Consider the following 144179-nt stretch of genomic DNA (forward strand, 5'->3'; position numbering starts at 1 on the left):
AGGTAACAAACCTTCCATGGCGGAGGACTCATATTTTCTTCTCTTTGTAAGCCATAACTTGGTGGAAATTCACATGTACTAAAATCTAGAAAATGGTTGAAGAATCTGATTATGCAGTAATAATATTGGTTTTAAAAAGTAAACATACACAGAATATCATTGCACAATATACATCTTTCAGCAATGTTGGCAGTGTTGAGAAATATTTCTATCTACTTATCATCTCTCTATCATCTATTTATATTAAATTCTGTTTAACAATTGTTTGTTTGAGTCAGATATGCCACACAAGAAAATTAATCTTATCACCTTGTAGCATACTTCTGTTTTGACCCAAGATAGTTAATGCCTTGTTAATTCTTGAGGCTCATGTTCAAATGATTTGGCTGTTTTAAAATATTACATTTACTTTCAGAATGAATGAAGCCACTGGAAAATTAAAAGAGAAATTTAAAATATATTTGCATCATGGTCTCATGGATAGCATAGCAAGTTACCATTAGGAGAGAGCCAGCAATGATCCAGTATATTAGCTTTTATAAGTCTCATTACTAAAGATTCATAAGTCAGATTTATTCTTCTGGCACCAATTAGAAGGAGGTTTCCAGACTTTATATTTTGCCTGTTGAAACACCAAATGTGTGTGAAAGTAATGTCTCTGAATTAAAAAAAAAAACACCTTCAAAAACAATCTTTCATGATGAAATAGAGTGAAACATCTTTTTATGTATTATTTTATTACCTTTGAATCTTTCCTTGAGAAACTTATAAGAGAAGGTCGGGGCAGTGATGATGCAGAGGAGGGTACAGGGCTGAATAAAGTCCCAGAGGCCATAAGTACTTTATCAAGAAAGAATAATTTTCTAGATGGGCATGGTTTTGCATGCTTACAATTCCAGTGGCTTGGGAGGTTGAGGCAGGAGGACTGGAAATTGAAAACCAGCCTCAGCAACTTGGCGAGGCCCTAAGCAACTAAGTGAGATCCTTTCTCAAAATAATAAATAAAAAGCCCTGGGGATGTGGCTCAGTTGTTAATGTCTCTGGGTTCAATCCCTGGTGCCTAAATAAATAAATAAATAAATAAGTAAAAAAGTTTCCTGTCTCATGCAAAAAACATTACTGAGCTATGAAGTGTGGGTAAAAATGTCTGAGCTATGATTTCCTCAAGATAAAATTTGGGTAAAAGTATACTAAAATGTCAAATTATTTTGTCATTTTTTCTTATGTTTTCAATGCTTCCAGTTTTCTGTCACCCTTATTTTTCTGCTAGTCTGATCAGCTAACTCTTTAGAAAAGGAGTTTAGGCAAAGGTAATGTGAATCTCAGAGTGTTTGATTAAAGATCCCTCACCATCCAGAAAGAAAGTAAATACACACGGACTTGGGAGGAAACTAATTTTTAATTGAAAAAAGACAAATTGTCTTTATATGTATTCATTTTTATAGTAACTTGTGAGGTTTTTAAAGAATATCAATGGTTGGCAATATGTTACTGAATCATCAAAAACCATATTACACAATGTCACATCTTTGTTCAACCACTAAAGTATTCCTAGAGGCCTGTCTTCACAGGATTATTGAATCCAGCTTTTCCATTTTCCATCTAGAATACAAAACACATAAAAGGTCTTCTAAAAACTTGTATTAAACATAACTAATAATCCTAGAGCAATCAATGTGAGCACCTCCATAATTTTTACATGAACTCTCATAGAGAGGATTGTAACGAAACAGGTAAATTGCATGACACTTATAAAATCTTAAAATTGAATAATGTTTGATGATCTGGACCTCTGGGCACATCTTAATAAACATTTGTAATACAAACCAAAAGATACAATTGCACTTTCTCAGCCACCTGTGGAAAGATTGGGCCATCAAAAATTCCATTTAGGATGATAAATAACCAAAAGAAATTTGAACATATGTTACAGTTGTGTTTTTCAAAGTTTTGGAACCTTTTGTCCTTGGCGATAATTGAGGAATCCTGAAGCAACATGCTAGTTTCAGGAGAAAGGAAAACTAAACATTTTAAACATCATTCCAAATTCCAAATATAAGATTATGATTTTCATGGAAATTCTTGAATACTTAAATTATTTTAAAACAGTGAATATGCATTAATTTTTCATATGTGATACTATTATATTAACTTATCTTTTACGTTATTTGGGTATTGATGGATTTTTTTGGCTAAATATTTGTTTATACAATTTACCTAATATTATAATCATGATTTACAGTTATGTCAAATGGCTCAAAAAGAATTACTGAAGCACAAGACAACTGATTAAAATGGTACTCTAAATACTGTGACTCGGCATTACCTTTATAATGAATAGCTCTCATTGCAAACACTATAGATGTGAATCTCTTTAAGAGAATCACATGCATTATGAATGGTCTGGTTTGATAGCTTTGCTAAAAGAGACAAAAAAGAAAAGATGAAGTATATGCTTGGCTTTTGTTAGTTGGCAATCTACTTTTCCCAGATGCTGAGAATGCTATTTTTGAAAAGTTTCACAAGTCTTTAAAGGAACACAGTGTGTTATGGAAAGTACAGTGAAATTTTTGGTGAACTAAATTTTATTTAAACTTTCATTATTTTTATAAACAGTTATAAGTTATATTACTTTCAAGAAGATTGTAAATATAGCTCCTAATAAATAAAATGACAAACACTTTCTTAAAACAGGAAGTAAAATCATCTTTTGATTAACAAGATAACATCTCTGTAATTATCCCATCTTTTAGATACTTTACAATTTATTTGTATAAATTAATATTGTGAAGAATCTGATTTAGTTCTTGGCATATATAAGAAAGAGCTTTGTGACTGGAAAGTGCTTTTTCTCATTATATTAGAAAAGAGTACAATAAATTTTCATGAAGTCTTGAAAATGTTGCTACTGGGATTGATATTGATGAAGTCTAACTCCAAATTTAGAAAGAAAAGGCATTGCTTCAAAAAATAGATTACCAGGAAATGAAGATGGTGTAGTGGATCTAGGCTGCGACTCTTGACCCCTCCTTAGCCCAGAAAGGAAGCAGTGAAAGAATAGCTGACCAGAAAGGTGGGTGATAGAGTCATACTCTAAAACTCAGTATTGGACAGTTTGAGATTTGAAGGGACTTGGCATTTGCTTACCAGAGCAGAAAATAAGGACAGAATTCCTTGACCCCAAACCCTGACCAGAAGAGGGTCAGGTTACAAAGAGAGAAAGGAGAAAAAGCCCATACGTTTGCTTCCATATCAGCAGAGTAAAACAAAAGCAGACTAAGTCAAAAGGGAATAGGGGCAGCCAAGAGAGTGAAGTTGATCACAAAATTTAACCCAAACTGTGGACTGAAACCTGTGCTAGGGAGGGCAGCCATTTTGTATCTAGCCAGCTTCCCTAGAAGTTACATCAACAGTTTCTCCCTGTCTTCAGATAATAACAAATAAAACCAGAGGGAATACTTCTGAAATGGGCTGTCTCAGTAATTCAACTAGAAGGAACTTGTAGAGGGATCACTGTTCACTGAAAGTTACTTAAATCCCCTCCCCCTACACCTCTAACAAGTGAGTGTGGTGGAACTTACCCTAGAGCTAATCACTGCTGGGGAGTGCTAACTCCAGCCCAACACCCCACACAGATTCTCCAGAAACTCAGGCAAAGACAGGTCAACTGACCTCATACCCCCACCATGATGATGGGTAAAACCACAGTGAGCCGCACTAGACAGGGAAGAGGCTTCCATGCCACAGATGACCAACAAAGAGCCTGTCCCTGCAGTGTACCCAGTTACAGACAGCCATTAAGTGCTTAAACAGCACTGCTCCATAGACATCCCAGCAGAGGGATCAGGCACCTGTGATTCACAGCAATGGGCAGTAGAAGTTCAGATGCAGGTAAGCCAATTAACCCCTATACGAGTCACAGGGGTAGTACACTGATGATCTACATTTCTGAAAAGAACCAAACAGAAATCCTAGGAAAAAGACTGAAAAAGTCAAATTAAAAGTTCAGTTTAAAACATTACCAATACATTGCACCATTGGAAGCTTCTGTATCAAGATCACCAACAGAGAGCCTGCAAACACTGGTCCTAGACTTGCTGTTGGCCACCAAGCTCTATGCCACTTTAAGTAAGGCCCTGTGGAGGGGAGGAGGCACACAGCATTCCGTAGCATTCAATGTTACAGCCCTGAGCCCTGCATCCTGTGCCACTGCACCTAACAGAAACTGCCTGCAGAAGCAGCATAGCACCATCCAAGCCTGCAGACTCGGGTCACTGGATTGAGGAATAAGAACTGGCTAGTGAGAAATCCATAGCAAACAGGGAAGTAGATCCTGTGCTCCACCACCTCTAGGAAAGTCCACAGCTGCAAGACTCAGTGTTGCCAGTTAACTCAATTTTCATTCAAATGCTTGAACCCACAGAAGAAAATTCCCAAGGATCACCCCAAACAGCTAGCTGAGAACTGCATACATAAAACCTCAAAGAAGGGATTACAGAGGAGCACCCCAGAGACAACGACCACCAACTAGTGAACCTAGACACAAGCCCACTGACCTGTGACCTGTGCACTCCAGAGACAGCAGCCCTACACCTCCTCGACTCTAATATAATTCTAGGAGGTCCCCTTTGATCTTTGGTTTTTATAGGTACCTACTAGCTTTCTGTCTGGTCAAAGGAGATGTTCTTTAATTTGTCTGTGACTTAGTGGCCTAGTAATTCCCTGTTACAGGGCTATACTCTTGTGTGTGCTCCTGGAGGCAACACTGTATCCAATGCTATTTAATTCAGTATAGGGTATCCTGTGTATATTTCAGAGTGTGCAGAATATGTTAGTCTAAGGTACAGGTATTCTGGTCTGTTTGATGTGATGCTGGGTGATCTATGGCCAATAATGTTCTGGAATAAGTTGACACCACAGTGGAGGAAATATTGGAGAAGTAATTTGGAAAATTCATACTTAAAATGCCCGTTGACAGAACTTTGCTGTTTTCTCGGGTTTTGTTTTGATTTTTATTTTTTACCCCTCCCCCTGGCCCTTTTAATGATGTGTGCTGGGTGTCTCTATAATTTTGTTCAGATGTCTGTAGAACCTGGAAAAGCTGTTGCTGCTATTGATGCATAACATATTACCATTATTGGTCTTTATATATATAATTTGAATTTTTGGAAACTTTAGCTGTGCTATCTACTTTGGAAAAAGTATCCCAGTTTACCATGTTGAGTTGGCATTATACAGAAATTAAAAACCATATTGGTCTAGAAATGTTGAACTTAATTTTTTTTTTCAATTTGTACAGGGGTAATGCACTGTATTTAATATGTAAGTTCCCATTTATGTGGGTTTGATTACAGAAACTAATAAAGCATTCTTTAAATAATGAAAAAAATGTCCATTGAGCTATAAAGAAATGTAAGGAATCAGCTGAGAAAAAACAGAAAGTGAAAGATCATTTCAATAAAGCGACAGAGATTCTGAAAAAGAACCAAACAGAAATCCTGGAAATAAAGACTGAATAAGTCAAATTAAAAGTTCAGTTGAAAGCATCACCAATAGATTAGACCATTTTGAAAACAGATTCTCAGGTCCTGAAGACAACAGACAGGCAGACAGACAGACAGACAGACAGACAGACACACACACACATACACCTGGTATTGGAAATAAAGTTGTCAATAAAGAAATGATGCTGAAATAATGAAAATTCAAGAAATCTGAGATGACATTAAGAGACCAAGTCTAAGAATCTAGGAATTATCTAGATGAAGGCAGTGATATAAAAACGAAAGGAATGCACAATCTTTTCAATGAAATAATATCAGAAAATTTCCAAATCTTAGGAATAAGGTCGAAATCTAAATACAAGAGACAGGAACCCAAATAGGAAAGTTAAAAAATTCTGTTCAAGACACATAATAATGACAATGCCTAATACATAGAATAAAAATAGAAATTTAAAAGCTGCAAGAAAAAAAAACCCAGTAGATCACATTAAGAGGTAAGCCGATTAGGATATCAACTGATTTCATAGCTCAGACCCTAAAAGCCAGGATCTTTAACAACTGCAATTTCCTTAGCCCCAGTTTTTCAAATCTTTCTGCTCTGCTTTCTTCTTCTAAATATCACAATAAACTTGGCTATAAGCCGTAGCTATATCTATGCCACTTCCTGATTGCTTTGCTGCCCAAAAATTTCTTCTGCCAGATTAAGAAGTTCACCACTTTTGCCAGTCTCCCTGATACACACCTGTAATCCCAGCAGCTCAAGAGGCTGAAGCAGGAGGATTGTGAGTTAAAAGCCAGCCTCAGCAACTCAGGGAGCCCTGAGCAACTCAGCAAGACTCTATGTCTAAGTAAAAAATAAAAAAAGCCTGTGGCTGTGGCTTTCCACCTCTGGGTTCAATCCCCAGTGCCAAAGGGGGAAAAAAAAGAAGTAGTTTATTGTTTTTAAAATTAGCCTCATAGAAAGTCTCAGGACATGGGCAAAATGCAGCAACTTCTCAGCCAGAACATAACATGAATGCTCTCTAGTCCAATTACCAATGTTGTCCTTATTTTCCTCTAAACCCTCTTCACTGTCCACAATCTTTTTGGCCTATAAGTCTTTTGAGCTCCCACCAGAATTGGCCATTAAGCTCAGCTTACAACATCTAAAGCATTTCCAATTTGCTCTGCTAAAAATCTCAAAATTCTTCCCCCAAATTCCAAAATGCTCCCAAACTTTATGAACCACATGGTCAGGTTAGTTAAATCAATGATCACATTTCTTGGTACCAATTTCTATATTAGTCAACTTTTTCACTACTTTTACTAAAAAATCTGGCCAGAACAATCTTCGGAGAGGAAAAGTTGATTTGAGGACTCATGGTTTCAGAGGTCTTTGTCCATAGAAGGCTGGTTCTCTTCCTTGGGGTATGAGATGAGGCCAAACATCATGGTAAAAGAATGTGTCAGATCAAAGTGGCTTACATGATCAGAAACCAGAGCAAGAGATCTCCACTTGCCAAATATAAATATATATCCCAAAACCACACTCCCAATGCCCCACGTCCTCCAGCCACACCCCACCTGCTTCCAATTGACACTCAGTTAATCCCATAAGGGGATTAATTCACTGACTGGGTTAAGGCTCTCACAACCCAATCATTTCCTCTCTGAACCCTCTTTTATTGTCTCACATGTGAACTTTTAGGGAACACTTCACATCTAAACCATAACGTGTGGTAAAGTGCTTGTGGATTCCATCCTAAGCACTAAAAATTTGAGGTCAGGTGGTGGGTGAAAAGAAATTAAGTAAGGTATACAGTGCTGTAAACAAAATGGGGTCACATAGCCTCGAAGAGTCTTACAAGACAGAATAGCTGTTATTCAATACTATGTCTCTTGCTCATGACTCAAATAGGAAACAAATAGTAAAATCAAGGTGTGTGATTAAACAGTTCTTAGTATATTTAGCCATTCATGAATGTGGAGGAATGAAGAGTGAGAACATAGCTACTTGTCCACATAGAAGAACACTGCTCTGAAATAAGGAGCTCCATGAGTTTATGAATTGGCAGATGCTAGCTAATTGGTCTGAGTCTAGTGACATTAACCTTAACCACTATGCACTGTTAAGCCAAACACAAAGGAGCAATAAAATATATCACTATGCCATATATGTTTGAATTCAATTGTAGAGGAAAATATGGTTTTCTAATGTTTTAAAAACTTGGAAAAAAGTTAGATAAATATGTCATCATCTAGCTCGCAATTGTGGGAAAAAAAAGGAGCCTGCTTTCAGATCTTATAACGGGGAGAAAATCCGTTTGTATCAAGATTTTTATTCCTATCCATCACTATGTTCCGTTGAATAGGGTTTTCATAATTCCTAAACTATTACACATAATATTGATATTTTCTGAATTGTAATTGTTTTTAATTGAATAGGATATAATTAATGTGCAGCATCATGGTCATCTGATAATAGAGTAACATCTAAACTACAGTATTCTTTCAGGCAATGATGAAAATATTTCAGGATTTTTGGCTTTTATTACTAAATAATAAATTTTAAATGATTCTTAAAAATTAGAATTCACTCTCTTGGGTATATCATGAGGAATTTATATTCCATTAGACATTCTTAACCAGACCTGCACATTTCATCCCTCTCTCTGAGTCCCATCATGTGGATCCTAATATGTTAGGTTTGAAGTAGGACCTAGGCACTTGGGCACTAACAAAATTTCTGTTTTAAGTTGTGAAACAATAGATCAGATGACTGTAAAAACACCAAGGCACATTATAATGAAAATGTCTACCATACAGAATAAGGACATAATCTTAAAAGCCACAAGAGAGGGAAATGAGATCACATATAGGGGGAGAACTAATTTTGAGTGACTTTAACACACCTCTTTCACCACTAGAATAGATCTTCCAAACAAAATCTGAATAAAGAAACTATAGAACTCAATAATACAATCAATAACTTAGTCTTAACTAGCATATACAGAATATTTCATCCTTCCACGATCAGATACACTTTTTTCTCAGCAGCACATGGATCCTTCTCTAAGATAGATCATATACTATGCCAAGAAGCAACTGTTAGCAAATATAGAGATACTACCCTGCATTCTTTCAGATCATAATGGAATGAAATTAGAAATCAATGATAAAATAAGAAATAAAAGCTACTCCAACACCTGGATACTAAATAATATGGTAAAATGAACAAGGGGTTGCAGAAGACTTCAAGGAGGCAATTAAAAAATTTAGAGGTGAATGAGAACACAGATACAATTTATCGAAATCTCTGGGACACTATGAAAGCAGTTCTAAGAGAAAGTTCATTGCATGGAGTTCATTTCTTAAAAGAAGAAAAAGTCAACAAATAAATGACCTAACATTACATCTCAAAGCCCTAGAAAAAGAATAACAAATCTACACCCACAGCAGTAGGAGACAAGAAATAATTAAAATCAGACTGAAATCAATGAAGTTGAAACAAAAGAAACAATTGAAAAAATTGACAGTACAGTTCTAATACTATACACCTTTTACCTTCATACCATATATAATTGTATAACTTCTAGTATTTTTCTATTGGTAATATTTCTTCAAATTTCTTTTTACTTCTTGCATCTATCCTATTTTCATGTATTTATTCCTTTATTTTTAACTAAATTATGTATTTATTTATATTCATTTATATATGAAAAAAGCTTTATAATAAGCGTATATACATTTATATCCATACATGTATAGTACACACACACACACACACACACACACACACACACACTCTTATAAAAGAAGCCTTGCTTCTGTCACCAGTGTTATCATATTATTTATCTTTTGCTTTCTCAGACAAAAATGATAAAAGGAAATGATGGTGGTTTGCAAAGTCTGCTGAGGATATGCAAAATTACTCTAAGGCTCTACTTGGGGGAAATACACTGCAAATGGAAATTAAATGTTCAAAGACGTGTTTAATACTGGAAGTGTTAGCTACATCTGAGCTTAAATATCATGAACCTAAGCTGAAACATGTTGCCTTTATCAATATAAATCAAGTGGTTGTAAGGTCTTTCTATTTATCAGTATATTGTAAACATCATTAGTTATTACTTTTTAATATTTATACTATCCATTATTTGATGTGTTCTCTGATTAGGGCATCAAGCTTTCTCCAAATAATCTAGAATTCTAAAAATATTCCATAAGCCTATGAATTTGCTTATGTAATTTATGGCTGGTATTTCAGTTATTTACCACAAATCTGAATTACTCATTTTAGTGCTGTGGTAAAACAACTTAATAATGACATAATCAGACATTGTTTCATAAAAAGCATTTGGGATCCTGAAGAATCATCTGCACTTTTTCTTTCTTTCTTGTGTATGTTTGTATGCCTCCAGTGAAATTAAGAATTTCAAACTACTTTTCTTCAGACAATTCTCATGTAATAATCTTTAAAAACAGGTCTTGGAAAGTAGTAATCTACAGTGTAGTTTAATAAGATATCTTAATTATTCCATAATCACTAATAAATTTGTCTCTCATATCTGTCTTGTAATCCTAGAAGAAAAGTTAGAATAATCTAAACCATCCTCTTTTCATATCATCAGGCAACTGCAATCTCCATGAAGTCTTAGATAACAATGTGGGGATGAGAGGAAAATATAACTATGTGCTATTTACTGGACAGTAAAAAAAAATTTACTGCCATATTACATATGATGAGATATAAAATTTCTATTTAAAAGCATGTATGGAAGTTTAAAAGGATGAATGTTACATTTTCAAATAATATTAAAAAGTTAAAATTTATTTTGCTGAAATAATCTAATATAAATATTATATTAAACTATAGCCTTTTATTTGATTATAAATGGAACAAGTTTTATTTCATCTTAACCTCATTTCCCTCAGAATATGTTCAATGGTAGTCAAATATCATTAGGCATGTCCAGCTCATTAATGTTGCCTCCCTTGTTCAAATAATCAATTTTAGAAATATTGCCAAATATTGCTGCAAGCCTGCTGACTCATTTTCAGGGATTGATGATGCTGGAAATGTCGATATTTTTATTCAGTGTTTCACCTGTTAATGCATCTTTGAGGTGGTTTGAAATATATAAAGCCTCATCATTGGTTGTTGAAACACTTTGAAATCAATGAAATGTTTGATTATCTATTATCGTCTCTCCATTCTCTTCCCATTCACAAAAGCTTTATTTTCTAATAGCCCCAAATGATGTGTGCAGGCCTATGTCAAAAAATCTTTTTTAACACTGTGATGTGATTTGACTTTAATGAGTGGATGGGTGAAATAATGCCAGTCCAACTGCTTTGATTTGAATCCTGGCTCTCCCAGTTCCTCACTGTGTGATGTTGAGCAATCATTTCTCTCTTGGTTACTTAATCTGGAATAATAGGATAAGAACTAATACCAGGGGTTGTTAGGATTAAATGAATAGTTACAGGTAGAAACCTAGTGCCTGAAATAGCTCTCAAGGGTGCACAACTAAATTATGTGTTTTCCTTTAAAGTGTTCTGGAAAACAATCAGCTTTATTTTCCTATATCCATACTTAAAAATCCCCTAATATGTTATAAATACTGTCTAATGCTGAATGTATGACTCAAATGCAACATTCAGTGTCTTTATAGTGACAAGATTTAGAGTGTCATCAGAGGGCACAGACCACACAATAGACCCCCAAAATAGTGGTAAAGATCCCCAAGAGAGTTATAAGATGCTAATTGAGGACAATTATCCCCAATTTGAGCATTCAGAAAATATTTTTCTTGAGGAAATTGGGAAGATTGGGAACTGCTCAGTATTTTTGTTCCAAATAATTCAATGATAACAAATTTTGAATTATTATGAACACATTTAGAAATGTCCTTCCTGACACTTTTTGGATGATGAAACTTATCCAGATTCTTGGAAAATGCAATGTTTTTTCTCATTCCATGAGATCAGATCATTTCCTACCTATTCTTGTTGCAGTTTTCTATCAATAGGTAAGTCACTTTGCAATTTCTTGAATACTTTTACTCTTAATTCACACTTCCTATATCTAACTAATTTTCTGTGATGTTTTAATAATCTTAATATTCATCTTCTCCTCTGTACTCTCAGTCTCTAGATATCTTCTTCCTCAATGATCCTGTTCTTCACCATACTCAGAAACTAACTTCCAATTTATATCATAGTCTGTGCCACTACCTAGGCAACCCCTCGAATAATCTCAATCTCAAACTTTGTCGTTTTTGACCACCATGGTCTGTATTTCCAGTTTATTTTCTTTAGGATTCTAAATCCAAGTGTTTTGACCCCACAGGGACTGTAATCTATTTTTCAAAATTTTTCTTTTCCTCTCTTTTTATATCCTCACTTTGCTTCTGGCCAATAAAATGCCACAATCAACCATTGTACTAATTTTCTTTTAAACCTGTAAACTTCTTTCCCCTACATTCATTTTGTCCTATTTATTTGTCGTAGAGAAGCCTAGTTAAATATGTATCTTCATACGTGTAGATAAACACACATTAAAACCATCTCACTTGAAATTCTTCATCACAAATCTGCTATGATCCATTAATTTTTACTAAAAACAATTCCCTAGTCCATTTAATTTACTTTTATATTTTTCTGGATAACCATTTCACGCCTTTTTCATTAGTTATCTATCTCTGTGTAATACATTATATTCAGCAGCTCAAAGTAACAAAATTAATTATATCAGAGGTTCTTATGGATAGAAATTGGGGTGAAGTATAGCTTGATGTCTCTCATAGAGCTTCAAGCAAGGCACTGGCCAGAGCCAAAGCCTTTTGAGACCTCACTGCAGGAAGATCTATTTCTAAATTCACAATTGTTCACAGCTTTAGGTCATCACAGGCCTGGGGATAAAAAATTCAGTTTCTTGCTATATGGACCTTTCCAAAGGCAGCTCCTAATATGGCAGTTTGTTTTCCCTAGAGTGAGGCTGAGAAGGACTAAAGTCTCAGTGATTTTTAGATCCAAACTTTAAAGTGACATCTCTTTACTTTTAGCACTTTCTGTTTATTAGAAGTGAATTACTAGGCCCAGTTTACCACCCAAGGGAAGAGGTTACAAAAACAAACAAAGTAGGATCATTGGTGGATACCTTGGAGGCTGCCTCCCACACCTTTCTTTTTCTCCTTACATTTCCAAAATTTCCTTTCCCCAGCCTCCTCTTTATCTGATATCCTTTGTTTCCATTGCATGAAAACTTAGGGAGAACCATAATGGATCTCGGGTTTCATCTATCTACTTTTGTGCTGCGCCAACATCTTCTTGGTTCTTTCTGTTCTTAGGTGAGTTATCTTTGCACACCTAGCCTGAGACTAATATCCTACTACACACAAGAGCATATGCTTTCTTGAACACATGCTCTCTTGAGTACATAAAGATATCACTCCAACAATTTCACCCTCTTTATTTTATTATCATTGGATCTTCTTTCATATTATCATTTCTTCTATCTTCAAAACTCTGTCTTGATTGAGTATCCATTTATAGCCATAGCACAATTTTTGTGCCTGCCTGCTTGGATACTATTTGAAAAATGTGGTTCTGTTCATTACAGCAATTCCTTTTCCCTATTTCCTCTACCATAATTGTATTGCAATTGTATTACATTAAAAGCATGCTTATCATTTTGAATCTTTTAAAAAGTATTTATAGCAGAAATTATGTTGTTTTAATTTTTTATACAAAACAGAGAAAAGAGATGAATATGAGCAAACTCAAGAATTTCAAAATAAATATAAAGACTAGAGGTGTGTAAACTTTGTTCAGTCTGCAGGGGTTCTGTAGAATAGCAAATTCAGTTCCTAAGTTGTAACACTATCAGTTTACTAGTGACAAGGTGTTTTTTGGGTAGCAATCAACATTGTCAACTGGTAAATACTTTTCGTGTTCCACAGTAGAATGATGACTTTCTTATTGAAACTTTTCTTATTCTCTTCCTTCTGAAAAATATTAAATTTTTCTAACTGACATTAGTTGTAAAAAAAAATGGACCTTTAAAAATATTAGACCTCTTTATACTGTGGAGTGATGAATGTGTTCATTCTTAAATAAAATGCTCTTGTCCACAATGCTGCCGAATACATAAAACACCCACATTATGTTCTTTTTCATTGCATTTACCAGGGATTAACTGGAAATTATTTGAGGCCGGGAATTTGTCTGCTATGTTGTAAAGATGTTCAGATGGTTTTGATCCTCACAGGATCAAGGATGTCTTTCTATGGGTCAGGCTGTTGTTATTCATTCAGTATGCATGACACCCTAGAATTTATATGTCCCAAATGCCTTTAAAAATTGTCATTTAAATAGGATTCCAAGGCAACAAAGGCAATTCCCATTACTATCCTACTTGTTAAATCTGGATATCAGCAATGTATGTTTAGATTTATTACTTCCCGTAAAATCACAATATTCTTATTGCTTAGCTTGCCAAAAAAGGCCTTTATTTCTAAAAGGAGCAACCCCATACCTGAGAGAATGATATGGACACTGAAAAGGGATGTTACTAACTCATCATTTACAAAGATCCTCATGTTATAGCCTCTTGCACACCAAATCATACCTCTCTAGAATTCTGATTCCTCATTGCAGTACTTTCAGTCTTGACCCATATGCTATGGTTTGTGTTGCAGAACTGCTCAAGACTGCTGAGATTTTGTATTAACAATCAAATTATTTTTAAAGGCCCAGGAGGATCTGTTCTCCACGGAGAGAAATACACACTTGAAAGAAAATAAAAATGTACAAAAACATTGCAAACAGATTTTTAAAAAACCAGCAAGGACTATCTGGAATATACCATCCTTGACAATGCACCTTCAATTAACCCCTGAAGACTAGTAACATTTTCTGCATCTTGAATGAATATTCTTTGTTTTCAGTGGAGTGCCCTAAAATACAAGCAGGATTTGTTAAGTGTACAGTGACTCCAGATAAGTGATTTTTGCGAATATTGATTTGTTCTGACATGGCTTATACCATCTAACTGCCTTATCATAGTCATTATTTGATTATTTACAGTCTCAGTATTTGCCAGTGGAAGCATTAATGCAATAGCAACAGAAAAGGGCTGAGACAGTGCTGAATCATAGTCTTGTGTAGTTAGTTCTCTGGTTAATATTCCAACTCAGCATTCAAGGAAATTGAAAATCTTAGCAAAGTTAATTTGAGTCTTTAAGTAAAGGGAGTTAACATTTTTTCCTTCTGGTTTTGAGTCTACATATTAAAGAAACAGTGCAGGCTATAATTATGATGCCCAGGAATTCATTGCCTGTGTTTTCTGTTTCAGTCTGGTTTAACATATGACTAATTTGTTGATAATGTAAGCTTAAAATGTTTCTTTTTTAAAAAAATTAATTTATTCTAATTAGTTATACATTATAGTAGAATACATTTTGACACATTGTGCACAAATGGAGCACAACTTCTTATTCTTCTGGCTGCATGGTGCAGAGTCATGCCAGTACTGTAGGGTAATAATGTATATAGGGTAATAATGTCTGTCTCATTTTAACATCCTTCCCATCCTCACCAACCCACCACTCACCTCACTCCCTTCTGCATAATCCAAAGTTCCTTCATTCTCCCCTAACCTCACCTACTATGGAAAAATGATTCTTAATAAATATTTATTCTTTTAAAATCTTTTTTGTGACATTCGATATGAAGCATTGAGCCAACATGCATAAGGTAATTATAATTATGTACTCTTCCCTTGAAGGAGGACAAAATGTAAATTAACCTTTTTATTATTTAAAATATGCAGTGATGTTTTATATAGCATAAAGGAATAGAATCCAAAGTGGTGCTCAGTGAGTTTTTTTGAAAACCTGATTGATAATTTCAAACAGGCTGTTAATGATTTATTTGATTTGAATGTGTTGTTAGGAGATGGGGGGAAGAGAGAGAGAGAGAGAGAGAGAGAGAGAGAGAGAGAGAGAGAGAGAGAGAGAACATTCTAGATATAGAAAAATATCCTAAGAAATCACAGATGATTCTAACACATAAAAAACATGCTAAAAATTTATTTGGTTAGATTATAAAGTGGGAGATTAGAATTAATACAAGGTAATTTCAAAAAGATGTGTTGAAGTCACATTTGATTTGAATTTGAATTTTAGATCATAAAGTTAGAACTTTCCTGTGTAAGCATTGGGCATTTGTGATTTCTTCAATTCTTTGATACTTGTCTTTTTCAATTTCCCAAGAAAATATCAATTTATGAACCTAATCCTGCTCAGAGCAAGAAGTCTATCTGCACTCTGTTACCACCATTTGATAAGACTTGAACCATACTGTGTTTTTGGCATGGTATATGGGTTCCCAGGTCTAAGGAATATCTCAATTGTAGCATTCTCTATCTATCTATGTTGTTCCCTGTCAAGTTAGAGGTGTTAAAAGCCTTAAGTTTCATACAGAAATTTTTTTTGGGTTATATGTACAAATCTTTCTAAGCAACATTGACACTCTTCTGGATTAAAATTTAATTTCTTGGTGTTCTTAAACTCTCCTATTCAGGTTAAATCTTCACTTTATAAGAAGTAGGTTGATCCTTTTGCAATATCTGTCTGAATCTTGTTTGAGAGTATCACCTTCTGGTATTGAACCTGGTAATTCCCAGATAATTATTAAATTAAAATTTAATTGATAGATAAAAACAAAAATCGTACATACTTATGAGATATATGTTATTTCAATACATGTGTATATTATGTAATGTTTAAATCAGATTTAATATATCTATGTCCTCAAACATTTATCATTTATTTATTTTTATTTGTTCTAATTAGTTATACATGACAGGAGAATACATTTTGACACATCATACATAAATGAAGTATAATTTCTCATTATTCTGGTTGTACATGATGTAGACTCACACTGGTCAGGTAGTCATATATGTGCATAGGGTAATAATGTCAGATTCATTCTACTATCTATCCTTCCTACTCCCTTACCCCTCCCTCCATTTGCTCCTCTCTACCTAATCCAAAGTAACTTTGTTCTTCCATAGCCCACCCTTATTGTGATTAGCACTTACATATCAGGGAAAACACTTGTCATTTCTTATGGCAAAGCATTCAAAATTCTTTTCTTTAAGTTTTTGAACTATACAGGTACATTGTTAAATCTATAACCATCCTACTGTGCAACAGCACATCAAAACTTTTTCCTCCTATCTATAATTTGGTGCTCATTGATCAATCAAGAATTTTTTAAAGATTACTGTTGAAAAATATTAAATATATAAGCAGCAAAGATATGTATAATAAAAATAGATTACAGTTACAACTCAGAAAAGTCGATGGCTCTGGATAAGAAATAACACCTCAAAATTCTTAAATTCTGTAAGTAATACATATCTGCTGGGATTTACCTATCCCATAAAGAAATTATTTTATATATTATAGGTTGTGTGGAGAAGTATATAGATGATAACTCATCAGTTTCTACATTAAGAATAACTTACTTTGTATGTCTGGTTTCCTGAGATAAGTCTACACTTCCTATCTTTCAAGCTGGTTTTTTTTTTCAAGTTTCTTAAGTAAATTCATTACTTTTTTCTTCATTGAGTTGAAATGTTTCAGTTCATGGCAATGATCATTCTTCACATACTCCTTGTGCAATTTCTTTACAAATAATTTATCAGTCTTAATTAAAGCTTCATGTGAAAAATATTGCCCTTAAATGAGACCCATTCATAATATATAAAAATCACCTATATATTCTTTAGCTTTTTATCTGCATCTTTATGTACATATTCAAATTATCAGATAATCTTCAGATAATCTTTTTATGGGTTTGTCATGACTCTATTGAGATAATTTCTTCTCATGGGTTTTTGAATAAATAAGAAAAACATGGAATTTCATAGATTCATCAGCATTAGTTGAAATCAAGGAAAATATTATTTTTTTCATATATTCTTTATTACTACCTGAAATAAAATATGCTATTTTAGACCCACATCACTAGAGGATTGTCAGCTTGATCTGATTCCAAATTATTCAAGTTCCTCATTATTAAGCATTTTTTCCACATTTGGAAAAATAACATTTTTTTTTTTAGTCAGCTTTAGAGCAGTTGTTGTGTCTGTCCATGTACATTCCAATATATAGTGAACCAAAGTCATTTCCCAGAATTTTTCAGTAGCACAATGGCTATGTACTTGGGTAAGAATGATTATAGCTTTGTGAATACAGCCTTAAGGAGAGAGTCAGATAGTGATCTCATAAAATTTGGAGGTCATGAGAATCAGATTCACTCCCAATTGATGAACCTTGAATGAATAAAAGTCTGTTAAGAAAGCATTAATATGAAATTATGCATCTACAAATGCTATGTGCAAGTTATTTTTAGACATGTAACCATATCATATGTTATGTGTCAATGTCATGCCCTAAAGTTTTTGTATCATTTAAATTTCACACTGATTTGTTTGTGGTGTGGTCTCTTTTTTCAAATCGTACTTTAAAATAACAATTTGCTAATTATACTTTCAATGTGGTTGCGATAGTCATTCAGCAAATATAATTTAGAACCCACAGAGGATTCATTGGCACAATTTATTTGTACTAGCCATTCTCATAGGACACATTCAATATTTACTTTGATCACTAAACTAAAGTGATGTCCTCATGAAGAAATTTGAGTTTTGCACAAAATGAACATTGGCCTCAATGCTTAGCATATTTCTTATTTCTACAGAAATAACCATGTTCTTTGTGAAAAATTTAAATATGTACAATAAAAAGTGAATATATTTCCCTGTTAAGACTTCTATCCTATCCCCTGTAAATAACCTTGCGTATCCTTCCAGAAACACTCTAGGAATATATGCAAACATATGGACACATCTTCTTTTGTACCAGTGGGACAATGCATACAAACTGTGCTATCATTTGCTTTATATCTTGGAGAGACTTTCAGATTAGCATAATAGATTTACTCATTCTTTTTAACAGAGGTATACAGTCTTTCTTTCTGTGGATGTTCACATTTTATTTGACAAATTATCCATTAAGAAAACTCAAGTTTGCTTTCAAGTCTTCTGTCTCCCCTTTCAGTACAAATAATGCTGTAAAAATAATATTGTATACATATATCTGAGCTATGCACAATAGATTTGTAAACACTTCAGAGTAGTGTTAGTGAGTCAAAAGATAAACAAAATATAGATTTTGGTAAGTTCCTCTTCAAAGAGGAATGTGATAATGAATACTCCCACCAATAATATACAGAATAAGCATTTCTTCATATTCTTGATAAAACTACATATTTACTATTTCCTTAATTTATTAAACAAATATTTTATTAATTTTCTTTTCCTGCTTCATTATATTCATAGAACTTATTATCATCTGGTATTATATAGCCACTTTTTAATTGGCTTATATGTTTCTTCTCATTGAAAAATAAGCTACAACCAGTAATGTTGGTGCACACCTAAAATTCTAGCAGCTTGAGAGGCTGAGGCAGGAGATCACAAAATCTAAGCCAGTCTCAGCAATTTAGCAAGGCCCTAAGTAACTCAGTGAGACCCTGTCTCTAAATAAAATATAAAACAGGGCTGGAGATGTGGCTCAGTGGTAAAACACCCCTGGGTTCAATCCCTACTACCAAAAAAAAAAAAAAAAAAAGCCACACAAGGAAGAATTTTTATCTAATTTGTTCACTTATTCATCTCTAATATTTAGAAGTGTTCTTGGAATACACTGTGTGCCCAATGCATGCTTTTTCAATAAATGAATGGATGAATGAATGAGTTTTCTTTAATATATAAACTCTAAACAAGACAACATTTTACTTAAATAAATGTATCAGAGTTTTGTCTTGTCACTGTGAGATTTATGTCTCCTTGAGGGCAATTCCTGACATAACACAAATTTTCTTCTGGTACTTTCACATTATTTTATAGCAGTGATTTTATGATTTATCCTTTATTTTTAAAATAGAAAATGGAATAGAGATCCATATTCTCCTTGCGCCTCAAAGTACTGTGTGTGTGTGTGTGTGTGTGTGTGTGTGTGTGTGTATATATATATATATATATATATATATATTTATATTTAAATATCTTGTTATTCTTAAAGATTTAATTACTGTGATTGTAGTATAGTAAGTTCTGTAAGTTCTGGGTTTGTTTTAGGGATTTCTCTTTTCCATTCATTTCCCAACCAATTCTCTTGTCATGACACATTATTCTACTTACTTTTAACTAAATGATATATTTTATTAGGGTTTTTTCTTTCTTCAATGCTGTTATTTCTTTAAGATTTTTCTAATTATTGCTTGTCATGTTTTAACAAAAAACAACATTTTGAATGGAATCATAATTTATGTGAAATTTAAGTATTTTATACAATAGTGAATTTTTCTATTTTTTCTCTTCTAATTTTTTTTTGTTAACTCACATTAATTGTGCAGGTTAATGGAATTCACTTTGATACTTCCATACATACATACAGCACATGTTGATCATGTTCATCCACTTTCCCCTGACCTCACCCTGATCCCTATGGTACCATTTCAGTTGCAAGTAATCACTCTTCTTCTTTTCAAGTCAACTTTTTTTTTTTTTTTCCATTTTCACATATGAGAGAGACCATGCAATACTGGTCTTTCTGCATCTGGTTTAATTTTCTTAACATGGTGTCCTCCAGTTCCATCTGTTTTGACTATATTTTTATTATTTTTCTACAGCTGAATAGTACTCCATTATTAGGTGCATATAAATTTATAATTGTTATATCTTTGGATAAATCGGTCCCTTGATTTTTATCCTTTTTATCTCTTCTGACAGCTTTTGTCTTAAAGTTTATATTTTTTTCAGATATAAATATAGCTATTCTGCTTGCTTTTAGATTCCACTTGCTTAGAAAGCCATTTTCCATCCTTTTATTTTCAGTCTGTGTATCTTTACTGGTAAGGTGAATTTCTTATAGATACTATATTGTTGATTATTTTTTCTTAAATGTATTTCTTTTAATTGGAGAACTGAAATAAGCCATTCCCAAAAACCAAAGGCAGGTTGTCCCTTTTGATTGTGGATGCTAACCCATAACAAGGGAGGGTAAGGAGGGAATGTATAGAAGTTCACTGGATTAGACAAATGGAAATGAAGGTAAGGGAGGGACAGGGGAATAGGAAAGATAGTAGAATGAATTGGACATAACTTTCCTAGGCTCATATATGACTCACGACCAGTGTAACTCTACCTCATGTACAACCACAGAATAAGATAAAAATTGGAATGGGTTGTACTCTGTGTATGTATAATATGTCAAAATAACACTACTGTCATGTATATCTAAAAACAAAAAATTAAAACAAGAGCTAACTAAATAAAAACCTTCCCCCAAAAGCTGACATGAAGACTCTATGTTCAATTCTCATTACCTTAAAATAAAAATAAAATAAATGCACCCTTCAAAAACAAAACAAAAGATCAGGCTGGGGATGTGGCTCAAGCGGTAGCGCGCTCGCCTGGCATGCGCGCGGCCCAGGTTCGATCCTCAGCACCACATACAAACAAAGATGTTGTGTTCGCCGGAAACTAAAAAATAAATATTAAAATTCTCTCTCTCTCTCTTAAAAAAAAAGATCATGTACATTGAGTTATAATTGAAATGTATGGACTTTTACCTATCATTTTGTTGACTTCTATTTGTTTTGAATATTATTTGTTCAGTTCTTCCTTTCTCATTTATATTTGTGGCTTGATGATTTATTGCATTGATAAATGTTCGAGTCTTTTCTGTTTCTTATTTACTTATCATCTTTTTTGTGGTATTTATACTTTCACATTCGATCATAATGCTACTATTTTCCTTCCTCTTGTGAGTATAGGACTCCCTTAAGCAATTTTTGTAAGACTGCTCTGGTGGTCCTGAACTGATGTTTTTTAATTATCCTTTAATGAGAGCTTTGGCCATAGTAGTCATCTTAGGTGGCAATTACTTCCTATCAGTACTTGAAATACATAATTCAATGTCATTCTAACCTACAAGGCTGCTGTTCAAAAATCTGCTATTACACTAAATGTTATTTGGCACTTACCTCTTGCACATTTTAAAATTCTTTCTTTGTTCTATGCTTTCAACAGTTTAACTATAATAGTTGTAGTGAAGATCTTGTCTGGTTGTGTCTATCAGTAATTCAATATCTCACCTGTATCTGGATATTTATGCTTTTCCCAAGATTGAGGATTTTTTCTTCTATTATTTCACTAAGTAAGTTTTCCATGCCTCGAATGTTTATTTCTTCACCCTTTGATATGCTGATGATAAAGACATTTTATCTTTTAATGGTGTCCCAAAGATCTTGAATACTCTCTTCTTTAACTAGAATATTTTATTTTTCTGTCTGAATGTGATTTTGTAAAAGACCTCTCTTCAAATCATGACATTATTTTGCATAATTTCATCTATTTTTGAAGATTTCAACTGAATTTTTTATCTGACCTATTGAATTCTTTATCCCTAACATTTCTCATTGGTTCTTTTTCGAAATCTCACTGCTGAATTTCTCATGTATATCCTGCATTTCCTTCCCAATTTTGTTTTTATATTTATTTACATTTTTTTGAATTTCTTTAAGCTTTTAAAAATCATTTTAGAAAATTTTTTTTTCTTGGAGGTTAATCTACTTTGATATTTTTGGAATCCATTCCTAGAGAGTTATGATCTTTCAAAGATGTTGTAACCCATTGGATGTTCATATATATTTTGTATTTCTATATAGAGATTTGTGCATCTGGTGGAATCTCTGCCAGTGTATTTTTTTTTTTTTTTGAGTGGGGATGGGTTTCTTAGTAAATGGCTATCTCTTGAAGATTTGTCTTGGGAGTAGTGGCTTGTTATATAATATTGCGTTTATTTCCAGCTGGGTATCATAAAGGAATCTGTGTAGTGTATACCATATTAGATTTAGAGAGACCTACTCTATTTGTGGGCCATGTGAGAAGGGGGAGACTCACAGTGTAGGCAGATGTGATTTAGAGAGCAGAATGTGGAGGGGGGCACCTTGTGTGTGGTGGTCTTTATTGGGTCATAGGATTTTCTCAGGTACTCTTAATATTGGCTCTGTTAACTGGAAAGAGTCGCTGGCACTGTCTGAATGAATAGTAGTGATGGGCCTGAAGCATTTGTCCCTTGATTAGACCCTCCTATAGGCCCAGGTGTTTCCATGGGTAGAGGCCAAAGAAGAAATCCTAATAGTCTTCTGTGGAAGACCCACCAAGCCTTGTTTGTAGTGCATAATCAGAAAAACTGTGTGGGTGAACAATGGGTGAGGGGACTATTGTTCCCAGAGATATATCTCTTCTTTATTAGTGACAAGTACACATGTATAGTACAGGGAGAGGGTTGGCAGGACCCATGTGGGTAAGTGCCTTCAGTCCTGGCAAGCACATGAAGCCACAGTGACTTGCCACACCCCCAGACTCAGGACACACTGATACCTCACTGCTTTAGGACAGTACCCTCTGTTCTTTTCCATGTCACAACACTCATCCAGGCACTATTGCATTCTCAGTGGATTTGTGTCAGAGTCAAATGTACTGAGCCAAGTTTGATTTGTAATGCAGCAACCCAATGAGCCAGTGCAGTGGGATGAATGTCTGTGGGGGTCCCAGGATGGAAATAATCAAGGGTTGATGACCCTTGGAACAGTTCAAATTCCGACAAAAGGCCCTTATTAAGATGGCTCCTGGCTATAAGCACCCCAGGGGTTTGCTGGGAGATGAAGTGAATTCCTTTTCCAAAGACTGGCTATTACTGTGCAGATTTCATGTTTTATATCTGTTTAGACTATGAATCAATAAGGGTAGTGAAACTTCCCAATAGCTAGGATCACCAGTGTTCACACTGATAGTTTGCTGCAGAGCTTCTTCACCTTCACTCTGCAGAGAGGGTCTCACACTCCCCCAGCTGTGGAGCCTAGGTGGCGGGTGTTGGGTGTTGAGGTACTTTGTTTCTCTTACTATGCTACTATTCTGGGTCTCTACCATGGTTTTTGTGAAACTTATTGTCAATACATTTTCTATTAGTTGGTTTTGTATATAGTACTCTTACTAAGCTCTCCCAATTTCTCAACTGATTCTTTCAGATTTTTTCATACATAAGTCCTATCATCTGGGAAGAATGAATTTTACCCCCATTGCAGTTATTTTATTTCACTTTGAAATATTTCATTGTAGTGCACAAATTACTAGAAAAAATAGAAACAGAACTTATATAAAAATCATATTAAGATCTTAATCTAGGTTGAAAGGCAGACTATCTTATCAATACTTATGAAAAATCAAAATTTTATTATATCTTTATCCTGCTTTCAAGCTTAATCTGTTTAAATACTTTCTAAATAAGAGATGAAATTTCTGAACTTTGATTATTCATGAAAGAATAAGAAAATGACTAAAACTCTAAATAAATTATGGAACTGGCATAAAAATAGATAAAACCCAATAGAATAGAGATCCTAGAATTAAACCCAAACACATATAATCAACTAATTTTTGACAGTTAGACAACCAATAAGGCATCTTGGGGAAGATTGTGTCTTCAATAAATGGTGTTTGAAAAATTGGACATTTACCAGCAAATGAATGAAATTGGACCTTCACTTACATTAAAAAAAAATTACTTGAATAGGTTAAAGACCTAAGCATGAGGCCTGAAACTGAAAATGTAAAACCCATAGATAAAACACAAGGAGAAGCTCACTGATATTTGTCTTCACCATGATTCCTTTGGCTCACGTGAAAACACAGGCACAAAGCAAGTGGGACTATATCAAGCTATATGTGTCTTTACAACAAAGGAAATAATAAAATGCAAAGGAAGCTTTCAGATTGAGAGAAATATTTGTTACCCATACATCTGATAGGTAGTTAATATTCAAAATATATAAGACACTCACACAACTCTATAGCACAAAATTCAAGGGAACAATGAACAAAAGACCTAAGTGGACATTTCTCCAAAGACAACATAGAAATTGCTAAGAGGTACGTGAAAGGCACCCAATAGCCTCAAAATTCTGGGAAATGAAAATCTGAACCTCAGTGAGAACTAATCTCATATCTTTTAAAATAAGTTTTATCCAAATGACAAAAAATAACAGGTGTTGATGAGGGTGTGGAGAAAGGCAGCCCTTATGCACTATTGGCAGAAATGTAGACTGGTGCAGTTGCTTGTGGAAAACAGGATGAGATTGTTAAAGAAATTCAAAATACAGCTACCATATAAGTAAATAATCCCTTTTCTGGGCATATACTCTGCAAAAATGAAACCACTACCTAGTAACGATAACTGCACTCCCATGTTCATCAAAACTTTATTTATAATATTTAAGATATGGAGAAAACACAAGAGTCAATCAATGAAGAAATGAATAAAGAAGTTATGGTGTATATACATAAGGGAATATTATTCACCCTTAAAAATGAGGAGATCTTGTCATTTGCAGCAATGTGAATGACCTTAGAGGACATTATACTAAGTGAAATAAGCCAGACATGGAAAATTTTTTGCATTATCTCATTATAATTTAGGGTGAATAAATGTAGAGAGCTAATGCAGAACATAAAAACTCATACAGTATATCTTAAATAAACACATACCCAACAAAAATAATGTATCAGTTAGTTATTGGTAGTAAAAATACTTTCTTAGCTTGTTACTGTAGCTCATGCCTGTAATCACAATGATTTGGGAGATTCATGAAGTTCAAAGTCAGCCTCAGCAAGTTAGTGAGGCCCTGCGCAACTTAGCAAGACCCTGTCCTAAAATAAAAAATAAAAAGGCTGGAAATATGTCTCAGTGACTAACCACCTCTGGGTTTAATTCTTATAAAACACTATTAGAAATCATCTCTCCTGGAAATAGAATTCCTATTAGAAATATCTTATGTTTAAAAACCACGTAACTAAAGTTAAAAAAAAAAGACCTAAAAGCAAAGAACAGCCCTAAGAGAGCCTAATATACAAGTATTTAAATCTCAGTGCTAAATACTCTGGGTTTCACTAGTGCTTTCAACATAGAATTTCTTTGGTGTGAAGTTCAGATCAATAATAACCATGAACCTAATGCAAACTCTGTAAGGTTTAGAAGAATTGGGAAAAATAAATAAAAATTGTACTGCAATTAGTTTTTTTTTTTAATAAAAAACAAAACAAAACACTGTTTACCAAAGCCTGAAGGCAAAGATTCTGAGTGTACTATTTTGATGCAGCAGTCTCTCTGAAGTACCACACTCCTTTAGTGGATCCACACAAATCATTTGATTGCTCTGCATTTGAATGCCATCAATTTCAATGCCAGGATGTGAACTTCAAGTGAACTTTGAATAAAATGTATTTGAAAGTTCTGATAAACATTTAAAAGTACAAACTAACATTATTCAAATTAAAAATTTTATATTCCATTAATATAACTTCAGAGGAATAATTGCTTGCTCAGAATAAGTTAAAATTGCTAGACCTTCAGACATTTTACAGGTGAAAGGTGGGAGTACTACCATTTTAATGATCAATGTAGGAGACATCAGAATGAAAACAGATGAAATTATATAGTAGATACATTAAAAAGAGCTTCCATTTATGGATCCAATGGCAGAGTACGTAGGAAATTATTTACTTAAATTCAGCCCAGAGCAGCACATTTACCTCACCTACCTGACTGGTTATCTTATTTCTTATCTATAAGCTCAAGCAGAAGCAAATTTCATTTAGAATTGTTTAGATTTGCAATATTGCAGTGTTAAACTCTCTCTCTGTATTTGTGTGTGTGTGTGTGTGTGTGTGTGTGTGTATACACAGTATTTTTTGACATGGCTGAAAATCCAAAAACAGTTGATAACTTCGAATTTAAAGTCAGACAGAAGTGGTTTCCACGTCCAAAATCAGCGTGACTTCAGAGAATTATTCAGTTTCTTGAAGCCTTAATTTTCTCATGTATAAAATGAATAACGAGTGAGTTGTCTCCTTCTAGTGTTGCTATCAATATCAGGAAGGATAATGTTTTTAAAATTTTGATCATTGGGCATAAAAAGGAAAGGAAAAAAGTGGTAGTAACTAAAATATAGTATATTGCTTTAGTAGTAATACAGAAAGTGTAATTTTCACTTTGCACAATATCTTTTCAGTGACAACACAGAAGTAATTGGACATATTTGCATTCAGTCCTATGTTGTGTGAAATGGTCTTCCTCATGGAAACTCCTTGTTTATGAATGGACACACAAAGACATACACAATCACTGCAAATCTGTAAGTGGTTAGCTGTAGAATGAGGCTTCCCTAATAGTAGAATTGGTTTTCTATTGTAGACCATAATTGTATTTCTTCTATGTGCCTCTTATACTCAGATAGAGAGCTATGAGCTATTATTTAACTCAAGTTTCTGGTATGGCTCACTAACTTTGTTTTTATCTAGAAAGTTACAGTCTACCACTATAGTATGCTGACTTCAGGTCTTTAAGTTGTAGAACCTGCTCAGGTACTTGTCAAGAGATGAATGGATGAAGATATATACACAATGGTTTTTTTTCTCACTCATAAAGAGAATAAAATTGTGGCATTTGCTGAAGAATATCATGCTGAGTGAAATAAATCGGACTCAGAAAGTCAAGGGTTGAATGTTTTCTCTTGTATGGAGAAGCTAGAGTAAAATAAGGTAAAAGAATAGGCGTGGGAGGAAATCCCATGAAAATAGAAGTGAGATTAGTGGAGTAGAAGGCAGCAATTGAAGGATAAGGAGGAAGGATAGGAAAAGGGAGGAATGTGGAATGAAATTGATCAAATTATACTATGTACATATATGAATTACCACAGTGAATTCCACCTTTATATTTATAAAGCACTAATCGAAAATAACTATAAATAAATCGAAGGAAGACATACACAACCACTGCAAATCTGTAAGTGGTTAGCTGTAGAACCATGAAATAGAAGAAGGGAAATGGGGAGGAGGGAAAGAGGAGGTACTGGGCACTGAATTGGAGCAAATTACATTTTATGCTTGTAATGATTATGTCAAAATGAACTCCAATATTATGTACAACTATAATGCACTAATAAATAAAAAAATAAAGTTGCAGCCCAGCTGCGCTTCACATCTCTTAGTCTTTCTAAATCCCTCTAATACCAGCCTCATAGCAATGTTCAGATCAATGTGTAGGAAACTGAAAAGAATATGGCTCCTCAGATAACCAGAGTCAGATGGAGAAATGGATGGATGCCTGAAAATGAATTGAGGACTCAATGTAATATATTTTTACTCAAAAACGAAAAGGGAGGGTTTAAAGGCCAAGGAGTTGAAATGCAGAAACAAAAATATAAAATTAGATTAGATGAAAAGGGAAAAAGTGATATTGACTAAAAAGTTTCAAGAAAAGAAAAGTGAAGGAAAGGGTCAAAGTAAAAATAAATGAAAGTACTCCAAAGAAACAGACATAAAGTCAAAACAAAGGAACAAGTTTCTGGCAAGAGGATGTTATAGGCTCTTACAACCAAATACATTCAGTAATGGCCATAGAGACAGTAAAATACAATCAAAATTTTGTTAATGTGTTTGGGAATTGTAGGTTCTTGGAATTAGAGTAGAGTGAAAAGGAAATATTTTTATCAAGTTAAATGGCTTTAGATTAAATTATTTCTTTGGTTCTAATGCGAACTACTGCTATTCTGCTTAGCATATGGACTTGCAAATGGATTTTAGCTTGCTAAAATCAATCTATAGTGTAAATATAGGATTTATTAAAATGATGTTTCATGATAGAATTAAGGGGGTTTAGTGTTCAACCAGTTAAACTCAGCAAACATAATTTCAGATAACATAAATGTTCAGTGCCCAAAGACATTATGTTCAAGCTTGTTTCTGAGCATTGGCTGTGGGTTCTAAAGTGGATTTAGTTGATAATTGGAGGTCACTTGATTTTTAAAATAAGAAATGTTACTTATAGGGCTGGGGTTGTAGCTCAGTGGTGGGTGCTTGCTTAGCTAGTATGTACAAGGCCATGGGTTCAACCTTCAGCATCACATATACACACACACACAAAAGTACCTGGTGGCTATGTTTTATTTAACATTATTCTAGAAACAAGTATCATTATCATTATTCTATAAAAATATCAATTAAAGAAATGGAAACCTGGTGAGTTTAGAAACTTAACCTTTCTGTCTTGATTCCAGAGAAACTTTAGCTTTTAGATTAAAATTGTATCTTAGAATAGCTTCTTGCCTTTGCTTTGTTGGAACTTAATAATTTTATTGAATATAATAGCTTCATAATGATAGCTTATGCTTAAACTAATCAGAAAGAATGTCTATTAGTAAAATAATGTCAAAAATAACTCAAGCTTCTGTAATTAAAGTTTTCCCACATTTAAAAATATAATTAATATAATAGAATCTTATCTCTTTTTTCTTCATACAAATAAACTCTTTCTTGTCTTGTTGTGGGTAATTTAGAAGTAATTTTTTTAATCTGGTAGAGATGTAATGAATATATTGCTTTGTAAATTTGCTCAACACATGTTCTTATATGTAAATGCTAACATATAGCAGGGAGATATTTCTAGTTCTTTATTACATATATTTGATGTACAATGATTTATGTGTCATAATTTTGTGTATAATGTTTTTAAAACCTCAAATTTTATTAGTTTACTATAAAATAGAATAACAGTCATTTTTCTTGAATAAGTGTGATGGCTAAGTGTGGTGAGCCGTTTCTGTGAACTGTGGCCGCCATTACAAGATGGCGCTGGTTTCCCCTGTAGTCTGTGACAAACAACTCCTTATCAGAATGAGTTGGCACGCTGTGACTTGGCACCCTATGAGAAAAGTCCACGTGGCAGTTGTGCATTGGGGCTTTATCTGCTTTATTAAGGCTGGGGCACACGGGAGTAGTAGTAGTGGCAGTAGGAGTAGCAGTAGAAGTAGTAGTAGGAGTAGCAGTAGAAGCTAAAAGACATGTCAATACAAAGGCCTGAATAAACAGCTGAAAGAAGAAAAAGTATCAAGGACCTGAATAAACTGCTGAAAGAAGATTCCTGAGTTGCGTCTTCCTTGCGGGCAAGGGGTCGCGACAGCTAAGTAGTTACTAAATAAATGAAGAATGACAAAAATTAAAAATAAGACAACGTAGGTGTGATGGCACACACCTATAATCCAAGTGGCATGGGAGGCTGAGACAGGAGGATTGCAAGTTCAAAGCCAGCCTCAGCCTTGGCAAGGTACTAAGCAACTCAATGAGACTCTGTCTCTAAATAAAATATATTGAAATAGGGCTGGGGGTGTGCATCAATGGTTGAGCACCCCTGAGTTTAATCCCTGGTACCCCCCACCCCCCCAAAAAAAAGAAAAAAATTTGATATGTCTTCAAGTTCTCAAGAAATTGGTTCAGTGCAATTTTTAATTATGATATTTATTTCAAGTTTCCATGATGTTCTTCTAACCAGCCAAAAGAAGTACACAAGTAATAATTAGAATGCAGTGAACAGTCAGTCAGTAGGTCTGCATCTTGCTCCTGTTCTGTGAGAGCCTGGCTGGAATGCCCAGCAAGTGCTGCTCTTGTGAGGGCTGTTGGTGCAAACTGCCCGAAGTGCGAGCTTTACAGTACATCCTGTCTACACAGATAAGTGAATCTTTAACTGGGAAATGAGAAGAAAATTAAATTGCTCAACTTCCTGAAGAATTTTTGAAGTATTATTATTTCTTATTAGTAATCCTCAAAAATATTTGAGTGGAATATTTAAGACAGATGATTTTTGCAAACTTTAGTTTCCTTGAGTGTGAGGAACTCCCCCACAAAGTCACCTGAAGTTATTATTGAAGGTAGGACATGGAAGATGGGGGAAGACAAGACGCAGGGAAGACCCAGGGAAGACGGAAACTCTGCTTTTTTCTTGTCATGTGTTTTACTATACACTTTAGAAGCTTCTTATAGAGTTGTATGATATGAACCATTCTTGGAAATTCAGTTTAACTTTAACTACTCAGTCTCAAAAACTTCTGATAAAATAGAATCAATTCAATATTTTCTGTCTTGTACTGTTCTACATAGATTTCCTCATTTAATACTGATAAAAAATATAATATTATTGACACCATTTTTATGTCAGAGCATTGGCACTGGGAGGTGAATATTTTGCCCAAGTTCATTTTGTTCCATGACAGAACAGAAATTCCAATCTAGATGTGTCTGACTTCACTCATATATAATTACATTAAATTCATTATTCAACTGATAGTCACATTCAACCTAACTTTCCAAAATAGTTTTTCTTTGATTCTGTATCAATACCATGACTGCTATTTTTGCTTGCCTAATGGATGCCTTCATGTGCTTCTGAAAGTTGAATTGTGAATACCATTGAAAAGATTAAATTTCAAATAACTAATCCAAACCACTTATTTGATATCCTGTATAATTATTGTTATTTTCCATAAATCATTCAAAATACAACGTGCCACATATTAGAACACAAAGTCTTCACCCAACAATGTGAAAACATGCGGCTATCTTTTCCCCCATATAAACGCATAGTTTCTTTCCCCACAGCCTACCAGTAATTATATTATTTTTGTCAAAGTTTCCTTTCTTTCTTTTCTAATGTGCCAGATATTATAAAACACTTATCTAAGGTTGGAAGTAGATCAGTGTTCTCTTTCCAAAGTTAAATGGTCCCTGTTATTATCAAGAACATGGTGCAATCATTTAAACTGACTCTGTAACTTATAACACTTAAGTCTTTTGCATCATATTTAGCACAAAGAGGAAGTAATAGTGAATCCTTGCTAAGGGTGGGGTTTTTTGGATCATATCTGAAATAAACTGGTTTTAAACTTATACCACACACACCTCATGAAATCAAAACTTTACACATCCCCAACCACAAGGCAAATTGTATCCACTATCTGTAGAATTTGTGCTTTAATGCTTAGACAAAATTGAATGATAGGACAGCCTACCTTCCTCTAGATTCAGAGTAAAGATTTTATCTCTTTCAATATCATGGTCTAATTAAGTAATTTTATTTCTGTTAAAAATTTTTTTTTTGCTTAAATCTTTGATCATGATTTTGATGTTCTTCCTTTCTTAAAGTCCATTTCAGTGATTCCTCTTTAATCTTAAATCCCTTGCTTAAAAATGCTCCACCTTACCAATTAGATTCCAAAGTTCCTTTCACACTATCAGTAAAATGTGTCCCAGTAGGTATCAGTCAAATAGACAAGATCATTCAAGCATTTCTCAATTAGCTAAAACTTTTGATGCATCTCATTTATCCTTCTCAGTGAACAAAACATCTTAGAGGTATTTTCTTTCAGGTCAAAGGGCAAATTTAGCATAATAGCTAGCCAAATTCTTATATAATTAGATCATGTGGGGATTCAGGCCTTCTCTTACTTCAGTTGCATATGATATGAGTAGTGCTTGCTAAATTATGACCCACTGAGAAAGGGAAATAATTGAGAAAGTGACCTTGGCACATTAGAAAAGAAAGCAAGGAGACTTTGACTACATAAAATGATACATTTACTAGTAGGCTATGTTCAGGGGGTAAGGAAGCTATGTAGTCATATGATAAAAAAGTAATCCACTCAAAAAAGAAAGCCTATTAATAGTTCTGATTAGTATTACTAAGTGTAGTAAACTGTATATTTATTTTTATATCCAATGACAGCATAAAGTTTGGGGGCAGAGTGATGGAAATAAAATACCCTTAAGCTTTTCAGTCATAGCATAATAGTCAAATAAAGAATGTTTGTATATATACAATAAAAATGCAACTTATAATTAAAATTAAGAGACAATTTGCAAATCACTTATCCTCAAATTTTCTTTCAATGAGTCTTTACATAGGAGAGAACTTCTATGGGAACGAGGAGGTAATAACCTGTCCCATAGGAAAAAAATTCTCTTAGGAACCAAAGATTTGGTGCTTCTGTTAGATGGCTGAACCACACATGGACTCATGACCAGAGTGTAGCTAAGTGAGAAGTTCCTTTGAACAACATGATTTGTGTACCTGTCATTTTAAATGCATGATTGAGTACGACAATTCTAAATGCAGAAAACTGATATAGCCCTTGAGGTAGCAAGAATAAGGGGGGGATATATAATCTTAGCATTCTGAGAGAGTTATTAATAAGGAAAAAAGGCAAAAAATTTAAGCATTTATATAAAGATTATAATTAAAATATGAAACAATGTTATAGCATGATAGTGCATAAATATGTAAATAAAAATACTCTCTTAAGAGTAATTCATTTGACATTTTCTTGTGGAGTAACTTGACTCAGGCTTTCATTCAAACTGTGTTCTTCTCACTGTGCATTCAACTATACCAAGGAGTTAGGTAAAAGAAAATAGATACAATTAAAATAACTGTTAAAAAATTTAAAACTTCATAAGTAAGGCTGTAGAATAACCATAGAAGATTTACTTAATGTTATGGAGAAAGTTAAATATGCGAATATCTTTAAGTGACAAAGAAATATAGACAAAAAATTCTATGATAGATGTAGAGGGGGGAAGTTGGAAGTAAATCAAGAAGAGTTTATTTCTTTAACTTTCATTGTCTGAAGTTGAGATATACTAACGTTATATACAAAACAGTATTCAGTATTATAGTAAACCATGATCCTGGGAAGAGAACAGACAGCAAGACCTTGAAGTCCTTGTGAATCTAAGGGGATGTGATTTAATACTGGGTAGCTATCTGGTAAGGAATATCTATTCTTCTGTCTTCTCTTCCTTATCATCTTTTTTACCTTCTCAATTACATTCTGAATATAAGGAGTTTAGCTTTACTTATTTCTTGATTTCCCTTTTAGCTATTTGATACATCACTGACTATGAGATTTAGTGGCATAAATACTAATGCGTAGGAACATTAACTAATCCTAAATTACATCTTCTATAGAAAATGTGCCCCTCTCTCAGATCTAATATATATTATTTACTTTGATCAGGAGAGTGACATTTGAAAGATATTGAGGACAGACTTATGCTTCCTGATAATCCTGGAAGGATAAGTGAAAAATATTTGAGACCTTAATTCTTCCATTTGGTCTTGATGAAAGCCCAGAGGAATATCCATAGTTTTATTATTTTTTGGTGTTGAAACTGTAGTACATTGAATCTTCAACCTTCAAGTGTTCTTAGAATGTACTGAATTTTTCAGAGGTACACATTTAAATGTAAGATTCCTTTCTGGGCTGGGGTTGTAGCTCAGTGGAGAACACTTGCTAGTATATGTGAGGTACTGGGTTCTATTCTCAGCACCACATAAAAATAAATAAATAAGTAAATAAATACTTAAAATAAAGGTATTGTGTCTATCTACATCTAAGGGGATAAAAAAGGATTCCTTCTTGATTTAGATGGCAAAGACCATAGGCCTCAACAACCTGGCCACTTACCAACATGTATTACAATTTTATACTGGTCCCAATCTATGAAGAGAAAGATAGTCAATAATATATTCACTGGGTCAAAAAGTAGAGATCAACTGAAATTTCAAGTAAGGATTTTAGGTTTAGCTAGGGGAGATATTAGTAAATAGTTAATGAAGTAAATAGTTACTCACGGATTCATCTTTGGGTTTATTCTTTTGAAGAACATAGCTCAATAGTTACCAACATTTTTGACGTCGTTAGGTATTAATTTGTTTACTTTGGATAATGCTAATAATATTTTTTTGTGTGATGGAATAGTACCCAGTGACGTTGATTCTTTCTCAAATTATAGACTGAATAATTCTTGTTGTCTTCTTCACAGTGAAACAAAGGAATGAAATACATGATCTCCATCTTTCAATCATATAATAAGGATTGATCACTTAAGTCAACATTGAAATCAAATTACAAAATCTTCTGCTCTGTCAAATAGTATTGAAGCAAAGAAATATGAAGATAATATTCCAAATCACTGCCAGAGCAGATTGCCTGTCTCCATTATTGAAGCAAATTAACAGTGATGTTTTGGCTGAAATAATGAGAAAGGATGTTAAATTCGGTTGTATGGTGCAACAATATTCCACATGGTTCCAATTGGATCTGTTTGGCAACTTTTCCCATGTGCATTTGGTTTAATACACTGTATCTCTCATAGCCACCTGGTATTTACCATGAGAAAAGAGGAAATTACCTACAACTTAAATGGCTCATTCTTTGCTGTCAGGCAGAAATATTGGTTTGGAATCCATTTGTTTTCTTTATCCTGAATCTCTCTTCCTTTTTAAAATGTAAGCTGAAAAAGGTGTATGGTCTTTATTTGTGAATGTAAATGTGTGTGTGTGTGTGTGTGTGTGTGTGTGTGTGTAGGAAGCTTGTACTTGTCCTTTTTTAAGAAATAGAAGTTTTATCTTGCCAGTCTTAGGATTTTTTAATGTAATGTTTTCACACAATTCATGAACAAATTGCACAAGTGAATTTTACTATAAATTGAATCAATTTAGTACATTTTCAATTTCCTCTTCAAATCCATCTTAGCTGAACAATGTATGAACTCCCCTTTCTCTGCACTTTTACCAAAATTTTCTTAATTAATTAATTTTTGGTACCTGGGATTAAACTCAGGGGCACTCAACCATTGAACCACATCCCCGGCCCTATTCCATATTTCACTTAGAGGAAGGGTCTCATTGAATTGCTTAGCACCTTGTTTTTGCTAATGCTGGCTTTGAACTCCCTATCTTCCTTCCTCCATGATTATAGGCTTGCACCCTCGTGCTGTGCTATTTATTTGTTTTTTAGCTACTCTAAATTATGTAAGGTGATGTCTCATTGTAATTTTGATATGCATTTTCCTGAAAATGTTGAGCATTTTTTCTTCCTTTCCTTTCTTCTGTTTCTTTTCTTTTGGTCATTTGGATATCTTGAAAAATGTCCATTTAGATTTTCCCATTTTTTAAGTCAAATTATTTGTTTTTTTTGTTTGATCTTTTGAATTCTTTATACATTATGGGTATTAATTCTCTGTCAAATTGATAGTTTGTAAACATTTTCTTCTACTCTGATGGATAGCTCTTCATTTGTTGATTATTTCCTTGGCTGTATAGAAACTTCTTAATTTAATACAGTCCTATTTATCTATGTTTACTTTTGTTGCTTCTACTTTTGGGGTCTTACCCTGGAAATCATTGCTTATACTGATATCTTGACATTTTATTTTCAATGAATTCATTAATTTTACAGTAGAATGCATTTTGACATATAGTACACAAATGGAGCACAACTTCTCATTTCTGAGGCTGTACATGTTCAGAGTTACTCCACTAGTATAATCATATATGTACATAGGGTAATTATGACTGTCTATTTCTACCATCCTTCCTATCCCTACAACTCCATCCGTCCACTCACTCACCTGTACATGAACCAAAGTTTCTACCTTCTTCCCTATCCTCCTCACCCCATTATGGATCAGCATCTGCTTATCAGGGAAAACATTTGGCTTTGGCATTTTGGGTTTGGCTTATTTCACTTAGCATAGTAGTCTCTAGTTCCATCCATTTACCTGCAAATGCTATAATTTTATTAAGGCTGAGTAATGTTACACTGTGTATATGTACCACATTTTCTTTATCCATTCATCTGTCAAAGGGCATCTAAGTTGGTTCCACAGTTTAGCTATTGTAAATTTAGCTGATATAAACATTAATTATCTGGGTCTCCTATTCTTTTTCTTGGTTAGTTTAGCTGAAGGTGAATCAATTTTGTTCATCTGTTGAGAAAATATTCTTTATTTTGTTGATATTTTGTATTTTTTAGTACCTAGTTTACTTATTTTGGCTTTGATCTTTGTTTTTGTCTTTATGTTTACTAATTTTATTCTTGGTTTGTTCTTATTTCTCTAGTTTTTTTGAGTTACATCATTTAGTTTCTTTCTTGAAATCTTTTTCTTTCTTTTAAAAATGTAGGTGCATATTGCGATTGAATTCTCCAGAGACTTTGGCACATTTTTGTTTTTATTTGTTTCAAGAAGCTTTATAATTTTTCTTTTGATATCTTTTAAAAAATAATTTATTTATTTATTTTAATTAGGTACATATGACTGCAGAATACATTTTAATTCATTGTACACAATTGCAGCATAACTTTTCATTTCTCTGGTTGCACACGATGTAGCATCACACCGTATTGCAGTCAATGCATGTACCTAAGGTAATGATGTCCATCTCATTCCATCATCTTTCTAGCCTCCATGCACCATCCCCATCCCTCCCTCACCTTTGCCCAATCAATGGTCCTCCATTTTCCCCTTGCCCCCATCATGGATAAGCATCCACTTATCAGAGAGAACATTTGGCCTTTGGTTTTTTGGAATTGGCTTACTTTGCTTAGCATGATATTCTTCAACTCCATTCATTTACCTGCAGATGTCATGATTTTATTCTCTTTTACTGCTGAATAATATGTCATTGTGTATATACCACAGTTTCTTTATTCATTCATCTGCTGAAGGATACCTAGTTTGATTCCACAGTTTAGCTATTGTGAATTAAGCTTCAATAAACATTGATGTGGCTGCATTACTACAGTATGCTAATTTTAAGTCCTTTGTGTATAAACTGAGGAGTGGGATAGCTGGGTGAAGTGGTGGTTCTATTCCATGTTTTCTGAGAAATCTCTATACTGCTTTCCAGATTGATTCCTCTAATTTGCAGTTCCACCAACAATGTATGAGTATGCCTTTTCCCCCATATCCTTGCCATCACTTGTTGTTTGTATTCTTGATAACTGCCATTCAGACATTGAAAGTCCATAAAATTTTAGAGTAGTTTTGATTTGCATTTTTATAATTACTTGAGATGTTGAACATTTTCTCATATATTGTTGATCGAATGTATATCTTATTCTGAGAAGTGTCTGCTCAACTCCTTAGCCCAATTATTGATTTTTTGGGGAGTTAAGTTTTTTGAATTCTTTATATATCCTGGAGATTAGTGCTCTATCTGACATGTGTGTTGCAAAAATTTGCTACTCAAATGTAGGCTCTCTCTTCACTTCATTGATTATTTCTTTTGCTCAGAAGCAGCTTTTTAGTTTGAGTCCATCCCACTTATTAATTCTTGATATTATTTTGTGCTTTGGCGAGTTGTGTTAAGGAAGCTGGGGCCTAATTTGACATGATGAAGATTTGGGCCTACTTTTCCTCTATTAGGTGTAGGGTTTATGGACTAATTTCTAGGTCCTTGATCCACTTTGAGTTAAGTTTTGTGCATAGTGAGAGGTAGGGGTTTAATTTCATTTAGATGCATATGGATTTCTACTTCCCCCAACACCATTTGTTGAAGAGGCTATTTTTTTTTATGTTTTTGGTGTCTTTGTCTAGTATGAGATAACTCTATTTATGTGGGTTTTTCCTCTGTATCTTCTATTCTGTACCATTGGTCCGCTTATCTATTTTGTTGCCTATACCATGCCATTTTTGTAACTATAGCTTTAAAGTATAGTTTAAGGTCTGGCATTATGATGCTCATGCTTCACTCTTCTTGCTAAGGATTGCTTTGGTTATTCTTGGTTTCTTATTTTTCAAAATGAATTTTACAGTTGCTTTTTCTATTTCTACAAGGAAAGACATTGGTATTTTAATTGGAATCACAATGAATCTGTATAGAGCTTTGGGTAGTATGGTCATTTTGACATATTAAGTTTGACTATCTAAGAGAATGGAAGATTTTTCCATCTTATAAGGTGTTTTTCAATTTCTTTCTTTAGTGTTCTGTGGTTTTCATTATAGAGGTCTTTCACCTCTTTTTTTGATTCCCAATTATTTTTTTTTTTGAGGCTATTGTGAGTGGGGTAGTTTTCTTATTTTCTCTCTCAGAGGATTCATCACCAATGTATAAAAATGATTTTATATCTTGCTACTTTGCTGAATTCATTTATTAACTCTAGAAATTTTCTGATGGAGTTTTTTGGATCTTCTAAGTATAGAAATCATGTCATCAGCAAATAATGATAGTTTGAGTTCTTTTCCTGTCTGTTTCACTTTAATTTCTTTTGTCTGTTTAATTGCTCAGGCTAGAGTTTCAATGACTGTGTTGAATAGAAGTGGTGAAAGAGGGCATCCCTGTCTTTTTCCAGTTTATAGAGGGAATGTTTCCAATTTTTCTCTATTTAGAATGATGTTGGTCTTGGGTTTAGCATAGATAGCTTTTACAATGTATAGGTATGTTCCTACTATCCCTAGTATTTCTAGTGTTTTGAACATAAAAGTGTGCTGTATTTTTCCAAATGCTTTCTCTGCATTGATTGATAAAATCATATGATTCTTATCTTTAAGCCTATTGATGTGATGAATTATATTTATTTATTGACTACTTGTATATTGAAGAGCATATTGGTCATTTCTATGTATTTTAATAATTTGTAAGGTTTCTTTTATTATTGTTTTTAGTTTATCTCCATTGTGCCTGTAGAAGATACAAGATATGATTTTGATTTTTAAGACATTTATTGAGACTTGTATTGTGGTCCAATATATAGTCTAACTTGGTGAATGCCCTATGTGAAGAATGAGAAGAATGTGTATACTGTAGCTGTTGGATGAGATTGCCTGACAATGCCTGTTGGGTCTATTCAGTCTAGAGTATAATTTCTAACTTTGATATTTCTTTTTTGATTTATTATTTTGTATGATCTGTTCATTGTTGGAAATTGTATGCCGGAAGTTACCACCTTTTGTTGTGTTGGACTCTGTCTCTCCCTTCTGATCTACTAAGGTTTCTTTTTTATAATTGGGTGCTCTGGTTTGTAATGCATATATGTCTACAATTTTTTTTTACTCTTGTTGAATTGATCCCTTTATAATTATGTAGTAACCTTCTTTGTATATATTTTTTTAGCTTAAAGTCCATTTTATCTAAATATTCCTACTCCTACTTAGTCTTTCTTTTTTGCATTAAACATGTTTTACATCCCTTTGCTTTTTCCTACCCTTTGATCATGCACTTCCTCTGTATGTTGCTTTAATGCTTTGGTAGTTTACAACTCTGACTTAAGTTGAAATTCCAGCTTGTATTCAGCCTTAATGCCAGTCAATGGTCAGATATTGACACTTTTCAGGTGATTCTTAGGTAAATGCAAGGCCCTAATTGCCTTGCCTTATTGTAAAACATATCTGAGAAAAACAGCTTATAGAAAAGAAAATTTATTGTGACTCATGATTGGGGACAAGGAACACCTTCCCAGGCATACCACCCAGTGACCTACTTCCTTCAACTAGGACCCACCTCCTACATTTTACACCATCTCTCAGTAATACCATTAGCTATGATCTCATTAATAGATTAGTCCATTGATGAAGTCACAACTCTCATGACCTAAACAGTTCCCCAGAGTTCACCTCTGAATATCCCTTTATTAGAGACCAAAACTTCAACATCTGAGCCTTTGGAAGACATGTCAGAGATAAATTGTAACAGCTATCATGCTCAATATTGAGTTTATTTATTTTTCTTGGATCTACAGGAGAAAGAGACATAGTCTGAAGAAAAACAAAAAAGACATCAGTTTCGGTGTATCTTGTTTTTTGTAAAATTTTTCCATTCTAAAGACATATGACTCCCTGTCCCCCATGGGACCCATGAAGCTGTGCAGTATTCATTTAGTGTCTATTTGATGTCAGAAATATATCTTTATTTACCATTTATCAGTCATGACTAGCACACTGTCTAGCAAGTAGGAGAAAATGAATAAAAGTTTATTGAATTAATTTTAAAACTAGACATTCAATGGAAAACAAGAGGCAAAGAAGGAATGATGGAACTTGTAACCTGATTCCTAAAAATTCAATAAAGAAGTCAGGCAGTGACACATGCTTATAATTCCAGCTACTCAGGAGGCTGAACCAGTAGGATCACAATTTTGTGGTCCTTCTGAGCAATTAACAAGAACCTCTCTCAAAATAAAAAATTAAAAGGGGTGGGAAATCCACATAATAGATCCTGAAGTTTTATCATGTTAGCAAACCTTTTTGCTTTGAGGATTCTTGAATGGTAGCAGGTGCAGTAACATAGAAGGGTACCAAGCTGTCTGATCCCCGTCAGAGCTTGACTAAGAAGTGGATTTTAGAGTAAAAATTAATTAGAAAAATTACCTCTGCAATAAATTAGTAAACCACTAAACACCATTGAAAATCAGTCTGTTTCATTTTATGTCACACAGATTAGAAATGCATTCTATCATGTCATTTTCCTAAAAATGTTAAATGAGTCATCTCACTCTTGTCTCACTTTATTTAGCTCAGTCAGAAGTCTTACATCCTTTTTAATTTACATGTGCTTTTTGGAGGAATGGGAAATACACTTTTAAAATGTCAGGTTTGATAAAATTCCATATAAGTTATGCATATACTTATCAGTTTTGTAGTTGTTCCTCAATTGGTTGGGAATTGAAGGAGAAAAATGTACTAATATCTTATTATGCGATCATTACCAAGTTATTTTCTTCCAACTTTAAGAGATTATAAACATATCAATTTCCCTTTCCTCTTTTGCACTATGTCTCTTAAAGGTAGCATATCTTTATAACTGGTACCCTGAAAGAGCCATTTGCCTCCTGGGGCTCCTGCATCTATCGTTCATAAAGGCAATGCTAAGTGATGAATGCACTCATCACATTCAAGAGGAGACATACATTTAAGTCATGCATTTCCACAGAGGAGGACTCCAAGTGCATTTATAATTTACATAAAACTCCCCTTTGATTTTCTTTGAATCATCAAATAACATAAAGATGTTTTGCCAGATAAAATTAGTCATACTCGAAAGCAACACAATTCCAAATAAGTTGAAATGTTTGATTTGTACTCTACTATGTGTAAAGCAGGAGCCCGTACAGTAGGTCAAAGAGAAGGGGAAGGACAGTTTTACAATGAGGTGCTAACAGAAGAATTAACTTGATGATTGAAGAAAATTATGTATGGAAATAGAAAATTTTAGTTTTGAATTATGCAACTAAGTTGATATAGTTTGCAAGTCATCTCTTGGTACTGGATTTCAATGGTTTATTTGTAAAATTTCAGTATCTGATGGAAGAATAATTAAAGGTTATTTTTGATTTTTATCTTCAATTAGTTTTTATTTTTATTTGGAATCTTGGTTTAGAGATTTCAGATTTATATGTAAATAATATCAGGCTTGTTGTGAGTTTTTATTTTATGAATATTCTGGAGACCAGGACGTGAGGGTTTATAATTCCATATTTTGTGAATGAGTGCATTATCTAATAAATGTTAATAATACTCAAAATGATAATGATAAGCAAAAATAATGAAGTTGAACAAAAACAAAGCAAAACAAAAAATAAACAATCAAGTTACAAAAGTATGATTCCTTGAGTGTAACACTGAAGAATGTACAACTATATGGAGAGCTGTATGCATGTTCCTTAAAATATTAAAAACAGAACTATCATATGTTCTGAAATGATGGAATTGCTGATATGAACATATCACCTGTGGGGATGTATGCAGAAGAAAGAACTGAATGAAGTCAAGATCTCAAGGAAAGATCAGCACTGCCATGTCCATTGCAGCTTTGTTCGTAACAGCTGAGATATGGTAACAATGAAAAAGTTCATTGACAGATATGTAGATAAAGAAAATGTGATATGTACATGCAGTGGAAAAGAATTCAGTCCTAAAAAATAAGAAAATGTTACCTTTTGTAATAACATGGATAAATCTAGGGGACATTAAGTGAAATAAACTAGTTACAAACAAATGCTATATAATTCTACTCATATCAGGTTTATAAAATAGGCTAATTCAGAAATGGACTGGTGGTTTCCATTGGTTGTGAAGGGGAAGAATTATAAAGAATTGATGTTCAATGGCTATGAAGACTTAATTATACAAGATGAGTAAGTTCTAAAAGTCTGCAGTACAAGATAATGCCTATAGGTCACAATAGGTATGTGTACTTAAAACATTGTTAACTTTGTTAGATCTAATGTCAAATGTTCTTAAGACACACACACACACACACACACACACAATACGTATACACCTAAGGACACAAAAAATATTATGGAAGTGATCAATATTTTTTTTTTCTTGAATGTGATGAGGGTATTATGAGTCAATGCATAAGTCCAAGCTCATCAAATAGTATACATTAAAGACATGCAGATATTTTAAGATAGTCATATCTCAATAAAGATTAAAAAAGTGAACAAATTAAAAATTATACAAACAGATGAAAATGTAGTATTTAGATATGTATTTATTTGTGGTATGAAGAGAAGAGAATGATGAATAATAAACCAGAATAGTGTGGCACGACACTAAAACAGTCAGAGTCACTCCAGATGAACTGGCCTGGCACTAAATAACCATGCAGACACAGAAAGTACCTTTTTCTTGGGGTTCAGTGATGGCTCCTCTGCCTCAACTCCAACAAGGGAGGCAAGAGAGGCAGGCAAAAAGAGAAAGAGAGAGAAGCACATCTGAAACCCTATTTACTGGGGGAAAGACATTTAAGAAAGTCCAACCCAAATAAGACAAGGGATTGGGTTTCAGGGGGGTTGCTTGGTGATGTCTTATGTTCAGCAGATTGACTGACATCTTATGTTAGAGTCTATAAACAAGTCTGGATGGCGCCTGGCATTTTGCCAGAGGGAGTGGTTTGTGAAGTAACGCCAGCCAGCCATTAAGTGTGGAGATTCCTTATTGGTTGACTGCTGTATCTAGTTTATGTTAATTAAGATAAGCTGTGTGTAATGTATATATACCCCTCCTGTCCTACAATAAACAGCTCCCACTCCTGCTGTATCAATGTACACAAGTTGTTCATCACCCCCTCCCCCTGTTATTTTGCTGCAGCTGGACTGAGGCAATCTTAGAAAGCCACTCCCATTTCAGGTGCTATGTGGGATCATAGGCAGAACAAGCGCAGCATACAGCCCAGTCAGGGCAGCAACCTCAGTGCAGTCCCCTCATGTACTCAAATGTGCATAGCTCACACACACACCTCATGACTGACTCGCGACAGTAGTGGTTACCTGTAGAGGAAGAACGAGTGATGAAAGAACATATGGGTTTCAAAGATTCTGTTGTGTGCTCTTTCTTAAACTGGATTGTGAATATGTGGTGTTATATTATTATTGTTATTACTATTATTGATGTCTTGCATTTTCTCTATATGTTAGAAGTATTTCATCAGAAAACCTTTAGAAACAACATTTGCTGGTGGCAAGGGAAATTACTGCAACCATTTTATAAGCAATTGAATCATATTTAGTAAAGTTGAAAATACGCATAATCTATAAAACAGCAAGTAAAGGTGTAGTAATTTAAATTAGGGTCATTCTTGTCACCAAGGAGACATTTGGTAATATCTGAGGACATTTTTCTTTGTCACAAAATGAAGGCTACTACCAGCCTCTGGTGAGTAGAAACCACAGATTCTACTAAATATCCTACAATGCCTGGGTCAGTCTCCATCCCTGCCTCTCTAATGCCAAAAATAAGGAATTTTCTCACTCAAAATATTTATAATGCTGAGGTTGAGAATCCCTGTCCAGAAGAAACTCACATCAATGTGTAAAAGGAGGCATAAATAACAAAGCTCTTTGCAACATTTTTGTAATAATGAAACTGATTTAAGTAATCCAAATGTCTACCAATTTTAAACCACACAAGAAAGTTTGGTATATAAATCAATAGGACTATAAAATAATGAAAATGATTAAGCTAGAGCTAGTGTATCAAATTGGACACTTCTTTTGTTGAATTAAAATGCGTAGAAGAATATATATGAAGCAATTTCTACAAAGCTACAAAGTTTAAAAACATGAGCGACAAAAATTTAGTTATAATAATGCAAAATATGCCTGGTAATAATAACTACTGAATTAAATTAATGGTCAGTTCTTGGAGGATAAAGGGGAAAAGAGTAGGGAGAGAAAGAGGGGAAGAGGGTTAATGAGTTAAGTTCAGTTCTACCTGTAACAATAATTCTTATTGATAGAAATAGTGCAAAATATAGAAGGTTGACAGTTTGCCTTCTAGTGAAATTTTTCTATAGCACCTTTAAAAGTATCATAATCTAAGTTATATGCATTAGTGAAGTTTTCTATGAAGGAAATTTCTGAATTTAAGAATATTATAATTCAATACCAACATTTCCTTTCAATTTACATCAAGATATCTGAAACCTGCTTCTTAAAAATAATACCCAATTTTATTCAACTTCATCAGACAAAATTATGAAAAGTCTCAAAAAATTGACATTTCTGTTTACTAATCTAAATGACTTTGTGCTATATGCCAGACATATCTTCTTTAACATGTTGATTTCTATGCTTTTTTCACTATCTGTCCAATTTGCTTCTTCCTAGAACAGTCATCCCCTTGACATTTACGCTTTGGTTAAAAAATACTTTTCAAAAATAGAATATAGAATAACCTTTTGTCAATTCTCATCTTTTTATTTTCCAAGTTCCTACATGAGAAATCTGAAGATCATAAAGTTTTCTATTCTCCTAATTATTATTAATTTAATGTAATATCAAACACAACTCCAAATGATTGTTTTAAGAACTCTATAAATTTAATTGCATGATTATACCATAAGAAATGACTTTAGATTTTGGTCTGGAATATCATACATTATAATAATTTATAATAACAATAACTGATAAGACTTGCTCTTTAAATTATGTTGTTTTTTGTTTCTAAATATATTCTGGTCATGTTTAATACTACTACCATGTGAAATAGGGTGTCTAATATAAGAGAAAAATTGTCTGTGATCCTTTACCAGACTATTCTAGCCAGAGTGTTAGGTTCTTACCAATCTCCCTTCTCCTCAAGGACTTTGAGTGACAGGAATCTGTCTTTACCTCAGCTTGGGGAGGTGGAGTCCTGAAGTACTTATTGGTTAAGGTTTTAATGGACTTTTCTCCAGCTAGGTGTCCCCTCAGCCACCACTGCTTCACACTTTGGTCAGGAATACTCCAAATTTCAGCTTTTTAAGTTTTCAGCACTACATTTTTTTTTTCTATCCTGATTACCTTTTATTATGTTGGCACTTGAAAAAATGTGGATGTAAGAAGAGATGTGTGTGGGTAGTACAGAATTTGACAGTGTTTTAAATATATATGTATACATATATTTTTTAGTTAATTTATGGTGTGGTCTATTACCTTGTGTAACAGGTAATTGACAATTTGGAGTTTGAGTATAAAAGAATTCTTTGAAAATAAATAGTTTGAAATCAAGTATACTTCATTAGTTAGATGCAATTTAACATATTTTGGGGGAAATATCTATATGTAGAACCACTACATTTTTAATATGGGTGTGAATATTTTCTCTCTTATATAGAAGCGAGAGTAAAACAAATAAAGAGGAGGGAAGGTATCAAATGTAAATTAGTAGACATATGAAAGGAAGTCTAGTAGAGAAAGGAGAATGGGAGAAGGGAGGGGAGACAGGAGGGGAAGAGGGAGGAAAAAGGAGGTATCATGAACTGAAACACATTTTCATGCATGAACACAACTACTATGTATAATTGTAAAGCTCTAATAAAAATAAATATAGCTGTAACATACTTTTACTTAAAATATCCTCAAGTTATTTAAGAATTATCAGAATTTCTTATTAAGCCTACTGAAAGGACAAGTAAGGGGACAAATGAGCAAAAATATTAACAGTATAAGAGTAACTTTAAAAAAGAATTTTCTTTTTTTTTCAGTGTTTGTAAGTGTGGAAAAAAGGTTTCAATCAGTAATGCTAAAGTAGTTAAGTCATAGTCATTAAATATATCTTCAAGCATTAGGTTGAGAAATTAGGGTCACAGAATGCCAATGGAAGCTAGGTTACATGGTGTCATACAAGAAAACTCAATTTTCTTCCCAGTCATCTTTAGTCAACTAACTACTCTTCCTTACTGAGAGAGAGAGAGAGAGAGAGAGAGAGAGAGAGAGAGAGAGAGAGAAAGAGAGAGAGAGAGAGAGAGAGAGAAAGCTTATTCTCTGGAAAGACTACACCAGAGGGATTTTGACTCCTGTAAACAAGGATAGAGATATCAGTGGTACCATGTTAAATACAAGAATTAACTCCACATACAAAGCAGAGACAAGCATGTTTGTCTTTTCCATCTGTTTCTAGAGTTTTGGAAGCCAAATTCATAACCACTGGGCAGAATTGTATCTCAGAGCAGATGAACTATTTAAAAAGAAATGATCATACCAAAGTAATGGGCTACTTGCATGCTCACTTGATGGTGAAGTCATGCGAAACCATGGAAGGCTCACATTCTGTCTCACCCTTACTTACTCATAGAAAGCCAAGGTTCACTGAATAATTATGAAAAGCATCTAAAATAAATGTTATTAATAAAAGAGTAATAGTTGAAAAATATATAAATTATATATATATATATATTTCCAAATATATCTCCAAATAGAAAAAAATGTCCCGGGCTGGGGATGTGGCTCAAGCGGTAGCTCGCTCGCTTGGCATGCGTGCGGCCCGGGTTCGATCCTCAGCACCACATACAAAGATGTTGTGTCCGCCGAAAACTAAAAAAAAATAAACATTAAAAATTCTCTCTGTCTCTCTCTCTCGCTCACCTCTCTCTTTAAAAAAGAAAGAAAGAAAAAAATGTCCTGAAATAACAGACAATGCAGATGCAGAAGCAAAACAAAAACTAAAATCTATAATTAATATTTCATTATCTGTAATCATACAAAGTATAAGTAGAATAGCATGTAAATTCAGAAAAAAATTGTTTAATATAAAATTAAGAAAATCTACCAGAAAGTAGAATACAGGACAGATAATAATATTACAAGATAATTATAAAAACATTTCTAGAAGTTCAGTATGCATAATAAGGGTTTCAAGGAAAGATAATAAAGAGGACGGAAAATTACCAAAGAAATAATATAAAATAATACTTAGAAGTATGTTGTAAGAACTGAATAATTGTTCAGCAGAGTAGACTAAAGACAATTTTTCAGTAGAGTAGAAATTTAAAAGTACTGACTATGAAGAGAGTAGTCTAAGAAGTTCTATAGGGTAAAAGAAAACAGAAACAGATTTCATAGGAAAGAAAGAAGAAATTAGCATGGCCTCATACTTACAAATAATAATCCAGGGTGTTCAAAGACAAAGAGGCATGTTTTCATAGTGTTGAGAAAGTGTGGATTTCAATTTAGCATGCTTCCATAGCTTATCAGAAAAGTGCAAAACGAAGATATTATCTAATATATAATGCTTAAAAATATTACCTTCCATATACACTTTATTTTTCAAGAAAACTACTGGATAAGTATTATACCAAAACATAAAACAAAATCAAGAAATGAGAAAACATGGAATTTAGAAAAGGAACAATGAAAATTCTTAGGATACTGGTAAAAATTAATTCTAGGGAAACAGTTGTACATCAAGGTGTCATGCTAGAGAACATTTAGTTCAGTTTGTAGATGGGGAACAGTGGACTATGGAAGGGTTATCCCACAAAGAAAATATGGCTCACTTGACGTCTTTGCATGATTTACACTCCTGCCAGAAATCCTGATAAACAATTAGTACTAAAAATAGGAGATTAAGCAAATGACAGGGGCAATGATAACAAATCGAATTCCAACTGTCACAGAATATCTACAAAGTGCTCAAAATTTGGTGATTTCATGAAGCTCATGTGAAATCTTTGGGTTTTTCCTTATGTTTTAATCTAACAGTACCTATATCCCTGAGACTCTAAAGGACACAACCAACATAGACATTTTTTTCTATAGAGTTTTCCTCTGTATGGTACCACTAACTGCATGACTCAATTCATGGTAATTAGGAGGGAAAATTTAATTTTTCATTTATTTTTAGGATCAGTCATCTATCTCTCTTTTCAGGTAAGTGTGCTCTGTTCTTATTGAAGTGAACACCCATCCACTCTTAATTTTCCATGCTATGTTAATAGTCCAAAATGTTATTATTTCAATTGTCATTACATTTTTATAGCTTTTACTCCACCCAGAAGTTTCTTTAAAAGGTATATATATGGAATCTCCTTTTTGGTCTTTCTCATGGGCTTATCTTTTCATAGAGCTAAATATTTAGTTTCTTAAGATAACATAACTAGATCTTTTTCATATTCATGGCATTCTTTGCCATTTCCATGCCAACAAGTTCAGTTTATACCTCTAGCCTCAATTTATTTTCTAAGCTTCAGGTTTATATATACTCCTCTTAAAGGTCTTAAAGATATTTTAATGCAAATAAGATCACTATTTTATCTTCAAAACAGTATGCCCATCTGATGTTCTTTCTTTCTGCAAACACCACTTCCATCCAGTTTTACAGAATGAAATCCTCTTATGTTGTATGTTCTCTTAAATATCCACCATTCTCACTCATCCTTCACTAAATATTATATAGACTGCTACTTGGATATTTCTTAACTGTCCACATAGTTTTCCATGTTACCAAAGTAGATGCTATAATCACTTCTTCTAGATCAATACGATAACCTTTAATTAATCTTTCCGCTTTGACTCTGGCCCATTTCCCATCCATTCCCCAGGCAGGATAGCATTAAAATGAACAGGTACTCATTCTGTGTCAGAGTAAAAACACTTTAGTCATTTTCTGGGGCCTTTATGATGAAAACCAAAATCTAGTTTGATCTGTAAGGACTTCTATGATTTGGTTTTTAACCTGTATTTTCATCCTCATCCTTTGTGATTCTCCTGTTGCTCCACTACTCTCCAGTCATTTTCACCTGAGTTCACTGCCTCAATTGCAATACAATTTTCCCCTTTTGGCCCTCTCCCACCAGTTTGTAACCAACCATAATGCTTTTTTCCAATTTTTAACCACCCACATATTTTCCAAGCATCTTTCAAAAGTTGTTCAGAAAACAGGGAGACCTTTCCTGATCATTCTGTTTGAATTACTGTCTTGTCTTATTCTGTTCAGGCTGTTAAAACAGAATATCACAGAAAGATGGGTTAACCACAGAAATGTGTTCTCCTAGTTCTGGAGCTCAGCAAGTTCAAGATCACAGTGTTGACAGATCCTGGGTTTGATGAGGGTCTGCTTCTTAGTTTGTAGATGGAATCTCCTTGTAACTTCATAAGGAAGAGGAAAAAACAGAAGGAAAGTTCTCATGTTTTTCCTAATCTCAGAATGAAGGAAACACCCTTAAGAACCAATTATACCCTAAAGATCCTACCTCCTTATACCATACTGGGGGTCAGTATAAATTTTGTAGGGACACCAACTTTCAGTTTATAACAAATCTCTTGTATATGCAAAAAATATCCTATCATTTTCCTTCATTACACTGAATAAATATTATAAATTTGCTTGAGTGTTTGTTAATACCTAGTTGCCACTCAAATAATTAAACACAAAGCAACCTGCTGTCTTTTTAATAGATCTTAGCATAGTGCTAGGATTGTTCAATACATAAAAATAATTGGTCAAATTAAACCAACTAAATATTCTTTATCAAAACTACTTAGGTATTTCATATATGTACTAAAATTTCATACTAGGGTTTAATAATTCTTAAGTAGTCATACTTTACTACCTAATATTGAGAATACTAAATCAAATATATAAAAACTTTTTATTAGCAACCAAGTCATATAATTTTTTTTCAACATGTATCTCCAATTCAGTAATTATGGCGTATATTCCCTTAAAATGAAAAATGATAGTGAAACACAGCAATATGAATACCATTAGCTCAATTTGCATCTTTAATATATTGTAAGTGGGAGTTTAGCTCATCCTTGTCACTGTGTGTTTCACTGTCATTAGGAGCTACAACGAGTTTTCTGTGAAAGTCATTATTACTTACAAAAAATTAACATCTATCTTATAGAAGGAGAATTAAGACAGCTTTTATCTCCTCAGTATTAAAGGAGAAACCAAGTACAGGATGGAATTATATAACATGGTGGTAATTCAAACATATTTTTGTTTGTTTCCATTAAAAAAGCACAAAGAAAAGGTTGAAAGTGAAAACTGCTTTCCATTAAAATCTCTTCGTCCATCTCACCCACTCACCCTATTCCCACTTCAGGGACACATCCTGTGTACCCAGGCAAGTTTAAATTAAACACATCAATCATCCTAAGGCTCAAGAATTACCTAATACTGTGATGAACGACTCCTGTGACTTAGCCTCCTAGGGTTTGTTCTTTTGAGATTTGCTACCCATGTGCATTTATATCCTGGACTGAAACTGTCTGATATAATGGTGGAACAGGAAATTGCTTATATTCTGCTCTAAATATCCGTAGAGTGGCCTGGCATGGTGCTTCACATTACCATAGTAAGGAGTATTTTTTAGAACTAAGTATCAACAGGTCACTGTTCTAATTTTAATGCATTTTCTTGGAGGAATGATAAGATAAACACCAGTTATAACAAACATATGAATCTGAATACTAACATCCATTTCAGAAAGCAAAAGTCTGAAGATATAAGTGAAGGCAGATTCACTTTGATGGTGATTTGAGGAGAACTATATGAAGCATGATATCATGGGTGTTTTTCTGATCTATAAATGTACAAAAATGTATATGTACAGAAATGAAAATTGGAGGTCATCAAAAACCTGAGAGTGGGTGTGTATAAAAAATAAAATCTGCCTTTAAGTAGAGGTAAAAGGGACACCAGACAAAAACTCCTTAATATGGTATTGTTTAGTTTTGTAAATTTCTGCAAAAATATCAAACAACCATATTTTTTCCAGTCAAAAGACAGGACTCACTCACTCAATCTATCTAATTGATACAGATATCTATACATCTGTCTAACCTATCTATCATCTCTCTATATTTTTAGTGAGAGAGCTTGGGATTGAATAAAAACAGGACGTTGCTTTTTGAAATCATTGCTTGTAGAAAGGATTTAAAGTGATTTTTAGAATTAGAATAGTTGTGGTAATTATATGCCTTCTGCAATCTGACTGGTTCAGCTTGCATACATATCTAAACAAAGGATGAAGTGAACTCATTTAGATGAATAGCTTGGAATTCATACCCTGATCTCAATGAAGGCATGAAGCATCTAAAATGTCTTTTTTAAATTTGTTTTTGGTGGTGGTGGGGGTAATATATGGTTTTCTTTATCACTGTCAGTCATGCTTTGTCTAGAACAAAATATAAAAATGTGCTAAACCACCTAGGAAAATGGTGGGCTGCTTTCACACAGCTAAAAGGAGAGGAAAGCTCATGAAAGAAGCATGGGATGTGCCTGTAGGTGTTGAATACAGTTATTTTGCAAACATTTGGAATGTTTCCCAGTTTAGTTAATGAGGTAGCCATTTGCTTGTCTGAATGGTCTTTGAAAAACCTCCTGTTTAGTAAAAGATATTTCCTTGTTGCTGCCAGGTAATTCCTAGCACCGAGGATGTTTGGAGAAAACAGATCCAGTCTGGATGGCTGGAAGGAGAGAGATTCTTTAATCATCTAAATTGATTTTCTTTTCTTTTCTCATTAATCTTTATAAAGGATGGACACAATGGAGGACCAGAGACTGGTCTTCACAAGAGTCCATTTTCCATTGTACCATAAACATTTTCCAATCAGATTCTTGGTAACAAGGTGACTTTTATTAATCATTTTCCTAACCAAGCATATCAGCTGCCCAGCCTTAGAGCCAGCATCTTCCACCTGGTCTGTTTTAATATCTTTTCATTCATAGACTGTATTCCTGCCTGATTCCAATGATTTCTCAAACCTCTGCTTTAGCCTTACCACCTGCTTTCCTCACACTATATAGTAGCTTTAATGCCCTACAAATGTGGACCAGGATTCCACTTTAAATATCTTTATCCATATATTCATGGTTCTTCCAGTACTCTTGTTTGCTTTTAATTATCTCAGTCAAATTTCCAGTTTTCCACCTGGACAGGCTTCTCAAGCTTACCAAATGCTAGACCTTCCGTCATTTGAATAGCCAATCTCACAGCCTTAAGAATATTTTCTCTAAATAATTACAAGTATAATAGCAATTCACTGAAATACAGTTTCCAACATTTTAAAATCAGGTAACAACCATTGTCCTTATGTATACATAAGCATTATTCTAATTATATTTGCATGCATCAGGTATAGATTTCTATGTCTGAACTAACTTATGCAAGTAATATGATCTTATTTTTCTATAGCTCAATTTAATCACTATTTGGTTTTTCCATACTATTAATTTCCTCCAATTCCAAAATCTTAATCTACAGAATGTAGGTGTACACCAAGAAGAAGGGATAGAGGAAAATCTTCTACTGAGGATTTAAGACAAAAAAAAAATACAGGGAGAAATGTAGAATTATATTAAACAGAGAAATGTAAAATATTGTAACCATTTTGGAAAAGGGTTTGGAAATTCTACAAAATTTTAAATACAAAATTACTCTGTAATCCAGAAATTATATTCCTACTTACTTCCTTAAGAGAATAAAAACACATGTCCACCCAAAAACTCATATATGAATGATCATAGCAGCATTATTAATAGTAGCAGAGAAATGGGAGCCACCCACATGCCCATTATCTGGTGAATAGATAAGCAAAATGTGGTATTAATGCCATGTATTATTATTTAGATATAAAAGCAATGAATTATTTATATGTGCTAAGTATGATTGAACCTTGAAAGCATTATGCTAAGGAAAAGAATCCAGACCCAAATCCACATAGCATCTCCTCTCTTTTATATTCAATATCCAGAATAGACAAATCTATAAAAAGAGAAAGTAATTATCTATGACTACGAAATGAATGGATTCAATGGCAAATACAATGGGAGTGACTGCTAATAGGTGGGAAAATATCCTAAAATAGATTATGGTGATGGTTACACATCTCTATGGGCATGTTTGAAACCATTGTATTGTGTTTATTCTAAATGAGGGGATTTTATGGTGTGTGAAATATAAAGTCACTTAAAATAAGAAAGGAGAGGTTTAAAATGTAGAGAATTAAAAATACTTTTGAGAAAGTGAAGGAAATTTAATTAATGCATATGAAAGAATGCTTTTTATTTTAAAAAGTAAAATTCACATGACATAAAATTAGCCATTCTGTAGTGAAAAATTTCTCATTTAGTACAATTACAATGTTGTGTAACCATGACCTCTATCTACTTTAAAAACATTTCTTATCACCACAAAAGGAAAACCTGTACAGTATGCAGTTATGTCCCATTCCCCTGTCACTCTGGGGGCTGGCAAACTCTTATCTGCTTTATGACTCTATGTGACTTTGTGTCTGGCTGCTTCACTTTGCATAATATTTTCGAGAATTTTTCATACTGTAGCATGTACCAGTAGTTCACTCTTTTTTCTAGACGAGTAACATTGTCTAGTATGTATATGCCACAAGAATTTTTTTAAAAAATCCTTTATCCGTGGATGAACATTCATTTTGTTATAACTTTTAGCTATTGTGAATATTGCTAGTATGAAAATGTATTTATGTGTATCTGAGTCCTGATTTTCAATTCTTGTAGGTACATACCTAGGAGTGGTATTGCAGAGTAAGGTGCTAATTTTGTGTTTAAGTTTCCTGAAAAACTGTCAAACTTTTCTCATAATGGCTAAACCATTTCACATTTCTAAAAGCAATGTATGAGAGTTTAAATTTTTTACACTTTTTACCACCTCTTGTTATTTTTCTTTTGTTAAATTACATCTATCTGAGTGTGAATGCTGTAATATAATTTTTATTTTCCTAATTACTAATTATGTCAAACATCTTTCCATATTTTATTGGACATTTGAATATCTTCTTTGAAGAAGTATGTATTTAAGTCTTTTATCATTTTAAATTGGGTCATTTGTCTTTCTGTCCTTGAGTTTTTTAAGAGTTATTTATATTTTCTGGATACTAGATACTTAGCTAATATGTGATTAGCAAATATTTTCTCTGTTTTCCTTTTGAAAGGGTAGACATGTTTCATCCATTTTAGTGAGAAGACAGATGAAGAGAATGGATTGTAAAAAAGTTAATTGAAAATTGCATTACCATCTGAGTTATTTTCTAGATAAAGACATAGAATTAAACAGATGCAAGCACATACACTTGTGTAGAACCTCAAATTTCCTGTGGGGTTAGGGATTTGTTTCAGTACCACTAATCATCAGTGAAGTTAAATTAAAACCACTGTGAGTTATCACTTCATATCTAGTAGGTTAACTCTTCCAAAAGACATGAGAGAATAAGTACTGGCAAAGGTGTGGAGAAAAGTGTACTGTATGGTGCTGGGGTTGTAGCTCAGTGGTAGAGCACTTGCCTAGCATATGTAAGGCACTGGGTTCAATTCTCAGCACAACATATAAAGAAATTAAATAAAGATCCATCATCAACAATATATATATATATATATATATATATATATATATATATATATATAGTGGGTGGGAATAGTAGATCCGTGCTGCCATTGTAGAAAACAGCTTGGATTTAAAGAAATTAAAAATGGAGTTGCCATGTGACCCCTCAATACCTTTTATGGGCACGTACCCAAAGGAAAAGAAGTCATTACTTGCAAATATATCCACAATTCCAAGTTCACTTCAGTGTTATTCACAATGGTCAAGATATCTAAATAATCCAAGCATCTATCAGTGGATGAATGGATACAATTATATTTATCTGGAGGATATCTATATCTATCTATCTATCTATCTATCTATCTATCTATCTATAAGATATGGAGGCATACATATGCACACATACTCAATGGGATACTATTCAACCCTAAGAAAGGAAGAAATACTGTCATTTGCTATAATATTGAGAGACTGAGGGACAGTATGCAAGTGAAATAAGCCAGATACAGAAAGCAAAATACTTTGGAATTCACTTATATTTAGAACCTTAAAAATTTGGTTCAAGTACATAAATATTGAAAATTAAAAAGTGGTTACCAGGGTTGAGTGGGGGAAGGGAATGGGGAGATGTAGGTCAAAGGACTCAAAGCAGTAACTATGTAGGATGAACAAGTCGAGAGATATGATGTATGGCAGGAGAACAGAGTTTGCAATAGTGTGCTGTACTCTGGATTTTTGTTTTTTTAAATGAGTAGATAATAGTTGTTCTTGCACACAGGAGCAGGGGATAAAAGGAAATGGGTAACTGTGTGAGGTAATGCATATGTTAACTTGTTCCACTTTAGTAACCATTATATATATATATATATATATATATATATATATACACACACACACATATATGTATATATATGTATATTCATAAATATATATCTTATTTCATTATGTTGTATATCTGAAGTACACTTTGTAAAATCCAGAAATCATGAAAAATAATCAAGTCATCCATCTTAAAATAGGAACTGATTCATTGGCACATAGTACAAATCAATGCAGTTATTTACAAAACAACGTTCCTTTTTTTTTTCATTAGAAGTAATCAGGAACTTTTGGATTACCTTGCAATTAACTGTCGTTGGACTGTAACTTTCATATTAATTCAAAAAAGAAGAATAATTTACCAAAGTCATTCTGCTCATATCTCCATTAGGTTTATGAATATAAATTCCTCATTTCATTACAGTATGATAATTCTGAGGTTGTGTGTGAAGAAAAGATTAAAAAATAATAAGGTTTCAGACATTGTACAAGGTGCCACTTTTTTCCTCATTTTGAAAGGCAGAGAATCAATAATTTATGAATGAATGTTTCTCCTTGAGGAGTTTATGAGAGAAAGGCAACTTTTTTTTTTCTTCAGAACACGAATTATAGATCAATGAAGGTTAAAAGTTCGGCAGGATAAGGAGTTCAGTGAATCCCTGGAGCACCACACTGACATTCCAAGATAGAGCTAATAAAAGTCTCCCTTTCTTGATGCCACCTTCAAAAAGATGCATTATCAAAATGTCACCTATTTGCAATATACTTCTCACTCTGTCCATATATTGGTTTCTTAGGGCACTGTGGAGATTTGTAACTGGCTTTCCATAATTCCAGTGGCTTGTTTACCTTGGAAGAGGTCAGACGGATGCAAAATGAACTGTCAGTGACAGACTTGAATAATAGTCACCTGCCATTTAAGTTCCTTTCAGTGGTATTTGCCAAAACATACACCAAATAAATACACAGTAAATGTAAGTTGATTGTCAAAGTTTTGCTGATCTTGATGTAATAAATGGTCTGAAGGCTTTGGATTTATTTACTTAGTAGTTGGGTCAACTAACTATCCTCATTACATTTTCACTATCTTTATCATGAACATTATGATAACAGCACATTCTAGAGTTTAATGAACTAAAAAACATGCAATTTGGTGGTTTCATTTTCTAGCTGACTCTTGAATATTTTAAGTAAGGAAACTCACAACATCTTGGAAGAAATAAATTCTTTAGAGACTTCAAAGGTACCTTACAATAATTTTTGTAAATGTTTATAAAATACCTTACTACAGGTGAGACACTCTTCTAAATGTTATACACATGCATATATAAACTTACGTGTATATGTGTAAATAAACATGTATGCCTCTATTTGTATACATACTTAAATCTCTCGACCATTTCATAATGTGAATATTAATATTATTTCCCATATTTCAGATGGAGGCATTGAGATTTTAAAACAAAAATAAAATATGAATTCAATTCTAGGCAGTCTAGTTTCAGAATTCAGTCTCTTAACATTATAAACACCTCAATAGTATGATTTAGCCATTCATAAATCCACGTGCTTAAATCAAACATTTGCCTGATTTTTTAAAAACCACACAATTGCTAAAATCTTTTAAAAATTAAAAGCCTCATCATTAAAGAAATCAATATCACATAATTTTCTTTTAAAATAATTTACTATTTTTGTTGGGAACTTTTAGGTAGTTTTCTTTGCACAAATGAAACAACCTTTCGTAACCATGCTCATAGTATGGTTGAGTGACTTATACACACATATTTCTGAATCACATTTAAAGAAGTGTTATTATAGAAACAAAATAAAGTTATGCAAGAGAATGTCAATTAATATTACACAATGATTTATTGAAAGAGAAGCAAACACTTCTCCCACTAACATCTCATTTATTTGTTTTCTATCTCTAAAACAGGTATTTCGATAAGGACCACAATAATGTGAAAGGGATACTTTTTTCTTCTCAATATTATTGTAACTGTTTGGATTATCATTACTGTCCACCTCTTCTGAGACCTTCCATCACTATTTATTTCCCTGTAGTTCATTTTTCTTTCTTTCTTCTTTCCATGTAGCTTATTATTATCATACATAAATATGTTCTGTTTTTTTTTCCCACCTTACATGCCTCTCTTAACCTATTTTACTCTTGGTTTACTTGTTAAATATCCACTTAGCACACACACACAAAAAAGGTCTAAATGTACCTTTTCATTTTCTGTACCAACCTTTCCATCCTCAACTCACTACAAATAGGTGACAGTACTTCATTAACTGCCTTCCAGCCAATTACTAAGACTTTCTTATTACCAAATACCAGGGATTTTTTTTTTCAGTCTTTCAGATTACTTAACTTACCCTGATGTACTTTCAAAGTTCTTTAAAATTGGTTTCTTCAAAATTTTGTCATCCAAAACTCTACATTCAAAATCATTTCTTAATTTTCCTTAATTTACCTCTTTGTCTGTCCTAGAGACATTTGTCATGTACAGAATTTTGTCCTCAGTTCTCCTAATTTCACAATTGCTGAATCATATTCATTAATTGAGTTACCTCTTAGCCTAAGACTTCAGGCTATAAACCTCACAGATGTCTTAAATAGTACCTGCATATTAGCAAAGATTTCCCCAAATTTTCTAGTTTTTCCTTTCGTCCTCGCCGCAGTCCGGCTGCAGCAAAATAACCAGGGAGTGACGAACAACTTGTGTACATTGATATAGCAGGAGTGGGAGCCCTTTATTGTAGGACAGGAGGGGTATTTATACATCCCACACAGCTTATCTTAATTAACATAAACTAGATACAGCAGTCAACCAATAAGGAATCTCCACACTTAATGGCTTGCTGGCCTTACTTCACAAACCACTCCCTCTGGCAAAATGCCAGGTGCCATCCTTACTTGTTTACAGACCCTAACACCTCCTATTTATTATCCATTTAGCTGTAGGTGATATCTTCATTCTGCTTAACTTTAAGAAGCTTAGTAAACTGTCACCTCTGGGTTATTCTGAATATCCTCAGAGGAAATGTTGTCATTGTTGTTTTTAACTTCGGCTTAAAATCACTACTTCTCTATATTTCGTAGCTGTGTCCAGGCTTCTGTATTCCATAAGTGACCTTTATCCTCCTTTTCGTAGATACTGTCCTGTCAATTGTCCTTCTATTCAGCCACCATATTGCTAAAACCACCTCAACTTTATTAATTTTTTTTTCATTGATCCTCAGAGGAGCTTAGTATCTTTTAGTACCCAAATATATGTTTGGGGCAAAATGTCTTCTCTCTAAAATATGAGAAACACTTTTACTTTATTATTTAAAATATTTTCTTCTTTTTTTGCCTCAAGTTTTAGTCTCTGGAATGGGATTAACCTTTGCATAGGTAAAATACCAATTAATGTGCTTTCGTTCAAAAGAATGTTCTGCTTTGTTTTAGTCAGCTCTTTTTTTCACTTTGACCAAAAGACTTGGCAAGAACAATTTTAGAGGAAGAAAAGTTCACTGGGGCCTCATGATTTCAGAGGTCTCAGTCCAAAGATGTCCAACTCCTTGCTCTGGGTCTGAGGTCAGCCTGAATATCATGATGGAAGAGTATTGTGGAGGAAAGCACCTCAGAACATGGCACTCAGGAAGCAGAGAGAGCATGCACTCTGCTCACCAGGACAAAATATAAACCCCAAAGGCATGCTCCCACTGACCCACCTCCTCTAGCCATATTCAATCTGTCTACAGTTACCTCCCAATTAACTCCTTTGAGTGGATTATTCCACTAATTTACAATTCTTATTATCTGATTTTTCACTTCTGAAAGTTCTTGAGTCATCTCACATGTGAGTTTTGGGGGGATACTTCATATCTAAACCATAGCATGAACCAAAGATACATTCTGCCCCTATAACATAAAATATGGAAAAAATCACAGTTCAAAAAATATTGTACAATCTGTTTCCTCACTTCATTCAGAGATGATATTTAGCTTACATGTAACCTATAGCTAAAATATTTTCCTCAAATTTTAAATAGTTCCAGGCCAGTTAGTTAACAGTCACTGCCTGAAACTTATTACCACAAAGATTAATATTAAAAACATTGTCCTAAAAATTATAAACCAACTGGAGGAGATAGACAAGTAAATAAAATTTATACTCAATATTGCATGTTATGTTTTATATTCTGTGAGAAGCAGAAGTGAAGGGAGAATAGAAAAGTCTTCATACAACCAAATCAATGATATGTGAAGAATGTTGTGACTCTAAGGCCTGTACAAGCACCAGCTCCCCAGCTGGACTCTGCTGGCTCTTCTGCTGAAATGATTTTAAATATTCTGAAAATCATCACTGAAAACATTTTTTTTTCTGACTTAGTATAGGACATCATTGAACTTGTCATTTTTCCTCTTCACTTACTGTCAAATAAAAAATACGGTAAGTAAGAACAACACAATAACCCACTTTGGTCTTCTTTCTATAATTCTTCAGTAACTTATATGCAACAATATAGGACAAAACTGACAGGTATAGTGGTGTATACCTATAAACCCAGCAGGTCAGGAGGCTGAGGCAGGAGGATCACAAGTTCAAAGCTAGCTTCAGCAAAAGTGAGGCATTAAGCCACTCAATACAATAAAATAACATACGAAATAGGGCTGGGGATGTGGCTCAGTAGTCTAGTGCCCTTGTTTTCAATCCCTGATACCCAAGCCCCTCCAAAAAATATGCCCAAAACTTCTATCTCAATCTGAAGTGCCTCTGAGTTTTATTTAACCTCCCTAGGTGTTTTCAGACTGACTCTATATTCTCTGTCCTGACTATCTTCTTTGGACACTGATTGACAGTTTCTCACTTGTACTATTGTGACAGATAACAACTTATGTTCCCACTTTCAATCTTATGCTCCCAAATTCATCTTTCATGGAACACCAAAATCTTCTATCAAAAGCCCAAGTATATGTTTTGGTTGTTTAAGTCCTACAATGTTGCCCATATCCTATGAACCTCTTTGACTTAATATTTAAAGTTTCAAAGCCCTATGTGATCTGGCCAATGCCCTCAGACATATTTTGCTATTCTCTTGTACTGACATTGTATTGTTGACCATAAATCCTCATTGGCATGGAGGTCCTTCCTTCTTGTCTTACCTACTTCCTGCTGTCCCACTGAATTCCTGTTCTTCAAGGCTCAGCTCATGTGCCTCCTCAGGCTGTCTTCTCTCAATTTTCTATTCTTCCTCCACTTCTTCTACTTTTCCTAGAATATAAAATGTAACCTGAAGTTTTAAGTATAAATTATATTTACTTGTCTATCTCTTTCAGTTGGCTTAAAATTTTTTAGGACAATGTTTTAAATCTTAATCTTTATTTCAGTGATAACTAGCGTATTGTCTGCCACCTAATAGATTACCCAATACTGAATAAACAACGAATGAACAAGCGAATGTTTGTTATTTTTTTCAGAATTTTTATATAAAGGATTTATGAATTAGGTTTGTAGAAATAAAACTAAAATGTATTTTCTTTGTAAGTATTCAAAATAATCTAATCAACCTCACTTCCATTATGTAGAGACAGATTATGGCATTGAGAAGGTGAAATTGCCAAACAGTGAAATGTTTGATCATAGATAAGTATATACATGATTCTTTCTTGTGTTCTGTATTTTCTAACTTAATTTTGTAGTTAACTTTATGATATAAGCATAGTTTCATGCACAATTAAATGAAGACAATTCAATTTGTGTTGTTTTGATATGTAAAATTACAAAACAAGGTCATACATTTAAATAAGTGAAAGGACTATATTTTCCGTGTTGAAATTATAATAAATGCTGATGGCAAAATTGTTGCCTCCAACACTCAAAATTATTTCTTACATTAGTTTTGGATAAACAAAATATCTTTTTCCCTGCTCTTAGATTGCAGCTTCTAAATCTTATGGCAAAAATGACTTTTCTCTAGTTATGATTGTGTTATTTATGTAGAATGGACTATTCTTTGAAATAATTTTTTTCATCAACTTTATGTATATTAATATTTAATTAGTCCTTGGTTCATCTGTTGTACCTTACAGCAAAGGCAGTTTTGAAACAGGGGAAAAATACAATGAAAAATGAAAAAAATTATTTACTATGAAGCAAAATGTGATAGTATAACATAAAGATTAAGTAATAATTTTAAGTATATTTATTTGCCAGGGTAAAATAATTTTGACTTTTTCCTTTCATAGATAAATTATAAATGTTTCTTTAAGATAATTCATATACTCAATGTTTTTCTTTTGTGATGATGTTCATTATTGAAAGTATTTTCAATACTATGAATATTTAATTTCATATATAACACATTGGTGGAATAATAAAGGAAGAGCACCAAGGCATGAAACATCAGTGGTCCTGGAATTTTATTTTATTGCATTTTGCTTAGTGATAATCCAGTTATAAAATTTTATAATTCATGATGAATATTAATTTCACATTGCAATTTTATGATATAAAAATACACATATGCAGGAAATTTGACAACTATATGAAATAGATTTTTCAAACATCATCAAATATCAACAAAATAACTGTTGTTTTATTTGCTCGTTGTGGATTATTTCCAAACACCTGAATGTCTTTCTTTCTAATATAAACTTAGCTTTTTCCATGTATCCAATCCCCTCTGAAGACATGTGCTTCAGGGGAGGTTGGTCCCAACTCAAGCCTCAACTTGTGAGTTTTTGTTATTCTAAGACAAATCATGGTATTTCTCTTTTCTTTGCCCATAGTTGAATTCAATTATGAGCATGTGAAGGAATTCTGTCTAATGAGATCTCAAGAACTTGCTGGACATGTGTTTGGAGCTACCAGCCCAGGGATGGTGGCAAAATTCCAAGAGGAGGGACTAAAGAAATGCAGAGAAATGAGCCAGAGCATTGACTTAAGATTCCAGGAGTATGTAAATATTATTTTTTGAGATTATGAATTCTCTTAGTTGTGAGTGGGAGTTTTCTATTACTCAAAGGTGAACACATCCTAAATGATACAATGTCTTACAAGAATGACTTCTTGAACTCATTCCAGAAACAGTTCTGTTAAGTTCCTGTTGATGTTAAACATCTGAAGGTGAATTTTATTTCTTGTACATAAGGAAATCACACCCTAGTTAGACAGAATAGAGAAAACACAATAAATTTGAGAAATAACTAAATATATATGTTTAAGTAATGAAAGGAATTATGAGTAAGGAGATATTTACCCTGTTAAGAAGGAAAAATATTAGGACTCCTAAGCTCTGTAGGAAAGACAATACCATCAAGGTTTTGGAGGTGAAAAAGTTAAGATTTTGTTTGGTTGTAAATACCAGAGCACTAGTGAAGAGAAGCACTTTTTTTCCCTCATGGAATTTGAAGGTGAACAACGTAGAATAAGATTATTCTGAAATGGAAGACTTGCTGAAATAATAAAGCCTTTCTGAAAAAGCAAAGTCTTTCTGAACATAGCCACAGCACCCCCAGGAACACACCCAGGGACCCAGCCAGTGGTGACATCAATGATCCAAGTTTCTATCTTCTCCACTCTTCTTAGGTTGTTTGCTTGTCACTTTATGCTGGCAAGATGACTTTAGCATCTCTAAGTATCACACGTGCTTTTGAGAAGCAGTACAACTTAGGGCAGAGGGAAAAGAGTTTCTCTTTTGAGATTTTTTTTTTCTTCTTTATTTGGAGAAAGAAACACTTATCCTGTCACATTTGTCCAGACTACATCATATGTCCAACTTTAAGTCCAAGAGAAGGAGATAACTTAGGGTACTGGCTGAAAGGAATGGAGATAGCTGGGACTTGTTTAGACCAATTATGTGTCACCGTTAGCAGCTAAACTTCCTTGAGGTCAAAATATTCCCTGCCCAAATAAAAGAATTTAGAGATCAGTTGAGATAAATGTGAGACCTTAGCAACTGTTCTGGAAAACAAGCTTAATATAAAATAAATTCCATATATACAATCAGCAAATGTTATTATATGAAAATATAATTGTCCTGGCTGCTGAGTGTGTGAGTCTGTGCTTCAGCAATATTCATGGACAAAATTTTTTCACTTTTAATATTTTGAGTCTGTTGTTTCATTCCCACTAAAAATTTTGGTAGTAGGTTGTGGAGCAGTACCAGAATCTGAGGACAGCAGGCGTGCACTATGGAGGTGGAGCCTGTGAATACATTGGGGTCTCATTCTTAAGCAGTCCTCACATCTGCGTCAGTGCCTGGAGTCCTGTGGCTATGATCAGTTTTGACTCTTGTGAATTTCAGAAAGCCTTATTGTTTCAGTGGGTTTCATTTCAGAAAGTTGTTTCAATTAGAATAAGAAATTGGGTCTGTCTCTTCTATTACAATAGCTCTTCCACCAGGAACTAAGAAAAAAATAGAAAAAGGAGTAATATGTTTTGATCCTTACAATAGATTAATAAATTGTCTCTCTTTGAGAGTTTCTTAATACAGCATTGAGAAAGATGCCCACTTCTGCTCAGTTCATTGTGCTACATTAGGATTATTTTCTATATAATTTGGAGTTGGGTGACCTCAGATAAGTCCTATTGCAGAATTATTTTTTTTTCCTTTTTGTTCTGGGGATTGAACTCAGGGAACTCTATCCTTAGAGCAACATGCTCAACCCTTTTTATTTTCTATTTTGAAACAGGGTCTCACTAAATTGCTGAGCTGGCCTATGAACTTGTGATTCTCTTGCCTCTGTTTCCTGAGTAGCTAGGAATACAGGTGTGCAGCACAGCACCTGGCTATGGCTACAGACTCCAATCTCTCTCTCTCTCTCTCTCTCTCTCTCTCTCTCTCTCTCTTTATTTATTTATTCAATCCACATGCAAAGCCAACTGGAAGTGCTGAGAGTTAATGTCATTACAAGCAACCATCAGCCAATTGCAGACAGGCATTGAGAGATCAATACTCCAGTACCTTGTTCTGTCTCTCCTCCCGCCACCCCCCTCAATCAGGTGTGTTCTTTAGCACTGAATTTTCTTCACCCGAAGTGATGAGGTTTGAGAACATTATTGATTTTCCTTTTATCTTTCTTACTGCTATTTTCTGCAATCACTTTACAAGGGAATTATTTACTTTGTGTTTGTATCCCTGCCTCAAAGTTTGCTTCTGGGACATGTGAAAACATGGCAACAAATATAAATGCTATAAAAATCTAGTGGAAAACTTAGAAAACTCTATCCCATCTACATGGAATCAAGGTATGTATGGGAGGATGAGCCTCACAAAATTTAATGAAAAACACTTTATGATTAGCCTCTTATGTAGGAGAGGCTGTGCAGCCTGCATCCTCTTTAAAGACCTTAGGAGCACCTTGGGAAGAAGCTTTTCTCATTTATCTGTAAAATGTTCCCAAGAGCAAGTGGTTAATCAACTGTACTTTAATAAAGGTGTGAACCCTATTTCTTCCATCTTTTACTTTGTGGAAAAAAAACCCAAATATATATATATCTCCATTAAGCCAAGTCTATTGGTGCACACCTGTAGTCCCAGCTACTCAGGAGTCCTAGGTGGGAGCACTGCTTGAGCCCTGCATCACAGAGAGACTTCAGCTCAAGTGAGAAAGGGAAAAAATTGAAACATTAATAAATGCACAAGTAAATCTTAATAGCTTTATCTGTTGCTGTTGGACCTGTTTCATTCTTGTTGCAAGGTCCCACAAACTTCCTGATTTCCCATCTCTGACAATACCTGGAAGTGCTTATCAAAACAGGTGCCTAGATAAGTGGAATATCCTCCAGGTCTTATTGTCTTAGATGTCATAGACTGTAAGAAGTAGCTTAGAATATGCAGGCCTTGTACCTGAATGCACAGGTCTTCAAGTCCTGAACAGTTCTGTAAGAAGTGGAGGCCATGCCTCTTCCATGAGTAGACAAAGATTCTTTCCAAGAAGAACCTCATTTTACTAATAATAACTTGAGCAATTCAAAGTGGATCAAGTTAAATCTTATTCCTTACAATAAGCACAGATTGCAAAGTACTAGAGAATACATATGTGTAAGTATAAAATCAGTTTTAACTTGTATGTTAATATCTATTTCATGGATAAAATAATTGTTTCTTTTAACCAGGTAGGGTGAAGTTGAAACCTATGTAATTGATATGAGCTATAATTATTAAAAATAGATATATTTTATATATCATTTCAAGAATAACTCATCCATTTAAATCTTAAAATTATATAGATTTATTAAAAATTTTCACCTGAATTTTCTGTATAGACTTAGAATACAATCTCTGACACATTTTCATAGATATTGCTTTTAAATTTTTATTATAATTTGTTTGAAGCATCTCACTGAAAATTGGGAATTTGAATTTACATAATTTAGGATAATAAATATCTGTACTTAATCAAATGTCTCTTAAAATTTGTGATTCTGCCATAGGTTTGTTAGTAATTAAAATAAGGATTTTGGTAATATATATGATGTACAGTAAATTCTGATCATAAAAGTAAATTTCAGACAATACTTTAAGTGCCTTTTATTGCTAACCAAATGGAATTCCAAGGTTATGCATATGTTTTTAACATTCTGGGAAAATAAAGTATATGAGGAATATTGAAAGTATATCTGGAATTATATGTGCTAATTTTTTTTTCTGGTGGGAGGTACCAGTGATTGAATACAGTAGCACTCAAACACTGAGCCACATCCTCAACCTTATTTTGTATTTTCTTTGGAGACAGCGTCTCATTGAGTTGCTGAGGCTGGCATTGAACTCATGATCTTCTGTCTCGACCTCTGGAGCCACTGGAATTATAGGCATGTGCCACCACGCCATATGGGCTAAATCTTGATTTAATTGAAATGAAGGAGATCTTGTACCTTAGTCAAAGAAGATAAATTAAAAAGTTTTAAGACAAGTATTAAATTTAGTAGGTTTAAAAAGTTAACTATCTGTATTTACATGGATTTTAATAATATTAAAAACTAACGAGTAGAAGGTAGAGTTGGCGTGTCCAAGTAAACAGCATGTATTTTAATATTGGACTGTCCATTAAGTCATTATAGATGGATCAGGTAATAGTAGTGAAATGAAACCATTAAATAAAAATTTAGAGACTAAATCTTTGGAAGCCTTCATATTTTAAGAGCTTAAAGGAAGGTCAGCACTTTCAAATTAAGAATGAGTTGCAAAAATCCAACCAAAATGATCATAAAAGAATGGCTGTATTGCCACACAGAATGAGGTAACAAGAGAAATTCTAGAACATGATAATTTGGTTGAATATCATTAGTGATCTATATTCTAAGAACAAAGGAAATTGCATTGAAAAATCTTGACTTTTATTAAATTATTCCATTGTTTGCTTTAATGCTATATAATTAATTTTGAATTTATTTTCTTGAATTGATGTCTAAAAAAATAGTTACTGCTTCTGAATTAAATAGCTATAATTATTGTTAAGTATTAATAAAGTAGAGTTCAAATACAATATGCAATTTAAAAAAGTTAAATGGGGGCTGGGGTTGTAGCTCAGTAGTACAGCACTTGCCTAGCATGTGTGAGGCACTGGGTTTGAGCCTCAGCACCACATAAAAATAAATAAATTGACTAAAAGTTTTTTAAAAAAGTTAAGTGGGAATTTCTTACTGTTAGAATGTAAGTTTAAGGGTCAATATGTATTCATTCCTTGACAAGAGAAAACACATTATCTTTTCTGTCTCCATTCATTGAAACAGTTCAATAGCAATGTAGTGCCATGATGCATGTTAGTGTTCAGGATTTCTTGGTTAATTGTATTTTCCCACCAACAAGAATTTTTTGGAAATAACTATGATTCAATGCTAGAGGCAAGAAAGTAAAAATGGAAAAATCACGTTTTCCTAAAGGCAAGGAGGCTTTTAAGTATTAATGGCATTGTGTCAGAGGGTCACAGAGTCAACATTAAATGATCTGTCTCAGATCAATGTTTTGAGAATTAAAGTATCAAAAGGAAAAATATAGCTATAATCTATTCAACACATTAAATTTAAAAGGCCATGAATCATAGAGTATTCTAAATTGAAGTCATTAATTTATCTGGCTTACTCATCTTATTGTATGAGTGAAGAAATTAGAAACAATAACTCTATAGCTATTAACTCAAACTGTACTGTTTGAATCACAGGAATCACGGGAAGTATCTGTTAAAACACATGCATTCATGCACACACACAAGTGTGATCAGGAAGCAGACAACAGAATGTAAAATATTAAAAATTCACCTGATAAAATTTTAAATAATATTAACAGTTATACTATTCTAAAATATAAATGCAGAAAAATTCATTTTTCAAAAGTTTTTTTGTAGTTAGACTTTTGAAGTTCTCAGCAATGATGTAAATTATAAATTTAGAGTAATATTGAAGTGAAATCTTACCAAATTGTTCTCAGCACTGAACCATCTAAAATAACTTTAAATTCAAGGAATCTATAAGTTTAGCATATTGGATTTAAGAATTATTTCCTGTTTGGGGAGGTTGCATTAGCTAAATCATGCAATATTAGGACATAAACAAGCAATATCTGAGGTGACACAGTTCCTAACTGTACTTGATACACAGACCATTAGCCATTAACATTGGCAGCTATGTTTCATCTCCTGACCACTAACTTATTGACCTAGAAAAAGCCAATGTTGACAAGGGACAGCTTACCTCAACAACAGCAAGCTCCTTCTTCACTACATTCACAATTTTCAAAAATATCTAGTTTTCCCTCTATGTCCTAGACCTAATAAGCTTGGTAGTTTCTTCTTTTTTTCTGTGTGCTTCTTATTCCTTATTTATTTTGAGATGCTCATATACTGCAGAAAGGGTCTAAATACTATATAGGAGGGTTTAAATACCACATATTCAATTTCAGGAGATTGGGGCCCTTCACATACCTGCAAAGTGACATTTGGTACTACAATATCATAATGAGAATATGGTGATTTTCTAGGTGGTCTAATGCTTTTCCCCTTTAGATGGCAATATGTCTTTTTTAAATCACATATTTGTCAATGTTCCAACAAAGTTCAACTTTGTACTTCATACAATATCTAACACGTGCTTATTTTAGTATTGACCTATGATCATTAAGAAGACTTCCCTTATCTATGGGTCTTCTATGAAGGGTCTCTTAAAGCCACTGGGAAAGCATGCTCATAGCATAGTTAATATTATGTGCATAAATGTTTGTTGAAAGCAGCCACTTCTTCATGTGAAGCAATTCAGGTCACACATTCTAACAGTTTAACATTTAACTCTTGAAGATCTTGTTAATGCTTTACTACTCTGCACAACACATGATCTATATATTTTCAATGAACTCTTTCTTATGACTATTAAATATTTTTTTTTTCTGGACAAATGCAATGATCTCCTTAGGTATATGCTCTCAGTATTTTTTATGCTCTTTATATTTTCTAATTTATGCCTACCTTTATGTCCCCCATCTAGAAGTCTTCCACCACTAATGACTATAGTACAATTCTTAGAAAGATGAAAACCTGAAAAATGAATGTAAGAACTATTTAATGGCACTATGAACAAACACATTTTCTACAACCTGGCAATGCCACTCTTAGGCATATGTCCTTGAAGTACTGTGTGTATACCAGGAGAGGTGTGCAAAGATGCTCATGACAGTGCTGTTAATAATAGCTAAAAATAGGCAATATTTCAGAACGCATTGAAAGGAAATTGGAATAGTATTCAGTGATGAACGTCAATCTTATAGATTATGTAAAAATGGAAATAACTCATCAACATAATGTTGAATTAAAAACCTGAGCAACATGTGTAGAATTTGACCATACTTATGTAACAGCATGTAAAACTAGGTGATATGTTGCTTAATAATATGATTACTGGTGCAATATTAAAAATAAAAACAAAGAAGTGACATATATAAAGCTCAAAACTGGTGTTTTTGAAAAGAAGTACATAGGGCTTCCTTCTTTTCTTTGTTTACATTTTAAGATATTTGTTTACTTGGTCACATCACCAATCTTGGATTGGTGATGCAATGATTAGGAGTAGCTAGCTAAATGTTATATCTCCTCAGAAACACAGCAGTATTGAGTGCCTATGGCATCTCCTGGAGAAATCCAATCTTCAGTCAGTCTGTCAAGAACCTCTGGTGGCTTCTTTCTTTTCAAATGGATGATGGGTGCTTTTATGTCTCTGTTGTTATTTTTTAAGCAATGCATGTTTATTTTGAATTGTTTTTGTGTAGTTTTGATACAGAATTTAAAAAAAAAAGAAAGGACAGAAAAGAAATCTTGTTTTAAATATTAAACATATACATTAAAAAATTTTGAGGATTGAAAAAATTTGGACAAACTTAATTCCCTTAAAGGAAAAGAAAAAATATAGAATAAAAATAAAGGGGAAAAGATACTTTTGAAAGGGATAGCAATGCTTTTGTAAGGGAGTATGGGAATTGATGAAGATAGGGTCAAATCACAAAAGATCAATTTGTTATATTTTGCAGGTTTTCTGACATTTTTTTCATTATATATTCATTTATGTATGTATATGCATACATAAATACATATATATAACACATATATATTTCTACTAGAAAATTTAAATTGCAGAAGCAATAATTTTCATTCATTAAATGAATGAGTGTGATTCTTTTTTGGACAATTATATTTGGTAGATTGGATTAAAATTAAAAATGAATAATTACAAAGAATTACCAAACTTTACATTGTATATAGAAGGCTAATTACATGCCAGGAATAGCAAAGTAGTGCTACTAAAACTGTAGTGTGCATAGAAAAATCCCACTAGGGGATTTTTGTCAAAATTTACATTTTGATTCCCTGGAGCTGGAATGCACCACCAGTTCTCTGTACCTATCAAGTTGCAACACAATGACTTTGTCTATGAACCACACGCTGAGAATCAAGGACTCAGAGTATTTTTGTTATTTAAAAATTTCAATAGTCAAAGTCATGGCACTTGCAAAGAATGAAGAGGTTTATTTGCACAGCAATTCTAGCAGTAAAAACATAGACAATGAAGATCACTTTTCAACACCTGTACATATTTAACATTGCAATTCTAGAGTGGGTATTTCATATTTTGATATAAAGATTATGTCTCCTTCTTGGGTAATATTCTGCTTCTAATGCCAGAAATTAGTGCATTTTTAGAAAATAAATTAGAAGTTCATTCTTGTTAATGCTCAGATTCTAATATTTGGGCTAATATTCAATGTCTGTTTCCTTTAAAAATGAATCTAATTAAAGGACTACTATGATTGAGATTTATTAATTTCCATTTGATGCACAAATTTTCAGCTTGAAGAAAACCCTGTTCTGCGTGTAACTTTTTACTTGAAAGAGCTGCTTAGAAGATATGAATGGTGTTTCTTACTCCGTATTGTTTGATAAGATAGAGATAATTCTGTTTAATCCATTTTTTTTAATCTTTTGTCCTTGTGTAAGAAAGACAAATTGGGTTTCACTTTTAGTTTATTTATTCTGTCAGAGTCTGAATCAGGAGTTTAACGTCACTGTCTGACAAGAAAAAGCCAACATCTGTTGAGTTGATTTATTATTCATGTATTAGATTTTATGGAACCTTTCCTCTGAGAGCGGAGAGTGCTCTACACATAATTCTTACACTTTCAAATACCTCTCACCAGAAACAACTATGAACATCCCAACATGAAAAGTGACAGCAAAAGAACCCAAAGAGGAAAACAGGAAAGAAGAGGACCCCAGGGCAAATGATCACAGCCTGGAACAGCAGGCATGTCTAAAGATCCAAATATTCACTTTCAGGGGCCCTTGGGGATGGTCTTCCAAAGCCTCCTGGCACTGCTGCTGCCAGCATATCCTGGCTCACCCCAGGTGCTTTTAAAAAAACTTTTTAAAATTTTTTGTGGCTACCTCTTCTACACTTTGGTATGTGTATACATACCACTATTTATTTATCCAATCATCTGTTGGTGGGCATCTAGCTTGGTTCCATAGCTTAGCTGTTGTGAGTTGTGCTAGAAGGTGTTTTATGCTAGCCAAAAAAGTAAAGGTTCTTAAAAACAGTTGTGTACTATTTTGTTTAGGGAATTCAATTAAATAATGAAACAATTGATTTTAGTTATTTTAAATAAAATAAGATTAATTAAACTAAAAGTTTCTCTGAAGACTATATAGAAACAGGAAAGCAGTCATTGTATGTTTTGTATTTCATTTCCATATAAAGTCATTGCTCAAAACTTTAGAATTCTAAAAAAGTTGTTCTCATGGAAATACACAATGTAATAGTGGCTACCAGAAGTTGGGAGGATACGGGAGAGTGAGAGAGGGGGAGACACTGGCCAATTAGCACAAAGGCACAGTTAGATGAGAGGGTTACCTTTTGGATATTGACGAAAAGAATAATGAAGAACTTAACTACAAATAAGAAAATCGAACAGTTTCCCATAGATGATGGAAGATGGAGTAGAGTTGGGCTTTGCTTTTATTTAGTGAAAATAAAAATTTGTATTCTTTGACCTTCTAATGTAATGACAACAGAACGACAAGAGGCCTCTGGGCTGAGTTTTCTGTCTTCACCTCTGATGAAAGCTGTGTTTCCAGGAAGCCACCAAATGAATTATTTGTGTGCAATATATCACACCTCTGTTCTCTTGTTTGCATTGAGATGTATATCAAAGCGTGACTGAAATGAACAGGTGTGAAGAGATGAGAATCTTTCTGATATAGAGGATCTGTCTTCTTCATGGTTCGTTCAATCTAAACATGTGGAAATGGGAACTGGGAATACTAATTATTGTTTCCCATTGTTGTTGATGAGACATTTGGGTTTCAGCACTTTCCTTGCTTAGAAGAACATATTTACTTGAAACAGATGTCTCGAAACATTTCACAAGATGGTTCTGGTTTTTCAATTAAGAAAAGGCCACTCATAGCAACTCAGTACTTTTGAATATATTTCCTTAACACTATGTAGGCCTTTGCTTTTTATACAGCTTGCTTAAATCATTTCATTGTGCTTCAGACACTTCACCTGTTTAAGAGAAAAGCAAAATCCTTTTCCTTAATCTTAATTGGTAATGACATCCCCCATAGTTTGCTTGATTCCATGATTTTGGAAGACACATTATTGTCTACAAGTCCTAAGACTCTGTTCTGAGACAGTTGGAGTGTCTCAGGACTCTCTTTAAAGGTGGAGTACATTCAGAGAGGTGAAATAATATGTAGAAAACAGGAAACTGGAGCAAAGCTGGAATGAAAGAGCCAAAGTAGGATTTGTGAACCTAAACAGATGGTTGGAACAGGTTGGGGAAGGAGGTGGAGCTTCAGTAGCTGGAGGAAGAGTCCATGATATAATTGGGAGCGCTTGACCATTTTTGAGTGGGGACAATGTGGCCAAGGGAGCGCTGGAATGTAATTTTGAGCACTGTGTGTGAATGTGTCTAACCAAAGCAGCTCCTGGACCAAGTCATAAGGACATGAACCAGAGCATTGCCATTTTCAGTGGAAAGAAAGGAAATATGTGAAGCACATAGCAGAGGAAGATGCAATGTAGAGATTAATAGGAAGGTGAGGTATAAACTTCTTTTTAAGGATTTTTGCCTAAGATTTTAAGGAAACAAACAATAATAGAGGCATCAAGATAGATGATGATTTTGATTTTTAAAAATATTGATTTTAATATTGATTTTAACTCACAGAGTTTGAGATAAAGAAATTTCCAGAGGGAATCTGAGAGTCACTGGGGAGAAAGTTAACAATATAGATTTGGGAATTAATATAACTTTGAATATTTAAATGTAATTACTACAATAACTTTGAATATTTAAATTAAAAGACTGAGGAATATAGAAACTGGATTTTGGATAAAATGAATAGTGATCATTAATAACCATTCTCAGTCTTTTGAGAAGTAGAATTTGATCAATTGAAATCAGTGAGAATGAATATAATTTGGAGGCATAGAACTAATTTTTGCACATTTTTTCCTGTTTATAAAAGTAAGGTATGCCATTATGAAAAACTATTTAAAATGAGGAAAAATATAAACAGGTAGGTAAAAAAAGAGACTCAATATCACCACTGTAGCAAAAAAATATTAATATTTTAAGAAATTTATATCATTTTTAAACATACTTTCATAATTGATTGTTTTGTATTTAGTGTATTATTTTCCTCACCTTCACATAAATTTTTGTTGTGCCATTTAAAAATCTTAAACATTATTAATTGAACCTATATTAATTACTGCCTTTATTAATTTCCATAAAGAGAAATGGTTGAGTGGTCAGCTTTGGGATCAGAGGTTTCTTTAAATTTGAGCTCATTCTAAACTTACCACACACTGAAATATCACATGTAGTCAGCCACAGTGGCACATGTGTGTAATCCCAGTGACTCTGGATGCTGAGGCAGGTTAGCAAAATTGAGTCCAGTCTCAACAGCTTAGCAAGACCATCTCAAAATAAAAGGATAAAACCGGCAGGAGGTATAGCTCAATGGTAGAGTGCTCCAGAGTTCAAATTCCAATACTACCCACCCCCTACAAACAAAAAACAAACAAACAAACAAACAAAAAGACTGTATAGTAACTGCTCTTCCTTCTTAGTAAGAATTACATATTCAACTTGAGAGCAGGAATGAAAAAACTGAAGGAAATCTATAAAATGTTTGACTTCTATACAAGTGTAAGACTTTATCTCCAGACTTATAAGTGGAAAAGGCCTCTGGATGTGTCCCTTGCAGATAACTCTACACCCAGCCCAGTTTCTGGTTCAGTGATCTAATCTGTCTACAACCTCTTGTTTATCTGGAAATGAGAGTCTGTGAATTTTGAGCATAGGTTTTTATACCCACTATTAATTTGACTTCTGTTCTGTACTTCTCATAATATCTTGGAATGACATGGTTCTACCTATCTTGAACTTCTGACCCTTCCCATGGGTTACCATGTTCCTTTATAATACAACATTCCATAAACCTCCTAAATTAGGAAAGCATACCTGAAACTGGTGTCCACTTATATGAATAGTGTAAAGACTGGGGAAATCCAAGAACTCTAAAAATTCCCCTTCCACTAAAAGGGAAAATCTTTTTGTCTGCGCAGTCTGGCTGGGCATAATTCAGGAGCCACTTGTCAAAAGAAATGACCTTTATTTTTAGAACACACACACCAAACCACAGAGCTCCTCAGGAAAAACCTTCAGAGACCAACTGCCACCACCAGCTTCCCACAAGCCTCTCCACCTCCCACACTCCTCTTGCTCTTGAGGCTGATTGGCTGGGTCGCGTGGGCAGAGCCAAAAGAAGTCCCCCAATGAGCAGCTCTGTGGTCTGAAAGGGCAGGGAAACAGCCCAATGAGCATCACAGCAGAGGAGCCAATCAGTTGGCAGCTAGAAGTTTGCTGGGACCACTGTGAGCCAATCATCAGCTGGCAGCTGGAAGTTTGCTGGGGCCCCTTTCGGCTGTGGTTCTCAACATTTGTCCTTTTGGAAAATGGGGTTGTGTGTGTGTGTGTATATATGTGTGTGTGTGCGCGCGCGCGTACACACACACACACATGATGAAGTCACAGGAAGGTAGAAAGATTTCAGCTTAGAAAATTGTGACTGTCTATCAAAATGATAGATGAAAACTATAGAACATCATAATGCCTAAGGTCATTTGGAGGAGGAATAGAAAGGTCTTTTTTATTTTTATCTTTGGCATTTCTGAAAATAATTTATGGAATTAACTGACCGAGCACCTTTTACATCTATAATTATGATGAGCTGTTCTGAAAATGTCATAAGGTGAGCCACAGCCTATTTGATGTTGTCCCCATGACCATAAAGCATTTATTTCTGACAGTTCAGCTCCTTCTAAACAGGTCCCTATGACTTCTTCAGGGTTGGTATATTGCAGTAGCTTTAAAATACATATTATCCTTAAAGATGCAGTCATTGATAAATAAATAAAATAAAGGTAAAAACTGCAGTCATTGCCTTTTCCTTCAAAACATTAAAGGTTAAAAGAAATTATTGTGTCTCACATACAGTTTTGGTCCTCATAATATGATAGTAATGCTCAGTTAAAACTCAGAGATGGAAGTATGTATTTTCTAAATAATGGAACTTAAAAGCATCAAACAAATCTGTTGCTGTCTGTAGTACTGATCTTCTGTCTTTAGTCAAGTGATTTGTTTTGTTTAACATTAAAGAGAAAGAAATCCTAAAATTTTGGAAAATGTAAAGTGTGATATTTAAATTTTTATTAGAAACATATTTTTCAATTTGATCTTTAGTCTTTCTTGTCATGTAATGCGACCATTACAAATTTGCTTAAGTTTCCATGTTTTCGTTTTTCTATTCGTATTATGGGTGAGGTTTGTATTTTACTTAACCTGAAGGGTGATGCTAAGTTTTATATAAGATGCCAAATATTTGTGTTCAGTGTCCATTGGTAAATTATTAAGAAAGTCAGAATTAACTGTCTGGCTAACTAATAACCACTCAATAGAAAGAATACTGAATACTTGTACAGATGTTATTCAGGAGAGGTAGGGAAATTGTTTATGTAACAAAGGTAATAATATTCAACAATATTAATTTTTGGTAAAATTTTCAAATATATGCAGAACTAGAAATAGTCATTTCCTGAGCTTATATATGACCATTGTTAAACAGTTACCAATTCTTGGCCAATCTTATTTAATCTACATACTTCCTAGTTCCCTCTTCTTTTGTTTTATTTTGAAACAATTATTCATATTACTTATGTAAAAAAGTAAAAAAAAATAAATTACCAGAAATAGTATGATTATATTTAAAATTGATAATTTTTTATGTCAAATGTGACTAAATATAAGGCATTCAACTTTTTCTTTCTTCAGTTTGTTTGGATTAGGATCATGAAATCAGTACTTTGAAAATGCATGTAAATTGGCATAAATGTAAGTTCTCTTTTTTCTTTTTTATGTTTCTTAAAAACCTGATTGTTGAAGTAACAATGTTGTTTGATGGACTTTTCCAGTCTGATTTCAATCTTCTTGTATTAATTCACATGTTTTGCTGTCCCAGTGTCTTCTATAAATAATTGTTCAATTTAGATGGACCCATTAAAAATCCCATACTCTTAAGGACTATTGGGTGATATTGAATGTTTATTTCCAGAAAAACTTACTATCTAGCTATTTCCAAGCTTTTGGAGAATGTTGGCCTAATGGCATTCAGTGCATACCCACTGATCCTCAAACTGAGGATCAATTTGTGGTTGGATGAGAAATTGAGAAAGCACTAGAGTACAATTCAAATGAGAGTCAATGACCAGGTGAGTCACAGAAATATCACCTTTTGGAAAAAAAAAAAAAGAGAATTAGTAATAGAAATGTACTGCAGTGGTGCAGGGCACATGGCATGTGCTTATGGGGGAGCTCCTCTTCAGCATGCTGAAGGAGAATATTAGGAATCTCAAGAAAGATAAAAGTAGATTCTGTGGTCTTGAAAACATGCATTGTAAGAGGAAAGCAGACTTGAATTTTGTGTAGGGAACCTGCATGAGAGAAGAAGCTCACGAAACTTTCCTGCAGATTCACATAGTGCAAAGATAGGGAAGGATGGTAAGAGGGGCTCCATTGTCTAGGTTTAACATGTGGGAGATCAGAAACCCCAGCATTTAAAAAAATATTCAAGACCCAAATAGCACTCTTCTTCTCTTTGGATTGGCAGTATGCTCCCTAAGTCAATTTGCGTCTGTGAGTCTGTGATACAGACCTGCTGAAAACTCAGTCTACCAAGTGGAGAGAAGTGGAGGGCATTCACATATAGAATTGATGATTCAAGTTTAGAGACAGGGAGAGGGTCCAAGTGTAAGTCAATTTCTGAGGGGAATGGAACTGAGAGTGCTATGGCAGGTTCTAGTGACAGGCTTGTACTTCATAGCCACCCACTCCAACACAAATGTGCTAGGACTTCGTTGCCCCTCCCATGCTCAGAGGAAGCCAGAGGGTTCACCTTTGTTGCAATTAATGCAAATGTTCACCTGCAATTTCTCCTGTCTGCCTGCCTTCCTTCTTTCCTTCCTTATCTTGTTTCCTTCTTTCACTGACCTGGGGTTAAATACAGGGCTTTGCTTATGCTAGGCAAGTGTCTACCCTCAGCCATTTATTTATTTGTTTATTTATTTATTTAGAATTTTGAAAGGAATGGGAAAATGGACAGATTAGAGAAAGGGAGCAATTTTTTTTTCAGTTGTTCCACAGCTCGAGATTCAAGTAACAAGTTCTCAGTGAGGTGGGTGACTGAGAGAATTCACTGAAATTTAACATTGGTGAGTAAAATAATCATAGAGGCACATAAATTCAGAAGTTTTGAACACAGAACAAGATGTAATAGATTAGAAATATGCCAGCTTTGCTGGCGACAGCAGCACTGTGGTTTCACTGGGGAGGGAGGGGTAACATGCAAAAGGAGATAAAAGGATTGAGAGTAAATTTGAAACAGAGAACCTGTGGAACAGACAGACAGGCTGATCTTCAGGGACACAGAGCCAGCGGGACAAGCTGATGGTTGAAAGTGCTCGGAATCTCTCAGTAGGCCAGTGGAGAGTTGAGGAGGGAGCCATTTGCAATTGTCCCTTGTAGTTTCCAGTGTCAGGAAATTGTGAGTTCCCAAAAAGCATTGCCAGCTTGTTCCAGCAAATTCCTGCCACACTCAAGGATGTGCTTAGTCCAGTGTGACTGAAACAGGCATGAAGAGGATTGTGTTATGGGGTTCCAGGCTGGGGATTCCAATGGGAAAGAGGCTTATCATCTCTTTGTTTCCCATTGTCCATGCACCCAGCCATGGAGAGGCCAGATACTGGTCAGACAGGTATGTTAGAAATGTTTAGATTATGTAATTCCTGTTCCCCGCTACTCATGTTGTTATGGTGGATGGCATAGTTGACACCTGCTGTTTAATGCTAAGTCTGGTTCATGGCTTTTTATTGTTGCGCTGATGTTAAATGCTGACCCCCTCCCCATTATTTTTCTTTGTGTTGCAGTTAGTGTCATAGATGTCACAGGAGACAGCAGACATTTATTTTAAGCTTGTGTGTTGGTCACTACTGGCATTGCTGTTGCTTGCTTCCCTTTTTTTCTAAGAGGAGCTGGGAAGTGATTGGGACACTCCAAGTTCATAGAGTAGAAATTCTATAGCTGAGCTATATTCACAGCTCAGCTAAGTTTGCTACACACACAGACTAGCCCATCTGGAGTTCCAATACTTCAACACATAGAGTAGGGAGCACACTATGATCAAATGGTTTTTATCCTAGGGATGCAAGTTTGGTTCAACATGTGCAAATCAATACATGTAATTCACCACATAAATATAATTAAGGGAAAGAATCATATGATCATCTCAATAAATGCTGAAAAAGCCTTTAACAAAACTCAGCACCTATTCACGTTAAAACTGCTGGAGAAACTAGATACTAAAGGAACTTAACTCAACATTATAAACAATATATATGATGAATACAAAGCCAAAATCATACTGAATGGAGGAAAACTGAAAGCATTTCCTCTAAAATCAAGATAAGACAAGCATGTCCATACTCACTCCTCTTTCCTGAGATTCTAGCCAGAGCAATTAGGCAATAGGAAGAAATTAAAGGGATACAAATAGGAAAAGAAGTCAAATTATTTGTTTGCTCCTGACACAATCTTATATCTGGAAGACCCCCCAAACAGAAGATTTTTAGAACTAATCAAAAATTCAACAAATAGTAGGATACAAGATCAACATTCATATATCAATAGTTCTCCTATAGTGCAATAAATAATCTGATGAGAAAGAAAGCAGCAAAACTATTTAGTTCACAATATCCTCAAGAAACAAACTTGGGAGTAAATTTAATCAAGGTGGTGAAAGAGCTCTACAATGAAAACTACAGAACACACAAGAAAAATTGAAGAATAATTAGAGGATGGAAAGACCTCCCCATCTCGGATAGGCAGAATTAATATTGTGAAAAAAGCCACAGAAACAAAAACAATAACAGATTCAATGCAAAACTCTTACCTAAATACCAATGACTTTCTTCACAGAACTTGAAAAAGCAGTCCTAAAATACATTTAGAATAATAAGAGACCCAGAAATAACCAAAGAAATACTGAGAAAGAAGAACAACACTGGAGGCATCACAATACCTGGTCTCAAATTATATTATAGAGCTACAGTCACAAAACCAACATGGTATTGGCATTAAAACAGACATGCAGCCCTGCCTCCATTCTCCTTTTGCTTCCCAGCTTTCATGAACTGAGTTTTCCTGTACTCTGACCTTCTCACAAGATTTTTCTGTAATGGAGTTGGCCAATCTTGGACTGAAACCTCTGAAACCCCGAGCCAAAATAAATCTTTGCTCCTTCCTCTAAGTTGCTTTCATTAGTTACTTTGGTCCCAGTGATAAAAAACCAAGACAATAAGTTTTTTATTTGAAAATATAATAATATTAAAAGAATGACAAAACAATAGTTTTAGATGAATAGTAACATACCATACAAACTTTCTCTACTTAGAAATATATACTGGACATCACTCCACCATAATAAATAGCTAGTAGAAATATTTGAAAAACTATGTGTCCTTTGTTGTCTAGGTTTGAAACAGTCATTCATCAAGTTTCCTACCAATTTCCAGTCTTTTGTTATTATATGTTATAATGGTCTAACCAGCAGCCATTTGTATATATCTTTCCATTTAAGATAGATTTCTAGAAGAGTGGTTAATGGGTCAAAGCTTAGCATTTACATTTTTTTTTTTGAGATATTGCCAAACTCTCTTCCCTAGGCATTGTATCATTTTTCATTCACACCAGCAACATATGAGTGATCCTTTGACCTCAACCTCATAAAGGAAATCTAACTGTGGGATTTTGTCAATTGCAGCACTATCATATTCACATTAATATAAATGAAAAGTACTTTTAAACTTATACTGTTTTATACCTAATTTACATTGTTTGTAATATTATTAAAGTCATTATGATATCTTTTGCTGGAAAGTATGTGCTTCTCTATTTTACTGACATCCTTTTATATATTTCAAAACTGTTCCTGAATACATTAATTAAATTCTTCTGAACAACATTCCTAGAATAATCTCAGGTCAGCTCACTCTACCTCTGTAGTATGTAACAGATATATTTAAATCATGTTTATTGAGTCTCATGTAGATAATCTGTTCTCATCAGTGTGACAGAGTTTTGATCAAATTGCTTTTTGGGGTTTTCATTTTTCTGCTAAGTTTATAAACACCGAATCAGACAAAGAAAGCTTAGATGAAAGCTTAGATGATTAAACTCACAGGACTGAATTTCTCAGCTCTTTGTTGAATCACAAATACAATTTCTGAGCATGATATATACTGCTTTCATTTATTGTCCTGAATTTTATTTTATTATTTGCCTAAAGCTAGTTATTTTTCTGTAAAGTGAATCATTGATTTACTCTCCCTCCAGCTGAATCACATACTCACAACCACCTGCAGTGATATGCTTGTTGTGACTACAGAATCAGTCAGGAAAAGAAGGCTGCTTTTGAACTGTGTGTGTAATAATGACATTTTTTTCCCAAGCAAATAAATATCCTAGACTCCCTTCAACAAAGCAAACTAAAGCAATAGTTGACAAAAAATGTTGATGGAATGGGGTGCAGAAATCACACCTAGTGGAATCCACATAAACTTTTTAAATTTTTAATTCATTTTTAATAAAAATGAAAATAGCCCAGCTTTACAAAACATCTCAGGTTTTGTCTGAGCTTTCATGGGTAGATTTTGGCAGATGAATATGCTTTTATTTTATTAAGAGATAAATGAATGATTTTAATTTCTACTTACTGAGTATGACATATCAATTCCATTAAGTTTATTTCAACAAATACTCCTTTATTTAGTTTCTGGAATACAAGAGGGTTGGTTATATTAGGTGTTGTAAAGAATGCAGAAACAAAACCTGACTTTTGATTTCAAGGAAGTTTCTCTCCAAGTTAGCCCAGTATCTCCTTTTTGCAGCATGTACCAAATTATTTCAAGGATTGTCATTAAGTTTGTCATTAGAGTCATTAAATATTACTTCATTTGTGTATCTATGAAGTGGGGATAATTTTTTAAATTAAAATGTATTCTTTTAAATTTTTTTTAGTTGTTGATGGAACTTTATTTTATTTATTTGTATGTAGAGCTGAGAATCAAACACACATGCAAGGCAAATGCTCTTCCACTGAGCTACACCCCTGCCTGGGGCTACAGTTTATTAAGTATTTTAAACCTTTCTTTGGTTTTCTTTAACAAACAAACAAACAAACAAACAAACAAATAGTTTTGCTGTAGAGATGATTGAACCCAGGACTTTACACACTTTGGGTATATTCTCTACCACTAAGTTACATTCCCAGCCCTTTTAATTTAATTTAATTTAATTTTTAGAGAGGTCTGGCTGGTCTCAGACTTGCTGGGCCCCCAGGTTGCTGGGATTTTGGCATGAGCCACCATACTCTATTTGAAACATTTATTTTAACTTCTGTGACCAAGGTATTACTGTTGCTACCTGTAGTCCAGAGAAAGGAGGATGCTATGGCTAGTTGAATGTGAGAGAAGGAATAATGGCTAGTAAACCAGTGCTAGAATGTACTGGAGCTATTGAGGCAGGCCATCAGAAAAGAGAAGAGGAATTAGATATAAGCTGTGACATCTCATGACCCCAGGTGAACAAGGAGTGCCGGGAGTTTTTACAGTTTTCAGAGAATATTAGGATGAGAATGTCACAATTAAATAATCTTGAAAAGTAAAAATGAAGTAATAAGTAGAAATTTTTTGTTTGTTTCTTTGCTGGTATGCTGGTTTCTCTGCCAAATGTAGGATTTTTTCCATGTGAAGGGATCTAAGAGAGGAAAAATAAAATCTAGATAAAAATTTCAATTAGAAGGAAAAGGAAGTAAAATAAAAATCTGCTTTTTCCCTGGCCCCAGAGAATTATGGGTAAACAGGGAAAGAAATACAAGATAAATGAATAAATGAATCCCAACCTCTCACCTTTATGAAATCTACAGTGGAAATTATTTCAGATCATTGAAGGATTACTGAAGCCAGAGAGACTTTTGTTTGTATTCCTACAAGGAAGTCTCACAGGAACAATTGGTAATACATGGTGGTCTGGAATTTAACATAGGGTAGTGCTGCAGAGAGCAGAATGGTGTGGTCTTATTTATCATCCCTGAGTGACTCTTGGCTCCCTTTGGTTATTCTACTTGCATGTCAGGAGGAATACTGAAAGTGACTGAAGATCTGTGAGCATGCCATGGGTCACAGTCAAGATGAACCATAGCAAAGGCTGCATGAGAAGTAGAAGGAGTCTAGGAACCTATGGCAGATAGGAAAGATAATAAGAATATACATGTGAAGCCAGCAAGACTGCAAAGATGGTGCCCACACAGACAAAACCTCTCCCTGATCTCTTACACAGTACGCAGAGACAAGACATAAGTTGTTCCAGGAAGATGTTGAGCAACAGGAACAAACATTGTGCAAAAAATGGGAACCCGAGCATTGATGCCTCAGAACCCCCAGCATGGATGCAAGAAACAGCACAAGGCAAGGGGTTTTTCTTATAAACAACATTTAATAAACCTGGATGTCTTCTTGAAGTACAGCTGATTTATGGTGGAGCATTGCACAGATAGATAAGAGGCAGAGCATTTAAAGGGACTAAGTTATAAGAAAAATATTTTACTAGGATGGGCTAATTTAATATTTATGTTTCCTCACTACTCAACAGCAGAGGAGCTACTCAAAAAGTAAGATCAGTAATAGAAAAAAGATGATATACTTTCTGTGCTCATATAAGTGCAGTATAAATAAATTTGTGGCTGCATTAAAACTACATCATAGCTTTTTGTCATCAATTCTATACGTACCTTTGGGATATGACTGACTTAAGGGCATAAATATGTCTTACTCTTCTTTAGGATCTATTGAGACTAGCATAATACTTGGTGTGGGAAACACAAAAACAATGTTAGCGAGATTGAAATCAATTTATTGTCACTAAGAACATTTGCTTTGAAACCAATATCCCCTTGTGCTTAGGCTGAATGACCTTAGGCTAGGATGTTGGCATTCTCCCAAAGTTTCAGAATCTTGAAGAATTTGTTCAAAGGCACTCTAAGCTGAAGTATTAGCTTGAGCAAAGACATAAAGATAGAAAACAGAGAGTGTGTTTGCAAAATAGTAAGTTGTATATTTTGACTGATTAGTGCTTATATGTGTCAGCATTAAATTTCATTAATAATATTACAGTTACAATTTACTAAGCACTTTTACCATAAGCACTTCACTGTACTTTTTAATTTACATCTTTCATTTAATGAAAATCCTACATCAATGGCTAATACTTTTTTAAAAACAGCTTCCAAATAAGATACAGAAATTTTGCAGTAATTTAAACAAGTTAAAATTAAGTAAGTAAAACATAAAGTATTATCAGTATAATATGTGGCTGTAAAGGGAGAAAAAAAATCCCTGAAGAAATTAAGAATAACAGACATAAGAAGATGCCTGTACTCCTACAGTTGATACTCAGCAAACAGTAAAGAGGTTAATCTGGATGAAGTTCCTCTTACAGAACTGAGATCCCGTCTTTGCTAGAAAGGGTGCAGCTGTGTCTTTTGGATGGTGGGGAAGTTGGCTGAGGTCTTCCAAGGGCAGAATCACTGGGAATCATCTTTAGGACAATTTTGGAAGTTGTCCATGGGATCATCCTGTGACTTAGAACTATGTGTGAAGCTGTGGGAAGGAAAAGCTATTCACCAGTATATGTGTTAATAATGGCATCTTCTAAAAAGCTGAGAGTCAGAGGAAGCTGCCCTTGTAGAGGTGCTGCCTGCTGCTAACCATGAGGAACGATTTACTGGCTGCCACACAGTGCAGGAATTGGGTACCACTGGAGCCACATATGCTACATAAAGCCTGGGACAGAAATGCAATAGAACCAAGGGGGGAACCCCATCCCATATCCAAAGTCCCTCCAGCGCCTGATAAAGTTTAACAGCTGGCAAAGGAAGAAAAGCATATGGAAGCCTGAATAAGCAATGTAAGATAAATTTAGAGCTAAAAGACAAATAATAACTAGAAGGCCCCTATTTAGTTGCAAATTGCAGATTAGGAAATTTAGTGTCAGAGAGATTTTTGTGACTTTCCTAGTCACACAAGGGATCAGAAAACCTTGAAATTCAAATCCATGTGTATTTAGTTTCCATTACATGTTATTACTTTAGAAGATTAGTTTTGAAGCAGTGTATAGACTAGATTATAGGAGTGTGGCTCAGGTGAGAATGTCTTCTAAGAAATTGTTTAAATGGACCAGATAAGAGGAAACAGGAATTCTCAAATATCTGGCTACACAGATATTCTGGCATGAGCTCTGAATTTTCTCTCTTTTTTTTTTTTATTGGTCGTTCATAACATTACATAGTTCTTAATACATGATATTACACGGTTTGATTCAATTTTCTCATTCAAGTTTAGCTTGTAAATGTAAGAATTCACAGTTGTCATAAAGTGAAACAAATTAATAGGAACATAAAAAAGGACTTTTTTTTTTTTTGGTTCTAGGGATTGAAACCAGGGATACTTTGCCTCAGCCACATTCCCAGACAATTTTACTTTCTTTCTTTCTTTTATATATTTTTTAAAAAATTTGCTTAGGGCCTCATTAAGGTGCTGAATCTGGCTTTGAACTTGCAATCCTCCTGCCTCAGCCTCCCAAGCAGCTGGGATATGCCACCAGGTGTATGCCACCACGATAAGACAATGGAATCATTTTTAAAACAATATTTTATAGATACATAAAGAACAAAACTTACTATGTTTAGATAACTGCACAATGGAAAAGTCTCCAGAACAATATCTTGTGGAGAATGGTGATGGTGATTAGGAGACCAGTGTCTGAGATTAGGGTCCCTGATGACTTCATGACTGTGGCATACTTGGTAACTGGGAAAGTTTCTGTGAAAAGGTGTAGGATGCCCCTGTTGCTATGGCAATGCTCCACATGGGGAGACTGTTGTGAGAGTCTTATCAGCTTTGACCTTATTCTCAGGCACACGGCTCCTGGTAATGAAGGAACTTCCTTGCTAAGATAACCACAATGTTTCACCAGTTCCACTGCTCCTCAATCTTCCCACAAATTAGTAACTTTAAACAACGGACTTTCTTGAGAGCTGCACAATGCTGCTAACATTGCACATTCCAACTGTGGAATGTAACTGAGGTAATAGCTGCATAATGTTGCTAACTCTTTAACTTTCATGAATACAAAGAATAATGCTTGCATGGTCTTTAATCTGATTAATGAGACACATACAATAAAGATTGCTGGTATAATTCTTTAGACCTGCTTCTCCATCAGAGAGCAGCACTCCACCTGACCCCAGCTTTATCTTTAAGATCTGCATGTGTGACTATTTTTTCTAATCTCGCATCTCCCCTCACTGGGAACCTGCTAGTTTGGCCATGCTGGTCATGGCAATATCCTTTCTATCTATCTATCTATCTATCTATCTATCTATCTATCTATCTATCTATTCAGTACTGGGATTGAAAAAGCCTCACACATGCCAAGTAAGCACTCTGCCACTGAGCCACATCCCCAGATTCTTTTAGTTTTCAAAACCCCATAGACCTCATAGTGTAAATGAACCATCTGATTGGGTGTAGGTCCCAGTAGTTTCTTCAACATCCACTTGCCATTCCCTACAGGGACTTTTTACACCCTTCTTAATTTCCCCAACTACTTTGAAGTCTCTGAGTATATATTGAAAGATTACCAGATGTAAGTAAGTAATTGTAGATATTACCAGCATGCTTATGAATGACTGATAGTTAGTTTTTTTAGTATATCAAACTTTCATAGGCCTGTGTTTTAGACCTATCTGACATTCATTCAAATTGTATATTACTTTCAATCATAATGATTTGTACTTTTAAAGGGAAAACTTCTAGAACCCCAATTCTGACTTGTGGAAATGTGTGAGGATTTCTAGAATCTGTGAGATACTGAATTCATGACTGAACTATGCTCTAAGTAAACTCAGAATTTAGCAGGAGGACTGCCATCTCTGGTTTCTTTCTTTTTTTTTTATTAGTTGCTCAAGACAATACAATGATCTTGACATATCATACATTTGATTCAAATGGGATATGAATTCTCATTTTCCCATGTGTACAGATTGCAGGATCACATTGGATTTACAGCCAAGTTTATACATACAGAAATACTAGTGTCTGTTGTATTCTCCTGCCCTTCCTATCCCTCCCTCCCCTCCCCTCCCATCACCTCTCTCTACCCAATCTGGTTTATTTCTATTACCCCATTCCCTTTTCTTTAGACCACTAGATAGTCTAGCATGATGTTTGAGAATGTGCTGGCAGTCCTGAGGCTGTGCCATGCAGAACTCCAATGATGCAGAACATAATGGAACAGGAACCCCAGATGCCGTATTCTGGAACCCATGGCTGCAGTTGTGCTGAGGGCTCTTCCCATGGGTTTCCAGGTTGTAAATGAGTATAGCAGGGAGGTGAAGGGAAGCTAGTCCTGGGAGACAGGGATGTCCTCTGTGGCAACTTTGACCTGTGGACTCTGATTGCCTTGCCAATCCTGTCTTCCTATGATTTATATCACTTCCATCCAATCATTTTCTTCTAATTTTTCCACTGTAACAATGACTTACATAAATCTGGACTTTGCCATTTAATAGTTGTGAGACCCGTGTGTTGCTTAACCTCACGTTCTGTACCTTACTTATATATAACATCGAAAAACAAACAATGGTTTTCTATTGAGTGGGATGTTAATACAAAAGTCACTTATATGAAATTTGAGTCAATGCTACTTATTATGATAACACATTCACAGTAATGTTTACAATATGAAATCTCAGTGAGAAAAATCTCATATAAACTGTTCAAGATGTTTTTCAGCAAATCTTACTAGGTTTCTCTTGAATTCATATTTGTGAAAGAGGGGAGGAAGTCATTAAATCTAAAAAATTCAAAGAGTAAAGACAGAACACAATAGCACTGTTCATGATTTCTGTATATTGGTAGTACAATCTCATTTTGATATATTAAATCACCTTACATAAATAACAAGACTATTACAGGATTCAGTGGGATATTGTTGAAGGCTGGGGTTATCCCAGCTATAAGTGAGATGTATGGATTGTACTTGGAAACAATAAACAGAAGTCTAATGAATAACAGTCAACTTCTTATTTGCAATTACTTTTGTACATGATATTTCTCAAATGTATTTGCAAAATTTAATTATTTTAATTAATTATTTTCTCAGTGGAATTTTAATGTGGACACAACTATCTTAGAAAAACTCTCCTGGAAAACCATCTTGTGATTTCACCCTATACCTTATTCTTTGAAAAGCATTTTCATTTATCTTTATAATTAGTTCTCACAACTTCATAAAAGGTAGTAGAACAAATATTAATGATAAATTATTTTATATCAGGTTACATCCATGAATAAGCCTATAATGGCACTCCTGGGGATATTTTGCTTATTCCTCCTTGTAGTTCAATTGTATTTGTTCCATTTAGGAATTGGATAAGTTCAGTCACAGTCAGGTCAGGGTTTTTAGATCCATTTATAGCACTTCAATACTATACTGATTGGATTTTTACATGGAAACTCAGATTTTCTGAGATGTTATAGAGTAGAAGTCACTCTGGGCTTTGTGCAACAGACTCGACTCTGCAAGTGGGTTGTTTCCTAGTTCATTTGCATATATATATATATATATATTTCTAAATAATCTGTAAGATCATATTCAACTAGCCTCCATAAAATCTATAGTTGTTTGGTGTATCACATAGTTTCCATCAGGATTCTGTCCAAGAACAACAAGCAGCAAGTGAGCCATATGGATTTTAGCCTCCCCTGGTGGGTGAAAATGTGTTTGATTACACAGCTGAGAGTTTCTAGAAAGGGAGGCCTGAACATATATAACAGATGCAAAACCGACTGGATCTTGCTATATACATCTGGTTTGAAAATAGGTTGTGATGGGGTTTTTATTTATACAATGTAAACAAGCTTCCTTGCTTTTTTGACCCTTTTAAAGCAAGATTTCTTAAGACTTTCCAATAAGCTTTCTTATCTCTTTACTTTGTGATAATTTAAAGAATAGCCTACTGCCCCATGGAGACACACCTAATGTGAATGTGAATAATATATTTAGGATATGTGACTCATACATTATATACATATATATATATATATATATATACACACACACACACACACACATACGTATGTATGTGTTTATGTTTTACAAAATGTATTACTTGATTTTCCATCTTTTTCATCATTGTGAAAAAATACCTGAGAAAATTAGTTTAAAAGAAGGAAAGGTCTTTTTTGGCTCATAGTTTTAGTCCAGGGTTACTTGGCCCTGTTGCCTTTGGGTTTGTGGTGAGGCGGCACATATTGGTAGGGAGCATGTGGCAGAGGAATCTGCTTACCTCATTGTTCTAGGAAGTGGGAGAGAGAGAGATTGAGGGCATTGGCGGGAAGGCCATGGCCTTTCAAGGACACTTATCCAATGACCTAAGTTTTTTTTCACTGGGCCCTGCCTCCTAGAGGTTTCTCTACTTGCTCATAGCACCTCAGGCTGGCACCAAGTCTTTAGTATGGGCCTTTGGGGGTAATTTAAGATCTAAATTATAATGTAGGGGTTTAAAATAACCTGTCTTTTCTGAAAAAAAAATTATAGTATAACAGTATGTTAAAATGAAATTTTCTGCCTCAGTTTTGACAAATACCCTAGAATATAGGTAGTACAGAGTTTCACATTTCACAGTGAGGTTCTAGAATACTTAATCAAAATTCTGAAGGTGTTTTGTGACCTATCCCTGAACAATCACATCTGGCCAAATAAGGGTGGACACTAAGGAATTAGCAGAGGGTTCCAACATTGCTGCTTGTGGAGAACAATCATATTTTTCTTCTTCTTTACATCAGGTGTTGGTGGTTTCAAGGACCATTCAGAAATCTTCATAAATACTTTGTGGGAAGAGAGAGAAGCTTTAGTTTTCTTTTAAAAGAAGCTTCAATAAGATAAAAATTTCTTTTATATTTTCCTAAACAATTTAACATTTGTGTATTATTTACATACCATAAATTTTCCCATTAAAAGTGTACTTTTCAGTGACTTTTAGGAGACTCTAGACACATGCAATCATAACTAAACATTTAGAACATTTGTATCAACTCAAAATTTTTTCTTATGCTTCTTTCTGCCACTACCTGCTCTACTATCCAGCCTTAGGCAACCACTGAGATATTTTCTGCCTCTAGGTATTTGTATTTTCTAGAAACTTCAAATCATTAGAATCATACAATAAGGTACTCTTTTGTGTCTGGCTTCTTTTACTGTGTGATGATTTTAGGGTTCTTCCCCAAATTAACATTAACTCTAATTTTTTTCTTTTGGTTTTTGTTATTTTTCCATCTTACACATATATCACAATTTATGGTTCTATTCACCCATTGTGGACCCTTAAGATTTTTGTAATTTTTGGCTATTATGGATAATATGGCTATGAACATCCCATGTACAAATCTTAGTGTGGGCATGTTTCATCTCTCTTGGGTACATACCTAGAAATGGGACTGCTGAGTTTTATGATAAGTCAATTTCTCAAGTGAGTCTACTAATTAATTCTCACCAGCATTGTGAAAGTGAAGAGCCTGCCTAACAAAGTGGATTTTGAGGGTCCAGTCATGAAGGATGGTAATGTTACAGAATATTTGTACTATTTGATTTGTTTTATTAATTGCTTTTGTGTATGTGTGTGAGCATGTGAAGCACTGAGGATTTAATCCAGGAGTGCTCTACCACTGAGCTATGCTCCTAACCCTTTTTTATTTTTATTTTGAGACAGGGTCTCACTAAGCTCCTGAGGTTAGCCTTGAATCTGAAATCCTCCTGCTTCAGCCTCCCAACTTGCCATTATCATGAGTGTGTGTACACCATATCAGCCTCTTGTTTTAGCTTCTAACTGAAATTTTATTCAAAGTATTCAAGATCATTAAAATCTCTGATAATTGTCCTTATTTATATTAAAACGAATGAGTAGATAACCTGGCTATAAAAACAGAGGGAATATAGTGTTTTAAGTACCCTATTTTTGTGTATGTGTGTATTCATCAATTATGTGTTCATTTATCAGTTCAACAATTACCAAAAAAGACCAGAATCATAAGTCTGAAGACAGATAAAAATCAACCTTCTACAAACCTCATGGAATTACACACATTTATTTTAAATATGCCAAAGAGAAGGGAGCATTAAGGTTCTACCGTTTCTTAATCTTTGAATGGTCTCGGGAATTTTCACTTCCCTTAGCTATTTTTATATGGTATACACCCAGGAAATATCACTTCTGGGGAAACCACATGGCTCTAGTTACTCAGACTATTAGAAAATGAAAGAAAAATGTTGTTTGGTTTTAATAGGTATTTTGGTGATGACCTAAAAGAGTAGAATAGGTGCAGAGTCATTAAAACAATAGCAACAACAACAAAAAACAAGAAAGCCCAAACCCCCAAATCAGTGTGAAGACTGTCTGGTCTCTCTGGAGAAATGAAAACTTAGTTATAAATAACAACTGCTGATGAGATGATTAGCTTTGCTGCTTTTGAAATTTCCCGTTTTGGACAAGTAAAGAAATTAAGTAAGGTAAAGAATGAATACCTGAAAAACTAATAAACATTACATAAGTATATCTCATTTGTTTCCTTCCTAATTTTATTGGTTAATTTTCTTTTAAACTTAAAGACATCCATATTTTACTTCAGTTGATCAGTTGCAGAAGGAAGTTAATTAAGACCTTGCGATCAGAGCAGACTGGTATTTCCTTGAACTCACCTTGTAGATGACCATAGCTGATAGATAAATATTTTGTGATTTTTTTCTTTTGAAAGGTACCAGATTCAATAGCTGACAGAAGCACTTTAGACTATTATCCTGGCCCATTTTTTGGATCTATTACTCTTAATAGAAGAAACCAGTGTATATAAGAAACATCTTAAGATTCTTTTTTTTTTTTAAAGAGAGAGTGAGAGAGGGGAGAGAGAGAGAGAATTTTTTTTTAATATTTATTTTTTAGTTCTCGGCGGACACAACATCTTTGTTTGTATGTGGTGCTGAGGATCGAACCCGGGCCGCACGCATGCCAGGCGAGCGCGCTACCGCTTGAGCCACATCCCCAGCCCCAAGATTCTTTTTAAAAATATAATTCTCTGGGCACCCCATTTTCAAAATTCTGATTTAGTGTATCTTGTAGTACTCTAGAATGTACATCTTAACAAGGACCAGTGGTAACTCTAATGCTAAAGAGTTCGGCTTCACTTTGGCAAAAACTGCTTTGATGAGATGAGTGTTTTTTCAAATCACAATTTTGTGATTGAATAATCTCTCCCAAAGGATTGCTTTGGCTATACTTTTATAATCAGTAGAAGATTTGATAAGAATAGCTGAGGTGTCATGAACAGTATTTAAGTGTAGGAAAGCTAATTATTCTCTCAAAGGACAGAGATAATAAATTATGGATTGTAACTTAATAGTCACAGCTCAAGTGAACAGCACAGTGAAGACTAAGCAGTTTGATTAATATACTGCTGAATCCATTGAATCTGCCATTTCTTTTCAATCCCATTTCTTCATCCTGGATCTTCATTTTTTCTTTCTATATCTTTTCTGTTTTTCTTTCTTTTTCTTCTTTTTCCTCTCCAGTAAGTCACCTTTGCATCTTGTATCCACACTGTCCTGTGAGACATCCTCTTCCTGACAGCATCCCAATTGAGCAATACCATTCAGAATAGCATTGTTGATGATCCAGTGAGATAATTAATAAGTAAGTGCATTGAAAATCAGTAATGACTTATTAAGCCAAAACATTAATGTGTAAAAATGTCAGAATCATGGCTGGAATATAACTCCGTGTCGCCTACAGAAACAGAAGGAAGCATTTTCACACGGTATGATACAACAAAGGGAGACTCTTCTTTTCCTCCTGGAGGAATGGAGAAGTGATGCAGCCAAGGCATTTGCATGCAAAGAGGGAGTGGCCAGCTAGGGGAGCACAGAGCTGAGGTCTGTGCTCTTCCCCCACAGGAAAGGCCACATGATCACCCATAGAACACTAAGAAAAATCACACACACAAAAATTTTTATGTGGTAAGAATTTAAGAAAATTCTGCCAAGGAAATTTCAAGAAAATTCCTTATATTTCCTCATACTTCTCTGTTCTATTAATGAATAGTATTATGATAATAAGATTAATAACAGCATTGGTCTACAGAAGCTCTGTCCATGGCCTACCTATAGTAACCATGGTGGAGATTTTCCTGTCTTCTACTTCTACTATCTGCTTATTCTAAATATAGTCTATGAAATGAAAGCAGGATAAACACTGAACGTTCCTTCTGGCAATTTTTCAGAATAATCAGTGGGTACTCTAGAAATGTCCAATGAAAATTCATAAGTTTATAATATCATTATTAACTTATTAAACTTTATTTGACAAAATTTTCATATTGAAGTTTTTATTATTATATAAACAGTTCCATTTTTAGACAGTAGGGACTTATCTTCATACTAACCCCTGGCCTGTACCCTTTTGACAAAAAAAGTCTTTGCACTCTTGTCAAAGCAGAGTATCTCAGCAGTCTCTTCTGTATAACCTGATCCAGTCATTTTGAAATAAGTTAACTTTCCAAAGAGCCTTGGTTCCTTTCAGTGAGAAATGTATTATTAGAAATTCCATAATCTAGTTATCTTAACCTCTTTAGCATTAGACTAAAGAACAACTGAAAGGAAACAATATGATCAGAGGATAGTCCTTGTGCAAATAGGAAACAAGAATGCAAGAGACACTGTTTTTAAAAATCCACTTTAAGATGGTTTTAATCTCTTTCTAACTTATCCTATTCCCTTGTTTTGACTTAACAATGTCTCATTTTTTTAGACACCTATGTATTTATTATCTATTTTTCTTTTTGAGTCTCCTAGATATTAATTTTATTAACTGTGAAAAATAAAATTGCTACCATAAGTGACTTGAGCAAACAGTTACTGCCAGTGTTTTTCTCCTGCTGGTTTATTAGTATGCTGGCCAATGTGGAGATATATATTTAGACTGAAGATCTGGTTCATTAATCATCTACTACATTTCTCCCTCTTCTGAGTAGTAAAACTCTTGTTAATGAAACTGATGGATAGTGAAAAACACTTAATGAGTCCTTCAATTTCGCATTAGTGTTGTTTAGACAGCCAAAAGGAATATAGAGAACTTTTGTGTTTCAGAGCTATTAGATCTGAAAACAATTCATATTTTCTTTCTTACAAATGAAGAAGTACAGATGAAAAGAGACGAGGTGGTTTCCTCAGTGCCACGTCATTGTTAGCATAAGGACATAGTGTTTAAAAACCTGACTTTCAGCAAAGTACATTTTCCCCTTTGTACATTAACTTTCATTTCACTTAGAAAAAAATCAGGTGAATACCTATAGTAACCATAGTGTGTGTCCATGCACATTGGTACACTAGTTTATTAGTTTATTATTTTATAATATGCTTAAGTGAAAGGAAAATTGTAGATATATAAAATAAACTATAATGTAATTGGAGAGCATATTCATCATGGAATTCCATTTTAAGGAATTTTTAGTAACAGACAATATAGTTAAGATGTGTTTATGTGACAACGAAAAGTGTGCATTCATGCTTAAGTGACAGCTTGTAAATAAATTTCTCACTATTAAAAGTTTTATTCTAAATTATGTACTCTATCTGAAGGTACTTAATAAGTTTCTTTATAGGCGATTTCATTTGGTGGACAAAATCCAAAATGGAAAAAAAATACATCTAAACAACAAAGTTTTAAAAGAAATTGGATGAAATTTTAATCAAGCATACAGTTCACACTTCTTTTAGCAGGAAAGAAGCTGAGTATATTGGAATGGCTTCTGGTTTTCATGATGTCTGCTTAACTACTTATGGCTAGTTGCATTTTGTAAGAACTACTTCTACTTTAAACATTTGACTGAACAAATCATTTTTGTTTCTTTACTTAATGCTGTGACCCTTCCATTTTATTTTGGAACACATTTAGTAAGTAAAAGCTATATGACAAATACTGTATCAAACAATGCAGGGGATTTTATGCTCATAGAGTGCCTGCACTAGAGGACCACTGAGAACAAAAGCAGAAGCAAAGTGCAAAATGTGTAGCTAAAAAAACGTGGCCTCTCGTTTTCTAGATCAGAGTCACTGGATGGAAATTGGCCCTCTGCCTTCATTAGACGGATAGGGCAACATGGAAGTTAAGCCATGCAACTCAGTCCTTGTGCTCTTGGCATGCTGCCCAGAGACCCTCATGTAAGGAAGCTGGTGTTCATTGGAGATGAGACACCTCATGGCAAAGATCAAGGTGCCCCTGCTGTTGGCAAGCACAAACTGCCAGGCATGAGCTAAATAAAGTGCTCCTGTAAAACAAAAGCATAAAATAGTAGGTATTTGTTTGGGACAAAGGTGTGCAGAGATATTTAAGAAAAAGGTCTCTGGGTGGAAAGCAAACTCAGGGAGCTACCCAACTACAAACATAAACTGCATAAAAGAAAAAAAAATATTTGAGGGCATAATCAAAAGCCCAGAGAGGAAACTACAAATTAAAAAAAAAAATGGATTGGGAACTGTTCCCAGGGATCAGATATGGCCCTGATCAAGCAGCATCTCCTGTCTGCAGAGTTAGGGCAACTGGTAACAGGTGATAGACAAGTTTTCAAAATTTCTTTGAATCAGTGAGCTCTGTGTGCTTCAATTCTTTCTGTTGATAGTTATTGAAGTTATTCTATCAATGTCTATTGAGATTATTCTATATTTTTTCTATTGGGGTTTGCTAAGGTTATACTGTCTCTACTGTACCAAAATATGCTAGATGGATGGTTGGATATGTGTGTGTGTGTGTGTGTGTGTGTGTGTGTGTGTGTGTCCATGCACATTGGTACACTAGTGTATTTTCTAAATTTTAGATTTCTAAATAAGCTAGAGATTATTATATTAGACTTTGATCCCAATGGCAGTTATAGGTAAGATTTTAGAGGTCTTGAGAAAGGAAAAATATGTTTTTCATGTGGAAAATTGTGAATAATTATGGTCAAACATGGAGTGTGGTAGATTTAAAATGATTCTAAATTTTTTTTATTATAAGTTTTACAATTAAAAAATAGAGTCGGTTTTTACCACTCTTTGAATCAAAGCTGTGATTCACTTCTTCTAATAGAGTATAGCTGAAATGATATGTGATTTCTAAAGTCTAGGCTTTGAGAAGTCTCTGGCTTCCTTCTTTGCCCCCATGGAATACTGCTCTGAGACCACTATATTGTTAAATTGTCCTAGCCAACAGGAACATGAAAGAACAGATTAAAGCATATTATTGGCAGCTATTACAGTTGACAGACATGAGTGAGACTATCTGGAAATTTCCTACTGAGCTGATCTTCCAGCTGAAGGAAGACACATAAATGAATACAGGTAAAATTAGCAGAGAAACTTCCCAACCAACCCTCAGAAACATGAGAAGTAACAATTATCATTGTTGTTTATCCACTAAGTTTTGATGGGGGCTTGTCAGAAAGAGATATTTGACCAGAAACAAGAAACAATATTCTGTAAGATATATGAAAAGACTTGTGTGCATGTGTGTGTGTGTGTGTGTGTGTGTGTGTTTGTGTGTGTAATATTTGATTTGTTTAAAATGTTCATGAAGAATGTGGTGTTTTGAATTTGTACTGTAGGATGTGAATGAAAGATGAATTGAGGATGTGTTGTAGAACTCAAAAGCCAGGGTGAGGCATTCACATCCTATTCAGAAGTCAATGGTGAACTGGAAATGTTTGTGTAGGGAGAAGCCATAAACCCATCAATGACCAGAAGAAGAACAAGAACTTTGAAGATGCCTCATTAATGATTGTGAAGAAATGACCAGAAAATTTCCTTTTCATCTTTAATAGTGTCTAAAAAAATTCTTTTTAGTTATAGATGGACATATACCTTTTTAAAAGTTATTTTTATTTTTATGTGGTACTGAGTGTTGAATCCAGTACTTCACACTTGCTAGGCACGTGCTCTACTACTGAAATACAACCCCAGTCCCAACCAGAACAGAAGATTTTCTGATCTATCAAATGTTATATAATTCAGTGAAAACTGACTTGAAATCAGTTTACTCCTCAGTGAAAAAGTGTCAGAATGCATAGGGAAATAGCAATTTGTCAAAGAACCTAAGAACAGAAGTGAATAAGATGTCTTAATGTTGAATATAATGTTAAATATGTTGACATGCTGCATGGGTTGATTTTGAATGATAACCAAGATGACCTTTCTGGCACTATTTTATGCACAGTCACAGGGTACTTTATGATATACAGTGTACATGTGGAAAACATTTGCCCTACTTGGTCATTTGGATTAATTTGTATCATAAATGCACCTTTTACCACCCTGTTCCCAGATTCATGGGTTTGATGTATGGCACTGTTTAGGTCTTTATTTTTCCTCTTAACTTTCCCTGAGGGAGTCTTTCAGTGTGACCGCACTGATTGATGACTACCCTCCCAATGACTAACCTCACAGAGAGAGTTCGTGGACAGCTTTATGGCTCATGGAACTCTGGGAACATTTCCAACCACTTTCATTTTGTTTCCCCTTGTGTTTTTGCTGTCTTTTGAAGAGAGAACTTTGAGCTTATTTTTTACTTTATTTGATTTTTTTTCCTCATATAACCACTTTTGAGTCCTGATTTTGGTTACTACATCTTGTCTAAGCCTCTGACTATGCCTTTCTGTAGACAGTTGGCATGCCTTCATTTACCTGTGGTCTACCATTGGTTGTTCCTCCTGCCTCTGGTTCTAGCCTCTTGTTTTAACCTCTCCATATTGTCACATAATGGAGAAACTCAATATGTCTTTGTTTTGTTGATGAAATGCTGTTATATTCATATTTCAATTCACATAAATTGTCTGTATTTCAGTTTGCTGTACTTGAAGCATGTGCTATTTGAATCATCAGTGGTGATATTTACCAATTTAGATCATTCATCTCCTTGTGCTTGATCTGATCTTTTCTCCATTGCTAACTAATATTGCCCTGAGATTCTCTGTAGGTTCTTCTCTAATCTCTAACCTAAGCTGTACTAAATACACCTTTCTTTTTTCCCTCCCACTCTTTCCTTTGTTCTCTCCCCTATTTCCTTCTCTGCCCAAATAATGTTGTGTTTGATTTTTGATGGTCTAAGTTATATAGGTTCACCAACATTTATTTGGGAAGTAGAGGAAAAACCTACTAAGTAGTCTCTCAATCCAAGAGGGACCAACAAACTGCTTTTAGGGCCTCTCTACTTGGAATTAGATACTGAGAAATATTCTCTCTTGTGTAGTCAATGTCACTCAATAGTTTTCTCTATTGTTGATAATAATGGGGACAGTACTTACCATACTTTTATCATAGATAATAAAATTTAAACTGCCTTTTCATTAATGTTGAATAATATGCTTACCACCGCCTTTTTCTAAGATCTTCTCCCAAGGCAGAGAAGTCAGGAACTTCATTTTTCAGAATGTCCCTCCCCGATGTGGTTCCAGATAGCAGTATGCCAATAAAAAGCATTTCTGTTTGATTAGAAAGGCTGAAGGAAGAAGGGGCCGTCATTCTCTAAAAGCAGTTCCAATCAGATGCTGTGCAGACAAGAGATTCACAATGGCTTCTTGGCCAGCTCCTGAGAACCATCCCTTTTCCTGATGCAGGCAGATAAAATCAATGAGAGCTTTCATATATTTATAGGGATTGCAGCAGCTCCCTGTGAAATCACCTGGATGAGTACCTCATGCTGAAATAATTGATACAGGCTTCTTAGACCTTCACTCCCCAACACTTCAAATGGTTGAGCAATTCTCTATTTCTTTATATTAAACCCTTCATGCTTAGAATATATAAAGTGACTGTTTTCCTAGATAAATCTTACTAATTTTTTAAAAATAATAGTATTTTTATTCTTCAGTTAAGGACCTAGGTTTAACGAGTCATATAACATGAACAGCTGCACACTGTACTAATAAGGGAAGGTGAGATATTGGTCTTGGGGTTTATCCAAATCACTGGGCTGCTAGGCTGTTTCTGACACTTCACTGGGGCTTCCTATGTTCTCTTCAGACATTGCTGTCTCATCCACCTCTGATGTTCTCTGGCTGCAACCCCTCAGTACCCATTAGCTACCTCCGCTGTAAGTGAGCCTTTTAGCTCAGAGTCCAGCTTTGGGTCTTGAATTTGGGTACTAACAGATATCTCTTTTTACTGTATTCTCAAGAATAAAGAAGCTTCTTTCCCATTTTCTGACCCCTAAAAATTTTATAAGGTTGTGCAGAGTCCTTTTGTCTAAAAAAGCTGACTTTCATCTCAAACCTCAAGATTTTAGATGGGAACAGGCTGATGAGTTCTATTTTTGCCACCAACCAGTTTTTTTCTGGCTGAATGGTTCTTGGGTTTTATATAAAGTAACAGATTTTATTCTTCTGTTTTTGTGACCCCCCCTCCCTCCCTTTAAACAAAGGATCAAAATTCAAGATCAGTTTCTGTTTTTTTATTTTATAGTATCTTTTCTATTTGCTTTTGTTTTCTCCCAGGTCTCTCTACTGAAGCTCACCTTCTGAACTGATGAGGTATAGAGATTTTTGCTCTTTACATTTACATTTGGGTTAAGAAACTTAAAATCCAAAGATGCTGCTTTTGAATTTAATCTTATGACTTTCCATTTTGCAGGAGTTCTTCGGGCACCTCTGTAGGATAAAAAATCTGTTTATTTACAGTGAACATTTTAACTATGACATAAATTTGGCATTCTTTGTTAATTTTAGAAGCAAAACATCAAAGTTTTTCACTTTTTCTTGTCAAATATTTAAATTATGTGTCAGCTGAAAATTAATTACTAAATATATCAGTCACTTTATTTTTCTTTAAAGATAAGTGATTCATAAAAAAACATGTGGAATAGGGTTTCAGTTTGTCTTACTTTATTTCATGAAGATTTTCAACTAAATGAATGTTTTCACTATCAATTATAATGAGAAGATAAGTTAAATCCACTCAATTAAGCAGTCACTTTTGAAATCTCTGGGTCTAACTTTGAGCTATCTTCATGTTAATTTAGCATCCTTTCAAAGAGAAATCAATGATTTGTTAAAGATTTCTTCTCATTTGTGTGAATTAGTGAACTCATTTGACTATGTCAAGGAAAGATAAGCAATATTTTGGAAGAGAAAAGGAGTCCTTTTATTGGATCTTGATTATCATTAACTTATCTCTATTTGCTTTCCACTGTGAATGGTTACAGTTGTTTTTGATCCTTAGTCTCCTTTGAATTCTGCTTTAATGCTTGCCAATGCAGCAAGTTATAGATGGACTATAAGAAAAGACTACATGGGGCTGAGGCTGTAGCTCAGTGGCAAAGCACTTGCCTAGCATATGTGAGGCACTGGGTTTGATCCTCAGCACCACATAAAAATAAACAAATAAAATAAAGGAATTCTGTCCATCTTACAACTACAAAAAATAAAAATTTAAATTAAAAAAAAACTACATTTGATTACTTCACAGGTACACCATTTCTCAGTTTCATCTGATTTTTACTTACTCCAGCCCCTTACTGAATCTCTGTTTAGGTATTCAGTCTATCTACTCCTTACACCTCCCACTCAACACACACAAATGGTCCTTGACATCAAGGACTGAGAGAATAAAAAGAAAGAGAATCAGGTAAAACCATCAACTATAATATCAGCTACAAAATGTTGGAAAAGAAATATGATAAATTGGGTTATCACAAAAGGAATTGACATCATTTGTCTAGGGAGGTGACATTAAGAGCTCACATATGAACTGGGACCTAAGCAACTGGAGTAGGAGTTCTTCAGGCACAGAGGTGGGCTGGACATTGGGTTGAAGATGGGCAGAGAGTCCTAAAAGAAGAACAGGAGAAAGATTTTTCTCTGAGTTAATAATAACAACATGAATAAAACAGTCATCATTCTTGGATTTGATGATTGTGGACAAATTTAATTTAAAACTCTTATTTTAGATTTCATCTCTTTTTGTAGACATTTCAATGGCTCATCGTGCACCTGATGACATAATACATTTTCATCATCTTTTTAGTTGTATTACATAATTCCAAATACTATAGCTCCAGGCAACGTGAATGAGGAATATGTTTATAACCGTGTTCTTATGGTTAAAATAGGTGGTTTGGGGGTATAACAGCCCCTTCAAAGATAGTTTGTTAGTGCTGCTATCTAAGAGTAAGAGCATAAAAAATACTAACTCAGGGTTATTCTAGGAGTTGTTACTCCTAAAGAATAATAATATCCTCAAAGATTAAATAAGAGACTGACTTAGTATGGGGATAAGAATGCATTGCTTTAGAAGGAAGTACTCCTTAGCAAGCTATTCTGGCGCCTTACTCCAGTCTGGCCCTAGCCTCTCCAGCATAAAAAGCTGTAAATGTTTTCTTACCCAACATTAAGGCCACAAGGACCTAGAAGATAAACTGAGACTGTTGCTTCCTATCAATGTGGTCTTAGTATTATAGTTTTATTACAGTTTGGATATGATGTGTTCCCTAAAACTCTTATTATTTCAGGAATATTCAGGAATAAGTTTTGAAAGTTGTAATCTAATTGGTCCCTCCAATGTTTGAATGGACTGACTGGGTAGTAATAGTAAGAAGGTGGTGTGTAGTTAGAGAAGGCGAGTCACGACCATACCCTGGAAGATTGCATGTTCCCTGTGGTCTGTGCCCTTCCCCGCTTCTCTGCTTCCTAAAAATGCTACTCCATGAGCTGAACAGTTTTCCTCTGTTGGACTCTTCCCCTATGATGTGCTGCCTCATCTTGGGCTAGTGTGATTGGCCATCTGTTGACTGAGAACTTTGAAACCATAATCCCCAAATAAACTTTTCTTTCCCAGGTATTTTAGTCACAGCAATGCAAGTCTAACTAAAACCCTTGGACAACTTATTCAACTTCTTTGATGATCAGTGATTGTTCAAACTTCAAAGCACTGCCAGTTCTCTGTGACGCTAGAATAGGTATAATGTGCATAATATAATGTATAATATAGAATAGGTAAAATAGGGGAAGGAACCACATGGCAGATAGAATCATACAATTCCAGGAGAGGAACATGTATCTATTCTGATGTTTCTAAATTCAGAATTATTTCCACTACAGATTGTTGGATCTCTCTATGGGTCTGTGTTAGAGAAATGGACTCAGAATATGGCTATGTTAGCAATTTTCCCATTAAAAATGACCACTTAGGAAAAGTGTATTTGTGGCCCATCTGCTTTCATTGTGGGAGCTGTAAATGTAGAAGGAGATAAATTACTTCCCATTAATCTGTGCCTATGAGTGCATTTCTTTTAAAATTCTTGGAAGTATCTGTCATTTCATACTTAATACTATACTAATTCACACTAATGACTTGAAAATCCCCGAGAGATAACTAAATTGTGCAAACGCGTACTGATGAACACTAAAAAGCAACATTATAAAATCAGAAATGTGGATTCCTGAAATGTACTTGCTTTATTTATGTTGACAAGGGCTGTTTACTTTCTGTAACTCATAATAAAGTACTACTGTAGAATAGTAAATGTACTAAAGTTGTTTATTAAAGTAATAAATCCAGAATGGGAGGCTTTACTAAAACCCACCACCATTACATTGTTACTAAACAGCAAGTTAAAGATGCCAGGGTACTGTGTTTTTTATTTTCCGTATAAAATTCTATTTAGAATCTTGTAGTTTCCAGATCTCATAAGGGATTTGATGGCTACTCATCTTCAATTTTTTTGTGGAACAAAAACATTTTTCTGAATATCTAAATATGCAAACATTATTTTTAGTTGGTTAGAACGTTTGACTAGTAAAACTTAAGATCATGAACAAATTCACAGGAAAGTTCTGTGCTGTGAACACATTCTTGACTCTCACTGACAACCCTTTTACAAGTACAGTAATGAAGCAGGAAAAACAGTGGAGTTCCATGGATTACTTCCAGAAGGAGCACTCAGACCATGTGGAAACTCCAGCTACCAAGCCCTTAATGGGTGGTTCTACCTAGTTGAGGGCATTCCTGACCTTCAGTCAGCTTTAATGTGGTCATACGTTTCTCAAAGTTAGGGGAGATACCTTTGGCTTCCTCTGGGTTCTCCTAAGGCCCATGATAAATGGAGAAGCTTAATATGTGCTGTTGACTATAAAAAGTGACCAATTTTATTTATCCTGGCCAAAGTAGAGGAGAACCATACTTTTCTTTTGTTTGTAAATTTCCTTCGTCCCATATATTTTGGTCTCAAATAACTTTAGTGGATTATGGTAAAAAAGGAAGAATCAATATTAGCAATACTTGGAAAGTATATGGAGTCCACATTTTTGCTCATTTTTTTTTTCAGTACTGAAGAGTGAAGCCAGGGCCTTGTGCAGTGTGGACAAAGTGATATGCCATGAATCTACAGCCCTAATCCTCTTGCTCATATTTTTAATAAGACATCACATGAACATGTTTTGGAGGCTTTGGCAAAGCCCATAACACTTCTGGGAAAGTAATTTAAAGTGCTACCTACTGGCTATTAGGTCAGTTATTCCAGATGATCTATAACTTTTTTTAGTTAATAATGTGGAACTCGAATCTATACATAAAGGATATTTGTATTTTGCTCATATACTTTTGCCTTGTTCAAAACCACAAAGGCTGAATTTCCTACTATAATTTTCCATCAAGCAAAAATATACAAATCAAAATATTGTTAGGTTTTCAAAACTTCTAAAGGGCTACTGTAACCCATATAAAACAAATAAAAGAAGCATACCCATAAATATATTTTGAGGTCAATTTTTTCTGTTATTTATTTTTGTTGTGATGGCATATACTAAAATAGTGGAAATAGAATAATAAATGTTCATGTGTGTATTTGTCTTAATGTTATTTAATGATTTTATAAATAGAATGTGTCTATCAACTGCTACGTGCACCAAGTTACATATAAGAAAATTTATAATGCAAAAATAGGGCAGGAAAGGATGTTATTTTATTTTTCCTACTTCTGCTGTCTCTTTGCACCTCTACTGTCTTATCTGGACTACCCTGGTTTATTGTGTTTTATGGATTCAAAGACAGAGGTATGTTACCAGGTATAAATTTTAAACCTAGAAAGAAAACTTGAACCTCATTTATGCAGTGTGAATGTATTGTGGCCAAAAGCATAAACACCAAAATCCACATGAGATCAAAGTTTCATGCTCAGCTTAGCATTAAAATATATAGCAGAACATGGGTGATGAGACTTGGAAAAATTTGGTAGCTCACAGGGTCAGATTTCTCTGAGAAAATCCCAATTTGAGTCAGACATTTCCTCTGCCAATGTCATTACTACAGGTTTCCTACCCTTTGATAATATACAGTATACAATCAAAGATGCTGAATTAAAATTTTAGCTTCATTATTTTCCAGTTATATGATTTTGAATATATTAATTACCCATTTTAAACTTCACTTTCTACATTAGTTAGGTAAATTTAATAATTGTATATTCTCTAGGTGTGGTAGCTATTATATGGTATCAGATAGGTAAAGGTTTAAACTCAGATTCTGGCATATTTTAAGTGTTCAAAAGTCTACATAATGCTCTTTTGCATATGACGAGGAGGAAAAGCGATATGTATTATCTACTGCTTCATTCTTGATGAAACATACATTTTAGTCAAGTGGTGTGTGAGATACAAGAGATAGAAATCCTGACTGAGCCCCATTCATTGCCCTAGTGAAGCTTGATAGTTAACAGGAAAGACAGATGTGCATAAAATCCAGTATAATAAAATGGCATAGAGGCTATTAATTATATATGAAATGCCAACGTGGCTAGAGAAAAAAAAGTCAATTTTTGATGTACAAACAAATAAGCAAGATAGACAGACTTTTGGGAAATGCAGTGCTTAATTTCAGTCTAGACCATCAATGAAGAATCAATCAGGTGAAGAAGAGGTTGTGGCATCCCAGACATTCCCGGTAAACATTAAAATGTTAAAATACCTAAAGTTCTATGAAACATACCTAAGATTTAATGGAGTTTAGAGGATGCTGATTAGTTCCCACATGGCCAAAAGAAATCTCTGTTGGATAGAAATAGCTTGAAATTGGACAATTTGTGATATTTCTATTAGTCATAAGGTTAAAGTAAATAGTAAACAAATCAACTTCTCTCAGACTTATAACTTGAGCCATCTCTTAGCTGATATGAAGCTGTTCATCCCATCTACCTATTTGGGATTACACTAAGGTAGACACAGATTGCTACAATTATTTTATCTTGTTTTAATTAAATAAAAATGTGTGCTATTTGTCACACTGTATGGGAACTTTGTTCCATTAAACAAATATTTAATGTATGTTCTGTCTCTTCAATATGGCAATAAAAGATGTTCTAGAAGAGGGCATGGTTTCTATTTTCTGTCTTTGATCATAAACTTGACAAAATAAACCATATTCCTTTAATGGTTTATTTGGAATCTTCACTAAAGAATTTATAAAACCTTGCTTTTATTTGACTTTTAATTTTTTTTCTGTATTCCATATTAAGATGTTTTTTTTTCTTCATCCAATTACTCTGTTAATTGCCATGTAAAGTGGTACTTTTCTGGTTTTGTCTTTTTTTAAATGCCAAGGAGATTTCTCCTAATTTTAATTTTACCAAAGGTGTGACTCAACTAACAAGAAACAAAACTATGTTAATGCTCTTGTTACTGAGATGAACCTATGAGCTCTGTGGAAGTCATGCTTTCATCTTTTATACCAATTTTGCTTGTTAGACTTCTTCATGTGATAATTAAGGTAAGCAAATTGAACTGACAGTGGTATTTCTGGAAAGAAACCTCTGTGGCCTGAGGCTTCGGAAAAATCATATTTCTTATCTCAGTTTTCTAATGATGCCCTGGTAGCAAAGATTTGTCCAAGTAACATTTAACCTTAAAATGTTTTCCTTTCTGGGGACACTCTTCAAGCAAACTTGCTTTGAGACTTTGTGAGAGCGATTTTATCTCTCCAGAGATTAGTTACAAGGAAAGAAGGGGAGAGGGGTCAACGTCGTTCCTTCACAGAACTAAGTAAAACTAAATTAGGATAAAAAGTTAATTAAATAATTATTGTTCAATTTGTGGAAAAAATTTCTGGGAAGGCTGAAAGCCAAGTTCAGGCCACAGCTAGAAGCAAGGCAAAAATTGTGGTACCAAAGTTTTCCAGAGAGTCTTGCTATGTCTTAGAACCTTCGGAAACTTGTGGCAAGACCATGCCAGGGGCTGCATGATGATCTTCTGACTGTTCCCCCTGGAAATTGGGCAAGGCTCTGACTGCTATGACCACTTTCACCAGAAAAGGCGTCTTCACTTGGGCTCTGCAGTTAGCCTGTGGTCTTGGTCAGAATCCAGGGCAAGTGTTCTGATTGGCTGAGCCCAGATCAGCCATCTAAGCCCTGTGAATAAAGGATGCTGAGAAGCAAGTGTTTGGTGTTTTCAGCCTTCATGGTGAGACCTGAGCAATGTGCGGCACCTTCCACTGAGACTCATAAGATGGAGTCTTCCACAAGCCTGGGAAGGGATTCCAAAGCTGGGTAGTCAAAAAGTGACAAATGTTACCTATTACCTCTGCTTTTAAATTTTGCCCCATTGTAGTTGATACATAAGTAATAATAAGTATTTATTATATTATGTGCAAGTTTGAAGAATACCGGCTCAGTGCTTTGGTGTCCTATTTTTTTCAAATCAGAGGCACAGGTCTCTCATTTCTGTAAATTCTAAGGAAGATGAAAGTGCAACTGGTTGAATTTTTTCAGGAGCTTTGCAGGGAGGTTGTGACTCTGAGCCTTAAGGGATGTTATACCTTTAACATTTGTTAAATGACCATAGGTGTTCCTATTAATTAAAGAAATGCAGAACACACATGCAAAAATAAATAATTCTGGTTCAAAACCAGATGTGTGTATTCTGAAGTCTCTGCAGTTATTTTATATGTTTATATAATATAATCACATATTTTAGTGAAACATTTTGAAATAAATTTCCACATTTAATAACTTTAATATGGTGAATATTATTTTAAAAAGAATTTTAAAGGTTGATTCTGTTGTTTTGATTTTATACTCCTTTTTACAATTTGTTGACATTAAAAAATTAAAATATCCCAAGGATTTCAAATATTTTAAGGAAAGTTTATCTTTCACTAAGATATCTCTCTCTGTGTGTATTTATGTGTGTGTAAAAAGTGTTTTCTCTGACTGTTTTTCTTCATTTTAAAAATCCACAAATGGAATTTTCTTTTGAAAATTGTTTACTTTCTCTTCAAAGTATACAACCAAAATTCCAATGTATGTGTTATAAGTAATTTAGAATTGAATAAGCTAAAGTACAATATTGGGGACTTCTACCTAAAATTGTAGGCAAATGTCTTTCCATTGATTTTCTAAGTCAACCAAGTGCAAATTATTCAGTCTCTCAATTTTCTAATCAATTACTGAGATGCATACATAGAACCATTATATAGACTCTGTTAAGAAAGACAAACTCTAAAACAACTCAAATTACAGCTCTTGGATCAGTAGCATCAACATCTCCTGAGAGTTTTAGAAATGCAGGTACAATCCCCAAAGTATTTAAAGGAATTCAGCTTTTTAACAAGATCCCCAGGTGATTCATGTGCACATTAAAGTTTGAGAAGCATTGCTCTAATTGCAGTGGTATTAATAAAAAATAATGTGTAGCAGGTAGTTGAGGTTCTTGATGAAATACTAAGCTTTTTATTAGCCTTTTGCTGATAAACAGAAATTTCAAAGGACTTACAGGGAAATTATTTGGTATATGAAACAATTTAAAACCTCTGTGATGGCAGAATAGTATGTTGATATTTTAAATAATATCTAATGATTTCCTGTTTTTTTTAACTGCATTTTCCTGTTTTTCATCATTCCCCTTCAAAACAGTAGTTGTTATATCATTGTTTTAAGGGCCAATGTGATATGGTACAAAGCAGAAACTGTGGGACTGATCATGTGTTCCAAAGACAAGCAGATCTCAAAATTATGAAATGCAAGCTATGTGCATCCCACATTATGTGTTCTGTTGCTCTAATGTTTATTGTTTTATCTTTTAGTTGGGATATATGTGGGCAAAAGGATACCACAATGCCTCCTCTAGTGATGTTTGAACAGGGTTGAGGACTCCTTAAAACTCCAAGGTTAAGATTTCCCATCAAACTAGTTGGATAGAAACCAAATAAATATTAAAATGAGTCATACAAATATTAATAACTAGATTAGATCACAAGATACTGGTGCTAGGTCCAAGATTAGCAATTAATATCATTCTTGGATATTAAGACCTGGAGGAAAAGGCTTGGTAATTGCCAATGTATTTATTAGGAAAACACACACACACACACACACACACACACACACACACATACATACACACACCATCTAACTCAAGGTGGAGAGAATATGTTTTTGTTTTGCAGATTCTTGCTTCTGTTTCTTAATTGATCTGAAACATCGTCTATTTCAGAGGAACAGCAGTGGGGAAAGTATCAAGAAGAGATAAAGAAAAAGGTAAAAATAATTTGATAAATGTCAGGCATGCTAAAATTAATTCAATTGACACTAGAATAAAAAAAATAGTTTCTGCCAACTGTAAGGTTTATCTCATTGTCTCTTGTCTCCCTTTATACTATTTGTTCATTCTAGGTGGGTCACAGTGGTGTTTGAACAGGTTGGACTTCTTGGCTCATGGTCTTTTGATGTTTTCTTATCTTTAGAAATCTTCATTTACTCATTATACGATTTTAAATGCCTAAAGTATACTAGTGATATTCTAATTATAGAGCCTATATTAATAAACAGCAAAGATTTCTGAATGTTTTGTTGGAAGACTAGGGTAGGAAATAGACAAAAATTGAAAATAATAACTAAAAGCAAGAAAATGTTTTGAGGATTACCTGGTTTGGGGAAGAGTGTTAAGATTTTAAGTCGGAGGAGATGGTTGGATCAGCTTAGGCCTCATGGAGATGGTCAGATTTGAAGGAAATGAGGAAGTGAGCCATGCAGTTGTCTAAGGGAGAATGTGCTAGGTGGAGAGGGTAGCCATTTAAGACCACTATCAATGCACCAGTGTGCACATGCCTGCTCTGTGCTAATCAGGAGGCCTAAAAAGAGTAGTAGGAAATATGACCAGAGAGGAGGCAGTGTCCTTCTTGGCAGTAGAGGGTAGTAGGTCATTTTATAGCCTTGATGAGCCAAGATTTTCACTTTGAAGACACTTAGGAGACATTTCTGGGCTCTTTTTATAATTTTTCACAGTTTGTGCCTACAATTTACTTCTTAGCCCTGAGTTCATCTTTTCTGAAAGATCTCCCCTGACCAACCTAAAAAATTTACCAATTGTTTTCCTGGTTCACTCAACTTGATTCATTTTCGTTTACATACTTATTGCTAACTGAAATTCTTTTATGAATTTGTTTACTTTTGCTCAACATTTTTTTTCTGTTAGGTTTTTCTAACTGGAATGCCATGTTCAGTAGGACTTGTGTTCTATCTTGTTCATTTCTATTTCCCCAGATCTTAGAACAGTACTTGCCAAATAGCAAGCACTTAATAATTTTATTACATTGGTGACTGTATAGAAATGTCAAGTAGTCAGTCTATGTGCATGGTTTTTGCAGAAACACGCAACTACTCAGAACCATACTTAGAAGACCAAGAGGATAATTGAGCCCACACAAACATTGATTTTGTATTTGATGGCAATTGGATGCATAAGAATGGAGAGTGTTCTCATTTTGCTTAGTGTATTTTTCAGTTCAAGGATTTCTATTTTATTTTTTTTATTAGTACATATTAACTCTAAAGAGCAATGAATTTCCATGGTGAAAGCATATTCACAAATGCATGAACATATTTTGATCAGTTTCTCTCCATATTACTTCTTCTTACCTTTCCCTCCTACCTTCTGTTTATCCCTTTCTTCTACTCTAATTATCTTATTTCTGCTTTTATTACATCCTTCCTTTTTTTCCATTTGATTATTTAAATTGCTTACATATGTTAAATTTTTTCATAAGAGCATTGAACATTTCCTCTGCATTTTCTGGAAGCATATTGAATTTCCTTAAAAGAGCTGTTTTATTTTTTTTAGGGGGGGGAGGGAGGGATTGAGAGAAAGAGAGAGAGAGAGAGAGAGAGAGAGAGAGAGAGAGAGAGAGAGAGGGGAAAGAAAGAATCTTTTTTTGTAGATGGACACAACACAATGTCTTTATTTATTTATTTTTTTAATGTGGTGCTGAGAATCGAACCCGGGTCCTGCCTCTGCTAAGCAAGCACTCTACCGCGGAGCCACGATCCCAGCCCTAAAAGAGCTGTTTTAAATACTTCTCCCAAGATTTCACCCATACTGGTTTGTACCTGGTGAGTTTTTGGTACCTGGTTTTGACTATTAGATAAAGTCATGCTTTCCTGAAAACTGTTGATGTTTAGTGTAATATCATGTGGGCATTGCTGGTGAAGGTATTCATTACAACCTTCATAGTCTGGCTTTGTTTGTGCCTGTCTTTTCAGAAATTTAAGAAGGCTGCTTATTTTCACTTCCACTATTTTAGCATGAAAGGCACCTGTGTTATAGTTTGCTGGAAGCTGATTTTGGATATGTTGTCACTGTTTCAAAACTAAAGATGATCCAAGTCCAGGTTTGTCTCAGATCTGCAGTAGGAATGTTAGACAGTGTAAGCCAGGGGAATACCTAAAAATGGTACTCATCTCCCCAGGCTTCACCCTGAGACTATGGTTGAAAAAGATGCTTTATTCATAGTCACTGCACTCTGATGGGTATGACTGGTTTCTGCTGAACCCTGAGCTGAAACACAAGGCCAGCCCCAGCCTCCTATGCCTCATCTATTGGTCACCAATGTCACAAAACTGAGCTCACAGCATGCCAAGATTAGCATAACACTGGAAAGGACCAAAGCCTACACTACTATGGGCTGCCTACTACTGAGGTGACCTCCAGGCACAAGACAACTGCAACCAGCTGCCGGTGATTCTGTTTGGAATACAATTCCGAAGTTGGGGTTCTGCATCTTTCTCCAGTTATTCCAGAGATATGGGCCTTGAGATAAGGTCTAGGATATTCTCAAGCACTATCCTGGGAGTTGATAGAATCCTCCCAGTGATTTCTGCTAGGATGCCAGTTGTCACAATGGTGAGCCTTCTCTGAGATAGAAGCAAAGTTTTATGTTAGCTTTCATACCCTGATCTCCACTGGATGACAGTCTTGCTCTCTGATCTGCTGCTGAGGCTGTGTAAGGGGTGGTGGATGCTTTGTCTGCCACCTGATCAATTACAGGTAAAGCCAATGCTTAGGCTTGAGAATTAATTTTATAATATCTATACATATATATTATATAATTAATATATGCTTATGGTGGAAATTAATCATGATGTTTATTAGTGAAAAAATACTGTATTTTATGTAGAGGCTGCTTAAAAAGTGATTAGTTTATGTTTTATTAGCATCTTTTAGTGTTGGATAGAATTAACAGATGGAAAATATACTTCCAGAATGTCTGGTGAATTGTGACTATGGGTTTTTTAAACACTTCAGAAAAAGACTGACTGTTGGCAGATGTGCATAAAATCAAAGAAAACCCTTAAAAAACAAGAAAAATCCGTATGTTTTTCTGTGGTAGAACTCAAGCAAGTAAGACATGTTTTGAGTATGATAGTTTGGTGGTACTCTCAACAAAATAGCATAATGTACTCCATATATCTGGTGGAGAATATCCAATAATTTTGTGAATTTATACAAAAATGCCCACACCTAGAATAATTAAAGTAGGAGTCCTGCTTGTTGCTCCATCATGTGAGCCATGTTTCCTTTTTCTAAAATGGGTGCACTTATTTTTTTTTTTATCCTTCAGGGGTGTAAAATGAACGATGACCTAAGGATTGTAAGGAGATGTGTCCTGGAATCATCGCCCTGACATTTAGAAAAATCTCCTACCAAGTTGTCCAGACCAGATACTGCCGGTTCCCTCTCCATAGTCAGGTTAGGCTTTGAAATTAATTTGTATGCTCATTCCTAAAACCTACAACTGTTTTCCTGTAGAAGCAGGTTTTTGTAAACTGAAATAATACTTTTCTTATTATGGTAGACCACAGAATTCAAGGAGGAAAGTGAAAACGAAAAACAAAATGTTCTTGAATATTATTATGAACCAGTGTTTCTATGTGTTTGGTAGAATGTTTTCCACTTAACAATCAAATGAGGAGGTATCAGAATCCTGTTAACTCTAGCTCAGACAATGGATAAACAATTTTTTTAAAAATTCCATTTTATTATAGACAAATAATTTTTAGATTCCATCGAAAACTTGGAGTTCATCTTCCCTTCCTTAGCTGTATCACTGAAGTTAGATAGAACTTAGCTTTATATAAAAGAGGGTGGGAGTCTCTCTACTCCCAGTCACTAAAGGTGAAATAACTAAGAAGAGGTAATAGGGTGACAGATTGGAATTAACTGTTGGAAAAGCCTTTTCAGGATATCATATCAATTATAGTACTCTGGCAACTGTATTTGCCATCATCAGACCACCAAAGACACCTTCCAAGCCACCGGGACAACCACCATCACTAGGGCGATTATAACCACTCTCTTGCTAGTAGAAGAAATAGCTGTCAGGGCAAACCCCACCACCATTGCCACCACCTACTGTCTCAACTGTCATCACAATATTATTTTTACTTCCTCTTCTGTTTTTAGTCATCATCACTTTCCTATTGACACTTCATGTAGCTGAGCCACCTCTTTACTCTATCAATGCTTGGATTTAACCACAAGGGATTCTCTTCACAGTTTTAGAATTAACTGCATTCTATCCCTATCTCTTAAGCTGGTGGAGCAAACAAAAGGTAGATAAAAGCTATATCAGTTCCTTAGAAAAAAAAGAATTTAACCGTGGGGAAAGATAAAAGGTACTTGACATAAAAATAAAACTGAACTACAACCTAAGGGACTAAAGATACATAAGTTAGCAGCATTGAGAGACTGATTGTGATTAGAGGAAAATGTGAGTTTGAAATTAATTGAAGGGGAAAATACAGAAAATATTTCTCTAGATAAATAGCTTTTTATTACCACTGCTGGTAATTCATTGGAGTTAGGGCAAACTGGCTGAAGTCACCATTTTGTTTTATTTGACTAGGAGAAAGTCATGAGATAATCTAGAAAACAGTCATTCAAGGAAACCTACAGTGGTTATGGGTAATCTTATATGAGGCTCTTATGCTTTGTTGATTTTTAGCAATATTGGTCAAAACCCATAGGTTTGCATATTTCTTGTCCCTTCTCTGTCTGATAGAGAAGAATGAAAGTCTCTGAGAGGACCTCCAGTAAGTTCCTTGGGATAATAATCATTACTATTTGAAATCTCAGCAACTCATCCTTGATTGAGAGACAGTAAAGCTGGAAGCCATTCACCATAAACTACTGTTAGGCTGAGTCCATTAAAGCCCAGTTCATTTAACAAACCACAGACTAAATCCATAATAGTGACTGCACATACCCAAGCCACTTTGTTCAAAGGAAAATTGTTTTGCAATACACAAATTTAAGCCTTTCAACTGAAGGGTTGGAGAAAATTTTCACAAGAGTTCCAAATAAATTAGAAAGGAAACCAAAACAACTGTTTCTGCAACATATCTGGTCAAATTCAGTTCAGGACAGCTTCCTCTGTTGAAAACATGTAAACAAACAAACAAACAAACAAAAAAATGCAGCGCATTGATGGTGACTTTGGAAAAAAATATCGGAACAGGAAAATAAGCAAGCAAAAATGTAATCCTACTGACAATAAATATAAAATGTAGATTTCAGTAACAATTTAAACTATGAATACAAGTAAGATAAAATTCCATTGAAAATGCAAGGTCCATAAATACAGACAAAACTTCTAGGTGCACATTATTTACAAGACATACAGAAGAAATGAGACAACAACAACAAAAAAATGGAAATAAAAGGATGGATAAGATACTATAAAGAATATTAAAAAAGAAAAAGGAGTGGGAATTTTGGAGATAGTAGAATCAATAGTATTGATAGGATGTGGAAAGCATGATTAAAGTTGACATTCTCTGTGCAAGATTTAACTTATGAACATTTAACACTCATTACATTGCAAATATGTGGATAAATCCAAATCCAAAGAGATATCTGGGGAAAATAAAACATCTAATTCAGCGTGGTTTTCATTTGCTTGTGGGTAACTGTAGAATGAGGCTAAGGTCTTGTTAGCATGAATCTTGAATATGTCAGGGAAACAAAGACCTGCTTCTTTTATGTACCAATAAGTTTAAGAAAGAATGTAAATCAGGTTCATTCATTTGTTTTGTTTATTTTGGGATTATTAGTATTATTATTAGTTATTATCAGTCCTGGCAATTGAATCCAGGACCTCAAAACATGTCAGGCATGTGTTCTACTACTGAGTTGCATCCCCAACACAGGATTTTTTTTAATGCCCTATAAAGAGGTTACTCTTTCTTAGCATTACAGGATGTACATCATGTATCTGAGACTTAGATGTTCTGTCCCAAGTGGGAGGTCTGCAGCATAGATCCAGCTGTAGCTACATGTAGAACCCCTCCAGAAATACTGGAGGAAAACAGTTATGCTATTGATGGTCTTGCAGGAGACACACTCAGATGATGTCATCTGCAGCTGTGTGCCTCCTGGTGAGGAACAGAAGCACAACATGTCTTGGATTTGTGGCTTGACTTCCTTTGTCAGTTTTGGAAAATTCTTTGCTATTATCCTTTAAATTACCTCTTTCTGCTCTTATGGGTTGCAAATTACATACATATTGAATATTTTTTATTATGTCTCATATCTCTATTCACAGTCTTTTCTATATTTTCCATTGTTGTTAGGTGTATCTCAGTACTCCAGTCTTGGTGTTTCCTTTTGAACTCTATAAATTCTTTTTAAGATCAATTGTTTGCTTTTCAGTTGTATCTTATTTGCTTTTAAACATATGTATGGAGTTCTTAATTTCATTTTCATTTCCACTTGACTTATTTTAAAAATAAAGTTGCAACCTAAATTTTACATTTTATTTGTGTTCCTGAATATATTAACAGTAGTCACATAAAGCCTGTGCCTAATAACTCTAATATCCAGCTGTCCTAATAATCTGTTTTAAGATTTATTCTTTCTTTCCTTTTGATTAATTCTTATTCTTTTTCATAATCGTTACTTTTTTGCCAAACAATGGACATTGCATATGAAAAATTATAGACTTAATTTGAGGCTCAGCATTATATTACTCATTGGAGACAAATGCATACCTACCTATGTAATTTGGGGAATTTTTAAAAATGATCTATGCCAACGATTCTTATTTAAGAAAGGGTATGAGGAAATAACACATTTTGTAAGTTATTGTGAGGGAAAAAACAGATATCTATAAATCATTTGTCTAATCTTTGTCTATAAATCTATATCTATGAGATATGTTTTATCTACATTTTCAGGAAAATATATTTTTATTCTGAGGTGATATTAAACAACCCTTTTGATTTTGCCAATTAGAAGCATTTTGTCATAGTTTTCATTCAGATCTTGTATCAAGCTCACTGTATTTCTCAACAGCTTGTTTTTCTTTCCACTGTTAGGATCAATTTATTCTCCAGCTGAATATTTCTAACAATTTCTGTCAGCTTATATATCTATAAAGATTAATGGTCAGTATCTATGTAGCAAAATCCATCTTTGTTTTGAACAGTTTTGAGAAAGAAAAGAATATACATAGTGTGGAAAACCAATATAAATCTACTACTACTTTCAGAAATTTATGGGTTTTAATGAAATTTTACTGAAGTATAAAAAAAGATAAGATACATTTTAATATATCTTAAAGTTTACCTAGGCATGTAAAACCTTTGTAATTTTTCTAAAACATTTCTGAAAAATTAACATAGCCCCTAAATAGTGATGACTGAAACATTCAGCATATAAAACAATTAATGCTGATTGTATCACAAACATCGGTTTATTTCTCTATTAGTAATAAAAGAGAACTGTTATCTTCCTAAGAGAAGGATTTGTAAAAATATTCATAACCTAATCATTTCATGTTATAATAAAAAGATTGTGTGCTCAATAGAATAATAGCTGATAATAATTATGACAGATTTTCTTATAAATATAATAATTATATAGTGAAGTTTCTTACTAATTATGTACTGTCATTGATTATTTGATCATTCAAATTCTTTTGTTACATTACTACAATTATGTTGAGTGCATATGCATGGATATTTGTAGAAATATGGTTATCAATGCTTATAAAATGCAACCTGGTTAAGTGTAAAAGGAATTTAACTGTTTGCATGAATTTTATGCATTTTAATTCTCTGGATTTTTTTTTTACTATTTTGCCAATCTTATCTTTGTGAATGTATGAGCCAAATAAAAAGCAGTGTAAGTGTGCATGTGTGTATAAACCTGTTTTTCTTTTTTTTTTAACAAATTTTATTTGAATTTTGATTGAAAGGGATGTTATTTACTTCCAGTAATGTTGATTGATAATTCTGTATATCAGGAGAGCAGAAAAACAATGTCGTAAACCATTGCAAGGATAAAAGGAAAGAAGGAAAGGATAAAAGGAAGGAGGGGGAGAGAAAACGGGGAAGAGGGAAGAGACAGAAAGGAAGGAAAAAAGATAAGCCTCATCTTTCTCAAAATGATCCTGCCATTTCAAAGAAAATTGCTTTGATGATTTTCAGTTTTATTAGAATGCCATTTTTATATGCTATTTTACATAAATGATAATTTGTTCTTAAGTATTATTTTACAAAGTATTTACCTCCACAGTTTTCATCACACTTCCCTCTCCCAAGGGATCTCTGACCTAGCTACAGTGGCTTTCTCATGGTACCTTGTATGTCCATCTTACATTATGAGGATCTTTCTACCTGAATTGTTTTTCCTTTGTGTTTCCTCAAATGAATACCTATGACATGCTAACATCTCAGTTTCATTGTCATTTTCTAAGAGAAACCTTCTTATCTTCCCTTTTTAGACCAAGTCCTCACATCTTAAGGTCTTATGGGGACTGAGGTTGAGGTTCAGTGGTGGAGTGCCTGTTTTGCACCTGTGAGACACCTGGGTTGATCTTCAGCACAACATAAAAATAAATTTTTAAAAAAGTGTTGCATCCATCTACAACTGAAAATATATTTAAAAAAAAACTTTTATGGAAGCACAATGTACCTCTTCGTTATAATGCCTGTGTCAGGTATAATATTGTATTATTTCTTAGATAAATCAATCAATGTTTTCCCCCTGAAGAGTAAGCTTTACACAGGGCATGGATCAACACTTTTCTTGCCTTGTTTGAAATATAAATTAATAATTATGCCTATTCCCATGCATTTGTGTTACCTGTATCACAAAGATCAGGAAGCTGGAATATTACATATGCCAAATTCCCGTACAGGTGAGTGTTGGATAGGTTCTGTTAGTAGGAGTCCCCTGACAGAGAAGGGATGCCTGGTGGGAGGGAGAAGCCTTTCTGCCTCTGGATCTAGCATACCAATTAGTGGTAACTGCCGGTGATTATGCCCCTGGCAGCAGCATCAGTAACTTCAGTGATGGAAACAGAAGCACATGCCTCATCTCTGGGTATCATCATCTTCTCCTTTGTGCTCCTTCAGCCACCCCATCATTCATATAACAAATCTATTGCACTGGATCCATCATTGCCTTAGATTGGTTTTTGATTTCCTAACTGGATCCTGTGAATGAATGCACTTGTTTTTCCACTCAATTGCATGACGTTGGTATACTTTCTATAAATAAAGATAGATCTCAACATTGATTTTTCCAAATCTATTTAAATTATTCCCCTCTAGCTAAGCCATAAAATAGAAATAAAATTCTTTTAAATATTATTTCAGTTGAAGCTATATTTAAATTTTGGCATTCTATTTTTCTAATTATTGGGCCTCAGCGACCAATGACAAGGAGCCCTAATGCAGACTTCAACAATACATGAAATGATAGAAAACATGCAGTTGTGTTTAAGTTTTTATTAATATAATAGATGTATGAAAGCTAGTTAATTTATTCACAATGAGGACAATATATTTTTCAAAAGTATTTAAATATATTCTCTCAATTTAAAGATTGTTAGAAAATAGTTTAAATATAATAGTAGTATTTATTATTCTATTTGACTGAACTTTCCTTGTGATAATATTAGGAAAAATTCTTTCTAAATTCAATGTTGTCCTAATGACATTTCTAAAGTCCTAGAAAAGTAGGAGAAAGTTTCATATTTGAATGTAATTGAACAGATTCTGGATTACACTTAGAGTGATTTTAGAAGCAGAATAATATATCATTAGAGTTGAAAATGTCACTTTCTCTTTAAATTTGAAAATAATTCCAATTAAAAGGGAACCATGAAACAATTTCTTTGTTCTAAAAATTTATTTGTTGTATTATAAAAAGCATCCTAGCCAGCAAACAAAAATGACAGGTATTTGAATTAAACACAAAGCTGATTGATTAATTTCCAATTGATTAATCAAAATCAAGTTAAGTTTCCTGTATTCTTTATTTAAAATGACAATTCTTTATTCTTTATTTAAAATGACAATTATTTCTGTTGTGTGTTCTTACCATACAATACAAAGAATTAAGAACTTTTGCCAAGTATTCTCATGACAGACTATTTTTGCACATTTAATCTCTAATTAAATTTAAGTGAAAGCATTTGGGATATGCTTTTCTTTGTCCATTTAACTTTTATGGGATTTTTCGATCATAAAGTTCCTTGAACGTTGGTTAGAATTTAATATTTAAGTCAATATGTATATAATTTATTAATGCAGAATATGAATTCTTGGTGTATAGATGTCTATGTATATTCAATTCATTCTTACTTGAAGAAACAAATTAAGATATTTCTCTTCTATTAAGGTAAAACTCATGTAACATAAAATTGTCCATTTTAAAGTGTACAATTACCACCATTTCGTACACCCATAATATACAACCATCACCTTTATCTAGTTTCAAAATATTTAGAAAATTTCTTTTAGGATGAATATACTGAAAGGCTCACTGCAAATTATTATGCTGGCACCATGACAATATCTGTAACATTGTATTGTCTGCTTTCTTATCCACTCTCAGTTTGTTCTTATACATGCTTTAGAGAAACCTGCATCAAAAACATGGTCTGGGGCTGTAGCTCAGTGGTAGCATGCTTACCTAGCACATATGAGGCACTGCGTTCAATTCTCAGTACCACTAAATAATAAATAAAGATATTATGTCCATCTACCATCTACAACTAAAAACTATTTTACAAAAAACATAATTGGTAGTTAAGTTGTTAAATACTTGCACATGGGGATTGCCTTCTTGAAACTAAGCTTCACGTTAAAAATTCTTGGTGACTTTTACTGGAAAAATTATACAGAAGGGAACAGGCACACTGGCAAAGGGTCCCAGTTGGGTAAATAAACAAGGTAAATTGTTTAGGATTTGCCCACCTCAAAACAACTGGTCAGTAAACTATCAATGGAAGAGTAAAGCCTAATCTTTCAGCAAAACTCTGACCAAGTGGTCAACACAGAAATGTGGGCAAAGAAACAGAGATTGTTTTATACCAATAAAATTTAGGACAGTTTGTTTTGCACAATAGATCATGAAAATGTCATCTTTGGTAGGTTTTCTGCAGCACTTCTGTCTACCCATATGAATGCCATCTCCAATCACCACAGACTTTTCATTTTGGAAAAATTTGAATGTGCAGATGATAACACAAAAGGGACAAGGTAAAAAGCAGAAATGTGTCTGAACCATGTAACTCTAGAAATGTTAACTCAAAGAGACTCTTGTATACCATTATTTTTGACATCCTGTGGATTTAGCTTCATACTAAATTTTCTTTCATTATTAATTGTTTTATTTGTATGTGGCATTAGAATGCAGTACAATTCTTGTTACATATATAGAGCACAATTTTTCATATCTCTGGTTGTATACAAAATATAATGACACCAATTCACATCTTCATACATGTACTTTGGATAATAATGACCATCACATTTCACCATCATTTCTAACCCCATCCCCCTCCCTTCCTCTCCCACCCCCCTTCCCTATCTACAGTTCGTCTATTCCTCCCATGCTCCCTTTCCCTACCCCACTATGAATTAACCTGCTTATATCAGAGAAAACATTTGGCATTTGGTTATTTGGGATTGGCTAACTTCACTTAGCATTATCTTCTCTAACTCTATCCATTTACCTGCAAATGCCATGATTTTATTCTCTTTTATTGTGAGTAATATTCCATTGTGTATATATGCCACATTTTTAATCCATTCATCTATTGAAGGGCATCTTGGTTGGTTCCACAGTTTAGCTATTGTGAGTTGTGCTGCTACAAACATTGATGTGCCTATGTCCCTGTAGTATGCTGTTTTTAAGTCCTTTGGGTATAGACCAAGGAGAGGGATAGCTGGGTCAAATGGTGGTTCCATTCCCAATTTTCCAAGAAATCTCCATATGGCTTTCCATATTGGCTGCACCAGTTTGCAGTCCCACCAGCAGTGTATGAGTGTACATTTTTTCCCCACATCCTTGCCAACACTTATTGTTATTTGTATGCATAGTAGCTGCCATTCTGACTGAAGTGAAATGAAATCTTAGAGTGATTTTGATTTGCATTTCTCTAATTGCTAGTGATGATGAACATTTTTTCATATATTTGTAAATTCTATATCATCTTCTGAGAAGTGTCTCTTCAGGTCCTTGGCCCATTGATTGCTTGGGTTGTTTATGTATTTATTTTTTGGTGTTTAGCTTTTGGGAATCAATGAAAAAGGTGAAAGATCTAATATAATGAAAATTACAGAATCCTAAAGAAAGAAATCAAAGAAGACCTTAGAAGATGAAAAGATCTAACTTGCTCTTGGATAGGCAGAATTAATATTGTCAAAATGACCATACTACCAAAAGCACTACATAGATTTAATGCAATTCCAATCAAAATCCCAAATACATCCCTCATAGACATAGAAAAAGCAGTCATGAAATTAATCTGGAAAAATAAGAGACCCAGAATAGCTAAAGCAATCCTTAGCAGGAAGAGTAAAGCAGGTGGCTTCACTACGCCAGTCCTTAAACTATACTACAGAGCAATAGTAACAAAAACAGCATGGTATTAGCACCAAAACAGACTGGAAGATCAAAGGAACAGAATAGAGGACATAGAGACTAAACCACAAACTTACAATCATCTTATATTAGACAAAGGTGCCAAATATATGCATTAGAGAAAAGATAGCCTCTTCAATAAATGGTGCTGAGAAAACTGGAAATCCATATGCAACAAAATGAAATTAAACCCCTATCTCTCACCATGCACAAAACTCAACTCAAAATGGATCAAGGACTTAGGAATAAAACCAGAGACTCTGCTTCTAATAGAGAAAAAGTAGGCCCTAATTTATCATGAGGGATTAGGCCCCAACTTCCTTAATAAGACTCCTTTGACGCAAGAATTAAAACCAAGAATCAATAAATGGATGGACTCAAACTAAAAAGTTTCTTCTTAGCAAAAGAAACAATCTGTGAGGTGAATAGAGAGCCTACATCCTGGGAGCAAATCTTTACTTCTCACACATCAGATAGAGCTCTAATCTCTAGGGTATAAAAAGAACTCATACTAAGTTTTTTTTTTTTTTTTTTTTTTTTTTTTTTTTTTTTTTTTTTTTTTTTTTTAAACAAGGCATCAGAACAGTCTGGATTCCCTCTGAGCACATTTATGCTGATTCAATTTAGCCATTTTAAGTCTATCTTCCTACATCATCCTTTGGGGAAGTGTGGAAGGGATTCCACTTATCAAGCTCTGCATACATAGCCACCTGTTTATTGTTTACCTGTGTTATCAGTGGGGTAGCCACAAGTTACTAGGTGTGTATATTAAGGTAATTATTAGCCCTCCCATCTGCTCCGTCTAACCATACATACTAGTAATACTCTTCATTCTCAAGTAGTTTTCAACAACAGCAAGAAATTGACCAGCAGCTCCTTTAACAATATAGTTATTTTTGTAGTCAAATAACTACAAATTTTATACTCTATTATTATTATAATATTTTCTGTTACTTTCTTTAAATTTAATATAGAAAAGTTCAGATCTTCTGGTAAAGTACTGAGCTCCTGTTTAAAATAACATTTTTGAAACAAGGTTATATTAAAAATTAAACTAGATACTTTGAGAAATTTAAAAAATATATGTAACAAATTTTCCCTGATACAAGATTAGAGTTCTGTTAAGGTAATGTTTTATATCGAATAGCTATAGCAATCATTAGCTGACATGTTGGAGATAGGATAAGTTTTTTGTTAGTGTTTTAATCTTCTTAGAATAAATGATGGAATTATATTTTCCCTAAACATAAAGTAGAAACATTTACATTTTTTCTTATTGTAAAATTAGCATTACTTCAAAAAATATGGAAAAATAGGTAAGAAAAATATTTAAAATCACCTGTATCTTCAGGCTTTTTTTTTGTATTTTTACATGTATAAGTACATACATTAATAGATTACACAAAATAAAAGAATATAGGCCTGAGGGAGTCATCAGAATGATGGTGAAAAAAAAAATAGGGAGATGACCCACATCAGGATGGGAATTGAGCTTCACATCTTAGTTGTATTTAAATTTATATTGTAAGCATTAACATATTTATTAAATGAGTTTCAAGTTTTATTTCTTAATGATTACTTTGCATTTTATTTTGTGGATACAAAATATTTAACCATCCATGTACTGTAATATTCCTTGCCCATTTTATCACATACTCAGTATTTTAGTACAGAGAAATGCTTTCAATTCTTTTAATGGAAATTTTTAAAAATAATTTAAAAATTCTAAAATGCTTATTCTCCCTGCACCATCCTTCTTTACTGAGTTAATCTTCTCAATCTCAATATTAATATTAATATTTGTGTGACCAAAAGTATTGGCATGATTGAAAAACCCCATATGTATTTTTACATGTATAAGTATATACATTAATAGATTACATTAATATGTATATGTTTACAGGTGCATATATCAAGCCAATAGAGATTATATAAACTATGTTCTGTGCATTAATCCATACATATATACCTCACCTTCATAAATAGAAATATAAAGAATATGATTTTTTATATTACTCAACATTAACAAAATATCAAAATCAGAGATGACTCAATTTAATTAGTATTGACCATATCTGGCATTCATTGACGTGATGAACATACTTAGTTAAAATGCATCATTTACAGATTATTGACTTATAAAATTTATTTTACTTTTTGCATTTTAACAGTCAGTCAGTAGTCATGTTGTTATAATGAATATTTTCACGTAACTTGTATTCCAAACTAAGCAACTTTTCTTTAATCTTTTCTTTTCTTTTTTTTTTTTTTTTTTTTGGTGGTGAATTCCTGGGGGTTGAACTCATGGGCATTTGACCACTGAGCCACATCCCCAGCTCTATTTAGTATTTTATTTAGAGACAGGATCTCACCAAGTTGCTTAGCAGCTTACTTTTGCTGAGGTTGGCTTTGAACTTTCCATCTTCCTGTCTCAGCTTCCAGAACCGCTGGGATTACAGGTGTGCATGACCATGAACTGCAACTTCTCTTTAATCTCTATAATTCATATGTAGCAATTTATAAATTGAAATTTAAGAACATTTATATTTATCAGCATAGTAGCAAAAAGAATTGTCAATAAATTTCTTGAAGTAGTATCTAAGCTGTTAAAAGAAATATGCAGTTTTAAATATAATATTTAAATATGAGGTTGAATATAATGTTATCAATATAAGAATATAGTACAAATATTTTAACATTATTATATAACTTCTTATCACTTATGATCATATCAATAATCTCTATAATATATATACATATGTGTGTATATGTGTGTGTGTGTGTATATGTGTGTGTGTGTGTGTGTGAGTGTGTTTTCTTCAGTTCTTCTTTTAAATATTTGAAAGTTGGGATGTTAGGAAAATCAGCAAAAACTTTTTAAAAATGGTACTATATTTCTCAATTTGTTCACCTCCATTTAATCAAGATTATAGCTACAGGGATGAGAAATTAGACTCTAGTACTTCACAATTTATAAATTCTTTCCTTCTGGCAAACTTTTTTGTTTCTGTGGTGTATTTTATTGAGTTGCCTCTTTTTTTTTTCAAATTTCATGTGCACTCTATTCATAGAATAATAAAAACACTTTTTATTGTTTAAAAACTGAAATAGCCAAACTTGGTTTTATTTACTTTTTAAAAGATTTGCTAACATTATTATTATCCTAAAAGTTATGATGTAGATAAAATATAGATGCTTATTCACATTTGTAAATTACTTTAATTTTTTAGAGTAAAAGCTAGATCATACTTTACTTTTTTCTTCAACTTTTTTTTTATTCTTATAATTAATAATTATCTTTTTGTTGTTTTTAGTGGTGGTTTGCTTAATTTTTTGAGGATATTTTGTTGTTTTCCTTAATTCATGTATTGAATTTTGACTAAATGAGATTTTATTGCTTTAACAGCATGCAGTTATATTCCCATCATTTATTTGAGCAAGGTTCTTAGGTTAAATATTTGAAGTAAGTTTCATTAATATAGCTCTGGTGATCTATTGTATGGCTTGGTGAATACAGTTAATCATGATGTATTGCACATTTCAAAATTGCTAAAAGGGTGGATTTACAATGCTCTAACCACAAAGAAATGGCAAGTATGTGAAGTGATGGATATGCTAATTAGCCTGATTTGATTATTTTATAATGTATATTTGTATCAAAAATCACATTGTAACTTATAAATACATACCACTATTATTTGCCGTTAACATAAAATGAATAGTCTTTCTTGGGAAGATATAGAAAATCCCAAACCTAATATCTAATTGTTTTAAATATTATCAGTCTTAGTGCATTTGAAGTCATTTCTCCCAATAACATGTACCACTACTACAAAGGAATGATAATAGAATTTTCTAGCCAAAATTCTGGCTTATATACTTTTTCTTCACTATCTGTGTTAGCAGCATTACCAAAGACATGCCCTCAGTACCTTAGAATGTATAATTGATTGATTCCTTCTTTTTTAGTTCTTAAGTCAAATCCTAAATGTACTTTTTACAGCTGTTTCAAAACTAATGAAATGTTTTCCTAACTGTTGAATAATGATAATAAAAAACTGATTGTTTAACATAATTTTTATTTATCACCACCATCATCATTATTATTTTACCTTAAAAATGTATTATGGCTGTTTTCCTTCATCAATAATCTCATATTGAAGTTACTATCTCAGTTGTACTTCATTTCATAATTTTAAAAATTATTTTCATATTCAGTCACCTTACCAAATTATTTGGAATAATTTCTCCTAAATCTAGGCAATATTTTTCTTTCATAAATATTAGAAAGGTGTTACAGAAAATATTGTTGTTATCTGAATTTTCAATATATAATGATAATCCTTTAAGAACCCTATATAGTGGGGTTAGGGATGTGACTCAGTGGTAGAATGCTTGATTGATATGCATAAGGTCCTGGTTTCAATCTCTAGCACTGGGGGGGAAATTGTAAAATATGTAATACTACTACTATCTTGTTTTTGTTGAAAATTTATTGGTTTTCTCTTTGCTTTTTAAAAAGATCATTTCTATCTCTTGTTTTTTTCCCCTTTCCCCTCACTTCCTCTTATATGTAATTTTGTATAACAATGAGGGTCTCCTTCCTTTACTATGCAATTTCCCTTCTCTCTCCCTTTCCCTCCCACCTCTCATCCCTGTTTAATGGTGATCTTCTTCTCATGTTCTTCCTCCCTACTCTGTTCTTAGTTGCCCTCCTTATATCAAAGAAGACATTTGGCATTTGTTTTTTAGGGATTGGCTAGCTTCACTTAGCATAATCTGCTCTAATGCCATCCATTTCCCTGCAAATGCCATGATTTTGTCATTTTTTAGTGCTGAGTAATACTCCATTGTGTATAAATGCCACATTTTTTTTATCCATTCATCTATTGAAGGGCATCTAGGTTAGTTCATAATCCGCTTGAATCGCTTGAATCAAATGTATGACATATGATATGTCAAGAGCTTTGTAATGTTTTGAACAACTAACAATAAAAAAATGGGGAAAAAGATCAAAAAATAAAATAAAATAAAATTTTACATGATAATGAAAAAAAGATCAGTTCTAATAAACATATGTATGCTTGAGGATCAAGTGATTATTTAAAGTGGATAAGTAAATCTTTATTAGTAGCTAACCTGCACAACACATCATCTGTTCAAGTTGTGAAACTGTAATATTCTGCTCATGTCTATTGTGTTGATTGTACTTGATAGAACACTGCTTACTTTCATTGTTTTCAGATTTTAAAATGTAAGTAGATTGAGTGGAACTTATTTTTTCCTTTATAACTTTTTTTTTTCTAACTTCTGCTTTTTCACCATCTATTCTGTTATAATCTTTGCTTTACTAATTTTTCAAAAAGACCAAAAATAAAGCCTATTAATATTTAAGTGCTTAAGTTTAAATATATTTTCCCCAAATGGGAATTAATCTAAATTTAAGACAGGAGCAATGAAAATTATATTTTATGAGTTTTAAAAAAGTATTTTTATTATAAAAATTCAAACCTGTCTACTAAAATTAAATGAGGAAATAAAATTATGATTAATGAAGACAAATCTAAATCAAAGTTATTTTAAAATACAAATAAAATTTATTCAAATCTCATCACAATGCTTCAATATAAAGAAACTATTTTGCAACTAACTTTCTATAGTATCTAGTTGTCAATGTAGTGACTTAATGCTGCATGTAAATGAAATTCAGGTCCGTATATATACAGGTTTAACAGTTCTATGAATTGTTTTTATTTCAAACTATTCCTCAGTTTACAAGTAAAATACTTGCAAATTACTGTGCTTATTCCTGAGTACTTTGGAACCATGAACTGGAATTCCCCAAGAAGCAGGAAAACAGATGTTTGGATGATTAGGTAATGCTAATTGCTATGCAAGAATTTATTGCGGTTCCTGATCCCTGATAGGAATTTTTAAGGAAAGGATTTCTTAAATGTATTAATTTGGCTTTTCTTATACTTAGGCACTTCTGTCACTGAGATCCTCTTCACACTGTAAATGTGCTCATCTCTGACGATGAGAAGACCATGTCTCACTCCGCTTCAAAACATTTGAAGACAGATACCCCTTGCTTCAAAAACACAGAGCAATAAACACGTCCCTGTGAGCAGATTGATGTTGGTCACCAGAGAGAATGTTGAGGTTACAGGTCTTTCTGTGCCAGATTCCAGGTGACAGAGGAGTCTGCGTGATCTTTAATAAAGCGCACGTAGGTAGAGTCATCTAAGGAGAGGGCCCAGCAGGAACCCCTCATGCCTGAGTCAAGGTCAGTAGTATTCTATCAAATCATCAGGTTTTTTTTTTTTTTCAACATACTATCCTCAGAAGCTTTCTTAAACCTTCAAATAGCTCAAATTCCTTACACACTTTTCTGGCACATGCATATTTTCTACTTATAGAAATGATTGTACTGAGAAATATTGGCTTAATATCTATATTGGCCAATATACAAATTTCTTACTTTGTTCACTGCTGTACCTTTAATACTACATTGGCTAGAATGTGGCAGTTCTTTAAAAGTGTTTGCCGTATTCCATTAAAATAAATTAATTAATGTGCATTTCTCATGGCTGTTTTTTTCTTCTATTTTTGAATGAATTCTTCTAATTGGAATTACTGAGTCATCAAGCACAAGCATTTAAATGTTCTTGCACTATTGCCAGATTCAGCTGAAGAAGCCTTGTGCATATTTCTGTTTAATTGCCTATTTGAGTGTCAATTGCATTGTACTTTTTAATCCTCTATTATATTTTTACTTGTATTTTCGGTCTGATAGACTTCAACTATTGAGTAACAGAAAATTAACCTCTTATATTTCTTGGTGATTTTACTATGGTTATCTTTTTTTTCCCCTTATTGAACAATAATTACACAGAATAGTGGGTTTCACTGTGGCCTATAGGCATATCCAAGTAACATCCTTGGTTCACTTTGATTCCTTGGCACCTCTCCTTGCCCTCCCATCCTCCTCTTCTGCTTTCCTTTTTCTACCCTATTTGTCTCCTTTGTAAGATACCTTTCCCCCTATTTTTTTCTCTCTAGTTTCCATATATGAGAGAAAATATGCAATCCTTGATTTATTGAATCTGGTTTATTTCACTTAATATGCTACTGTCCAGTGTTATCCTTTTCCTGAAAATGACATCTTTTTTTTTTTTTCTTTATGGCTGAGTAAAACTCCACGGTGTATATATACCACATTTTCTTTATTCATTAATCTGTTGACAGGCATGTAGGCCTGTTCTACAACTTGGTGATTGTGAATTTTGTAACTTTTAATCTCATCTTTCTGGAGCTAATTATCAATGAGAAATTTATGAGTATTTTACATTTTCTCCAAAAGGTGGTGCAATTTTTTTCATCACCAATTATTGACTGATTCTTCCATGGAACTTTCCAATTTGGAAGGAAGTCTTAGTTCCAAATGTGGCCTACAGAAAAATAAAAATCTATTTCAAATAGTAGATAGCTTGCTATAAATTCTAATAAGAACAATCCATTTTGATCTCACCCTAAAATGTTTTTTTAATTGAAGTATAAATTATAAATGTACATGTTATAATTGTACAGTGAACGTGTATGAGTGCTTATGGAAGTTAACCAACCACCAGTTCAATGAATATTTGCAGAATTTGACATCTTTTTATCCCTTTCATTGAAAGCTGCCTTTTAAAGAAAAGAAAATCTCTTTTCTTACCACATTCACTGGAGTATAGTTTTTTTTTTTTTCATTTTGAACTTAATGAAATAATGCAGTATACTACTTTTTGCCAGGGTTCTTTGACTCAGTTTTATGTCACTGAGATTTATAATTGTTACTTTTCTATTATTGGATAATACTCCATTATATGAATATACCACAGTCAATTAATCCATTTCATTCTTTATGGATTTTTAAGTTGCTTCAGATTGAGAATTGGTTTAGTCAGCTTTGTGCTACTGTGACCAAAAGACCAGACAAGAGCAAATGAAAGGCGGAAAAGTCTATTTTGGTTCTCAATTTCATCCCATGGTTGGCCAACTACATTGCTTTGGACCCAAGTTGAGACAGAACATGATGGCAGAAGGGCATGAGGAAAGCTACTCAGAACATGGCAACCCAGAAAAAAAGGAAAGGTTCAGCTCATCATGGATAAAATGTAAATTCAAAAGGCCCACCCCTACAGACCTACATCCTCCAGCCACAGCCTACTTGTCTGCAGTTACTACCCAGTTTATGATTAGGTCATCTCTCCCATAATATGATCATTTCATTTCTGAGTATTCTTGCATTGTCTCCCACATAACAAGACTATTATAAATAAAAGTGGTATCAATATTCATTTGCATGTTTTTATTAGACATGTACTTTTTTTCTCTTGATTATACACTCATCTATAAAATGGTTTGTGCCAGGTTCAACTTTACTAAAGACTGCTAAAGAGTTTTTGAGGTATTTGTACCAATTTATACCCACATGAGCAATTTATTTTTGAGAACAATAGCTTCCTTTTTCCTCTTTTTAAGCATTGTTTTCTAGAAAGCAGAGCCTAAAGTGTATGGGTATGTGTGTGTGTGTGTGTGTGTGTGTGTGTGTTTGTGTGTGTTTGTGTGTGTGTGTGTGTGTTTGTGTGTGTGTGTGTGTGTGTGTGTGTGTGTGTGTTGAGGAACTGGTTTATGTTCTTATAGATAATGAGAAGTCCCATAAAATGTAGTAAGTTATGGGAAATCTAATGGCATAATTCAGTCTGAGTTTGAAGACTGAGAAGGATTAATATTAATCACAGTCTAAAAACAGGAAAGAACAGAATGAGATGCCCCAGTTCAAGCAATGAGGCAGGGAATATGACAGGTCAAAATCTTCTTTTCTCTGTCTTTTGTTTATTCAGTTCCTGGACAGATAGAATTATGCTCAACTACATTGGGTCCTCCAATTCAGGTGCTAATTTTACCCCAAAAATCTCATTGATAACTTAGAAACTCTCACAAAATATTAAGAAGAAAGATTTAATCTGGTCACTCACTAGCCCCACTCAACCAGACATGAAATTAACTATCACAGACATTTTTTTTAAAGGTGAAAGGAAGACATTTTATTTAGGGCTCTTGGTTTAAATCAACCATTGAATTTATTTTCTTTTTAATAAAGTATCAAGGGGGTGAAGGTTGAGCTTCTTATGAAAGAGTTAACAATGACTACAAGTACCAGCTTTGAAGTCGTGAAAGATTCAATTTCTTTTTTTGCCCTCTTTTGTTGGATGGAGTAACAGATTTTATTTTTACTTTTTGAATTTTTTCTATTGGTTGTATTTCTGTTTTTATTGGTTGTTTTTAGTTATAACATTAGGATTGTGACAGTTATAAAAGAATGAAATATAATGTGTTCAAATTAAGTCCCCAGGACCTCCCCTTTCTTTCCCTTCCTATCTCCCCCTGTTCCTTCCCTCTAATGCACTGATCTTTCTGTGATTTACTTATCATTTTAACAATGTATATACAAACACAATCAATGTAATATTACTCAGCCATAAAGAAGAATGGCATATGGTACTTGCCAGTAAATGAATGGAAGTGAAGACTATCATACTAAGTGAAATAAATTAGTTCTCAAAAGGCAAAGGTTACCTGTTTTCTCTGATATGCAAAAATTAATCCAAAATAAGATGGGGAGAGGTGTAAAAGAAATGAAAGTAATATTAGTGGAGCAGACAAAGGAAAATGAAGGGAAGGTAGATGGAATAGAAAAAGATAGTGGAATGAATCTGATCTAACTTTTCTATCTACATATATGAATATACCACAGCGAATTTACCATCACATATAAGCCACTAATTAAAATAAGATCCAATTCCTATTTTTTATTTTTTAATTTGTTCTAATTAATGATACATAACAGTAGGATGTATTTAGACATGTCATACATAAATGGAGTATAACTTCTTATTCTTCTGGTTATACATGATTTAGAGTTACACCAGTCATGTAATCATATATGCACATAGGGTAATAACATCTGATTCATTCTCTATCATTCCTACCCCTTTGTCCTTTCCTCTCCCTTCACTCTCCTCTGTTTAGTCCAAAATGCTGCTATCCCCCACCACCACCATTGTGAATTAGCCTCCACATAGCAGAGAAAACATTTGGCCTTTCTATTTTGGGGATTGACTTATTTTGCTTGGCACAAAATTCTCCAGTTTCTAATTAGAGCTCTTTCACCAACTTCATGTATAACCTCAAGTAAGTTATTTAAATTATGTGGTAGTTTTCCCATCAACAAAGTAATTAGCAAAGCTTTAGAAAATATTCATTGAATAAATAAAATTTAAGCTTCAATGAGAAGTCAGGGTCTATACCAGATTCAGGTAATACTCAAAAGATGATAAGGATGATGATTATGATGATAACAACAATAGTAGTTATTATTTTATATATAATTATACATTATTGCACTACTATATGGTGATATCATTATAATTCAATCATTATTATAATTATTATATTTTCTTTAAAAATCTAAAATCAAAATTTCAGTTACAGTGTGTTCTCCAAAATCATTGGTATTTAAAATGAGTTTGATTGGCTCTAAATTATTCAATCTGTTTATATGAATATTGAAATATTATTCTTATTTGGGTTAAATGATAAAGAATTCATTAAATTTAAAAGAGAAACTCAAGAAATCTTAAAAATCTCTTTGGTAACATTATAGTTGTTGAATATTTTATTTAAAAAGAACCATTATCAAATGTTTAAATTTTATTTATTATGTTAAATTCTATAATAAAAATGTCAAAGAGAACTTCTGCATATATAGGGGCTATTAGTAGAGATAAATCTCACAGGTTGAAGAGAAATTTATGACCAACAAAATGAAGCAAATCAAAATATTGAGTTGAAGTCACTTATAGAAATCATGCAAATCTGAGAAAGACACTGGCATCAGAGATTACCGTAAATCAAAAAGTAATAGTTGGACAGGAAGACTAATGGTACATAAGAGAAGACACAGAAAAAACCTGCATAAATACAGTTATCTCATATTACATGAAGGCACCATAAACATACATTGGAGAATGATAGCATCTTCAACAAATGGTGCTGGGAAAACTGAAAATCCATATGTAGTAAAATGAAATTCAACCCCTATATCTCATTCTGCAAAAAAAAATCAACTCTAAGTGCATCATGGACCTAGGCATTAGACCAGAGACCCTGTGCCTGTGAGAAGAAATGTATGTCCAACTGTATCAAGTTGACTTAGGAGCTGGAATCCTCAACAAGACTCCTAAATCACAAGAAGTCTAATAAAAAATCAATAAAAGGGGTGTTATCAAACCAAAGAAGATTCTTCACAGCAAAGAATACAAGAATGTAAACAGACAGTCTACACAATGGGAAAAAATTGTTGCTGCCTGAACATCAGATAGAGAATTAATCTCCAGGATATAAAAAGAACTCAAACTTAACACCAACCAACAAACCAACCAACCAGATGACCCAATCAATAAATGGGCAAGGAACTGGAAAAACACTTCACAGAAGAAGAATTATGAATGGTCATCAAATACATGAAAAAATGTTCACCATCTCTAGCAATTAGAGAAATAAAAATTAAAACTACACTGAGATTTTATCTCATTCTAATTAGAATGGTAACCATCAAGAATACAAGTAACAATAAATGTTGGCAAAGATGTGGAGAAAAATGTACATTCATACATTGCTGGTGTGATTGCAAATTGGAGCAACCACTCTGGAAAGCAGTATAGAGATTCCTCAGAAAACTTGGGATGGAACCACCATTTGACCTAGTTATCCCACTCCTCCTCATATATCTAAAAGAGTTAAAAATAAGTGTACTACAGTGATGCGGCCACTTCAATGTTTCTAGCAGCTCAATTTACAATAGCTAAGGTATGGAACCAACCTAGATGTCCATTAACAGATGAATGGATAAAGAAAATGTGGGATATTTACTCAGCCATAAAGAATGAAATTATGGTATTTGTTGGTAAATGGATGGAACTAGAGATTATTGTGCTAAGTGAAATAAGCAAATCCCCCCAAATCAAAAGCTGAATGTTCTGATATGCATATGCTGACTCATAAATAGGTGAGGGAAAAGAGGAGTGGAGGTTCTTCAAATTGGACAGGGGGCAATATGGGGAGTGAGCTATAGAAATAGGAAAGAAAATAGAATGAATCAAACATAACTTTCTTATGTTCATATATGAACACATGACCAGTGTAACTCCACATCATATACAACCGCAAGAATGGGAAATATACTTCACGTATGTGTGATATGTCAAAATACATTCTACTCTCATGTATGACTATAAAGAACAACAACAGAGAAATGTAATAGGAACAAAAGCATGTCAGAGACCCTGTCACCAATTCAGAAGCCACGCAAGACCATAGTCAAGGAACATACCAAAGCTTCCCATGGTCGACGGAAGGAAAGAGACGATTTTTGTTTGGTTACTACAGAAATAGCAAGGATAGTGGAAGGAGATGGTCATCATTATACAAAATTCACGTATAAAGGTGTGAATTTGATGTCAACATACCTTATATACAAACAGAGATTTGATAAATTATGGTATAAAGGTGTATTATGAATTGCAATGCAAAAAATTATGAATGTAATAAATTCCTCTATTGTGATGTATGTTAAAAATAATTAAAAATTAAAATAAAATTATTGGTTTTGCCAAAAAAATAAAAGACTGACAATCTCTTTCCAAGGGACGGGGTAAGAATAAGAAATAATTCATCATGGGCAGGAGCCTGTCAATAACAATAGACATACTTCACAAGAAAAACTAAAGCAGTCCTTATTTTCTTTGTGTGTCCTCTCCTCACATATTTGATACTGTAGCTAAGCCAAAATAAACTCATTTTTTAATGGCCTCTATGAAATTAGCTGTTTTCACATATGTTACTGATTAATTTATAAGGCCAGTTAATTTCAAATCCCCTTTTACTTCAACAAATATTTGAAGTTAAAAGAAACAGTAGCTGAAGTCATTTCTTAGCTCCTCAGTGCTAAAAAATTGTTTTAAGATTCAGTAATTGAGGAGTATTTTCTTTTTCACTTCATCAGTAATATACCAACCACTTCATAAGTCGAATTGGCTTATGGGGAAAAATGAAATCTGTCCTCACAAAGTGGGAGTAGGTAATTTTAGAACTTTTGGAAATTACTATACCTGTTGCCATCCCATTCTCTCCACCCCCATCCTTCTTTGAATTATTTTCTTTCACTTAATGTGTATATTTCATAAATTAACAATTTTGTGCACATAAAGAATAGTTAAATTATTCCTATATGTTTATTTGCTTGGTTTCTACACACCTATCCAAACCCTTTTTTCTGGTTAGCACTTCACAAATTTACGGCCACCCTAGGACATAAATGTAGCAAAATTGATTTCCTTGCTTTATCACCAAGGTTATCCATTTGAAGTGGTACATAAAGATTATATGACACCAGGGTAAGGTCCTCTTCTTTGAATCTATTGTCTATTGCTCAGTTAGAATTTTTATTTTTTTTTGACAAAATCTCATTGTTTTTCAACATTTAATTGATTCTTTTGAAATGGATGTCTTACAAGAATCTTGAATTAATTTTATTTAAAGCATTTTTACAGTTTGAACAGAAATATGCAACCACTTATTATTAGAAAAATAAATATTTTTAAAGTGAATTTATGAGCTGGTTAGATTGGGATGAGCAGGACAGCAGAACACCAGAAATCATGTGGCTCCCATAATTAGTTAGAGAACTTCAGGAAAGTCATTTAGTCTTGCTGGTTTCAGTTTTCTAATATATGAGAGAGAATTTGTACAAGATGACCATTGAAACCTTACCGGTATAAATTAGATATTTTATTTACTTTTATTCATTTCCAAGTCTCTTTTTAAATTTATAAACAAATTCATTTTTATTAGGTATATATGACAGCAGAATGCATTTTGATTCACCATACACAATTGCAGCACAACTTTTCATTTCTCTGGTTGTACACGATGTAGTGTCATACCATATGAGCAGTCATACATGTGCATAGGGTAAGTCTCTTTAAATGATACTTTGGTTGAGAGTAAGATAGTCAAGCAATGACATTACTTTGGGGTAAGTTTTGTTTGTTTAGTTTTGTTTTATCCAGTTATTCTTATATAAGAAAATAAACAATTTAACTCTCAAATAATGAATTATGGGCAGAATAGAGGAACATGGAGTTAAACAATTCTTAAATTAGACTATGAATTTTTTATATGACAATTATTCTCCTTCAGTCCTCACCTGGTTACTTTATTCTAAAACAATGCAAACTTTATTTTTAATATCTATATTAAAGACAAATGATTTTTTAAAAAAAACTTTGAAAAAATTATTCACCTGAAACTTTTCTCACAATGTATTCTTTACCTCTACTAAATTTGATCAAATGCTTGATATTTGAATATTATTCATGCAAACTACATTTAATGACATTTGCAAGTTTTTATTTTTAGCTTTTAGACTGGGAAAGATTGGGAATATAATAAAAAGTTTATATAAATTTATTTATTGTATTCAGGTTTAATGTATCTCATGTCCAAGGTGGTTCAAAGTCTTATAAAAAATTTTAAAAGCATACATAATGATAACATCCTTCAAATGTAAATGGATAACATACATGACAGAAAAGAGGAATTAAGAAATTATAGGTATGCTTTATCTTATCCAAATGTAATAATAGCAAGCAATAGTTTTAGGAAAATAGGATAGAAAGAAGTCTCCAGATTGCTTTGCCTGCTATGGTTCCTGCTTAACCCTGAGATCATCAAATGGGCCTCTTCTCTTCACCCTATCTTATGTACCCCCAGAGCATAAACCATTTGAACCCTTATAAATGACCATGATCTTCCTACTTCAGCGTCTGTCCTCATGCTTGACCCTCCTCTTGAAAACATCATCTTTCCACTTTTCTCTGATCAATTCTTTCTTATATAAGCTTAAGAACTCCACTTAGTCATTATTTCCACATGGAACTCTTTCTTTCCCTCTTCTTCTTGACCTAGAAAAGTTTCCTCCATACAAGCTGTACATTATCCTGGATGCCTTTCTTTTAATTATGAAACAAATAGTTGGATAATTAATTCTGTAGTATTTGTTTTTTTCTGCTAGGCTATAGGCTAAGAGCAAGGACTCTATCTTATTTTCTCCAATTCTCAGAACCTTATAGAACATTAGCATTTTCTCTGGTTTGAATATGGTTTGAGTGTCCTGCAAGTGTCCATGTTATGGAAGATTAGTCTCCAGAGTGCTTGTTTGGGGATATGTTAGAATTTTCAATTATGTCATTGGGTGAGATATTCAAGTCATTTGTAAATGGTGTACTTACAAATGTAGACCAACATTTAAATTCCCTCTTGACGGTATATTGAATTGAAAACTGACATAGATAATGTGGCTATGCATTAATACTAGACTCTTTTGTGTAAATATGAGTAACCTCCAATAATTAGAGTTTTGAAGGTCATTTTTGTCATCCCTACAACCCAAATGAAGTTCTGACATATATTCTGCACTTTGCTAAAAAGTAGACACAAACAGTTATGTTCTTTTTGATCTGGATGACTTCTGATACTCCATCTTCTTAGTGCTGCAGTAAAATCTGTCATGTAGAAGTAAAGCAAATCTAACATCACTCTAACAGTAGGATATAACTGTTCAGACTCAGATGGGAAATAGTTCTCTGAATCAGTGTAAGGATACTAGTACACTTAAAAATCAAAGATAAAACGGATGGTGGATTGGGGACTCTATTTCTTACTGATGGAGTGAAGTATAACTCTAAATTTAGCAACTTGCTTCCAAAAGTGTAGTATTGAGACAGGCAAAAGGAATGTTCCAGTTGAGAAATCTCAAAAACTCTACCTTAGCCAGAAAATAAAGGTTAGCATCATTAGTGATAAATCATTTTTGTGCATATACCCTGGCTGTGATGTATTTGAATGGCACTTCATTTCTGCTTTTCACTCCAAAACTCAAAACTGCAGTCTATCTGTAAGACAAACACCAAACAAGTTATAAGTGAAGGGCATTCCACAAAATATTTGGCCAGAATCCCTCTAAACTGTCAAGGTCATCAAAAACAAAGAAAATATGAGAAGCTGTCACAGTGAAGAAGAGTTTAAGGAGGTGACAACTCAATGTAATGAGGTATCTTGGATGAGAACCTAAAAGGACACTAGGGGAAAACTAGTGATGTTTGATATGATTGTACGTATTAAAATAAAGTTTTAAATATCAATCTGACTACATTTATGTGTGTACCTGTCTCTGTCTCTTTATGTGTATGTGTATTATGCATATGTATATATAATATATAAAATAGATAAAAATCTGCTAAGCTTACACACACACACCATATAAATTATACATATCTTAGGAAATATATATATATATATGTGTGTGTGTGTGTGTGTGTTTATGTATGTGTATATATATATATATATAATATAAAATGAGGAAAAACTATTTATCATAAAATAAATATCAGTGAGTTCATAGTGATATAAATTAATTATTAATTAAAAAATAGAAAAGAAGAGACAAATTACCTATGTAGAATAATATACTCCTCTCCCCAAAATATTTTGAGAGTTATGCTTCACTTCCTTTGGGGAGATAAAATATATATATATATATATTTTTATATATATTTTTATATATTTTATATATTTTTTAGGAAAGTCTCAAACATCTTTTTTCCTAGAATGATTCTATTTTTAAAGTCAATCAATAAGTCTTAAAAGACTATTTTCAGTAAAACCCTATTTCTAACATATAGTATTCTAGTTAATAAAATTTCCCACAAAGCTAGTCAAAAAATTTCTTTTTTTTAAAAAAATATAGTTGTCAATGTACCTTTATTTTATTTATATGCAGTGCTGAGAATCCAACCCAGTGCCTCACACATGCTAGGCAAATGCTCTACCACTGAGCTACCATCTCAGCCCTCAAAATATTTCTTAATCCTTTCTGTAGAGTCAGGCATATTCTTGGAGTATTTATTTCCAATTATGTTTACTAACTGCTCTCTAAGAATGTATTAAGGATGTGGACACCAACACACACACACACACACACACACACACACACACAGAGTCTATATTGAAGAATTTTAGAGTAAATTACAGACATCATTACACTCTGTTTTTTGTTTGTTTGAACTTGAATCTTTTACATACAATTTTCCCATGGAGCTTCCCTTGGAGCTTCGTCTATTTCTTTAGACATGTTAATTTTGTTTTATTAAATGTAGTTATACCTGATTCTCAGTCAGACCATTATTTTGGAGACTTTCCTAAATTTGTTTTTTCCATTTTTCATTTCTCAATTCTGACTTTGCCCATGTGAGCTACTTTGTTGTCATTACCTGTAAGTAAACAAGGTGTCTCTCACTGAAGTTTCTGGTAATTACTTCTTCCTCATCAGGAACTTACTTTTATATTCCTATTATGCCCAGAGAGGCAGCTTTCTTTTCTGCTTTTCACATTTTTTTGTCAGATATAATTTTCAGCCTGTCAACTATTTCAGATGTTTGATATTTATCCAAATGAGATATTCTTCTGCATATTCTTTCATCAAAATTTTCAAAAGACATATACGAGAAGCATAAATAAGATATATTTCCTGCTACAGAAAGATTGATGCTTAATTAATGTGTGAGAGGAGACAGACAATAAATAGACAGCAATTACACTATGTGGAAAACTTCAGGATAAAAGCATATATATATATATATATACACACACACACAAATATACGTATATGTATATATATATACTTAATAAAACCCATTGCAAGAGTTTCTAGACAAGTCTTGATTGGAACTGATCAGTTAGAGAAAGCTTTGTAGAGGAGGTGTCACATGAAATGAATCCTAAATATCAAGGTGATGGATAGGGTTATAAGAGTTACAAAATGCAGGGTGAGCTGAAGTTCACTGTTCAGAACGAGACATTCATGTTTCTGGATGCAATTAGGTTAGGAGATGAATGTTGGATGTAATTGAATAGCAAGAGATGAGAGAACAAAGCAAGCAGGAGCCATATGATGGGTTTCGTGTGTCATGTTAAAGAGTTCGACGATGTCAAAGTCTTGACAAAATAAGGTTTGTGTATTAAAAAGATCATTTTAGGAATAATAAAGAGACAAGATTGAAAAGGGCATAATTAGATTCAGGCAGAACACAGCTGCTACCTCTAAGATTTAGTTGAAAAATTATGAGATAATGAATTACGACAGTGGAAATATAAATGGAGAGGAAATGAATCTCCAGTGCCACTCACAGTACCCATCAAAATCAGCACTTTCTAAACATTTTTTGCATAAATAAATGAATAAAAATTAAGAAATTTAGCCTAGGAATTTGGATGGGTGTCCAGCTTAGATAGTAGGATGGATAACTATAATGACTAGAGCTGCGATAAAGTCAACTTTCACTCAAGGACAGGGAGAGGTAGTAAAAACCAGATGGCAAGACACAGAGACAGGTTTCAAATGAATATCTTATCAATATTATATCTTTACTAGTTTCATAAATAATTTTAACACAAATCCTACATTTCTGATGTCAGATTAGGCAATTATAATGTATTTCCAGAACAATATAAATTTTATAATCTGTTATCTTCACCAAAGTGCTTGTATTTTCTAGTTAGTGAATTTTCACATGAATATAGCATTACAGTAATATCCCTCTGCTTTCTTCCTAGTTGATATCTTTCTACTTCTTTTCTCCCTAACTCATGTACACTTACTAGGTATTCTAGGGTCTCTCTTGAGTATAACTTGCAGGACTTTAAGCTGTACCTGAAACTTCTAATATGTTTAGACTATTGGAAAAGAAGAAGCAGATCATCTGTCAAACTCTGTTATCATTTGCAGAGCTGCCCAGCCAGATGCAGCATTTTATAGTATCTGAAGTTGTGGGCCCACAGAATCCAGAAATGCCTGTGCTCACTTGATACTACCCCATCCTTACACTCCCATGAATGTCTCACAGAAAGGCCAAGTCACACAGGGAAAACCTTAAAGAACCCTAGTTCTACTCTTGGTGGGCAAGAGGATCCACCACAGGTTTGTGAGCAACTCATCTACATAATCTTAGCACATTCAGCAGACACATTCAAAAGGAACATTAAGAAGACAAATTCTTAGATTTACCATAGTCTTCATGTACTTCCTATTTCTTCAAAATATGCTTCAGACTTTCAGATTTCACATCTGTTCTACTGTTATTTTTATGCTTTATTTATTTGGCTCCCTCCAAAGATTTGTTTTTTGGTTTAGAGATAGTCTTCTGCATGTATCCTTCTTAGATATGATCTGCACAGTCAGTGCTTTTTCAAATACCTCTGGTTTGATTTTATAGCCTCTGTGAATTAACTCTATTTTTCACGCCGGCTTATGTTTTGGCTCTAACTCACTAGAGGACAATGTCTGACAGGAGCATGATGTGAGTGGTGGAAGAGAGAAGTTATTTACTTATGAGCACTGTCAGTCAACATATTCCTTCAGGTGCCAATCATTGCCTGAAAGAAAGTCGAACCTGTTTTGACTGGCATAGACCAATCACATCTTATTTAAAGGGGCCAAATTTGAGTAGTACATATGATGTTCATGTTAATGGATTCAGGGACAAATTTAAATGAAAAATATTTTCAACTGTATATTTATTGTTTCACTCATATAACCTCATCTGTATAACTTATAGTTTAAACATCTGCATTTGTAGATAAGGAAATGAGTCATATGATAATTTGCATCTTGATTAAAGGTGCTCAGTATTTGCATGGTTGAGACTTCCTCCAACTTAGGAGTCTATTGGTATGAGTTCAAGTTCCCCATCCACATGCCCCACTTCATCATAATGCTTCTGACTGACTAGAAAGATAATGTATTTTAAGATTCAACAAAAAATTATCAGTTTAAGATTAATGGTATATGTTATACAAGTGAACTATTTTATAGAAATTTGACTATGTATGTTCAAAGCCCTAAAGTCATGAAAAGATTATGAAATCAATCTTAATATTATATGGATAATTACTAAGAACTTAGTCTGTACTTAATTAGCTGTATCTGTATGACAGTATACAAGTTATCTAAACTTTCTGTGTCTGATTTTTCTCATTCACAGATTAGGAGTAATTATAGTATCATTCTTACAAGTTTGTGGTAAATATAAAATGAGGGGCAACTGTTAAATATCAAAGAAGTGGCAGACAGGAAATGATATCTGTGTTTATTAAATAATTTTTAAAATGTTGTGCTGGCGAAATGTTGCTCACAATTAATGATTAGAGAGAGATTCTATTGAAGAATTTCCTTCAACTTGGAATAGTAGCTGAGATTTCTAAAGTTCTGGGAGGCAAGAAAACAAGACTTTCTAATGAAATTCCAATTCCAATGTTATTTTCTTTCTAAGGATATCAATGTTATTTTAGATTACGGTGAGTCTTTTCAATATTTTTGTTATCTGTTTTTAAAAACAGAATGCATTGTGAATTTTTCAAAAACAAGGAAAATGATAATATTCAACAAAACCAAAAGGACTGACCATGTTTCATATTCATAAAGTTGATTTATTGTGATTATTAGGGATGTTCATTCAGTTTATCTTATTCTGTCTTATCAATAAACAGTATGACCCCTGAAGGTCAAAAATAAAATAAAAATGTTTTGTGCATCTGCTAATTCAGTCTGTTTTAAATGGCAAAGTTGTTGGCAATAGCTTCACTGAAAATTTAATTTCCCTTTCATATCTTTCATCCTCTGTGGTTATATAAATGACTATATTTGCAATCATGCTTTTTCACAGATAAAAGCCCTTTGGGTTCAGTCTTTGGTTGAACTTTTAAAATAAATATTGATAAAAGAATATTTTTATGCCATTTGCTTATTCTTTCTTGTTATAATCAAATTCTTTTTATTATTTTGAACTTAACTTTTTGAGTACTTTCATATTGCTACTACTCAAAATTTGTTTTCCCACATTTATTTCCGTATTGTTTTTCTTTTTCTTATCATGGCAAAAGAACTAGGTAGAAAATAAACATAGAATGAGCTAGATGCCTTTTTAATGGTAAAATGATTTTCTTTTTTGGAGTATGGGGAATTGAACTCAGGGGAATCCAACCACAGAGCTACATCTCCAGCCCCTATTAGGGATTGAACTCAGGGGCACTTGACCACTGAGCCACATTTCTAGCCATATTTTGTATTTTCTTAGATACAGGGTCTCACTGAGTTGCTAAGTGCCTCACGATTTTGTTGATGCTGGCTTTGAACTTATAATCCTCCTGCCTCAGCAGTTGTTGCTCAAGGGTACAACGCTTGCCTCGCATGCATGGGACACTGGGTTTGATCCTCAGCACCACATAAATAAATAAAATAAAGATATTGTGCCCATCTATAATTAAAAGAATTTTTAAAGTAGTATTTTTGTACATAATAATGAATTCATTGAAAAATTAAAAAGAATCTCATTCAAAATAACTGCAAAAATACTTTAGGAACAAATTTAACCAAGGAAGTGAAATATCTCTGTATAAAATTGATAAAACACTGATGAATGAAATGATAAAGAACATCAAAAATGGAAGCCTATTCCATGTCCATGGATCATAAGAATTAATATTGTTAAAATGATCATACTACCAAAAGAATCAATAGGTTCAATGCAACTCCAATCAAAATTCCAGTGCCTTTCTTCATAGAAACAAGAAAAAAAGTCTTAAAATTTATATGGAAGCATAAAGGACCCAGAATAGCTAAAGCAATTCTTAGCAAAAAAAAAAAAAAAAAAAAAATCTGGAAAAAAACTGGAGGCATCACAACTCCTAACTTAGAACATAGTGCAAAATGTACTGGCAACAAACAAACAAATAAATAACTCAAAAACACTAGACACATAGATTAATGGAACAAAAGAGAGAACCCAGAAAGTAGTCCACATTGATATAGCAGTGAATGTTATACATCATCAGGAAAATGTGAATCAAAAACCCCAATGAAGTCTCATCTCACCCCAGTTAGAATGGCTATCACTGAAAAGACAAAAAATAACCAATGGTTGCATGGAAGTAGATAAAGTAGAACTCTTGCATATTGTTGATGGGAATGCAAATTAGTATATCTATTATGGAAAATAACATTGAGCTTTTTGAGGACAAAAAAGAAACAACTAAGGGCTGGGGATGTGGCTCAAGCGGTAGCGCGCTCGCCTGGCATGGGCAGGGCGCTGAGTTCGATCCTCAGCACCACATAAAAATAAAAGATATTGTGTCCATTGAAAACTAAAAAATAAATATTAAAAAATTCTCTCCCTCTCTCTTTAAAAAAAAAAAGAAAAGAAACAACTAAAAATAGACTACCGTATTATCCAACAATTCCACTACTGAGTACAGTATATATTCAAAAAGATGAAATTGTTATACCAAAAAGATACCTAAGTTCCTGTTGGAAGGCATGTGTGAACTATAGGCAATATCTGAGCCATTAAGGCAGGGAAGCCACTCTTCTGGACCTCCTGAGTGAAATTCCCAGGTTAGAGATCATGTTGGCACCCTGACCTGGTTCACAGCTCCAAGTTCAAACACAGGCCCCAGAGATGGGCCTAACCTGCCAAGCACAAACAACCTTTTTGTCTCCACTCTCATCCTATTCCCCCCACCCCCAAGGAGATCCTTATTAATGCCCTGTGGTCTGTACCAATATTAAAAAAAGAAAACTAGGGCTTTTTCTTTGTTAGATGTCAGATCCTTCTAATCAGCTCAACCAGTCATGACCCTGCCTTGAAAATATATAGTTTTTGCCGTTTTGTCTTTATTTCTTGATAAATTACCTTCATTGCTTTTATTTTGCAGTCAGTCCATTCCTCTTACTGTTATCTACTCCCTCACCTACATGGGCTGTGGGCAGGAAACTC

The sequence above is a fragment of the Urocitellus parryii genome, chromosome 1 (assembly GCF_045843805.1).
Source record: "Urocitellus parryii isolate mUroPar1 chromosome 1, mUroPar1.hap1, whole genome shotgun sequence".
In the NCBI taxonomy this organism is placed as follows: Eukaryota; Metazoa; Chordata; class Mammalia; order Rodentia; family Sciuridae; genus Urocitellus; species Urocitellus parryii.